At 49.8% G+C, this 139,361-nt stretch overlaps 1 long non-coding RNA gene across 3 annotated transcripts; it reads right to left on the reverse strand.

Moving 5' to 3' along the window:
- Positions 1-3,970: 3,970 nt before the first annotated feature.
- On the reverse strand, positions 3,971-67,957 carry LOC140407808 (uncharacterized). 3 transcript variants are annotated; one of them, XR_011939816.1, is made up of 2 exons: positions 67,879-67,957; positions 3,971-4,431 (listed from the first exon to the last, which is right to left on the reverse strand). It is a non-coding gene; the product is annotated as an uncharacterized lncRNA (long non-coding RNA). The 3 variants fall into 3 exon arrangements; XR_011939817.1 differs by lacking the exon at positions 67,879-67,957 and adding an exon at positions 65,427-65,561; XR_011939815.1 differs by lacking the exon at positions 67,879-67,957 and adding an exon at positions 58,618-58,757.
- Positions 67,958-139,361: the final 71,404 nt, after the last annotated feature.

Raw genomic sequence — 139,361 nt, forward strand, 5'->3', positions numbered from 1 at the left:
GCGCCCCACGCCTGACCCGCCAACGCCGCCGACCTGGTCCCTCACCCCCGTCCCGCGCCCCACGCCTGACCCGCCGGCAATACAACTCACCTGGACCCCGACCTCCGTCCCCGGCGAGGGACCTCCTCACTGTCCCAGCGCTCGCACTACTGACCTGCCGGTCCCCAGCGAGGGAGCTCCGCGCGGTCCTAGCGCCCGCGGCCCTGGAGCTCGCACCAAAGGAACTCCGCGCGGTCCTAGCGCCCGCGGCCCGGGAACTCCGCGCGGTCCTAGCGCCCCCCAGACCCCCCAGCACTCAATGTGCGACCCGCAGACGCCGCCATTTTGGGTCCCGACCACCACGAGGGGAGGAGGGGCCCCGCCATCTTGGACCGCCCCCGACCTGTACGACGCATGGGGCCGGCCATTTTGTCCACCCCCGACGCCATCTTGTGACCCCTCATCTACGGGCGAGGTATGGGGGCGGCCATTTTATCCATCCCCGACGTCCTCTTGGACGGCAACAACGGACCCCACCCCACTACTACAACCACGGCTCGCTTCGGTTACGCTCGATCAGGCTCGGCCCCGGACTCTCCAGACGACGACGACAACGGTCCTAATTAACGGCCACGAGACGCCATGCCTAGTCGACTCCGGGAGCACGGAAAGTTTTATACATCCCGACACGGTAAGACGCTGTTCCTTAACTACCTACCCCAGCGCACAAAAGATTTACCTAGCCGCAGGATCCCACTCCGTACAGATCCAGGGATTCTGCATAGTTACCCTAACGGTACTGGGGAGGGAATTCAAAAACTACAAACTTAACGTCCTTCCCCAACTCTGTGCCCCCACCTTGCTGGGCTTAGATTTTCAATGTAACCTACAGAGCCTTACCTTTAAATTCGGCGGCCCCATACCCCCACTCACTATCTGCGGCCTCGCCACCCTCAAGGTGCAACCCCCGTCCTTGTTTGCGAACCTCACCCCGGATTGCAAACCCGTCGCCACTAGGAGCAGACGGTACAGCGCCCAGGACCGGACCTTCATTCGCTCCGAAGTCCAGCGGCTACTAAAGGAGGGCATAATCCAGGCCAGCAATAGTCCCTGGAGAGCGCAGGTGGTAGTAGTGAAGACAGGGGAGAAACAAAGGATGGTCATTGACTATAGCCAGACCATCAACAGGTACACACAACTAGACGCGTACCCTCTCCCCCGCATATCCGACATGGTCAATCGGATTGCCCAATATAAAGTCTTCTCCACCGTGGACCTCAAGTCCGCCTACCATCAGCTCCCCATCCGCCCAAGTGACCGCAAGTACACAGCCTTCGAGGCAGACGGGCGATTATACCACTTCCTAAGGGTCCCTTTTGGCGTCACAAACGGCGTCTCGGTCTTCCAACGGGAAATGGACCGAATGGTTGATCAACATGGGTTACGGGCCACGTTCCCGTACCTCGACAATGTAACCATCTGCGGCCACGATCAGCAGGACCACGACGCCAACCTCCAAAAATTCCTCCAGACTGCCAAAGCCTTGAACCTCACGTACAATGAGGACAAGTGCGTTTTTAGCACCGATCGGCTAGCCATTCTGGGCTACATAGTGCGCAATGGGATAATAGGCCCCGACCCCGAACGTATGCGCGCACTCATGGAATTTCCCCTCCCGCACTGCCCAAAAGCCCTGAAACGCTGCCTGGGGTTCTTTTCATACTACGCCCAGTGGGTCCCCCAGTACGCAGACAAGGCCCGCCCCCTAATACAGACCACGACTTTCCCGCTGTCGACAGAGGCTTGCCAGGCTTTCAGCCGCATCAAAGCGGACATCGCAAAGGCCACGATGCGCGCCATCGACGAGTCCCTCCCCTTCCAGGTCGAGAGCGACGCCTCTGACGTAGCTCTCGCGGCTACCCTTAACCAAGCGGGCAGACCCGTGGCCTTTTTCTCCCGAACCCTCCACGCCTCAGAAATCCGCCACTCCTCAGTGGAAAAGGAAGCCCAAGCCATAGTGGAGGCTGTGCGACATTGGAGGCATTACCTGGCCGGCAGGAGATTCACTCTCCTCACTGACCAACGGTCGGTTGCCTTCATGTTCGATAATGCACAGCGGGGCAAGATCAAGAACGACAAGATCTTGCGGTGGAGGATCGAACTCTCCACCTTCAACTATGAGATCTTGTACCGGCCCGGAAAGCTGAACGAGCCGTCTGATGCCCTATCCCGCGGGACATGTGCCAACGCACAAATTGACCGCCTCCAAGCCCTCCACGAGGACCTCTGCCACCCGGGGGTCACTCGGTTTTACCACTTCATCAAGTCCCGCAATCTCCCCTACTCCTTAGAGGAGGTCCGTACAGTCACAAGAGACTGCCACATCTGCGCAGAATGCAAACCGCATTTTTTCAGGCCAGATGGAGCGCACCTGATTAAGGCTTCCCGTCCCTTTGAACGCCTCAGTCTCGATTTCAAAGGGCCCCTCCCCTCCACCGACCGCAACGCGTATTTCCTTAATGTAGTGGACGAATACTCCCGCTTCCCTTTTGCCATTCCCTGCTCCGACATGACCGCGGCCACAGTCATTAAAGCCCTGAACAGCATATTCACACTGTTCGGTTACCCCGCATACGTCCACAGCGACAGGGGGTCCTCTTTCATGAGTGACGAGCTGCGCCAGTTCCTGCTCAGCAAGGGTATAGCTTCAAGCAGGACGACCAGCTACAACCCCCGGGGGAACGGGCAAGTAGAAAGGGAGAACGGCACGGTCTGGAAGGCCGTCCTACTGGCCCTACGGTCCAGGGACCTCCCAGTTTCACGGTGGCAGGAGGTCCTCCCGGATGCTCTCCATTCCATCCGGTCGTTATTATGTACAAGCACTAATCAAACGCCGCACGAGCGTCTCCTTGTCTTCCCTAGGAGGTCCTCCTCTGGAACGTCGCTGCCGACCTGGCTGGCGGCCCCAGGACCCATCCTGCTCCGAAAGCACGTGCGGGCACATAAGGCGGACCCATTGGTCGAAAGGGTTCACCTCCTCCACGCAAACCCCCAGTACGCCTACGTGGAGTACCCCGACGGCCGACAGGACACGGTCTCCCTGCGGGATCTGGCGCCCGCCGGCACCACGCACACCCCCCCGGCACCATCAACCCAACCGCCCCCCTTCCTGCCACCGCCGCACCCCGCGACCGCCCCCTTCCCAGGAGGATCAGTCCCCCTCCCCTTAGCACCGACAGCTGAAACCGTGCGGCTCACGGAGGCGACAACGCTGGTACAAGCACCACCACCACCGCCGGGGCCGAGGCGATCGACACGGACGACCAGACCGCCCGACCGGCTCGTGGCGTCGATGTAAAACAAAGATGGACTGTCCAATGAACATTTTGTTTTTCCTATATCCTCTGTAAATAGTTGTAACAGGACGATACTGTCCAATACTGTACTACCATGTAACTGTTCTCTCCTCCCAGGACCAGTACTGTAAACCCTTACCACCATACGAAGCATCACCCCGCCGGGTTCATTTTTGACAAGGGGTGAATGTGGTAGTATGTATTGGGGGTCATGTGGGACTGGAAGCCCTAATGTCATTGGCTGACAGATCCCGGGTCCTGGTTGGCCGTTGACCTCATACTCCGCCCTGAAGGCGAAGTATAAGAAGCCGGTGCCTTCCCCCGCAGGCCAGTTTACTATCGGGCTGCTGGGGAACAGACACGCTTAATAAAGCCTCATCGACTTCACTCTGTTTGTCTCACGGAGTCTTTGTGCGCCACAGGAAGCAACCATGCAAACCACTGTGCTATCTTTCCACATTCTCCAGCCACTAGTCAACCAAGGCACCCAACCTTGTGATGCACTGCCTTCCTACACCGATTGGAAAGCAACATGGCTCATTACCCAATTGGATGATGCTTGACTGGCAGCCAAATAGCAATTTTCCCCATTTTCAATATTTTAAAATCAGGCTCGAAGAAATATTCAAAGCAAATTTCAAAAAGAACAACCATTTTTAATATCCCAATGATTATTCTCCAAGGTTGCACACATCAGTGTCGTGGATATTGACCTTCAATTCCTGGAGACATCCAGGCCAATACTAGGCCACCTGAGGGTTGGCAACACTAGGCCAGTCATCTCTTAATAGTGATTGGAATGGAACAACAGGATTTCAGTTTATTTATATTAAAATTACAAAACATCATTCGGCATTAATCATAAAATCATTGCAAAGTAGAGGAGAAGCTGGAGGAAGATCAAGGCCTGTGTTCAAGATGTCAACAAGGTTCCGGGTCTGTGTTGAAGAGGTCAAGGAGGATCACGGTCAGTGTTGAAAACGTTGCGAAGGATCCGGGTCTGTGTTGAAGAGGTCAAGGAGGATCACGGTCAGTGTTGAAAATGTCGAGGCGGTTCAGGGTCCTTGTTGAAGATAAGTTCGCATTGGGTCAGGATCTGTGTTAACATTTTTTTTTTAATAAATATTTTATTGAAAATTTTTGGTCAACCAACACAGTACATTGTGCATCCTTTACACAATATTATAACAACACAAATAACAATGACCTATTTTATAAACAAAAAATGAATAAATAATAAATAACAAAAATGAAAACTAACCCTAATTGGCAACTGCCTTATCACAAGTAACACTCTCCAAAAATATAATTTAACAGTCCAATATATAATTATCTGTCGCAACGACCTATACATATTATACAGTATATATTAACAACCCTGAGAGGCCTTCTGGTTCCTCCTCCCCCCCCCCCCTCCAGCCCCCCCCCCCCCCTCCCCCCCACCCACCCCCCCCTCCCCCCGATCCTGGGCTGCTGCTGCCTTCTTTTTTCCATTCCATCTATCTTTCTGTGAGGTATTCGACGAACGGTTGCCACCGCCTGGTGAACCCTTGAGCCGACCCCCTTAGAACGAACTTAATCCGCTCTAGCTTTATAAACCCTGCCATGTCATTTATCCAGGTCTCCACCCCCGGGGGCTTGGCTTCTTTCCACATTAACAATATCCTGCGCCGGGCTACTAGGGACGCAAAGGCCAAAACATCGGCCTCTCTCGCCTCCTGCACTCCCGGCTCTTGTGCAACCCCAAATATAGCCAACCCCCAGCTTGGTTCGACCCGGACCCCCACTACTTTTGAAAGCACCTTTGTCACCCCCATCCAAAACCCCTGTAGTGCCGGGCATGACCAAAACATATGGGTGTGATTCGCTGGGCTTCTCGAGCACCTCGCACACCTATCCTCCACCCCAAAAAATTTACTGAGCCGTGCTCCAGTCATATGCGCCCTGTGTAATACCTTAAACTGAATCAGGCTTAGCCTGGCGCACGAGGACGACGAGTTTACCCTGCTTAGGGCATCTGCCCACAGCCCCTCCTCGATCTCCTCCCCCAGCTCTTCTTCCCATTTCCCTTTTAGTTCATCTACCATAGTCTCCCCTTCGTCCCTCATTTCCCTATATATATCTGACACCTTACCATCCCCCACCCATGTCTTTGAGATCACTCTGTCCTGCACCTCTTCTGTCGGGAGCTGCGGGAATTCCCTCACCTGTTGCCTCGCAAAAGCCCTCAGTTGCATATACCTGAATGCATTCCCTTGGGGCAACCCATATTTCTCGGTCAGCGCTCCCAGACTCGCGAACTTCCCATCCACAAACAGATCTTTCAGTTGCGTTATTCCTGCTCTTTGCCACATTCCATATCCCCCATCCATTCCCCCCGGGGCAAACCTATGGTTGTTTCTTATCGGGGACCCCCCCAAGGCTCCAGTCTTTCCCCTATGCCGTCTCCACTGTCCCCAAATCTTCAGTGTAGCCACCACCACCGGGCTTGTGGTGTAGTTCCTCGGTGAGAACGGCAATGGGGCTGTCACCATAGCCTGTAGGCTAGTCCCCCTACAGGACGCCCTCTCTAATCTCTTCCACGCCGCTCCCTCCTCCTCTCCCATCCACTTACTCACCATTGAAATATTAGCGGCCCAATAATACTCACTTAGGCTCGGTAGTGCCAGCCCCCCCCTATCCCTGCTACGCTGTAAGAATCCCTTCCTCACTCTCGGGGTCTTCCCGGCACACACAAAACCCATGATGCTCTTTTCAATCCTTTTTAAAAAAGCCTTCGTGATCACCACCGGGAGGCACTGAAACACAAAGAGGAATCTCAGCCACCATCTTAACCGCCTGCACCCTCCCTGCCAGTGACAGGGATACCATATCCCTTCTCTTGAAATCCTCCTCCATTTGTTCCACCAACCGCGTTAAATTTAACCTATGCAATGTGCCCCAATTCTTGGCTATCTGGATCCCCAGGTAACGAAAGTCCCTTGTTACCTTCCTCAACGGTAGGTCCTCTATTTCTCTACTCTGCTCCCCTGGATGCACCACAAACAACTCACTTTTCCCCATGTTCAATTTATACCCTGAAAAATCCCCAAACTCCCCAAGTATCCGCATTATTTCTGGCATCCCCTCCGCCGGGTCTGCCACGTATAGAAGCAAATCGTCCGCATACAAAGATACCCGGTGCTCTTCTCCTCCTCTAAGTACTCCCCTCCACTTCTTGGAACCCCTCAACGCTATCGCCAGGGGCTCAATCGCCAGTGCAAACAATAATGGGGACAGAGGGCATCCCTGCCTTGTCCCTCTATGGAGCCGAAAATATGCAGATCCCCGTCCATTCGTGACCACGCTCGCCATCGGGGCCCTATACAACAGCTGCACCCATCTAACATACCCCTCTCCAAAACCAAATCTCCTCAACACCTCCCACAAATAATCCCACTCCACTCTATCAAATGCTTTCTCGGCATCCATCGCCACTACTATCTCCGTTTCCCCCTCTGGTGGGGCCATCATCATTACCCCTAACAGCCTCCGTATATTCGTGTTCAGCTGTCTCCCCTTCACAAACCCAGTTTGGTCCTCGTGGACCACCCCCGGGACACATTCCTCTATTCTCATTGCCATTACCTTGGCCAGGATCTTGGCATCTACATTTAGGAGGGAAATAGGTCTATAGGACCCGCATTGTAGCGGGTCCTTTTCCTTCTTTAAGAGAAGCGATATCGTTGCTTCAGACATAGTCGGGGGCAGTTGTCCCCTTTCCTTTGCCTCATTAAAGGTCCTCGTTAATACCGGGGCGAGCAAGTCCACATATTTTCTATAGAATTCGACTGGGAATCCATCCGGTCCCGGGGCCTTTCCCGCCTGCATGCTCCTAATTCCCTTCACCACTTCTTCTACCTCGATCTGTGCTCCCAGTCCCACCCTTTCCTGCTCTTCCACCTTGGGAAATTCCAGCCGATCCAAGAAGCCCATCATTCTCTCCCTCCCATCCGGGGGTTGAGCTTCATATAATTTTTTATAAAATGTCTTGAACACTCCATTCACTCTCTCTGCTCCCCGCTCCATCTCTCCTTCCTCATCCCTCACTCCCCCTATTTCCCTCACTGCTCCCCTTTTCCTCAATTGGTGTGCCAGCAACCTGCTCGCCTTCTCCCCATATTCGTACTGTACACCCTATGCCTTCCTCCATTGTGCCTCTGCAGTGCCCGTAGTCAGCAAGTCAAATTCTACATGTAGCCTTTGCCTTTCCCTGTACAGTCCCTCCTCCGGTGCTTCCGCATATTGTCTGTCCACCCTCAAAAGTTCATGCAGCAACCGCTCCCGTTCCTTACTCTCCTGCTTCCCTTTATGTGCCCTTATTGATATCAGCTCCCCTCTAACCACCGCCTTCAACGCCTCCCAGACCACTCCCACCTGGACCTCCCCATTATCATTGAGTTCCATGTACTTTTCAATGCACCCCCTCACCCTTAGACACACCCCCTCATCTGCCATTAGTCCCATGTCCATTCTCCAGGGTGGGCGCCTTCCTGTTTCCTCCCCTATCTCCAAGTCTACCCAGTGTGGAGCGTGATCCGAAATGGCTATAGCCGTATACTCCGTCCCCCTCACCTTCGGGATCAAGGCCCTTCCCAGCACAAAAAAGTCTATTCGCGAGTAGACTTTATGGACATAGGAGAAAAACGAGAACTCTTTACTCCTAGGTCTGCTAAATCTCCACGGGTCTACACCTCCCATCTGCTCCATAAAATCTTTAAGTACCTTGGCTGCTGCCGGCCTCCTTCCAGTCCTGGACTTCGACCTATCCAGCCCTGGTTCCAACACCGTATTAAAATCTCCCCCCATTATCAGCTTTCCCATCTCTAGGTCCGGAATGCGTCCTAGCATCCGCCTCATAAAATTGGCATCATCCCAGTTCGGGGCATATACGTTTACCAAAACCACCGTCTCCCCCTGTAGTTTGCCACTCACCATCACGTATCTGCCCCCGTTATCCGCCACTATAGTCTTTGCCTCGAACATTACCCGCTTCCCCACTAATATAGCCACCCCCCTGTTTTTCGCATCTAGCCCCGAATGGAACACCTGCCCCACCCATCCTTTGCGTAGCCTAACCTGGTCTATCAGTTTCAGGTGCGTTTCCTGTAACATAACCACATCTGCCTTAAGTTTCTTAAGGTGTGCGAGTACCCGTGCCCTCTTTATCGGCCCATTCAGCCCTCTCACGTTCCACGTGATCAGCCGGGTTGGGGGGCTTCCTACCACCCCCCTTGTCGATTAGCCATCCCCTTTTTCCAGATCCTCACCCGGTTCCCACGCAGCTGTATCTCCCCCAGGCGGTGCCCCCCCGCCCATCCCCTCCCATACCAGCTCCCCCCTCTCCCCAGCAGCAGCAACCCAGTAATTCCCCCCTCCCACCCCCCCCCCCCGCTAGATCCCCCGCTAGCGTAATTACTCCCCCCATGTTGCTCCCAGAAGTCAGCAAACTCTGGCCGACCTCGGCTTCCCCCCGTGACCTCGGCTCGCACCGTGCGACGCCCCCTCCTTCCTGCTTCTCTATTCCCGCCATGATAATCATAGCGCGGGAACCAAGCCCGCGCTTCTCCCTTGGCCCCGCCCCCAATGGCCAACGCCCCATCTCCTCCACCTCCCCTCCTCCCCCCATCACCACCTGTGGAAGAGAGAAAAGTTACCACATCGCAGGATTAGTACAGAAAACTCCTCTTTCCTCCCTTTTTAACCCCCCTCTTCGCCCCCTACATTCGCCCCACCACTTTTTTCAAACGTTCTTTTTAATAACCCGCTCATTCCAGTTTTTCTTCCACAATAAAAGTCCACGCTTCATCCGCCGTCTCAAAGTAGTGGTGCCTCCCTCGATATGTGACCCACAGTCTTGCCGGTTGCAGCATTCCAAATTTTATCTTCTTTTTATGAAGCACCGCCTTGGCCCGATTAAAGCTCGCCCTCCTTCTCGCCACCTCCGCACTCCAGTCTTGATAAACGCGGATCGCCGCGTTCTCCCATTTACTGCTCCGAGTTTTCTTTGCCCATCTAAGGACCATTTCACTATCCTTAAAACAGAGGAATCTCACCACTATGGCTCTGGGAATTTCTCCTGCTCTCGGTCCTCGCGCCATCACTCGGTATGCTCCCTCCACCTCCATCAGACCCGCCGGGGCCTCTGCTCCCATTAACGAGTGCAGCATCGTGCTCACATATGCCCCGACGTCCGCTCCCTCCGCACCTTCAGGAAGACCAAGAATCCTCAGGTTGTTCCTCCTTGCGTTGTTCTCCAGTGCCTCCAACCTTTCCACACATCGTTTCTGATGTGCCTCATGCGTCTCCGTCTTCACCACCAGGCCCTGTATGTCGTCCTCATTCTCGGCTGCCTTTGCCTTCACGACCCGAAGCTCCCGCTCCTGGGTCTTTTGTTCCTCCTTTAGCCCTTCGATCGCCTGTAGTATCGGGGCCAACAGCTCTTTCTTCATTTCCTTTTTGAGCTCTTCCACACAGCATTTCAAGAACTCTTGTTGTTCAGGGCCCCATATTAAACTGCCACCTTCCGACGCCATCTTGGTTTTTGCTTGTCTTCCTTGCCGCTGTTCTAAAGGATCCACTGCAATCCGGCCACTTTCTCCTCCTTTTTTCATCCGTATCCAGGGGGGATTCCCTTCTGGTTTACCGCACAGTGTTTTTAGCCGTCAAAATTGGCGTTGGGGCTCCTATCAAGAGCCCAAAAGTCCGTTTCACCGGGAGCTGCCGAAACGTGCGACTCAGCTGGTCATCGCCGCACCCGGAACTATCTGTGTTAACATTAACTTTAAAAAAATGTTTTTTTTATTCTCCTCCATTTTCACATTTTCTCCCACATTTACATCCATCAACAATAAACAATAATCAGCAAGATATGTCAGTCCCCATAATAACAACAACGATCCCATCTACCCACCAACCCCCAAACCTCAACCCGCATGTTTACATAAACAAATTACAAAAATAAATCAGGGATTACCCGTAGTCACCCTTAATCTTACACAGCTCCCACCCCCCCACCCCAGGTCTCCAGCTCCTCCCGTCCACTGCCTCTTGTAAAACCCCTGCCCCTACCCTCGGTTCCTTCCCCCCAACTCCCCCCCCCCCCCCCCCCCCCCTGGCTAGACCACTCGGACCCTGTTCTGCCAGGCTCCGATGGCCGCAGCCCCTCCCCGCACCTCACTCCCGTTCACTGGCCGGCACACACCGGCCAGCGTGGAGGCCCCCGCCCGGGTCCCTTTCCCACTTGCCCGGCCCCAGGAAAGCCCAAGGATCCCCTTTTAGCACACAAACCCCGCCTATCCACCTACACCCCAAAGAACTCTCATTTTGAGTGAAAGTCCCGTCCCTTCCCTTGTCTAAATATATACCACCTTGGCTCCTTTAATCTCTACACCCGCGCACAGTGATACAAAAAAGAAGAAAATACAGTCATGAGGTTACATCAGCACATGGCCATTCCTCAATTTCTCAGTTCTGCCACAGTCCCTCTGCTTTCGCAAACTCCTCCGCTGCTTCCGCCGTTCCAAAATAAAAGTCCCTGAGCTTGTAAGTCACCCTCAGCTTCGCTGGATATACAATGCCGCACCGCACCTTGCTAATGTACAGTGCCCTCTTCACCCGGTTGAAGGCAGCCCGCCTCCTTGCCAGCTCCACCGTAAAGTCCTGGTATACACGTATACCAGCTCCAGCCCACTGCACCACCCGCTTCTGCTTGGCCCAGCTCAGGACCTTCTCCTTCACCCTGTACCTACGGAAGCACAGAGTCACTGCCCTTGGCGGCTCACTTGCCTTTGGTACAGGCCTCCACGACCGATGAGCCCGATCCAGTTCATATCAGGAGGGGTCCTCCCCCTCCCCCAGTAGTTTTGCCAGCATCGCGGCAAAATACTCAGTCGGCTTCGGTCCTTCAACTCCTTCAGGCAGCCCCACAATCCTCAAGTTCTGTCGCCTGGATCTATTTTCCAGGTCTTCCATTTTTCCTCGCAGATCCTTGTTAGTATCCATCACCTTCCGCATCTCTTTCCCCATCGAGGCAAGTTGATCACCATGCTGCAATAACGTCTCCTTCACTTCCTTCAGCGCCTCCCCTTGCTCTCGCACCTCCGCCACTGCGCTCGCCACCTCCATCCTCACCGGGGAAACCGCCTCCTCCACCAGCACACTCAAGACCTCCTTCATCTCCTTCCTCACCGTCTCCATGCATTTCCCAATCTGCGCCAACTGCTTTTCAAATTCCGCAGCCATCACCTTGGTTATTTCTTCAGCCGTAAGCAATGCGGCCTTCCCTGGTGCTCCAGCCTCCATTTTTCCTGGTGACCCCGCGTTGACCTTTCCACTCCCCGCCGGACCGCCAGCTGGTTTTATTTCGGCCTTTTTTTGCTCACCCTCGACATTTTTCTTTGGGGGTTTTTTCCCTCCTGTGTCTTCTCAGTGCCTCCTCCGTGCCTTCTCCCTTCTTCTGCCGCCTCCACGGACCCTGGGACCGGGCTTAAAGCCCCAAAATTGCCGTTCCCGAGCGGGGGCTCTCCATTGTGTGGCCGCCTCGCGCCCGCCGTCACCGGAAGTCCCCTGTGTTAACATTAACATACAGAGGGATCTGGGCGTGCAGGTCTACAGTTCCATAAAAGTGGCTACATAAGTGGCCAAGGTGATTAAGAAGGCATATGGCATGCTTGCCCTCATCAGCCGGGGCATTGAGTACACGAGTTGGGAAATCATGTTGCAGCTGTATAAAACTTTGGTTAAGCCGCATTTGGAGTATTGTGTGCAGTTCTGGTCACCACATTATCAGAAGGACGTGGAAGTTTTGGAGAGAATGCAAAGAAAGTTCACCAGGATGTTGCCTGGTCTCGAGGGTGTTGGCTATGATGAGAGGTCGAATAAACTAGGATTGTTTTCACTGGAAAGGCAGAGGCTGAGGGGAGATCTGATCGAGGCCTACAAAATTATGAGAGGCATTGACTGGACGGATAGTCAGAGGCTTTTTCCAAAAGTGGAAGTGTCAATTACAAGGGGGCACAGGTTCAAGATGAGAGGGGTGTAGTGATCTGCACATCTGCATGTATACAAAGGGTTAATGTAAATACACTACAACTAAGTAATCACTAGAGGGAGCACCAGAAAGGCATAAAATAGACAGATGGGATCCAGAATCTGAACCTTCACAGGAACGGCAGCTAGTGAGCAGGACTCAGACAGACAGCTCAGATGTAACATCTAGTATAAGCTCTGGAGAGAGAACAAACTTACTCACTAAAGCATTTACTTCAACTGGAAGACTACGAGCTTTATTCAGACATAAGAAATAATATATGGTACCAGGAGACTCCAGGAAAGCTTACTAGACAGTTTACATAAAATTCAGAAAGAAACATTGAAGAAAGAAGAAAAAACAAATTAAAACTGGATATTCGACTGTGGAAGACTTTGCAGCATATGAATTATCGACGACTGACCGATAAGATGGAAGTTATTCCACCTCCACAGCAGCTGCAAACAATCGGTAACTTAAGTGACAACTGGAAAATCTTTAAACAAATGTTCGAATTATACATGGTAGCTAATGACCTTAATACATTCTCTGAAGAAGAAAGAATTGCACTGCTACTGGTGCTAGCAGGGCATGAAGCTAGAGAACTCTATAACTGCTTTAATTACTTGAAAGGTGAAGCCAACACCAAATTAAAAGTAATACTCAAAAAATTTGAAGATCACTGTAACACCAGTAACAATGCTGCTTTAAGAGATTCAATGGCCAGAGACCAGATTGTACAAGGAATCCATGATCAGGGACTCACGGAATCACCATTAAAACGGGAAGATTTAACGATAGAGATCGCGATTGAAAAGTGCATATCGCAAGAAACAAATAATAGTCAGTACCTTAAGTTTTCACAGAGACAGGGCACCGGAAAAGGTCTTCTCCACGAGTCTAGGGAAGTCAAAATGCGCCTGAACACATTTTAAACTGCCCGGGGAACAAATGGGCAGCACGGTAACATTGTGGATAGCACAATTGCTTCACAGTTCCAGGGTCCCAGGTTCGATTCCGCCTTGGGTCACTGTCTGTGCGGAGTCTGCACATGCTCCCCGTGTGTGCGTGGGTTTCCTCCAGGTGCTCCGGTTTCCTCCCACAGTCCAAAGATGTGCAGGTTAGGTGGATTGGCTATGCTAAATTGCCCTTAGTGTCCAAAATTGCCCTTAATGTTGGGTGGGGTTACTGGGTTATGGGGATAGGGTGGAGGTGTTGACCTTGGGTAGGGTGCTCTTTCCAAGAGCCGGTGCACTCTCGATGGGCCGAATGGCCTCCTTCTGCACTGTAAATTCTATGATATTCTATGCAAATCTGGTTCTGCGCATGCGCAGGAAACTGAAACCACGCATGCGCAGTTGTAAACAGCCCCTTTGTGCGCAGATCGTTCTGCGTATGCACAAGCCGTGCATGCGCAGTTGAAAAGAAAACGCACACCGTTCGAAGATGAAGAAAACACGCACAACGCCCGATGATCGATTTGCGCATGTGCATTTGATTAGTATGCATGGCGTCATGAGCGTCATAACGTCAGAACCCTCAGACCACGCCCACTTAAAGGCAAACTGCTCGAAAATAAAAACTAAGAAGTTTAAAGGTACAAAACCCAAAACTTTAACCTCAAAAGGCCAAACATTGCCTGCACTTCAACAAAAAAAGTTGAAAATAACTTTTGCAGCACTACGGAACTAGCAATTTGCAGCATAAAAGTGAAGAGCAAATTAACAAATCCAAAACTGATGAAAATGATTTGTTAATAAAACGTGAAGTGCTCAATAACAAATCCGAAGCCAAAGGAGAATATTTGTTAATTAAAAGGGAAGACCACAAAAACAAATCCAAAACCACAGAAGGTGATTTGTTTATCAAAGAATACTACTCAGGCGTGGTTGAGTTGTTTGGATATGATCATCACAGCATTAGCAACACGGTTGCAAAGCTCAACATGACTCTACTCATGATCGATGAATCTGATACTATGATGCATTGCCAGATCGATGGTACATTGGATGACAGCAACATGACAAATAGCCAAGAAGAAAACAACGCCACACAGAGAGTACTGACTGACTCCATTGAGACAGCACAGATCGACTCCACAGACAGAGCGACGCAAGCCTCCACAGAGAGCTCGTTGACAGACTCCAGAATGGAAGCAATTAAAGACTCCAGAGCGACAACCATGCATAAAGAAGACTATGAAGGTCTATCCACCTTATCTGAGCAACCAGAAGCAGACTATGAAAGTCTACCCAGCTCATTTAATCAACAAGAAGACAATGAATGTCTACCCACTGTATGTCAGAACAGTGACAATGTGATCACAATCAGCTTACACGATGTGCAAGGTCATAGCAAGACTGACAGATCTCAGCTCGTCTGTCCAAAAGCACTCAACAATCAAAGTAAAACTACTCCCGAGTCCAGTGAGACCGCATCAATTAAAACCTCAGCCACTCTTGACAACCCACAAGAAACTGAAATCTTGACGACATTGACTCCAGAAGAGGAGCACCAAGAGATCAACGATGAAGCAAATCAAGCAGAAATTACTCCAGATGAGGCGCACCTCATCAACCACAAATGACTGAAGTCACCAGGATCAATACAACATCAAATCATTCTCACAATCCTCAAGAAGAAATGCTCAATGAAACATCAGATACCACAAAGGACACTGATACCAATAACTTTGAGAATGGCTCAAATTATCCACACGGAACAGTCATTGAGCACAACAAGAACAACACAAACTACAAGAACAACAAAAACAACACAGTAAGAAGTCTTTCGATGTCACTAGCTTTCGGAGTGCTGCTCCTTCCTCAGTTGAATGAAGAGGTATGTTCCAGAAACATATATATAGACAGATTCAAAGATGCCAGACAATGATTGGAATGCGAGCATTAGCAGGTGATTAAATCTTTACAGATCCAGAGATGGGTTAACCCCAGGTTAAAGAGGTGTGAATTGTGTCAAGCCAGGACAGTTGGTAGGATTTCGAAGGCCAGATAGTGGGGGATGAATGTAATGCGACATGAATCCCAGGTCCCGGTTGAGGCCGCACTCATGTGTACGGAACTTGGCTATAAGTTTCTGCTCAGCGATTCTGCGTCAGCCCACAAACCCACATCTATCTCCTCCCCAAGTTCCTCCTCCCACCTGCCCTTTAACTCCTCTACCGAGGCCTCCTCCTCTTCTTTCAGCTCCTGGTATATCGCCGAAACCCTGCCTTCTCCAACCCATACACCCGAAATCACCCTGTCCTGAGTTCCCTGTACCGGGAGCAGCGGGAATTCCCTCACCTGCTGCCTCACAAACGCCCTCACTTGCATATACCTGAAAGCATTTCCCGGGGGTAACCCAAACTTCTCCTCCAGCGCCCCCAGGCTCACAAATGTCCCAAATATAAATAGGTCCACCATTCTTCTAATCCCTGCCCGATGCCAGCTCCGAAATCCCCCATCCATCCTTCCCGGGACGAACCGATGGTTCTCCCGAATCGGGGACCAAACCGAGGCTCCCACCTCGCCCCTGTGTCGTTTCCACTGCCCCCAGATCTTCAACGTCGCCGCCACCACCGGACTCGTGGTGTACCTTGTCGGCGAGAGCGGCAGCGGTGCCGTCGCCAGCGCCCTCAGGCTCGTGCCCACACAGGACGCCATCTCCAACCTCTTCCATGCCGCCCCCTCTCCCTCCATTACCCACTTATGGATTATCGCCACATTGGCAGCCCAATAATAGTCGCACAAATTTGGCAGAGCCAGCCCTCCCCTATCCCTACTATGCTCCAGAAACACCCTCTTTACCCTCGAGGTCTTATTTGCCCACACGAAACCCATGATACTCCTACCTACCCATTTGAAAAAGGCCTTGGGAATCATAATGGGGAGGCACTGGAACACAAAGAGAAATCTCGGGAGGACCATCATTTTAACCGACTGCACCCTGCCCGCTAGCGAGAGTGGCAGCACATTCCATCTTTTGAAACCCTCCTCCATCTGCTCCACCAACCGAGTCAGATTGAGTTTGATTTCAGATTGTGCAGGGCCCCCCAACTCCCAGCCACCTGGATCTCTAAGTACCGAAAGCTCCTTTCCGTCCTCTTTAACGGCAGGTCGTCTATCCCCTTTCCCTGGTCCCCTGAATGCACCACAAAAAGCTCACCTTTCCCTACATTGAGCTTATACCCTGAGAAGTCCCCAAACTCCCTTAGGATCCGCATGACCTCCGCCATCCCTCCACTGGATCTGCCACATACAGCAACAGGTCGTCCGCATACAGCGACACCCGATGTTGCTCTCCCCCTCGGACCAACCCCCTCCATTTCCTGGACTCCCTTAATGCCATGGCCAAAGGCACAATTGCCAATGCAAACAGCAAGGCGGACAGGGGGCACCCCGCCTCGTCCCTCGGTACAGCCGAAAGTACTCCGACCACCGCCGATTCGTAGCCACACTCGCCACCTGGGCTCTATATAGCAATCTGACCCAGCTCATGAACCCCTCCCCGAACCCAAACCTCCGCAGTACTTCCCAAAGATACTCCCACTCCACTCGGTCGAAGGGCTTCTCCGCGTCCATAGCTGCCACTACCTCCGCTTCTCCCTCCACCGAGGGCATCATAATCACATTGAGGAGCCTCCGCACATTAGTGTTTAGCTGCCTGCCCTTTACAAATCCCGTCTGGTCCTCATGAATCACTCCCGGGACACAGTCCTCAATTCTCATAGCCAGCACTTTTGCCACCAACTTAGCATCCACATTGAGGAGCGAGATCGGTCTATACGACCCACACTGCAGTGGGTCCTTGTCCCGCTTCAGGATCAGAGAGATCAGCGCCCCAGACATTGTTGGGGGCAAGGTCCCCCTTCCCTTGCCTTATTGAAAGTCCTCACTAGCAACGGGCCTAGCAGGTCCACGTATTTCCTGTAAAACACGACCGGGAACCCATCTGGCCCCGGGGCCTTCCCCGCCTGCATGCTCCCCAATCCTTTAACCAGCTTCTCCAGCCCAATTGGCGCCCCTAAACCAGCCACCTCCTGCTTCTCCACCCTCGGGAACCTCAACTTATCCAAAAATAGTCGCATCCCCTCTTCCCCCTCTGGGGGCTCAGATCTGTACAGATCCCCATAGAAGTCCCTAAATACCTTGTTTATTCTCACCGCACTCCGCACCGTATTCCCCCCGCTATCCTTAACTCCACCTATCTCCCTCGCTGCCTCCCTCTTATGAAGCTGGTGTGCCAGCATCCGACTCGCCTTCTCCCCATACTCATACGTCGCCCCCTGCGCTTTCCTCCACTGTGCCTCTGCTTTCCCGGTGGTCAACAGGTCGAACTCCATCTGGAGGTTCCGTCACTCCCTGAGTAGCCCCTCCTCGGGGGCCTCTACATATCTCCTGTCCACCCTTAAGATCTCCCCCAACAACCTCTCCCTTTCCCTGCTCTCTCTCTTCTCCCTGTGGGCCCTGATGGAGATTAACTCTCCCCTGACCACCGCCTCCCAAACTACCCCCACCTGCACCTCTCCGTTGTCATTGGCCTCCAAATATCTTTCAATGCACCCCCGCACCTGCCTGCACACCTCCTCATCCGCCAATAATCCCACATCTAGACGCCACAGCGGGCGCTGGTCACTCTCCTCTCCAGCTCCAGCTCCACCCAGTGCGGGGCATGGTCTGAGATGGCTATGGCCGAATACTCCGTTCCCTCCACTTTCGGGAATAGCGCCCTACTCAAAATTTAAAAATCTACCCGGGAATAGACTCTATGGATGTGGGAAAAGAATGAAAATTCCCTGGCCTGGGGCCTGACAAACCTCCATGGATCCACTACCCCCATCTGGTCCATAAACCCCCTAAGCACCTTGGCCGCAGCCGGCCTCTTACCCGTCCTGGACCTAGAGCGATCCAGTGCTGGGTGCAGCACCGAGTTGAAATCCCCCCCATTATCAAGCTTCCTACCTCCAGGTCCGGAATCCGACCCAGCATGCGTTTCATAAATCCGGCATCATCCCAGTTCGGGGCATATACGTTTACCAGTACCACCCGCACCCCCTGCAACCTACCGCTCACCATCACGTATCGACCTCTATTATCCACTACAATATTCATTGTCTCAAACGACACCCGCTTCCCCACCAGTATTGCAACCCCTCTGTTCTTCGCATCCAGCCCTGAATGGAATACCTGTCCCACCCATCCCTTTCTCAGCCTAACCTGATCTGCCACCTTCAAATGTGTCTCCTGGAGCATAACCACGTCTGCCTTCAGTCCCTTTAAGTGCGCGAACACTCGGGCCCTCTTGACCGGCCCGTTCAGGCCCCTCACATTCCAAGTTATCAGCCGGATTGAGGGGCTGCTCACCCCCCCCCCCCCCCAACACCAACTAGCCATCTCCTTTTCTAGGCCAGCCACGTGCCCGCGCCTCCAACACCCTCCAGTCCCCCAGACGGCAGACCCCCGCCCCGACCACCTCTCCTACTTCCAGCTCCCCTTTGGCCAATGCAGCAGCAACCCTATACCCCCCTCTCCCCCCCCCCCCCTCCCGCTAGATCCACATCTAGCCCTTTTGCTCCCCCCCATAACACTCCCGTAAGTCAGCTGACTCCTGCTGACCCCGGTCTCTCCCGCCATTCCATCGACCCCCCCCCCCCCAGTGTGAGAATCCCCCCTCCCCCTCCCTGGCAGTCAGTGTGCGCTCCTCTCCAGCACCGCCCATCCCCCCCCCCCCCCCCCGTCCTTCCCTTACGCGGGAAAAAGCCCGTGCTTTCCTGAGTCGGCCCTGCCCCCTCTGGCACAGCTCCTTTTGTGGCCTTACCCCAATTCCCCATCCCCGGGCCTCCACTCCCCCTCTTCCTTCGTGGGGGTCTGCCCCTCCAACACCGACGCCCACACTCTCCCACAGTCTCCCCATCAAATCCCTTCACCCATCCCCATCCAGCACCCAAACCAGAGGAACATTCCCTAAACGTAATAAACACCATATATACAGTAAACATCCCCCCACAACAAACCCTCAATTTGAGTCCAACTTTTCAGTCCGTATAAAGCTCCATGCCTCATCAGGCGTTTCGAAATAGTGGTGCCAATCCTGGAACGTGACCCACAATCGCGCAGGCTGCAGCATACCGAACTTCACCCCCTTCTGATGGAGCACCGCCTTAGCCCGATTGAAACCAGCTCTCTTCTTAGCCACCTCTGCACTCCAGTCCTGGTAGATTCGGATCTCCGTGTTCTCCCACCTGCTGCTCCGCTCTTTCTTGGCCCATCTCAGGACACACTCTCTGTCCATAAAGCGGCGAAACCTTACCACTACAGCCCTTGGCGGCTCATTGGCCTTGGGCTTCCTTGCTAGGACCCGGTGAGCCCCATCTAGCTCCAGAGGCCTCGGGGAGGCTCCCGCGCCCATCAGCGAATTGAGCAACGTGTTCACATATGCCCCAGCATCGGGCCCCTCCACTCCTTCGGGGAGACCCAGAATCCGAAGATTCTTCCTCCTCGACCTATTCTCCAGGTCCTCAAATCTTTCCACCCACCTCTTGTGCAGCACCTCGTGCACCTCCACCTTCACCGCCAGGCCCAAGATCTCGTCCTCGTTCTCTGATGCTTTTTGCCGCACCTCCCGGATCGCCGCCCCTTGGGCCTTCTGGGTCTCCACTAGCTTCTCAATCGCCGTCTTCATTGGCGCCAGCATTTCGGTTTTCAGCTCCTCAAAGCAGCATCTAAGAAACCCCTGCTGCTCCTGCGACCACTGCGCCCATGCTGCTTGGTCTCCACCGCCGCCATCTTGTTTTTACTCCCTCTCACTTTTCGCTGCTCCAAGATCACTTTTTTCACCGCTCCATTCCTGGTCCAATCCATATAATGTCGGGGGGACCTTGCTGTCACCTTCCGTGACTGCATACTGTCACACTGGAAGCCGTCGAACAATTGCCGTTGGGGCCCCTCTAGAGAGCCCAAAAGTCCGTTCCCGGCAGGAGCTGCCGAACGTGCGACCTACCTAGGCATAGCCGCAACCGGAAGTCTGATTGGACTTATAAATATTAATTGGCTTTGTATGATTCTCAATATCATCACAACTTGTACATATCATCAATTATCTTCCTGTTTTGTACAATTTTCCTTAACACCGTACAGAAAATATGTAAAAAGGGGGAATGTAGTGATCTGCACATCTGCATGTATACAAGGGGTTAATGTAAATACACTACAACTAAGTAATAATAATCGCTTATTGTCACAAGTAGGCTTCAATGAAATTACCGTGAAAAGCCCCTAGTCGCCACATTCCGGCGCCTGTTCGGGGAGGCCGGTACAGGAATTGAACCCGCGCTGCTGGCATTGTTCTGCATTACAAGCCAGCTGTTTAGCCCACTGTTCGAAACCAGCCCCTATAATAGTCGCTTATAGTCACAAGTAGGCTTCAATGAAGTTACTGTGAAAAGCCCCTAGTCGCCACATTCCGGTGCCTGTTCGGGGAGGCCGGTACGGGAATTGAACCCATGCTGCTGGCCTTGTTCTGCATTACTAGCCAGCTGCTTAGCCAACTGTGCTAAACCAGCCCCTCTAATCACTAGAGGGAGCACCAGAGAGGTATAAAGTAGACGGACGGGATCCAGAATCTGACTCTTCACAGGAACGGCAGCTACTGAGCAGGATACGGACAGACAGCTCAGATGTAACATCTAGTGTAAGCTCTGGAGAGAGAATAAACTTACTCAATAAAGCATTTACTTCAACTGGAAGACTACGAGCTTTATTCAGACATAAGAAATAATATAAGGGGGAGGTTTAAGGCAGATGTGCGGGGTACGTTTTTCGCACATAGAGTGGTGGGTGCCTGGAACGCGCTGCAAGAGGATGTGGTGGATGCAGGCACATTTGCAACATTTAAGAGGCATCTGGATGGGTACATGAATAGGGAGGAAATAGAGGGATACGGAACGAGTAAGGGCAGAAGGTTTTTTTTTAAGTTAGGGTATCAGGATCGGCAAATGCTTGGAGGGTCGAATGGCCTGTTCCTGTGCTGTACTTTTCTTTGTCCTTTTTTTTGTCCAACTAACATCACTAAAACAGCTGGGTATATCACATTACTTTGTAGAATCTTGCTGTGGACGCAATCTAGCGACCACACTGCGCTAGAAAAGCAACTTGCTGCGGCACAGCATGGCCGATGAAAGCTGGGATCTACCCAGCTTGTAACACCTCTTGCAATGTAAATCCCGGCCACAATGGGCGGGATCACTTTTTGGCAAATCTGCATATTTGAGCGAGGCAGTTAGCCTCACTCTAATGTGCAGATTCCCGAGGTACCTGAGGCTTTGGGATTCATCTCCTTTGCCTCAGAGACCTTGGGTGAGTGCTGTTCAACACTGGTCCCTGCAAATGGGGACCTGATGGAATAGCACTTGTCTTCCAGCTGCATGCACATTGGGCAGGGTGGTGCCCTGGTGCTGCTGGTGACACCTGGCAGTGCCATTGGCAGCTGGCATGGGTACTATTAGGTTGGCATTTTTTGTGTCAGTGTGGTTGGGCTGGGGTGCCTGGCGTGGGTGTTTGGGAGGTGGCTGGGGGCCCTCCCATTGTGCGTTCGGGCTGTTGGGCGGTCAGAAATCATTTCGGTGACCTTGGAGACCTCTCTCGTTACATTATACAAAACGGGGCTATGTGTGGCCTTGACCGCACTTTCCCCACTGAGGCCCCGGAAACAATGCGAGTCTCATCGACTAGCCATGTGTTTCTCGGCACTGCAAGCTCTGGGAAACATGCGGCTAAACGTGCTCGCTAAGGAACTTCATTCTTGCGCCTGTCTATGATTTGTCTCCCACATTTCCTAAATTAAACAATGAACACCCTTCAAAGGTATTCAATTGGCTATGGGGCACCCTGATATTGTGAAAGGTGCTCTAAAAATGTTGAAAGGTTATCAGCCTGAATCGGTAATTCTGTTAGTCACTCCACAGATGCTGCCAGATCTGCTAAATATTTGCAGCTTTTTCTGTTTTCTTAAAATTAGATTTCCAGCATCTGCAGTATTAAATTTTTAAATAAATGCATGTATTTTTTTAACAGGAAAATGGCAACTGATTGTTTAACCCTGAGTGCTTCAATGCTTCAATGGACCCAATGTCTGGCCGCCATTAGTACCAAGAAGAAAGACGGACTCCAGTGACTTCCATATCGATTTTCCTAATCTGTTGCCTTAAAGCAGGCAGAAATTCTGCAATTTACACTATTTTATTCTGGTGTCTTCTGACCATCCACTGCAGTCCTCCAGGAGATCGGGTGAACACTCACAGAAATTCTACTTAGTGTGCCCAATTCTTTCATATGTATTAGAGTTTCCCTTTTTGGGGGGTGGTGTTTTTCAGTCACAGGCTTGTATTGCAGATTAGTTTCGCAGACCTAGCCTGGAGTGCTGACTGACTAATGTTTTGAGGTGTGGAATTTCCCTAGTTTTGCATTGCGTTACCCACAAAAAATATAATGCAGTGCAGATCAGTGTAAGTTGTTATGCAGCACCCAAAGCTTTTGTAAAATATTTAGAGTACCCAATTCTTTTTTTTACAATTAATGGGTAATTTAGCATGTCCAATCCACCTACCCTGCACATCTTTGGGTTGTGGGGGTGATAACCACACAGACATGGGGACAATGTGCAAACTCCACACGGACAGTGACCCGGGGCAGGGATCGAACCCCGGTCCTCAGCGCCGTGAGGCAGCAGTGCTAACCACTGCACCACCGTGCCTCACAGCCAAAGCTATCTCCTCTCTGTGTCAACAACACTTCATCACGCTTTTCACATTAAGTGTGACAATCATTTATTGATGTTAGTTTTTGTCTTTATTTTGTTAGCCTTTGACTTATTGTACACGCTTTAGGGGCGGCATGGCAGCACAGCGGTTAGCACTCTTGCTTCACAGTGCCAGGGACCCGGGTTTGATTCCAGTTTAGGTCAATGTCTGTGCGGAGTCTTCCCGTTCGCCCCATGTGTGCGTGGCTTTCCTCCGGGTGCTCCGATTTCCTCCCACAAGTCCCGAAAGACGTGCTTGCTAGGTGGATTGGACATTCTGAATTCTCCCTCTGAGTAACCGAACAGGTGCCAGAGTGTGGCGACCAGGGGATTTTCGCAATAACTTGATTGCTGCATTAATGTAAACCTACGCGTGACACTAATAAAGATTATTATTATTATTATTATTAATAATAATTTTCCTTTATCTTCATTTGCCCTCATTAACCTAGTTTACAATTTCCCTTTGTATATCTATTTTATTTTATCTCTGTTTTCACTTTGCGTTTTCCCTGCAAATTTCTTCTTGGCCTTCCTTGCGCTGTCTGTAGAACAAAGGAGAAATAAACACAAGGCATGGTACTCAGTATCCACTGAAGATGCTGAATCATTGAAAGCACTACTAGCTGACCTAGCACACTTTTATTGCACGATTCTGAACAACATGACTGATTCTTACATGCAACATGAATATCTGGTCGCATTGCAAGGCCACAAGGCTAACCCTCACATACATATATGTAAACTTAACAAATGAACTGGAATAGTCATCTCAACAAATGTAACTATATGAACAAAGTCCACACCATTATAATGACACTAATTTGTATTCATTGGACTTGCCACTAAGCATGACTGGAAGGCCCTGCTCAATAAGAAGTTACAATAATGCTTGTTGGACAATGAAGCCTTTATTCTGCCTGATGTTTAACCAGAGCAAATCACAACTCATTCAAGAAAGGATATTTTACAAGCAATCCAACAACACAGAGCAGGAGAGAGGTTGAGTGCAGTAGTGATGAAGACATTGATGTCATCAGCAATTGTGTGGAAGCAACCTGTCTCTGGATAATGTTGCTCAATCTCAGCATGTGAAAGAGGAAGAATAGATGACCAGGGATAGTTCCTTAGGGGATTCTACCTTTACAATCTCTAGATTTGACCATCCCAATGAAGACTCCTATGTTCTACTGACTGTATACCTGAGACCATCTGAAACTTTGCTGCCCATGTCCTAACTTACACCAAGTCCCATTCACCCTGTACTCACTGACTTGCATTAACTCCTAGAAGAGCAACAACTACATTTGGAAATGTTCATTGTTATTTTGTAATCCCTACATGCATCACCCCCTCTCTATCTCTGTAATCTCCACCAGCCCTATAAATTCTTAGATGTCGGCACTCCTTCAATATTGGCCTCCTGAGAATCCCTGATTATAATCATTCCACTTTCAGCTGCCAGAGATGGTTTTCCCAACATTGGATAGGTAAGAGTAGAACCAAGTTAGGATAATCCCGTTGACTTAGACAATGGAGGAAAAGTAATGGAGGAGAGAATGGTATGTATATCATGTCAAAGGCTGCGGAGAGCTTGAGCAGTTTAAAGGGATAATGTACTAAGAGCACAGTCACTTTGCATGTCATTTTTAATTGAGGTTGGGATCATTTCCGTTTTGTGATGGGGATGGAAACTTGGAGCAGGATTTTCCTGAAATTCCTGCCTGAGGACAACGGACATTTTGCTTGTCAAGCAAATTCTCCGTTGTACCTTCAATGTATCTAGCGGTGGGAAGATTTAGGCCTAGATTGAGACACAGAGTTGCAAGGAAGGCGGGCATGGATTTGGAAAGTGGCAGCATGTTCAAAAACATTGGAGAGGTAAAGGAGGTTGAAGATGAGGTAGTAGATTGCAGGACAGATGGGTCAAGGGCTTATTTTTTGAGGAGATGATAACTTTAACTGATTTTGACCACTATTTAAGCAGGTGCATTTTTGACAAATATCACCATGTGGGAGGGTGGGGGGGGGGGGGGGGGGGGAGGGCACGGTGGCACAGTGGTTAGCAATGCAGCCTCACGGCACTGAGGACCCGTGTTCGATCCCGACCCCGAGTCACTGTCCGTGTGGAGTTTGCACATTCTCCCCATGTTTGCGTGGGTCTCACCCCCACAGCCCAAAGGTGTGCAGGGTGGGTAGATTGGCCATGCTAAATTGCCCCTTAATTATAAAAATAAAGAATTGGGTTCTCTAAATTTACAGAAAAAAGGATGGTATAACAGGATTGAACCTGGGATTTAAGTATTCTTTATGGCTTAATAAAACAGCGTAATATTCATTGAGTCAGCAATTGAAATGCTACTTTCATCTCTTTAGCAACGTTCAAAATTGTCTTGAATTAAACTGCCCACATTTCAGCATTTAAATTTCTGAATGTTTGAGCCAATTAGGTGAAAGTAGGAATAGTGGTTATGTCTAATTGGAAACATTAAATTGTCCTTTGTCCATTTGGCTTTATGTAGACTGATCAGCCGCAATGTTAGAATGTTTGAAAGCTAAACCACACTTAGGTATCTGTCATTTTGACACCCCTATAGGAAAATCTCAAGTGTGAATGACACATCAGTTAATTCTTGCTTTTGCATTAGTAGACATTAATCTTTTAATTTCTGACACTTAGGAAGTTCTGTCATTATTTAGGGGAGATAGCTAGAGGGAAAAAAGTAAGCTTTGTGAAAATTAAATGATCATTATATGGCTGACAGGTCAGCTGTGTGAAGAGATTAAAGAAACTGGAATTGTTCTACTTAGAACAGAGAAGGGGATTGGGAGAATCAATAGAGATATTCAAAATTATGATGACTTTTTGTTAGAGTAAGGAGAAACTATTTACACTGGCAGGAGGGTCAGCAACCATAGGGAACAAATTAATGGAAATTGGCAACAACAATCAGAGGGAAGGTAAGGATTTAACACAATGACTTGTTATGATCAGGAATTCACTGCCTAATAGGATGGTGGAAACAGATTCAATCCTAACTTTTGGAAATATGGACTGGAAAAGTAAACATTTTCAGTGCAATGGGGAAAGGTTGGATGGAAGTGGAACTAATTGGACAGTTCTTTAAAAGAGCCAGCACAGGAACAGTGGGCCAAATGGTCTCCTTCTGTACTGTATGATTCTACAGAGAGTATTTTATTCCAATCAACTTCTTTTTATCCTGTTCAGTATGAGTTATTGTGTATAATTAAACATATAGTATTTATTAACTGTATTAACTCTGGTTGTGTTTGAGGTGGTAATAGTTTTTTTTTAATGGTTACAAAATAGGATTGATTAATTGCCCCTGTCATTAACTATTTTCTTCCCCTGTCGCATTTCTGCCAGTGTGCATGTTGAAACACGATGAATTTGAATTGAATCATAAGCATGCACTCTTGTGCTGTGGAGTGGAGTGTGAAAGGCTGGAAGAGAGTTGTGCGTAAATCTAACAACAGCATGTGCCTTGAACATGGTAAAATGCCCAAGATACTTCACCAGAGCATAATCAGACAAAAATGGGAATTGAGCCTGTTATAACCTGCCTGCTTACCATTGGCTGGTGACTAATGACAATCCCACAATCCTGTGGGTGTATGAGCTTCCCCAATGAGGGGGGGCAGATAAATCATTAGCAGTCTCCCTGTATAAATAAAGCTGGCCAGTTTGGAACTAGCAGGAAGGAGTAAGCAGCAAGTGAGATCTCTATGTGTATATATGTTATTGTAAATAAATGTTATTTCTTGTATCCTTAAAACTCGTGCTGGATTCTTTGTGGCCCTCACAAAAGAGTCAAAGAAGGTGTTGGACAGGGAAAGGTTTTAATAAGGGTCTTAAAGAGATAAAAAACGTGGAGCGGTTTAGGGGAATTTCCAGCGTATAGGCCCTAGCCAGCTGAAGGCACGCCTGACAAAGTTGAGGTGAAGCAAGTGGTGGATGGACATGAAGCCAGAGTTGTAGATGTGCAGCGGGTTGTGGAGCTGGAGAGGGACCCCAGCAGGAGAACAATTCAGTGGTCAGAGCATAATTAGATTAAGGAAGACAAAAGGATAATGAAAACGCAAATATATACGGTTAGATTCTCCGTTCCTGCGACTAAGTGTTGACGCCGGGGTAGGATTTGCGAACTTCCACGACAGCAAAACTGGTGCCGCACCTGGGCCGATTCAGTGGCCATGGAGGGGCTAGCACCGGTGCCACGTGGATCACAATCGATTCTAATGAGAAACAATGCAGAATTTGCCTGGTCCATGATTGACTCTCAGGGTGCTGACAAGCTGCAGCCGCACATACACACTTCACTCCCCACACACTCATCCCAAGCAACAAGATGGCACTGGTTGTGCTGGAGTGTGCTCATACAGGGTCGGCTGGGGCCAGAGGGCTCTTAGGGGGGGGGGGGGGTGCCCTGGGGAAGACCCATATGACCCATGGCCCTAAGATGACAGTGGGCTGTCAGCGGCGTGCGCAGCTGCATGGCTGCCTTGCAGGCTGCAGCAATGGTGATCCATGCCCGTCCACTCCAACCCCACAGCCCACCTCCTGGCCACCCCCCCGCTATTCCCAATAGCCTTGGCAGAGCCCCCTGGCCAGCGACATGACTGTCAGCAAACTATGGCATTGTTGGACACTTGCTGTGCCCGCTCTATCCCCCTCAGCAGCCACGGCACCTATTTCAAAGAACAAAGAAAAATTACAGCACAGGAACAGGCCCTACGGCCCTCCAAGCCTGCGCCGATCCAGATCCTCTATCTAAAACTGTCGCCTATTTTCTGTGGATCTGTATCCCTCTGTTCCCTGCCCATTCATTTATCTGTCTAGATACATCTTAAATGACGCCATCATGCCCGCCTCTACCACCTCCGCCAGCAATGCGTTCCAGGCACCCACCACCCTCTGCGTAAAGAACTTTCCACGTATATCTCCCTGAAACTTTTCCCCTCTCACCTTGAACTCGTGACCCCTAGTAATTGAGTCCCCCACTCTGGGAAAAAGCTTCCTGCTATCCACCCTGTCTATACCTCTCATGATTTTGTAGACCTCAATGAGGTCCCCCCTCAACCTCCATCTTTCTAATGAACATAATCCTAATCTACTCAACCGCTCTTCATAGCTAGCGCCCCCCCATACCAGGCAACATCCTGGTGAACCTCCTCTGCACCCTCTCCAAAGCATCCACTACCTTTTGGTAATGTGGCGACCAGAACTGTACGCAGTATTCCAAATGTGGCCGAACCAAAGTCTTCTACAACTGTAACATGACCTGCCAACTCTTGTACTCAATACCCCTTCCGATGAAGGAAAGCATGCCGTATGCCTTCTTGACCACTCTATCGACCTGCGCAGCCACCTTCAGGGTACATTGGACCTGAACACCCAGATCTCTCTGTACATCAATTTTCCCCAGGGCTTTTTCATTTACTGTATAGTTCTCTCTTGAATTGGATCTTCCAAAATGCATCACCTCGCATTTGCCCAGATTGAACTCCATCTGCCATTTCTCCGCCCAACTCTCCAATCTATCTATATTCTGCTGTATTCTCTGAAAGTCCCCTTCACTATCTGCTACTCTACCAATCTTAGTGTCATCTGCAAACTTGCTAATCAGACCACCTATACCTTCCTCCAGATCATTTATGTATATCACAAACAACAGTGGTCCCAGCACGGATCCCTGTGGAACACCACTGGTCACAGTTCTCCATTTTGAGAAACTCCCTTCTACTACTACTATCTGTCTCCTGTTGCCCAGCCAGCTCTTTATCCATCTAGATAGTACACCCTGGACCCCATGAGACTTCACTTTCTCCATCAGCCTACCATGGTGAACCTTATCAAACGCCTTACTGAGTCCATGTATATGACATCTACAGCCCTTCCCTCATCAATCAACTTTGTCACTTCTTCAAATAATTCTATTAAGTTGGTAAGACATGACCTTCCCTGCACAAAACCATGTTGCCTATCACTGATAAGCCCATTTTCTTCCAAATGTAAATAGATCCTATCCCTCAGTATCTTCTCCAGCAGCTTCCCTACCACTGATGTCAGGCTCACCGGTTTATAATTACCTGGATTATCCCTGCTACCCTTCTTAAACAAGGGGACAACATTAGCAATTCTCCAGTCCTCCGGTTCTTCACCCGTGTTCACGGATGCTGCAAAGATATCTGTTAAGGCCCCAGCTATTTCCTCTCTCACTTCCCTCAGAACCTGGAATAGATCCCATCCGGACCTGGGGACTTGTCCACCTTAATGCCTTTTAGAATATCCAACACATCATCCCTCCTTATGCCGACTTGTCCTAGAGTAATCAAAAATCTATCCCTAACCTCAACATCCGTCATGTCCCTCACCTCGGTGAATACTGATGCAAAGTACTCGTTAAGAATCTCACCCTTTTTCTCTGACTCCACGCATAACTTTCCTCCTTTGTCCTTGAGTGGGCCAACCCTTTCTCTAGTTACCCTCTTGCTCCTTATATATGAATAAAAGGCTTTGGGATTTTCCTTAACCCTGTTTGCTAAAGATATTTCATGACCCCTTTTAGCCCTCTTGATTCCTTGTTTGAGATTGGTCCTACATTCCCGATATTCTTCCAAAGCTTCGTCTGTCTTCAGTCGCCTAGACCTTATGTATGCTTCCTTTTTCCTCTTAGCTAGTCTCACAATTTCACCTGTCATCCATGGTTCCCTAACCTTGCCATTTCTATCCCTCATTTTCACAGGGACATGTCTGTCCTGCACTCTAATCAACCTCTCTTTAATGCCTCCCACATATCAAATGTGGATTTACCTTCAAACAGCTGCTCTCAATCCACATTCCCCAGCTCCTGCCGAATTTTGGTATAGTTGGCCTTCCCCCAATTTAGCACTCTTCCTTTAGGACCACTCTCGTCTTTGTCCGTTCTAAAACTTACGGAATTGTGATCACTATTCCCAAAGTAATCCCCTACTGAAACTTCAACCACCTGGCCGGGATGTGGCGATTAGGGGCTTTTCACAGTAACTTCATTTGAAGCCTACTTGTGACAATAAGCAATTTTAATTTTAATTTTCATTTACATCTTTCCATAATCTGTTTACATATTTGTACCTCTATCACACGCTCACTGTTGGGAGGTCTGTAGTACAGCCCCAACATTGTTACTGCACCCTTCCTATTTCTGAGCTCTGCGCATATCGCCTCACTGCTCGAATCCTCCATAGTGCCCTCCTTCAGCACAGCTGTGATATCCTCTCTGACCAGTAATTCAACTCCTTCACCCCTTTTACCTCCCTCTCTATCCTGCCTGAAGCATCGATATCCTGGGATATTTAGTTGCCAATCGTGCCCTTCCCTCAACCAAGTCTCAGCAATAGCAATAACATCATATTCCCAGGTACTAATCTAAACCCTAAGTTCATCTGCCTTACCTACTACACTTCTTGCATTAAAACAAATGCACCTCAGACCACTAGTCTCTTTGCGTTCATCCCTGCCTACTCTTCCCCTTAGTCACGCTGACTTCATGATCTAGTTCCTTACAGGCTTTAGTTACTACCTCCTTACTGTCCACTAACCTCCTCATTTGGTTCCCATCCCCCTGCCACATTAGTTTAAACCCTCCCCAACAGCGTTAGCAAAAGCACACACATTTATACTCCGCCTACTGGGCGGAGCCAGCAGGCAGGGATCTACCCTCGTACCTGTAGTACAGGGGTCTTACCGTAATACCCTCGTATGCAGTGCAGTATATACAATATAATACAACAGTGGTGACTACCACATTCACCCCCTGTTAAAAATGAGTCCAGCGGGGTTGGTGGAAAACTATTTACATACAGGTTGTCATTAACATTTCAGAGAAGGTGACAAATTTAGATGGTCGGGCGCCTTGATCCATCGTTGAGAGCGCTGCAGTGCTGGTGGTGAGTCAGGCGTCGGCTTGGTCGTCGGTGACTCCGGGAGCGTGTTGACATCCTCTTCATCCCTGGGTGGGACCAAGGGGAGGATGGATTGCCCAGGAGCGGGGGCTGTGCACAGGAGCGACCGAATGGAGTGAAGTGCATCGGGGAGAACCTCCTACCAGCGGGAGGCCGGGAGGTTTCTGGACCATAGGGCCAGCTGGACGGCCTTCCAGACCGTCCCATTCTTCCGCTCCACCTGCCCGTTTCCCCGGGGGTTGTAGCTGGTCGTCCTGCTCGAGGCAATGACCATGTTGAACAGGTACTGGCGCAGCTCATAAATGAGGATCCCCGTTGTGGATGTAGGCGGGGAAATCGAACAGAGCGAAGATGGTGCTGAGGGCTTTGATGACGGTGGCAGAAGTCATATCAGGGCATGGGATGGTGAAGGGGAATCTGGAATATTCGTTGACCACATTGAGAAAATACATGCTGCGGTCGGTGGAGGGGAGGGGCCCTTTGAAGTCCATGCAGAGGCGTTCAAAGGGGCGGGGGGCCTTCACCAGGCGCACACGGTCTGGCCGGTGGAAGTGCGGTTTACACTCCGCACAGACCTGGCGGTCTCTGGTGACAGCCCTGACTTCCTCGATGGAGTAGGGCAGATTGCGGGCCTTAATGAAGTGATAAAAGCGGGTGACAGAAATCGTCGTGCAGGGTCCGGAGTCGGTCCACTTGTGCGCTGGCACATGTGCCTCGGGACAGGGCATCGGGGGGCTCGTTGAGCTTACCGGGGCGATACAAAATCTCGTAAATAAAGGTGGAGAGCTCGATCCTCCACCGCAAGATCTTATCATTTTTGATCTTACCCCGCTGTATGTTGTTAAACATGAAGGCAACCGACCGTTGGTCTGTGAGAATAGAAAAACCTTACCTTATCAACACACCACAGTCTTTTTTTTTTGGTTAGAGGAGGAGGGCGGGTGGGAGACACTACACGTGTAGTATCCCGGGTTCAGCCGCTGCCCAAATATATCAGTTCACTCATCTTCCCAGAGCGCAATTCGACCGCTCCCACTCAGCTCCTCTCTCTCACCGCTCCTGTAAGGTAAGTTTTTTAAAAGGGTAACTTACCTTCCCGACAACCCCCTGGTTACTGCTCTCGCTGCTACCGCTGAAAAACTGAAGCAATTTTCACAAATTTTTAAAGCATAAGTGAACATTGCCTTCGGGAATTCACACCAGTGGAGGCAGAGAATCGCCAAGAATACCAGGTTGGGCCTGCTGAATGATATGCCAATTGTGTTTACTGTACTGAATCCTGGAAAGTATTGACGCCGATGTCGAGGATACGGAGAATTGCGATTTGGCGTGAAACCGGTGCCCGCCACGCTTTCAGCGTCAGAACCGATTCTCCATCCAATTGTGTTTCCAGACTCTGGCATCGGCAGACGGAGAATCCCGCCCATGGACTGGACTGGAAAAGGCAAAGTTCAGCAAGGTAAGAAAAGATCTGGCCAAATTAATAAAGCAGAAAAGTCTGCAAACAGGCCAACAAATCAGTTTGAAATCTTTAAATATCAGATGAATAAAGTCTAAAATAAATATAGTTCTCAAGTCAAAAGTGGGTCGTTCAAAAAATAAATGTTCATGGATAAATAAAGTCTAAAAGTAAAGTAAACATTAAAAGGAAAACAGAATTAGGACAAAAGTACTGAAAAAAAATCACAAAGAATAGAGAATGTGTAGCGGGGAGATGAAACTGAAAATTTGAAGGGTTAGAAGGGAGTATGAAAGGAGCTAGATAAAGAAGAAGATTGCAAAGGGTTTTCTAAATATATAAGTGAAATAAGTGTTAAGCAATGGCTTGGAAATGATGGTATGTGTCTAATTGTGGAGCAATGGTAATATCAAATAAGCATGTATTTAATAATAATCTTTATTATTGTCACAAATTGGCTTACATTATCACTGCAATGAAGTTACTGTGAAAATCCCCTAGTCGCCACACTCCGGCGCCTGTTCGGGTACACTGAGGGACAATTCAGAATGTCCAATTCACCTACCAAGCATGTCTTTCGGGTCTTGGGGGAGGAAACCCGAGCACCCAGAGGAAACCCATGCAGACACGGGAGAACGTGCAGACTCCGCACAGACAGTGGCCCAAGCGGGAATTGAACCTGAGTCTCTGGCGCTGTGAAGCAATAGTGCTAACCACTGTGCTACCGTGCTAGTGGATGCATGTATGCTAGGGAAAGATTGGGAACAATGGTCAGAAATAAGTGCAAGAAAGAATCATAGGTTCACTAGTGTGCAGAAGGAGGTTATTCAGGCCATCAAGTCTGCACCGACCCTCCGAAAGAGTACCCTACCTTAGGCCCAAGTCCCCATCCCACCCCCATAAACTCACCTCACCTTTTGGACACTAAGGGGCATTTTTGCATGACCAATCCGAAGCAGGCACTCAGTGCAGACTTTGGAGTTGTGAAGCTGTTGCTGTCATGGAGAGTGGCTGCTGCTGCTCTCTCTCTCTCTCTGTTGCTGCTCATCAATTTGCTGCCTGTTCCCAGTGCTGTTTGCTGCTGAGCTGACTGGAGAAAGAAGGGAGGGAAGGAAGGAGAGAGGGGAGAAGGTTAAGAAGAAACGCGACTTCAACACCGAGGTAGGAGTAGAGCCATTTGGACTGCTGGTTTGCTGGGCCCCTCCCGGGCTGAGGACCTTCCAGGCCTGGTTCTCCCAATCTTCGCCATCTGCCTTCAGCAAGGACAAAGCCTTTATTTCCATCAGGTGTGCTTCTTCCAGTGGACAGTGTGTTTGCTGAGCTCCTCCTGGGCTGAAGACCCCATACACCAGCGACTTATTTCTGCAGGGAGGATGCAGGATTCCATTGGGGTGGTCGTTCCAAAGTGGGAGCACGGACTGTGCTTTTTGGTGAGCCCTACTCGGGCTGAAGACCTCGCAAACCAACATCTACTTACATCGGTGCAGTCGTGGGAGCATGGACTGTGTTTTTGCTGGGATTCCTCGGGGGTTGAATCCTATCTTCCTACCCTCCAGCTTCACAGGAGTCTCCCACCTCAGGCACCAATCCATCTATGATGCCCCACCCTCCTGTGCCACAATCTTCCTCTTCTCGCTGTGTCCCTTGCTCTCTCTTTTCGAGGTGAGTAGCGACTTTAAAACCACTTACCTTTACAGGAGCAGCCCTTTGGATTTCGGCGGCAGCGGTGCGCAGGGGCCTTCTTGGAGGTGAGTAGTGTGTTTAAAAACCTTCCCTTTACAGGAGCAGCCCTTTGGATTTCGGCGGCAGCGGTGCGCAGGGGCCTTCTGGGAGGTGAGTAGCGACTTTAAAACCACTTACCTTTACAGGAGCAGCCCTTTGGATTTCGGCGGCAGCGGTGCGCAGGGGCCTTCTTGGAGGTGAGTAGTGTGTTTAAAAACCTTCCCTTTACAGGAGCAGCCCTTTGGATTTCGGCGGCAGCGGTGCGCAGGGGCCTTCTGGGAGGTGAGTAGCGACTTTAAAACCACTTACCTTTACAGGAGCAGCCCTTTGGATTTCGGCGGGAACCGGAAGTTCGACCTCTGGCAAGTTCCCCCCCCCCCCCCCCCCCCCCACCAATAAATTCTGGTGGAGAGGAAACCCGAGACACTACACGTGTAGTGTCTCCCACCCGCCCTCCTCCTCTAACCTAATAATAAGACCCATTGGTGTAAGGTAAGTGCCATATTATATTATTAGCATTGTGCAGGTCAAGGATTGGAGGTGGAGGAGCAGTCTCTGTCAGCGAGAGAACCTGAGAACATCTCAGAAGGTAAGCAAGTGATTTTTACTTTTATACCTTTTTTTCAAATTGTGTGTGTCGGGGGGAAACTGAAGTGACATCACAGAAAAGCTGTGACCTGAGTGGCTGGTTGGGATTCTAACCTAAATTTTTTTGAGTATTTGGGAACTAATTAAACATAATAACTTAATTATAATTTAGAGGATATCTAAGCCAGAGATCGGAGAATATTATAGTTAGCTATCGCATTTCTATTAGAAATCTAGTGCTAGGAAACAGATAGTTGACAGTAACTTTGTAATTAAAAAAAAAAAGTATTTAAAAAAAAAAGACAAATTTTAATTTTAATTAATTGACGCAATGTCAGTTAGAGGGGTGCTGTGCTCTGACTGTGAGATGTGGCAGGTCCGGGAGGCTTCCAGCGTCCCGGATGGCTTCATCTGCAGAAAGTGCACCCAACTGCAGCTCCTCACAGACCGCATGGTTCGGTTGGAGCAGCAATTGGATGCACTTAGGAGCATGCAGGTGGCGGAAAGCGTCATAGATCGCAGTTATGTAAGTGTGGTCACACCCAAGGTGCAGGCAGAGAAATGGGTGACCACCAGAAAGGGCAGGCAGTCAGTGCAGGAATCCCCTGTGGTTGTCCCCCTCTCGAACAGATATACCCCTTTGGATACTGTCGGGGGGGATAGCCTATCAGGGGAAAACAGCAGCAGCCAGAGCAGTGGCACCACGGCTGGCTCTGATGTTCAGAAGGGAGGGTCAAAGCGCAGAAGAGTAATAGTTATAGGGGACTCTATAGTCAGGGGCACAGATAGGCGCTTCTGTGGACGTGAAAGAGACTCCAGGATGGTATGTTGCCTCCCTGGTGCCAGGGTCCAGGATGTCTCCGAATGGGTAGAGGGAATCCTGAAGGGGGAGGGCAAACAGGCAGAGGTCGTTGTACATATTGGTACTAACGACATAGGCAGGAAGGGGCATGAGGTCCTGCAGCAGGAGTTCAGGGAGCTAGGCAGAAAGTTAAAAGACAGGACCTCGAGGGTTGTAATCTCGGGATTACTCCCTGTGCCACGTGCCAGTGAGGCTAGAAATAGGAAGATAGAGCAGACAAACACGTGGCTAAACAGCTGGTGTAGGAGGGAGGGTTTCTGTTATCTGGACCACTGGGAGCTCTTCCGGGGCAGGTGTGACCTGTATAAGATGGACGGGTTGCATCTAAACCGGAGAGGCATAAATATCCTGGCCGCGAGATTTGCTAGTGTCACACGGGAGGGTTTAAACTAGTATGGCAGGGGGGTGGGCACGGGAGCAATAGGTCAGAAGGTGAGAGCATTGAGGGAGAACTAGGGAATAGGGACAGTGTGGCTCTGAGGCAGAGCAGACGGGGAGAAGTTGCTGAACACAGCGGGTCTGGTGGCCTGAAGTGCATATGTTTTAATGCAAGGAGCATTACGGGTAAGGCAGATGAACTTAGAGCTTGGATTACTACTTGGAACTATGATGTTGTTGCCATTACAGAGACCTGGTTGAGGGAAGGGCAGGATTGGCAGCTAAACGTTCCAGGATTTAGATGTTTCAGGCGGGATAGAGGGGGATGTAAAAGGGGAGACGGAGTTGCGCTACTTGTTCAGGAGAGTATCACAGCTATACAGCGAGAGGACACCTCAGAGGGCAGTGAGGCTATATGGGTAGAGATCAGGAATAAGAAGGGTGCAGTCACAATGTTGGGGGTATACTACAGGCCTCCCAACAGCCAGCGGGAGATAGAGGAGCAGATAGGTAGACAGATTTTGGAAAAGAGTAAAAACAACAGGGTTGTGGTGATGGGAGACTTCAACTTCCCCAATATTGACTGGGACTCACTTAGTGCCAGGGGCTTAGACGGGGCAGAGTTTGTAAGGAGCATCCAGGAGGGCTTCTTAAAACAATATGTAAACAGTCCAACTAGGGAAGGGGCGGTACTGGACCTGGTATTGGGGAATGAGCCCGGCCAGGTGGTAGATGTTTCAGTAGGGGAGCATTTCGGTAACAGTGACCACAATTCAGTAAGTTTTAAAGTACTGGTGGACAAGGATAAGAGTGGTCCGAGGATGAATGTGCTAAATTGGGGGAAGGCTAATTATAACAATATTAGGCGGGAACTGAAGAACATAGATTGGGGGCGGATGTTTGAGGGCAAATCAACATCTGACATGTGGGAGGCTTTCAAGTGTCAGTTGAAAGGAATACAGGACAGGCATGTTCCTGTGAGGAAGAAAGATAAATACGGCCTCGTCAAAAAGAAAAAGGAGGCATTTGACAGGGCTAAAAGGCTGGGAACAGACGAAGCCTGTGTGGCATATAAGGAAAGTAGGAAGGAACTTAAGCAAGGAGTCAGGAGGGCTAGAAGGGGTCATGAAAAGTCATTGGCAAATAGGGTTAAGGAAAATCCCAAGGCTTTTTACACTTACATAAAAAGCAAGAGGGTAGCCAGGGAAAGGGTTGGCCCACTGAAGGATAGGCAAGGGAATCTATGTGTGGAGCCAGAGGAAATGGGCGAGGTACTAAATGAATACTTTGCATCAGTATTCACCAAAGAGAAGGAATTGGTAGATGTTGAGTCTGGAGAAGGGGGTGTAGATAGCCTGGGTCACATTGTGATCCAAAAAGACGAGGTGTTGGGTGTCTTAAAAAATATTAAGGTAGATAAGTCCCCAGGGCCGGATGGGATCTACCCCAGAATACTGAAGGAGGCTGGAGAGGAAATTGCTGAGGACTTGACAGAAATCTTTGGATCCTCGCTGTCTTCAGGGGATGTCCCGGAGGACTGGAGAATAGCCAATGTTGTTCCTCTGTTTAAGAAGGGTGGCAGGGATAATCCCGGGAACTACAGGCCGGTGAGCCTTACTTCAGTGGTAGGGAAATTACTGGAGAGAATTCTTCGAGACAGGATCTACTCCCATTTGGAAGCAAATGGACGTATTAGTGAGAGGCAGCACGGTTTTGTGAAGGGGAGGTCGTGTCTCACTAACTTGATAGAGTTTTTCGAGGAGGTCACTAAGATGATTGATGCAGGTAGGGCAGTAGATGTTGTCTATATGGACTTCAGTAAGGCCTTTGACAAGGTCCCTCATGGTAGACTAGTACAAAAGGTGAAGTCACACGGGATCAGGGGTGAACTGGCAAGGTGGATACAGAACTGGCTAGGCCATAGAAGGCAGAGGGTAGCAATGGAGGGATGCTTTTCTAATTGGAGGGCTGTGACCAGTGGTGTTCCACAGGGATCAGTGCTGGGACCTTTGCTCTTTGTAGTATATATAAATGATTTGGAGGAAAATGTAACTGGTCTGATTAATAAGTTTGCAGACGACACAAAGGTTGGTGGAATTGCGGATAGCGATGAGGACTGTCTGAGGATACAGCAGGATTTAGATTGTCTGGAGACTTGGGCGGAGAGATGGCAGATGGAGTTTAACCTGGACAAATGTGAGGTAATGCATTTTGGAAGGGCTAATGCAGGTAGGGAATATACAGTGAATGGTAGAACCCTCAAGAGTATTGAAAGTCAAAGAGATCTAGGAGTACAGGTCCACAGATCACTGAAAGGGGCTACACAGGTGGAGAAGGTAGTCAAGAAGGCATACGGCATGCTTGCCTTCATTGGCCGGGGCATTGAGTATAAGAATTGGCAAGTCATGTTGCAGCTGTATAGAACCTTAGTTAGGCCACACTTGGAGAGTATAGTGTTCAATTCTGGTCGCCACACTACCAGAAGGATGTGGAGGCTTTAGAGAGGGTGCAGAAGAGATTTACCAGAATGTTGCCTGGTATGGAGGGCATAAGCTATGAGGAGCGATTGAATAAACTCGGTTTGTTCTCACTGGAACGAAGGAGGTTGAGGGGCGACCTGATAGAGGTATACAAAATTATGAGGGGCATAGACAGAGTGGATAGTCAGAGGCTTTTCCCCAGGGTAGAGGGGTCAATTACTAGGGGGCATAGGTTTAAGGTGAGAGGGGCAAAGTTTAGAGTAGATGTACGAGGCAAGTTTTTTACGCAGAGGGTATTGGGTGCCTGGAACTCACTACCGGAGGAGGTAGTGGAGGCAGGGACGATAGGGACATTTAAGGGGCATCTTGACAAATATATGAATAGGATGGGAATAGAAGGATACGGACCCAGGAAGTGTAGAAGATTGTAGTTTAGTCGGGCAGTATGGTCGGCACGGGCTTGGAGGGCCGAAGGGCCTGTTCCTGTGCTGTACATTTCTTTGTTCTTTGTTTGTTTTGTTTTCTTCCTTCCCTCGTTCCTTCACATACCTTAAAGGAGGAGAGTTCATTGTTCCACCTGGTTCTTCCCATAAACACCCCCCCTCAGACTATTTTCCAATCTGATACAAGACAAAGCCCACATTGGGGTGGGCGTGGCACTTACAATGATGACCACTAAACCTACGCCAGTGGCGGGGCAGTCCAGAGTCAGCTATGCGGGGATGGTGGCCTCTTTGGCCTCCACTACTCCTGCAGCCCCGCCACCCTTCCGGTTGCTAACCCGGAAACTGGGGATTAAGTGCTATGCTCACCCTATGGTCACCATAGGGGTGTGCGTTCTTGCAATGGCCAGCGTCGTCAGCCCTTTGACCATTGTTGCCACCTCTCGGATATAAGGGAAGGTCATGTTTTTCCTGAGGGCCGAGATGGCGATCCACCTCACTCTTGAAAATGAGCTCACGGTGGGTGGGACCTACGAGACGGTGAACCCTCTTGAGGTCACCGCCGAGAGAGTTATGCTTCCAATGTCCCGTCCTACGTCCCTCCGGAGCTCCTCCTGCCCCACCTCCAATTACTGGGGGAGGTACATTCCAAAGTGGCGCCGCTCCCTCTTGGCCTAAAGGATGCCTCCCCCTCAGACAGATTTACTCCTTCCGGCACCAGGCTTTTGTCCACCTGGCCCAGCAGGAGGTATTAGAGGCGGGATTCAAAGTCTCCAACAAAGTGGAGACTTCCTGTACATTTTGGTCTGCCTGCAAGAAGGTGGGGCATGTGTGAAAGAACTGCCCCAAATCCAAGGCCACCACAGACCCCTCCACTGACGTTACCACCCCACCCCCACGAGGGGACATCACGCTGGCGCCTACTAACCACTCGGCTGCTGGAGGAGGGAGGGCATCCGCAAGGCCGCACAGCCCATAAGAAGGCGAGGCGGGGATCAGCCCCAGACATCCCCGACCCCGTTGGCCGAGAGAACCCCGCCCGCGCCCTGGAACTCCGACTCGGGGGTTACTGAAAAATCTTGCCCTGAGGACACTCCACCTCTTCCAGGATCTATTGATGCCTCAGCGTCGGGGACTGGGCCCGGCGTCACTTCAGCGTGCGTCAACAAAGGGGGGCGGCGGTGATGCGCATGACCCTGAGCTGAGCGTCGATCAGCGAAGTCCTGCCCCCGGGGGCAGAGGTCGAGGGAAGGGGGGATGCAATGTGAGGCATCAGGCTTCCTTGGCGCAGGCCATTCCCCTTAAGCGACGCCTTCCTTGGAGGTGGGGGGGAGAAAAACATCATGGCACTCCCCCCACCCTCGGTGCAGAAAGGGTGGCGCCCCAACCTCTGCCCCTCGACATCACACTCCGCCCCTGCGATAAAACTTAAAAGGTGAAACTTTTATTCATCCCTGAGCTGTCACAGCCCCTGGAGTAGGACGCGTCAGGGCCGGGTGCGAGCGGGACCCCCGAGGGCTCATTCCACCCGGTACAATTGTACACTCTGGAGGCGTTGGTTTTCACAACACTGGAGGGCTGCGGCAGCTCCCTGACCTCAGGGTCATTGGGTGGCGTGGAGGCCCCCCCTCTCTGCCCAAGCCTCCGACGCTGTGCGCTTTCACCTCTATTCTGAGCTTTTCCTGGAATTAATCCTGGATCTGACCGGTGACCTGGCGTCACAGGAGGAGCGGGGGTCTGAGCCACTGCCTCCCTCTGGCCCAGTTCCCCAAGAGGAGCCCATGAGGAACCCATCTCTCGACAATCCGGGGAGCGGGATCGAAGCAGACTCAGGGCTAGCTGGTGGGTCCGTGCCATCCACCACATGTGCCACACTCAATGTGGCGGTGACTCGGTCCCAGAAGATGACTGCTCAGAGGAGGACAGCTGCTCGGTGGGGGGCACAGGATTGATTTTGAGCCCATCTGTAGTGAGGCCGTGGATTCCCTTGTGCCTGGTACCGAGTCACCCCTCATCCTCCAGGGGCAACTCTGGGATTTTCTAGAGGCCAACCGCGATCGCCAAAACTGAGTGCAGCTAGCCCTCGACCGGTGGGCGGACATGGAGCTCTTCATTAAGTCTTCCCACCCCTACGTTAAAGAGGCGGGAGGCGGGAGATGGAGGAAGCGACTGAGCACTGCTGACTGAAGTCTTTCCTCGCTGGACTCCAGAGGGACCGGACGGACACGGGCCCCTCTGTTCTCTCTGGGCATTAAAAAGTTAATTTGGCACTTACTGCTGACATGGAGGTGGCCATAGCCAGCTTCAACATCAATGGCAGCAGGGGCCAGAACTTCTCAGTCTTCCGGGATGGGAAATATGCGGCATGCTTCCTGCAAGAAATACACACTGCTCCGGGAGACAAAGCCACGTGGCTCCTGGAGTGGCGAGGTTGGGGGGGTCTACATGAGTCACCTGATCTCATGTTTAGATGCCACACTTTCAGCCGGAGATCTTGGGGATCAAGGAGCTCATGCCAGGACGGTTGCTGTACATGACGGTCTGTGAATGGACGAGGTACTTCACTTTGCGAATGTGTACGCTCCCCAGGCTGGCCAGCAGCAGACGATTTTCTTCGAGCAATCATCTTGGCACCATAGCCGCAGGCGAGTGCATTGTCCTGTGGGGGGGGATTTTAATTGCACATGAATCCAAGGTCCCGGTTGAGGCCGTTCTCACGTGTGCAAAACTTGGCTTACATTCGCATTACGTTCACCCCCCACCATCTGGCCTGGGCTTGCAAAATCCTACCAACTGTCCTGGCTTGAGACAGTTCACACCTCTTTAACCTGTGATTACCTCTCTCTCTGGATCTGCAAAGATTTAATTACCTGCTAATGCTCGCATTCCAAGCATTGTTTGGCATCTTTGACTTTGTCTATATATATGTTTCTGGAACATACCTCTTCATTCACCTGAGGAAGGAGCAGTGCTCCGAAAGCTAGTGATTTGAAACAAACCTGGTGTTATAAGACTTCTTACTGTCATAGATTATCATAGAATTTACAGTGCAGAAGGAGGCCATTCGGCCCATCGAGTCTGTACCGGCTCTTGGAAAGAGCACCCTACCCAACACCTCCACCCTATCCCCATAACCCAGTAACCCCATCCAAAACTAAGGGCAATTTGGGACACTAAGGGCAATTTATCATGGCCAATCCACCTAACCTGCACATCTTTGTACTGTGGGAGGAAACCGGAGCACCCGGAGGAAATCCACGCACACACGAGGAGGATGTGCAGACTCCGCACAGACAGTGACCCAAGCCGGAATTGAACCTGGGACCCTGGAGCTGTGAAGCAATTGTGCTATCCACAATGCTACCGTGCTGCCCCGTGCTGTGCTCACCCCAGTCCAACGCCGGCATCTCCACATAATAGAAAAAGGCCACAAGTTGTTTCATACAATAATATAATTTATTCACTTACACACAAATGTTAAGGTTATTTCAATCACACACACATAAGTTGAACTACAAATCTATTACATGCAAGACTTTAACTTAACTTTCAAATGCCTGGCAAGTACCAGGCAGATATGGCCTTTATCTGGAGTCCGCAGTCTGGCACTGTTGATGGCCAGTTGCTGGTTGTCGTTGTCCTTGGCTCTGGTCCTTTTATCAGGAGCATAGATGGTCTTCCTCTTTGGACGGTGAAGGGTCACCATTGTTGGTTGCATTCATAGAGTCATAGTCATAGATGTTTACAGCATGGAAACAGGCCCTTTGGCCCAGCTTGTCCATGCCGTCCAGTTTCTATCACTAAGTTAGTCCCACTTGCCTGCATTTGGCCCATATCCCTCTATACCCACCCTGCCAATGTAACTGTCTAACTGTTTTAAAGGAAAAAATTGTACCATCGAGAGAGTGAACGAGGGGTTGCACAGCACCTATTATCCCCCGGGAGCATCGCACCCTTTTGGGCAGTCCCAGATGAACATCCAATCAATCGATCAGGGCTTGATCACCCTGATTGATTAGGTCCAATCAAGACCTCCTACCTTGATGGCGGGGCGTGTCCTTACCGGCCATGTCATTTGCTATCCGAGGCATGTAGGCCTTTCCAAATAAGAAACAGACGCCACTAAGACTGCTACATTAGACTGATTCGCATTTTTAGCCCATTGTCCCGGGATGGCCTCTTGATGGCCTTTTTCCGATGCTATTTGCAAAGTCTGGGCTGCAGCTTTTTGTTTAATTAGAGCTGCAGCCTGTTTGTCCCTGAACTTGGCCACTTTTCCCAGCGTCCTCTGCTGGATGCCATTTTAGGTGGCCACATGATCTATGGGCATCCGGTGAGGTAGGGGCACGGAAGGCAGTGGACCTCCTTGTGAACCTGTTCCTGTGCCTGGCGAAACACCATACATAAGTCCAGTCCGCGAGCGACCGAGGGGGTCGTCTGATCAGACTGTCTGCCCCTCTTCCATGGCTACATTCGCAGCCGGGTGTCCCTAGAAAGGGAGCATGCGGTGTCCACGGGCACCATTGAGGCCTTCTGTGCCCGGTGGGCACACCAGGGGTTGGAGGGCTTTAATGGCCCTTTTAATTTCTCTCTCACTTGATGTTTTTAAGTATCTGTCGATCATTGTTATGTTCGGGCAGTGTCCCTAACAGGAGCGGTCCTTTTTACTTTGTCCCTAAGTTTGTTTCCTTTCTTCTATTTGGTTAACCTCAAAAGAGTGGCCAATCCACCCAATCTGAAAATCTTTGGATTGTGGGAGGAAATCGAAGCACCTGGCGGAAACCCATGCAGACACAGAGAGAATATGCAAACTCCACACAGTCATCCTAGGTCAGAATCGAACCCTGGTCCTTGGTGTTGTGAGGCAGCAGTGCTAACCACTGTCCCGCCATTATAGGAATTGGTTTTAACAAAATTAGCAGAACTCAAGGTGAATGATTCTGTCACTAGGCCCTGATTTTATATTGAACTGTTGTAAGAAGTCAGGAAGGAGCTAACAGATGTTCTGACTATAATTTTTCAATTCACCTTAAATGCACAAAATTGTGTTGTGGGACCAGCCATACCTTGTCCAAGCGAGGAGCAAAGGGTCGACAGTTGATCATCGATCCTCCTCTTTCAGGTACCATGCTCTAAGAGGGATTAGCAACCATGGATTTTTTTCTTCATTCATGGGATGTGGGGGTCACTGGCTGGGTCAGCATGTATTGCTCATCCTTAATTACCCTTCCATTGGGTTGGACCATGACTATGCTTGGCAAAGTACTGTGGTTATTTGTCATTGCTTTCTGCAGTATGGTTGAATAGGAAACTCTCCTGCTCTTCCCGCCTGCCAACAGGCCTGTTTGGCCACGTTATGAATGCATCTTCTGTGGCCATCAAGTTCTGAAGGGAGCCTTGAATCTGGAACTTCTGACCCAGAGTTGGGGATGCTACAACTGTGAATCAAATCTCCCTCTGACTACAGATACATTCATCTTGTATCAGAAAATGAACACAATGTATCCAATTACAGTGAAGAATGAAAGATCAAATTTTTTGGGATATACTTAGACACAAATTTAAATAAACTCTCTTGAATTCCTTGCAAAATTTGCGAAATATAAGACATGAAACTGTTTCCTCAATTCTACTGGCGTTTTGCCAGATAGTCTCATCAATGCATTACTGCCATCCACTGGTGGCAAAGAGAACTGTTGCTTTGCATGGGAAAAAAACGGGCTGGATTCTTCGATTCTGCGGCTATGTCCGGAGAATGCGTCTGGTCTTATGACCAAAATGTTAGCGCCGCCCCCGCAATGATGCTCCACCCGATGAGGAGCCAGCAGCCGCACTACATAGAGCCCCTGGTTTTGCTTGCTGATACGGACGCAGAATGGCCAGGTCTAGGGCTGCGCATGCGCATAGCGGCGGCTTGTGGCGGCTGTGCTGTACAACATGGCACTGGCCTGCCAAATACTGCCCCCTGTAACTCCCCTCGCCACCCCCAGACCACCCCTACCAGTCCCCACATCCTTCGCCGAAGCCCCCCCCCTTGCCAGCGGAACGGCTCCCCGGCCCCCGACTGTGGTGGCGCTGGACACAGTCCGCAGCCGCCATGTCAGGTTCCCGAAAGTTGAGAGGACACGTGTCCCACGCCGTCGGAAATCGGCCCATTGGGGCGGAGCATTGGGGGAGGGCCTCAGGTGACATCCTGAGGCTGTCTCAATGGTGTGCGGCACATTCGTCGAGTACTCCATTTTTGAGGGGGTGGAGCATCTGAAAAACAGCTCCGCCCCCGATTTTGGCATAAAAAGGGATTCTCTGGCCGATTGCCGAACGCGATTTTGGCGTCGGCCATCGGAGAATCCCACCCAACATCTTTTTAACTCCTGGGCCGGATGGGATTTATCCTAGGATTCTCTGGGAAGCTAGGGAGGAGATTGCTGAACCTTTGGCTTTGATCTTTAAGTCATCTTTGCCTACAGGAATAGTGCCAGAAGACTGGAGGATAGCAAATGTTGTTCCCTTGTTCAAGAAGGGGAGTAGCGACAACCCAGGTAACTATAGACCAGTGAGCCTTACTTCCGTTGTGGGCAAAATCTTGGAAAGGTTTATAAGAGATAGGATGTATAATCATCTGGAAAGGAATAATTTGATTAGAGATAGTCAACACGGTTTTGTGAAGGGTAGGTTGTGCCTCACAAACCTTATTGAGTTCTTGAGAAGGTGACCAAACAGGTGGATGAGGGTAAAGCAGTTGATGTGGTGTATATGGATTTCAATAAAGCATTTGATAAGGTTCCCCACGGTAGGCTACTGCAGAAAATACGGAAGCATGGGATTCAGGGAGATTTAGCAGTTTGGATCAGAAATTGGCTAGCTGGAAGAAGACAAAGGGTGGTGGTTGATGGGAAGTGTTCAGACTGGAGTCCAGTTACTAGTGGTGTGCCACAAGGATCTGTTTTGGGGCCGCTGCTGTTTGTCATTTTTATAAATGACCTGGAGGAGAGCGTAGAAGGATGGGTGAGTAAATGTTCAGACGACACTAAAGTCGGTGGCGTTGTGGACAGTGCGGAAGGATGTTACAAGTTACAGAGGGGCATAGATAAGCTGCAGCGCTGGGCTGAGAGGTGGCAAATGGAGTTTAATGCAGAAAAGTGTGATCATTTCGGAAGGAATAACAGGAAGACAGAGTACTGGGCTAATGGTAAGATTCTTGGCAGTGTGGATGCGCAGAGAGATCTCGGTGTCCATGTGCATAGATCCCTGAAAGTTGCCACTCAGGTTGAGAGGGTTGTTAAGAAGGCGTACGGTGTGTTAGCTTTTATTGGTAGAGGGATTGAGTTTCGGAGCCATGAGGTCATGTTGCAGCTGTACAAAACTCTGGTGCGGCCGCATTTGGAGTATTGCGTGCAATTCTGGTCACCGCATTATAGGAAGGATGTGGAAGCATTGGAAAGGGTGCAGAGGAGATTTACCAGAATGTTGCCTGGTATGGAGGGAAGATCTTATGAGGAAAGGCTGAGGGACTTGAAGCTGTTTTCGTTAGAGAGAAGAAGGTTAAGAGGTGACTTAATTGAGGCATACAAGATGATCAGAGGATTGGATAGGGTGGACAGTGAGAGTCTTTTTCCTCGGATGGTGATGTCTCGCACGAGGGGAAATAGCTTTAAATTGAGGGGAGATAGATATAAGACAGATGTCAGAGGTAGGTTCTTTACTCAGAGAGTAGTAAGGGCGTGGAATGCCCTGCCTGCAACAGTAGTGGACTCGCCAACACTAAGGGCATTCAAATGGTCATTGGATAGACATATGGACGATAAGGGAATAGTGTAGATGGACTTTAGAGTGGTTTCACAGGTCGGCGCAACATCGAGGGCCGAAGGGCCTGTACTGCGCTGTAATGTTCGATGTTCTATGTTCTCTGGCCACAGGGAGGTGCTAGAGGACTGGAGAACAGCTAATGAGGTCCCACTATTTAAGAAGAGTTGTAGAGATAAGCCAGGGAATTGCAGCCAGTGATCTCATGTCACTGGTAGGTAAACTATTGGAGAAAATTCTGAAGGATAGAATCAATCTCCATTTGGAGAGGCAAGGTTTGATCAGGGATAGTCAGCATAACTTTGTCAGATGGAGGTCATGCCTAACAAATTTGAAAGAAATTTTCTGAGGAGATAATTAGATGTGTAGATGAGAGTAGTGTAGTTGATGTAGTTCATATGGATTTCAGCAAAGCCTTTGTCAAGGTTCCACATGGGAAATTTATAAAGAAGGCAAGAGCACATGGGATATAGGGTAGCTAGATCAGGTGGATTGAAAATTGGCTTAGTTGTAGGAGACAGAGGGGGATGACAGATTGGATTGGATTGGATTTGTTTATTGTCTCGTGTACCGAGGTACAGTGAAAAGTATTTTTCTGCGAGCAGCTCAACAGATCATTAAGTACATGAGAAGAAAAGGGAATGAAAGAAAATACATAATAGGGCAACACAACATATACAATGTAACTACAAAAGCACTGGCATCGGATGAAGCATACAGGGTGTAGTGTTAATGAAATCAGTCTATAAGAGGGTCATTTAGGAGTCTGGTGACTGTGGGGAAGAAGCTGTTTTTGAGTCTGTCCGTGCGTGTTCTCAGACTTCTGTATCTCCTGCCCGATGGAAGAAGTTGGAAGAGTGAGTAAGCCGGGTGGGAGGGATCTTTGATTATACTGCCCGCTTTCCCCAGGCAGCGGGAGGTGTAGATGGAGTCAATGGATGGGAGGCAGGTTCGTGTGATGGACTGGGCGGTGTTCACGACTCTCTGAAGTTTCTTGCGGTCCTGGGCCGAGCAGTTGCCATACCAGGCTGTGATGCAGCCCGATAGGATGGTTTCTATGGTGCATCTGTGAAAGTTGGTAAGAGTCAATGTGGACATGCCGAATTTCCTTAGTTTCCTGAGGAAGCCATTGTCCAGTGGCATACCACAGGAATCTGTGCTGGTTCCTCTATTATTCATCATTTATATAAAAGACATAGATGACTACGTGGGGGATAGGATCATTAAGTTTACAGATGGCACAAAGATTGGACGGATGATTAACAGTGAGGTAAATGGAATTTAACATTAAAATGTGGAAGGTGATACACTTTGAAAAAACTAATTTGACAAGGAAGTATTTAATGAATGGCTTGACAATAGGAAGTTCTGAGGTACAAAGGATCTTTGTGTGTTTGTCCATAGATCTTTGAAAGCAGAAGGGCAGGTTAATAGGAGTGTGAAAAAAGCATTTGGGGCACTTGCCTTTATCAATCGAGGCATAGATTACAAAAGCAGGGAGGTCATGTTGGCCTTGTTTGGAACTTTGGTGAGGCCACAGCTGGTGTACTGTGCTGGTCGCCACATTATAGGAAGGATGTGTTTGCACTCAAGAGGGTGCAGAAGAGATTCACCAGGATGTTGCCTGGAATGGGACATTTAAGTTGTGAAGAGAGGTTGGGTAGGCTCAGGTTGTTTTCATTGGAGCAGAGAGGAATGAGGGGTGACAAGATTGAGGTGTACAAGATTATGAGGAGCTTGGACAGGATGGATAGGGAGCAGCTGTTCCCCTTAGTGGAAAGGTCAGTCACGAGGAGACACAGGTTCAAGGTGAGGGGCAGGAGGTTTAGAGGGATGTGAGGAAAACTATTTTACCCAGAGGGTGATGACGGTTTGGAATGCACTGTCTGGGCGGGTGGAAGAGGAGGATTGCCTCACATCCTTTAAAAAGTACCTCTATGAGCACTTGACACGTCATAACATTCAAGGCTATGGGCCAAATGCTGGTAAATGAGATTAGGTAGTAGGTAGGTCAGGTGTTTTCATGTGTCGTTGCAGACTCGATGGGCCGAAGGTCCTCTTCTGCACTGTGTGATTCTTTTTTTTGGAAAATATTTTATTAAGGCATTTACGACTTAAACAATTTTAACCATCAGGTATCAACAAGAACAAAACAATATAAAAAACAGCCACGAGCTGGAGCCACCAAATGTGCAGCCACTCATACCATGGCTGCCACTGGATGTCCCTGCACTGTGTGATTCTGTGATTGTACATAGCTTCACACATATCCACATTTTAGTGCATCTGCCACATATGTGCCTAATGTTATTGGTCAGCCTGTGTAGGATCTCTCATTTTATCTTCTAATAAGAGTCTATTCACTTGCATATGAATTAAAGCAAAACTTAAAAATGAATGTCAGACAATACGTGAGTTGATCAAATACATGGCAAAGGAAATCATTAATCATAAAAGCATAAAGAAATCACTTTAAAATAAACAAAAATGGAATGATTCAAGAATTTGGGGAAGCAGGGACGAAATCGTGACCAAGAGGTTTACTTTTAAGGGAATCCTTATCGATGGTCTAATCCCTCATTTACTCACATTGGTTTCTAATTCTCAGCTGAGACCCCCTGATTTGTTCAAATAGATGTCTGTTACTTCGAGGACAATTTATGAATTAAACATTGGCTATTACTTAAGATTGACTGGTATCTATCAGGAATAATTCAGTGTCTGCTTGCGGGGGCGACAATGGAGTGAAAGGTCGCACATTCAGCAGCTCCCGCCCTTAGTGGTTTTTTTAATGGTTTTTAAGCCGGATTTTTCAGGAAATTTCTCAACATAAGTTGATCGAAGGAAGAGGAAAAGGAGGTGACCCTCAATGGGGCTGGTTTAGCACAGGGCTAAAGAGCTGGCCTTTAAAACAGACTAAGGCAGGCCAGCAGCACGGCTCAATTCCCGTACCAGCCTCCCCGAACAGGCGCCGGAATGTGGCGACTAGGGGCTTTTCACAGTAACTTCATTTGAAGCCTACTTGTGACAATAAGCGATTTTCATTTCATTTTTTCATTTCATTTATGGAACCGTGTCCAAATAAGAGTTGAAAAAGAAGAAACCAAAAGATGGGTGAAAACAAGGCTCAGAGGCCATCGAGCACCATGGTAATGAGACAAAGCGTGCCCACGCCAGCTCACTGGTCGATGGAGCAATGGGTCGAGTACCTGGATGAGAAGTTCGCCCGGCATCGTAAGGAGTGTGCAGAAGACATGACCCAGGTGATAGCCTCGATTAAGGAGGCGGTTGACCGGGGTGGAGGAGAAAATGACGACCCAGGGACAGGAGATTCTAAAATTGCAGGAGCAGGCGACTGAACGAGAGGAGGAGTCCACTGCAATGGCTTTGGAAATTAGCATACCACAGGACAGCCAGAGATGACTGCTGGATAAGGTAGAAGACTTGGAGAACCGGTCTCGCAGGAAAAATATCCGAATCGTCGGGCTGCTAGAGGGAAAGGAGGGATCAGATGCGGGTACGTATGTGGGGAAGATGTTGCAGGAGATGGTCGGGGCCAATGTGTTTGACAAGCCGCTGGAGGTGGACCGGGCACATATGGTGCTCGTACGTGAGCCCCCGAGGATCATTGTGGTGAGGCTACATTGATTCCTCGACAAGGAGCGTATCATGAAGTGGGCCAGGCAGACAAAACGGTACATGTGGGAAGAATCAGAGATCCGGATGTGCCAAGATTGGGGACCAGAACTCGTAAAGCGGAGAGCAAGTTTCAACAAAGTTAAGGCAGCCCTGTTTGTGAAAGACATTAAATTTGGACTGCTATATCCGGCTCCTCTTTGGGTGGCCTACGGGAACTGGGAGCTGTACTTCAACTCTCCGGAAGAGGTGGCTACTTTTATGAAGGACAATAATCTAGGTTATGGACTTTCAAATTCACACTGTGGTGGACTGAGTTTGGGGGAAGGGATAAAGTGGGGGGGGGGGGGGGGGGAGAGAAAAATAGTTCTGTGTTTTGTTTTGTCTTGTTTAAAATGTCATTCTTTCTAATTCTGTGAGTTAAGTTGCGATGTTCGGGAAGAAAAGGTTTTTTTTCTTGTGTAATTTGATTTTGATTTATTGCTTTATGTACTGGATTACAAAGGAAAAAACTTTTAAGTTGCGACGGGTGGTTTTCTTTTCTGTAAGAAAGATGGTTGATTCTTGCATGCATAATTTTACTTAAGCTGCTTGAAGCTTCTACTATTGTGTTTGATTCTGTTTGAAGGTGATGGGACTGATAAGAATCGGTTACAGGGGGAGGGGTGGGGCCTGTTGCCTGTTCGTTGGGGGATGGTGTGTTTGCCTTTGGGGATTGTTGTTATTGTAGTGAGTGTTTGTGCTATGTTTAGGGGGGATGGAATCTGGCAGATGGCATGTTTTTTGACTCCAGAGGGGGGGAGCTGATGGGCTAGCTGGAGAGTTAGTTCACGGGAGCAAAGTGGGGGGAGAGATGAGGAAAGACGAAGTAGGGGAGGGGGGGGGGGTACTACAGATGGGTAAGGGACAGCTAGGAGACTGGAGATGGAGATCAGATGGCGGTCGCCGCCAAGGGGCGAATCATGTGAGGTGCGGAACACGGGCTAGGAGCTGGCCTAGGAAAGGTCATGGCTGATTAACAGGGGAGGGGGGGGCAAGGCCCCCCCCCCCCCTGCGACCAGACTGGTTACGTGGAATGTTCGTGGACTGAACGGGCCGGTTAAGAGAGCCCGTGTGTTCGCACACCTGAGACAGTTAAAAGCGGTCGTGGCCACGTTACAGGAGACACACCTGAAGCTGGGAGACCAAATTAGATTAAAGAAGGGATGGGTCAGGCAAGTGTTTCATTCAGGACTGGACTTTAAAACAAGGGGGGTGGCTATCCTGAGTAACAAAAGGGTGACATTCAAGGTGGGGAAGTTAGAGGCAGACCCGGGAGGCAGATTTGATATGGTTAGTGGGAAGCTAGAGGGAATGGCAGTGGTGCTGGTAAATATATATGCCCCAAACTGGGATGATGTCGCGTTTGTTAGGAAGGTGCTGGGAAAGATCCCAGACCTTGACTCGCACCGGCTGATCATGGGTGGTGACTTCAATACAGTCCTGGACCCGAGATTGGACCGGTCGAGTGCTAGGTCGGGGAAACTATCAGCAATGGCAAAGGAACTGCGGGGATTCATGGAGCGCATGGGAGGGGTAGATCCGTGGAGATTTGAGAGACCAAGGAGCAGGGAATATTCATTCTACTCCCATGTACGTAAGGCGTAGTCCAGGATAGATTTCTTTGTGCTAGATAAAACATTGTTAGCAGGGTTTGGGGATACTGAGTACTCCGCAATTGTGGTTTCAGATCACACTCCACACTGGATAGAGCTACGGGCAGGCACGGGAATGCCCCAGTGCGCACAGTGGTGACTAGATACAGGGCTGTTAGCGGATGAGGAGATCTGTGAGCGAGTGAGAGAGGCCATTCGGGGGTAAATAAAGATCAATGACACGGAAGAGATTGCGGCTGGGGTGGTCTGGGAGGCATTGAAAGCAGTTATTAGAGGGGATTGTATTTCAATTCGAGCCCACAGGGATAAAACTGAGCGGTCGGAGCTGGACAAGTTTGTAGGAGAAATCTTACAGGTGGACAGGAGATATTCAGGGTCTCCAAATGAGGAGCTCCTGAAGGAGCGTCAGAGACTTCAAATGGAGTTTGGGCTCCTTTCCACAGGTAAGGCAGAGGGTCAGCTGAGGAGGGTAAAAGGGGCAACATATGAACATGGGGAGAAAGCTAGCAGGATGCTGGTGCATCAGCTGAAGAAACAGGAGGTGGCGAGAGAAATAGGGAAAATAAAGGATATGAGGGGTGTTATGGGCGAGGCATTTTCAGAACCCCAAAATGTATCATGGAGTTCAACCAACCTCCCCTTTTAATGTATTTGTTGCTTTTCCTAGCACATGGCTTGTTCCCTAGGTGTGGGATTACAATTATGGACACGTGGGTTTTTAAACACAAAACAATATTTATTCCATGAACTCAACTTAACATCGTAAATAAACATTGGATCTCTTAACCCCCCTTACTTCAAAGATAATTCCGAAAATATTACAACAGTAAATAATTCCTCAAAATGTTCCTTCAAACTTCCAAGGGACTTAACACCTTTAAACAGAATCACATCAGGTTAAAGGCTTTACTATTATGAGTTTAAATCAACCAAATGATCCAGAGATAGTCTTTCATGGCAGAAATCACAGCAAATCCAGCTCACTGCAAAACACAGACACTCCCCAAGCTCTTTTTCTCCAAACTTCAACTAAAAACTGCAAAATGGCTGATCTAAAGCCCAGCTCCACCCACTCTCTGACATCACTGTTTTCTTAAAGGTACATTGCTTAAACATCCATGTCTTAAAGGTACTCTCACATGACAGGGGGAAGATGGTGACGGACCCGGGGGCGGTGAATGATGTGTTCCGGGAGTTTTATAGCCAGCTATACGAGTCGGAACCCCCGGTTGGGGAGGAAGGCATGAATCAATCCCTGGGGAGGCTAGAGTTCCCGAAGGTAAATGAGGAGCTGGTGGATTCCCGAAGGTAAATGAGGAGCTGGTGGAGGCCCTGGGGGGCTCGATTGGGCTTGGGGAGGTGAAAGATGGACTGGGGGCGATGCAATCGGGTAAAGCCCCGGGACCTGACGGATTCCCAGTGGAATTTTATCAGAAGTTCTCTGGGTTACTGGGGCCACTCCTGGTTAAGGCTTTTAATGAGTCCAAGGAGCTGGGAGTACTCCCCCCAACATTGTCACAGGCATCAATTTCTCTCATCGTGAAGCAAGACAAGGATCTAGAGAGCTGTGGATTGTACAGGCCAATTCCCTCTTGAATGTAGATGCCAAATTATTGGCAAAGATCCTGGCCACTCGAATAGAGGATTGTGTTCTGGAGATAATTGGCGAGGATCAGGCGGGATTTGTAAAGGGCAGGCACCTGACATCCAACATTTGCTGCTTTATGTCACGGGCCCGGTGGGAGGGATGACTGAAATCACGGAGGTGTCAGGAGAATTTGGGCGATTTTAAATATGGGAAAGAGCGAGATGTTCATGATCCAGGAATGGGGGCAGGAAAGGAGACTGAAGAAGCTACCTTTTAAAGTGATTGGGAGGAGTTTTAGGTATCTGGGGATTCAAGTGGCCAAGAATTAGGGGCAGCTTCACAAGTTAAATTTGGGCAAAGCATTGGATCAAATGAGAAGGAATTTCTGTAGATGGGACATGCTTCCACTGACGCTGGCGGGGAGGATTCAGACGGTGAAAATGACGGTACTTCCGAGACTGCTTTTCTTTTTTCAATGTCTCCCGATTTTTGTCCCAAAGGCTTTTTTCAGAAGCATGAATGCGGCGATATCGAGGTTTATATGATCTAAAGAAATCCATCAAGGATGCCAAAAGATAGTACTGGACCAAGCTCGAGTCCCAGGCTAACCATACGGATCCCCGCCGCCTATGGCAAGGTCTGCAAGACATAACGGACATTTGATGAAGGCATGTAAAATCGTCGGCTCCAACGCATCCCTCCATGATGAGCTCAACTCATTCTATGCCCGCTTTGAGCAAGAGGTCAGCGAGAGCAAGCCCTCCACATCAGAAGCCATGGATGAACTTGTATCTGAGATCACCACTGCAGACGTCAGAGCAGTCTTCTCGAAGATCAACCGATGGAAACCCACTGGCCCGGATGGGGTACCCGGACGAGCACTCAAGTCTTGCGCGGATCAGCTGGCGGGGGTATTTGCAGACATCTTCAACCTCTCTAAAACAATCTGAGGTCCCTATCTGCTTCAAGAAGACGACCATCATCCCTGTACCAAAAAAAGTCAAGCAGTGTGCCTTAATGACTATCGTCCAGTGGCTCTGACATCCATCATCATGAAGTGCTTCGAAAGGTTTGTCATGGCACGAATCAACTCCAGCCTCCCGGATTGCCTTGATCCACTACAGTTTGCCTACCACTGCAACAGGTCCACAGCAGACGCTATCTCCATGGCCCTGCCCTCTACTCTGGAGCAGCTAGATAACAAAGACACCTATGTCAGACTCCTATGTATCGACCACAGCTCAGCCTTCATTCTCCATCATTCTCCAAATTCCGTGGCCTTGGCCTCAGCTCCTCCCTCTGCAACTGGATCCTGAACTTTTTAACCCACAGGCCACAATCAGTAAAGATAAGCAACAACACCTCCTCCACGATCATCCTCAACACTGGTGCCCCACAAGGCTGTGTCCTCAGCCCCCTACAATACTCCTTATACAACTATGACTGTGTGGCCAAATTCCCCTTCAACTCAATTTTCAAATTTGCTGATGACACCAATGTAGTGGGTCAGATTTCAAACAATGATGAGACAGAGTACAGGAATGAGATAGAGAATCTGGTGAACTGGTGCGACGACAATAATCTCTCCCTCAATGCCAACAAAACAAAGGAGATTGTCATCGACTTCAGGAAGAGTAGTGGAGAACATGCCCCATCTACATCAAAGGGAACGAAGTAGAAAGGGTCGAGAGCTTCATGTTTTTAAGTGTACAGATGACCAACAGCCGTCCTGGTCTCCCCATGCCGACATTATAGTTAAGAAAGTCTGCCAACGACTGTACTTTCTCAGAAGACTAAGGAAATTCAGCATGTCAGCTACGACTCTCACCAACTTTTACACAGGCACCATAGAAAGCATTCTTTCTGGTTGTATCACAGCTTGGTATGGAGCCTGCTCTGCCCAAGACCGCAGGAAACTACAAAAGGTTGTGAATGTAGCCCAGTCCATCACACAAACCAGCCTCCCATTCATTGACTCTATCTATAATTCCCGCTGCCTCAGAAAGGCAGCCAGCATACTTAAGGACCCCACGTACCCCGAACATACTCTCTTCCACCTTCTTCCGTCAGGAAAAAGATACCAAAGTTTGAGGTCACGTACCAACCGACTCAAGAACAGCTTCTTCCCTACTGCCATCAGACTTTTGAATGGACCTCCCTCTTATTAAGTTGATCTTTTCTTTACACCTTGCTATAGCTGTAACATTATATTCTGCAGTCTCCCCTTCCTTCCCTATGTACGGTATGCATTGTTTGTACAGCATGCAAGAAACAATACTTTTCACTATGTACTAATACATGTGACAATAATAAATCAAATCAAATCAAAGTTTATATGGGCGGGTAAAACCCCGAGAGTAAAGAGGGCACGCCTAGAACGGACCCGCGGAGAAGAGGGCTTGGCTCTCCTGAGCTTTATTATCTATTACTGGGCTGCCAAGATATCAATGGTCAGGAAGTGGGTAGTGGGGGAGGGTTCGGTTTGGGAGCGGATGGAAGCAGCATCCTGCAAAGGTACGAGTCTGGAGGCTTTACTGACGGCGCCCCTGCGTTCTCGCCGGCTCGGTACTCCACAAGTCCGGTGGTGGTGGCAGCCCTAAGGGTCTGGGGGCAATGAAGGCAGCATATGAGACTGGAGGGGGCGTCAGTGTGGTCACCGATCTGTGACAATCACCAGTTTGTCCCAGGGGGGCTGGATGGGGGCTTTAAGGTATGGCAGCGGGCAAGGATTGAGAGGTTTGGGGATCTATTCATTCAGGAGGGCTTTCCAACCTTGGAGACATTAGAGGAGGAGTTTGATTTGCCGGGTGGGAACGGGTTTCGGTATCTTCAAGTGCGGGACTTTGTACGGAGGCAGGTTCCAAGCTTTCCTCGCCTCCCCATGAGGGGACTACAGGATAAAGTGCTGTCAAAAACAGCAGGAGGTGGGAGGGTTTTGGAGTATATAGGGAATTGTTAGAGTGCGAAGGGGTCCCTATCAGAGAGGTGAAGAGGAAGTGGAAGAGGAGCTAGGAGGGGTGCTGGAAACTGAACTGTGGGAAAAAGCCTTGAAAAGGGTAAATGCATCCTCGTCCTGTGCTAGACTTAGCTTGATTCAGTTTAAGGTTTGCCACAGGGCCCACATGACGGTAGCCCGGATGAGTAGGTTCTTCAAGGAGGTGGAGGACAGATGTGGATGGTGTGGGGCTAGCCCGGCCAACCAAGTTCATATGTTTTGGGCATGTCCGAAACTGAGGGAGATCTGGCAGGGGTTTGCGGATGTTATATCAGAAGTCCTGGAAGGTAGGGTAACTCCGAGTCCAGAATTGGCAATTTGTGGGGTGTCGGAGGATCCGGGGGCAAAGGGGGGAGGGAGGCCAATATCCTTGCCTTGGTGGCCCGGAGACAGATCTTGCTGAGGTGGAGGGACTCGGAGCCCCCAAAGTCAGGATTGTGGGTCAGCGATATGGTAGGGTTTCTCAGTCTGGAGAAATTTAAGTTCGCTCTGAGAGGATCAATACAGGGATTTGCCTGGAGTTGGCGGCCGGTCATCGATTTCTTCAACAAAAATTGAACATCAGCAGTAAGGGGGTGTGATGAATATCACGTTCGCTGCAGAATTCGGTTTGAAATAAGGCAACAGAAATTAATACGACCAGTATCTTAATTCAAAATGGAATAAAACCACTTCAGCTAAAGGTCGTCCAGAAGTCACCATTTGCTGGGAGAAACTCCTAGCTGACCTACCTCTTATTAAGTTGATCTTTTCTCTACACCTTGCTATAGCTGTAACATTATATTCTGCATTATATTCTGCAGTCTCTCCTTCCTTCCCTATGTGCGGTATGCATTGTTTGTACAGCATGCAAGAAACAATACTTTTCACTGTGTACTAGTACATGTGACAATAATAAATCAAATCAAAGTTTATATGGGCGGGTAAAACCCCGAGAGTAAAGAGGGCACGCCTAGAACGGACCCACAGAGAAGAGGGCTTGGCTTGAAGGATCATTAATACATTCCAAACAAATACAGGATAAGGAAAACCTTGCATTGACACATCATAAATTCTGTAGATCACTCCCCTACACCTATAATTATTCAAACCATGAAGACAGAACATTCTTCAGATAAACAATACACAAATCCTTCCTTAGCTATATAGCTCTTGACACTTAGAATAAGAGCATCTGCGGCCGCTGATAGTTTCCCACGCATGCACAGTGGAGGGAGTCTCTTCCGCCTCCACCATGGTGGAGACCGTGGCGGAGGCGGAAGGGAAAGAGTGCCCCCACGGCACAGGCCCGCCCGCGGATCGGTGGGCCCCGATCGTGGGCCAGGCCACCGTGGGGGGGCACCCCCTGGGGCCAGATCGCCCTGCACCCCCCCCAGGACCCTGGAGCCCGCCCACGCCGCCTTGTCCCGCCGTTCAAAAGGTGGTTTAATCCACGCCGGCGGGACAAGCAATTTATCGGCGGGACTTCGGCCCATCTGGGCCGGAGAATCGAGCGGGGGGGGGGCCCGCCAACCAGCGCGGCGCGATTCCCGCCCCCGCCGAATCTCCGGAGACTTCGGCAACCGGCGGGGGCGGGATTCACGCCCTATATATCTAAGAAACATGGCAACACTGAAAAGAGACAGATCTCTATACGAGTCCCTCTTCGCCAATATATTTTAAGACACCTCACATTCACGCAGACACTAAGATCATTAAAACATATATTGAAGATAATACATCAAATTAGCCATTTGGCTATAGGCAATTAACCAACAATAAGTGATAAGGCAACAATGATAGTCCTTGAACGATTAGAAGATTTTATGTATAAAAAGATGGGCATTTTGGCAGAGAGGTACCTTCTCACTCCCCTGTGGGAGTGTGGGTCAAAGCTCTGTTCTTCAAGCTTGCCTCGTCAGACAAAGACCATCATGGTTTTGTAAGTATGTTTCAGAAATGTATTAGAAATTGGTAGGAGATACTTTAGGATTTTCCATGTTTTAGATATCTCATTCTCTTAAGAGAAGTTAGTGTGTTAGCAGATAACAAAGGACTGTTCACACGTTTTTATATTATTAACAGATAACAAAGGAATGTTAATGGGTTTTTATATTATTAACAGATAACTAAAGACTGTTAATCAATTTATATTTTTAATTCTGCAATTCTGTATGTATCAATTGAGAGTGTTTTACAATAAAAATACTTTTAGAACAATTATACTGTGTAGACTTACTCTCAAAGTTTAATATCCTGGAGACACATTTAGGAAGTCTTAAATGACTAGGACCCACGACGACAGAGCTAACGATTTAGTTATGAGTGACGCATCTGAACTTTTCCCATAAAAAGTAACTGAGATCCAGTTTAACTGTCTGAGACCCGGAAAGGCATTCTCCCTTCGTGAGATCTATTTTGAGTCTTAGCAGAGAAACGTATTTCCCTCTTTTGGTGGGTTAACCTAAAGCATAGGTTATTAATAAAGTATTATCAGGTCTGGAATAACATAAATTCTTCATGTGGGAAATGGAAAAGTGGGGGGGGAGGAAAACAGGAGGCATGGTAATGTTAAATAAGGACAGGGGACTCAGTATATGGGTAATTGGGGACAGGGCGGGAGAAGTGGGGGACGTGGTTTGTTTGTTGTTCTTTTAGGGGGCATTTTGTGCGTCGACCCGCGCGGTTGTTTAAGAAATGTCAACATGTTAAATTGTGAAAATTACAAATGCTTCAATAAAATATTTTCTAAAAAAAAAAGGAATAATTCAGCGTCCACATGCGCCGCTTATGAGAATAGGCTTCTCATGCCACGACTAGCCATCAACGTTGCTGTAACTAATTATTTGATACATTCTTATCACTGAATGCAGTGAAATATAATGGAATATTCATTATATAAAACATTTGTTGAAATAATGTCTGAATTTCTACAGACATGACCCTAAAGTTCACTAGTTCATTCATTATCTGAAACAATGACTATCTTTTCACAGTCATGGCATTTTGAATAATTCCATTCTTTAGCTATGCACTCAATCAGTACCTAAATACATCAATAAATCATTGAATCAATAAATCAATAATCTATCAGCCTACATCTTCCTCACATTTGCTATTATCATGTACACTATTTACTGCATTGCGAAGTTTCGCATTGTTCTCAAACTTCAAAATTATACTTCATGTACCCAAGTCCATGTCGGTTACATATAACATGGAAGGAATGGTACTAATACAGAGCCCTGTGGACTCCATTGCGTATTTCCTTCCAGTCAGAAAGCATCTGTTCACCACTACTCTCTGTCTCCTACACCTTAGCCAACCTTGTACCAAAGTTACCACTATCCCTTTAATGTCATGTGCTTCTATGTTCTGAATAGGTTTGTTGTGAAGCACTATATCAAATGTCTTTTAAAATTCCAGTTTTGCAACATCCAGTGCATAATGTGCATCAACACTATCTGTTACTCTATGTGATGAATGTAAGGTTTAAAAGCCTGACTTAGAGTGCATTTGACTGGTGAAGTCATGTTTTAAAAGAATCTTGATTTCATAGAATTTACAGTGCAGAAGGAGGCCATTCAGCCCATCGAGTCTGCAACTGCTCTTGGAAAGAGCACCCTACCCATGGTCAACACCTCCACCCTATCCCCATAACCCAGTAACCCCAACCAACACTAAGGGCAATTTTGGACACTATGGGCAATTTATCATGGCCAATCCACCTAACCTGCACATCTTTGGACTGTGGGAGGACACCGGAGCACCCGGAGAAAACCCACGCACACACTGGGAGGATGTGCAGACTCCGCACAGACAGTGACCCAAGCCAGAATCGAACCTGGGACCCTGGAGCTGTGAAGCAATTGTGCTCTCCACAATGCTACCGTGTTTGAAAGACAACAAAGCATTTGGGATCCAAAGGTGCAATTAACCGTTGTAAAAAGCTTGGCCGAATGCAATTTTGTTTTGATTAAGGGGATTCCCTGGGGAATTAATTCATTTTCAGCTTGGTGAGATGATGCCATTGCTCGGTGGAGCTAAGGCATTAGACTTTTTGAGAAAACATTTTCAGTTCAGTTCTGTTCTGGATGAGGTTGGGACCACAAGTCAGGTTTTTCTCTCTGCAGTTTAGTAAAAAAGAGCTGAGCAGTCTTTAAAGCAGTGCAGACATCTCTGAGAACAAGAGGGAGCTAAAACAAACCAGTTGAAATAGCTTTTGAAGATATACAGCCAGTATTTCTGACAGGAGTCATTTTTTGTAAAGCAGTGTCAAAAAACCTGTTCCTCAAAGACTATCTCTATGAAGCTAGTATTCCCCTGTGCCATTGGTATTTAAAGTAGATTGAGAGCTGAGATCGTTTTTTTTCTTGGTGCTTAAGTGGGAATAAAAATAGCAATTAAGTATTCACTGTGTTAAGTAGTATTGTTTAAGGGGTAACTGTAAGCTAGTTTCTGGTGTGATGTCAACCTTGTGGTCGTAACAAAAAAATGACTTCTGGCGGAAATTCTGGCTGTATGTGTTCAAAAGCTGTTTTCATGTCGCTTATTTCAGCTCTCCCTTGTTCTCAGAGAAGTGTGGACTGCTTTAAAGTCCGCAAATCATTCTTAACTAAACTGCAGAGAGCAGTTTTGAATGTACCATATCGCTATTTCTTTGTGCAATCACTCCCGGAGTGAAGTGTCATAGAACATAGAACATAGAACAATACAGCGCAGTACAGGCCCTTCGGCCCACGATGTTGCACCGAAACAAAAGCCATCTAACCTACACTATGCCATTATCATCCATATGTTTATCCAATAAACTTTTAAATGCCCTCAATGTTGGCGAGTTCACTACTGTAGCAGGTAGGGCATTCCACGGCCTCACTACTCTTTGCGTAAAGAACCTACCTCTGACCTCTGTCCTATATCTATTACCCCTCAGTTTAAAGTTATGTCCCCTCGTGCCAGCCATATCCATCCGCGGGAGAAGGCTCTCACTGTCCACCCTATCCAACCCCCTGATCATTTTGTATGCCTCTATTAAGTCTCCTCTTAACCTTCTTCTCTCCAACGAAAACAACCTCAAGTCCGTCAGCCTTTCCTCATAAGATTTTCCCTCCATACCAGGCAACATCCTGGTAAATCTCCTCTGCACCCGCTCCAAAGCCTCCACGTCCTTCCTATAATGCGGTGACCAGAACTGTACGCAATACTCCAAATGCGGCCGGACCAGAGTTCTGTACAGCTGCAACATGACCTCCCGACTCCGGAACTCAATCCCTCTACCAATAAAGGCCAACACTCCATAGGCCTTCTTCACAACCCTATCAACCTGGGTAGCAACTTTCAGGGATCTATGTACATGGACACCTAGATCCCTCTGCTCAGCCACACTTTCACGAACTTTACCATTAGCCAAATATTCCGCATTCCTGTTATTCCTTCCAAAGTGAATCACCTCACACTTCTCTACATTAAACTCCATTTGCCACCTCTCAGCCCAGCTCTGCAGCTTATCTATATCCCTCTGTAACCTGCTACATCCTTCCACACTATCGACAACACCACCGACTTTAGTATCGTCTGCAAATTTACTCACCCACCCTTCTGCGCCTTCCTCTAGGTCATTGATAAAAATGACAAACAGCAACGGCCCCAGAACAGATCCTTGTGGTACTCCACTTGTGACTGTACTCCATTCTGAACATTTCCCATCAACCACCACCCTCTGTCTTCTTTCAGCTAGCCAATTTCTGATCCACATCTCTAAATCACCCTCAATCCCCAGCCTCCGTATTTTTTGCAATAGCCTACCGTGGGGAACCTTGTCAAACGCTTTGCTGAAATCCATATACACCACATCAACTGCTCTACCCTCATCTACCTGTTCAGTCACCTTCTCAAAGAACTCAATAAGGTTTGTGAGGCATGACCTACCCTTCACAAAGCCATGCTGACTATCCCTGATCATATTATTCCTATCTAGATGATTATAAATCTTGTCCCTTATAATCCCCTCCAAGACTTTACCCACTACAGACGTGAGGCTCACCGGTCTATAGTTGCCGGGGTTGTCTCTGCTCCCCTTTTTGAACAAAGGGACCACATTTGCTGTCCTCCAGTCCTCTGGCACTATTCCTGTAGCCAATGATGACATAAAAATCAAAGCCAAAGGTCCAGCAATCTCTTCCCTGGCCTCCCATAGAATCCTAGGATAAATCCCATCAGGTCCCGGGGACTTATCTATTTTCAGCCTGTCCAGAATTGCCAACACCTCTTCCCTACGTACCTCAATGCCATCTATTCTATTAGCCTGGGGCTCAGCATTCTCCTCCACAACATTATCTTTTTCCTGAGAGAATACTGACGAAAAATATTCATTTAGTATCTCGCCTATCTCTTCAGACTCCACACACATTTTCCCATCCCTGTCCATGACTGGTCCTACTCTTTCCCTAGTCATTCGCTTATTCCTGACATACCTATAGAAAGCTTTTGGGTTTTCCTTGATCCTTCCTGCCAAATACTTCTCATGTCCCCTCCTTGCTCGTCTTAGCTCTCTCTTTAGATCCTTCCTCGCTACCTTGTAACTATCCATCGCCCCAACCAAAACTTCACACTTCATCTTCACATAGGCCTTCTTCTTCCTCTTAACAAGAGATTCCACTTCCTTGGTAAACCACGGTTCCCTCGCTCGACGCCTTCCTCCCTGTCTGACCGGTACATACTTATCAAGAACACGCAGTAGCTGATCCTTGAACAAGCCCCACTTATCCAGTGTGCCCAACACTTGCAGCCTACTTCTCCACCTTATCCCCCCCAAGTCACGTCTAATGGCATCATAATTGCCCTTCCCCCAGCTATAACTCTTGCCCTGCGGTGTATACTTATCCCTTTCCATCATTAACGTAAACTTCACCGAATTGTGGTCACTGTCCCCAAAGTGCTCTCCTACCTCCAAATCCAACACCTGGCCTGGTTCATTACCCAAAACCAAATCCAACGTGGCCTCACCTCTTGTTGGCCTGTCAACATATTGTTTCAGGAAACCCTCCTGCACACACTGTACAAAAAACGACCCATCTATTGTACTCGAACTATATCTTTTCCAGTCAATATTTGGAAAGTTAAAGTCTCCCATAATAACTACCCTGTTACTTTCGCTCATATCCAGAATCATCTTCGCCATCCTTTCCTCTACATCCCTAGAACTATTAGGAGGCCTATAAAAAACTCCCAACAGGGTGACCTCTCCTTTCCTGTTTCTAACTTCAGCCAATACTACCTCGGAAGAAGAGTCCCCATCTAGCATCCTCTCCGCCACTGTAATACTGCTCTTGACTAGCAGCGCCACACCTCCCCCTCTTTTGCCTCCTTCTCTGAGCTTACTAAAACACCTAAACCCCGGAACCTGCAACATCCATTCCTGTCCCTGCTCTATCCATGTCTCCGAAATGGCCACAACATCGAAGTCCCAGGTACCAACCCACGCTGCCAGTTCCCCTACCTTGTTTCGTATACTCCTGGCATTGAAGTAGACACACTTCAAACCACCTACCTGAACGCTGGCCCCCTCCTGCGACGTCAAATCTGTGCTCCTGACCTCTATACTCTCATTCTCCCTTACCCTAAAACTACAATCCAGGTTCCCATGCCCCTGCTGCATTAGTTTAAACCCCCCCAAAGAGCACTAACAAATCTCCCCCCCAGGATATTTGTGCCCCTCAGGTTCAGATGTAGACCATCCTGTCTGTAGAGGTCCCACCTTCCCCAGAAAGAGCCCCAGTTATCCAAAAATCTGAAACCCTCCCGCCTGCACCATCCCTGTAGCCACGTGTTTAAATGCTCTCTCTCCCTATTCCTCATCTCACTATCACGTGGCACGGGCAACAACCCAGAGATAACAACTCTGTTTGTTCTAGTTCTGAGCTTCCATCCTAGCTCCCTGAAAGCCTGCCTGACATCCTTGTCCCCTTTCCTACCTATGTCGTTGGTGCCAATGTGGACCACGACTTGGGGCTGCTCCCCCTCCCCCCTAAGGACCCGGAAAACACGATCCGAGACATCACGTACCCTTGCACCTGGGAGGCAACATACCAAACGTGAGTCTCTCACGCTCCCACAAAATCTCCTATCTGTGCCCCTGACTATAGAGTCCCCAATTACTAATGCTCTGCTCCTCTCCCCCCTTCCCTTCTGAGCAACAGGGACAGACTCCGTGCCAGAGGCCCGTACCCCATGGCTTACCCCTGGTAAGTCGTCCCCCCCACAAGTATCCAAAGCGGTATACTTGTTTCTCAGGGGAACGACCGCAGGGGATCCCTGCACTGACTGTTTTTTCCCAGTCCCTCTTACAGTTACCCACCTATCTCCAATCTTTGGTGTAACTAATTCCCTGAAGCTGCTATCTATGACCCCTTCTGCCTCCCGAATGATCCGAAGTTCTTCCAACTCCAGCTCCAGTTCCCTAACTCGGTCTTGGAGGAGCTGGAGATGGCAGCACTTCCTGCAGGTAAAATCAGCAGGGACACTAACTGTATCCCTCACCTCAAACATCCTGCAGGAGGAACATTGCACTCCCTTCCCTGCCATTCCTCTAACTTTCTACCAAGATCTGGCGAACAACTAAATTAAATTTTTATAAAAAATAATAATAATATAATAAAAATATGGTACTTACCTCAGACCAATGGGTTTTATTATTAGGTTAGAGGAGGAGGGCGGGTGGGAGACACTACACGTGTAGTGTCTCGGGTTTCCTCTCCACCAGAATTTATTGGTGAGGGTCTTCCCAGACGTCCGCGGGTCGACTTCCTGAGCCCGCCTAAAAAACTAATTTAAAAAAAAAAAAGAAAAATTCTCAGCTCCTGCTGAAATTGACTAACCAGCCAGCTCCACTCCCGCCGAAATCGACTGGCCTGCCCCTGCAAAGAGAAGTGCTTTTAAAGGTTGACTTACCTCCCAGCAACCTCCTTCCGCAATGCTCCCGCTGAAACTGACTAACCAGCTGCTCTCACGCCGCCGAAATCGACTGGCCTGCCCCTGCAAAGAGAGTGCTTTTAAAGGTTGACTTACCTCCCAGCAACCTCCTTCCGCAATGCTCCCGCTGAAACTGACTAACCAGCTGCTCTCACGCCGCCGAAATCGACTGGCCTGCCCCTGCAAAGAGAAGTGCTTTTAAAGGTTGACTTACCTCCCAGCAACCTCCTTCCGCAATGCTCCCGCTGAAACTGACTAACCAGCTGCTCTCACGCCGCCGAAATCGACTGGCCTGCCCCTGCAAAGAGAGTGCTTTTAAAGGTTGACTTACCTCCCAGCAACCTCCTTCCGCAATGCTCCCGCTGAAACTGACTAACCAGCTGCTCTCACGCCGCCGAAATCGACTGGCCTGCCCCTGCAAAGAGAAGTGCTTTTAAAGGTTGACTTACCTCCCAGCAACCTCCTTCCGCAATGCTCCCGCTGAAACTGACTAACCAGCTGCTCTCACGCCGCCGAAATCGACTGGCCTGCCCCTGCAAAGAGAAGTGCTTTTAAAGGTTGACTTACCTCCCAGCAACCTCCTTCCGCAATGCTCCCGCTGAAACTGACTAACCAGCTGCTCTCACGCCGCCGAAATCGACTGGCCTGCCCCTGCAAAGAGAAGTGCTTTTAAAGGTTGACTTACCTCCCAGCAACCTCCTTCCGCAATGCTCCCGCTGAAACTGACTAACCAGCTGCTCTCACGCCGCCGAAATCGACTGGCCTGCCCCTGCAAAGAGAAGTGCTTTTAAAGGTTGACTTACCTCCCAGCAACCTCCTTCCGCAATGCTCCCGCTGAAACTGACTAACCAGCTGCTCTCACGCCGCCGAAATCGACTGGCCTGCCCCTGCAAAGAGAAGTGCTTTTAAAGGTTGACTTACCTCCCAGCAACCTCCTTCCGCAATGCTCCCGCTGAAACTGACTAACCAGCTGCTCTCACGCCGCCGAAATCGACTGGCCTGCCCCTGCAAAGAGAAGTGCTTTTAAAGGTTGACTTACCTCCCAGCAACCTCCTTCCGCAATGCTCCCGCTGAAACTGACTAACCAGCTGCTCTCACGCCGCCGAAATCGACTGGCCTGCCCCTGCAAAGAGAAGTGCTTTTAAAGGTTGACTTACCTCCCAGCAACCTCCTTCCGCAATGCTCCCGCTGAAACTGACTAACCAGCTGCTCTCACGCCGCCGAAATCGACTGGCCTGCCCCTGCAAAGAGAAGTGCTTTTAAAGGTTGACTTACCTCCCAGCAACCTCCTTCCGCATGCTCCCGCTGAAACTGACTAACCAGCTGCTCTCACGCCGCCGAAATCGACTGGCCTGCCCCTGCAAAGAGAAGTGCTTTTAAAGGTTGACTTACCTCCCAGCAACCTCCTTCCGCAATGCTCCCGCTGAAACTGACTAACCAGCTGCTCTCACGCCGCCGAAATCGACTCCTGTCCTTTCCTCACAGTCTTACAAAGTTAAAATAAAATATTGGGCTTTCTGATCATTATCCCAGTCACTGTTTGGGTCTGGTTTGGGATTGTAATATCTATCAAAGAGCTCAATCGGAGAATCCAACCCATGATTTGCCGTTAACAAATTTGTGTTGGCTGTCCTTTATTAACCTGTGTTTCTCCAAGTGAAAATTGATTTAGACTTTGGCAATGGTCTCCAGTAGCTTTCCTACCATTAGCATCAGAGGTTGACTCCTGTTATACTGCAACTGGCAATGTTAATCAATACCTATCAGTGAATGATTTGAAAAGACAGCCAACTCTTTCCATAAACCTTTAATCTGGAACTTGATTCCAGTAAATTCTAAAAATATCACCAAAATTGCAAGACCTCCAAACAATAACTCTGGCATTCAGACCTAAATTGGTATGGTATTCCTCTTGAGACTTGTAAAGTCTCCCAGGAGAAAGCAGATAGGAGAAAATAACACTGAGATGAGACTGGGCAGAGGCTGCTACACAGGGCATGGGAAGAAGAAGACAGATGACCCTGATATTCTGCCTAATGTTGTTTTTTAATTCCACGTAGGATTTAAAAACATTGGAGGAAATCTACTGTCAATGGGGAAGAACAAGTGAAGAAAAAACATATAGAATTTTATAGTGGCTGCAACAAACTTACATTTGTTTCAGTAACATATTCTCCAGAGCATAATTTGAAGCTTCTTTGAGGAAGAACAAATCTCGCAGCAGTATTTAGTCTTTAATTCTGTCAGCAGAACTAACATTTAATGTTTAACTAGTGTGGTATTATCAGGTATTACAGTACCCAAAAGGCCGAAAACCATTGGTTAAACCTAGGAGTTTACCATTGGCTGTTGGTACGTAGCTCCGCCTTGACGGGCGGGGTATAAGAACCGGTGCTGTCCCAGCAGCCCTCACTTTCTGTACCGAAGCTGCTGGGGAACAGTTCTAGTCGATTAAAGCCATCAGTTATGTTGCAACCTCGTCTTTGAGTTTAATTGATCGTGCATCAATTTAATCGACTACACTTAAGCTGAAAGAATGGCTCTCCGAATCAAGCCGGAGTGTCTACAACTCAGCCCCCACGCGGAGAACCGGCTGCGATTTTTAAGCACTGGCTGGCGTGCTTTAAAGGCTACCTCGAGACGGCCGGAGGCACCCCCTCAGGAGAACAGAAACTGCATCTCCTGCACTCGAGAGTAAGCCCTGGAATCTTCACCCTCATCGAGGAGGCGGAGGACTACGATGCTGCGATCGAACTGTTAAAAGGACATTATATCCACCCTGTAAACCAGGTCTACGCACGTCACCTGCTCGCAACCAGACGGCAAAGCCCCGGGGAATCGCTGGAGGACTTCTACTATGCGCTACTGGTGCTGGGCAGAAACTGTGGCTGCCCGCAAGTTTCGGGCAGCGAGCACACGGAACGTATAATCCGGGATGCCTTCGTAGCAGGTATGAGCTCCTCAGAGATCCGCCAAGACTCTTAAAAAAGGACACCCTGGGACTGAGAGAGGCACGGGCCCTGGCAGGGTCCATGGATGTTGCCTCCAGAAACGCGCAGTCCTATGCGCCCGACCGTGGCATCCCGCAGCGGCAGCCCCACTGACCTTCCCCATGTCCCCGCAGGCTTGCACTGTAAGACGGCCCGCTAACTCCGTCGGGCCCTGCTGTTTCTTCTGCGGGCAGGCAAAGCATCCCCGCACGCGCTGCCCGGCCCACACCTTCACCTGCAAAGGGTGTGGCAAGAAGGGCCAATTTGTGGGGGTCTGCCAAGCACGAGCCGTGGCTGCGGTCTCCAGCGACTCCGGACCGCCGCGGCAATCTTCCCCTCGGGCCCCAGGCGGCCAGCACTCACCGCCACCCCCCTATCCTAGGGCCACGTCCGACCAGCGGGCGCCCCTCGGACACCACGCTGGACCGATGGGCGCCGCCATCTTGTCCATCCCCGCCGCCATTTTGCCCATCCCCAACCACCATGTGCGATCCATGGGAGACGCCATCTTTTATGGGGCCCCAGGCCCCCAGCACGGCCGACTACACACTGCCCGATCACAACCCGCAACTGCTCCATCTGGCCTAGGTGACGCTGGACCAAAATCAACCTCGGACACTCGCAACTGCAATGACGACGGTGTTCATCAACGGCCACGAGACGTTTTGCCTGATCGATTCTGGGAGCACGGAGAGCTTTATACACCCCGACACGGTAAAGCGCTGTTCACTTGTTACCCACCCTGTAAACCAAAGAATCTCCCTGGCCTCCGGGTCACACTCGGTGGAGATAAAGGGGTTCTGCCTAGCAGACCTCACTGTCCAAGGCAGGAAATTCACCAATTTCCGCCTTTATGTCCTGCCGCATCTCTGCGTGGCTACACTCCTGGGGTTGGACTTCCAATGTAACTTGCAAAGCCTGACCTTCAAATTCGGTGGCCCTATACCTCCCCTTACTGTCTGTGGCCTCGCGACACTTAAGGTCGACCCGCCTTCCCTGTTTGCGAACCCCACCCCGGATTGCAAACTAGTCGCCACCAGGAGCAGACGGTACAGTGCCCAGGACCGGACCTTCATCAGCTCAGAGGTCCAAAGGCTACTGAGGGAAGGGGTCATTGAAGCCAGCAACAGTCCCTGGAGAGCTCAAGTAGTGGTGGTGAAGACCGGGGAGAAACATAGGATGGTCATTGACTACAGTCAGACCATCAACAGGTTTATGCAGCTGGATGCGTACCCTCTCCCACGCATATCCGACCTGGTGAACAGGATCGCGCAATACATGGTCTTCTCCACGGTGGATCTCAACTCCGCTTACCATCAGCTACCGCTCCGCACTAGTGACCGCAAGTACACTGCCTTCGAAGCAGATGGGCGGCTCTACCAATTTTTAAGGGTTCCCTTTGGTGTCACTAATGGGGTCTCGGTCTTCCAACGCGAGATGGACCGAATGGTTGACCGGTATGGCTTACGTGCAACGTTCCCGTATCTGGATAACGTCACCATCTGCAACCATGACCAGCAGGACCACGACACCAACCTCCGGAAATTTCTCCAGACCGTGAAAATCCTTAACTTAACGTATAATAAGGATAAATGCGTATTTAGCACCGACCGCCTAGTCATCCGCGGCTACGTAGTGCGAAATGGAGTTATAGGCCCCGACCCTGAACGCATGCGCCCCCTTATGGAGTTCCCCCTCCCTCACTGCCCCAAGGCCCTGAAGCGCTGCCTCGGGTTTTTCAGTTATTACGCACAGTGGGTCCCCAACTACGAAGACAAAGCCCGACCCCTAATCCAGTCCACAACCTTCCCCCTGTCGACGGAGGCCCGCCAGGCCTTCTGCCGCATCAAAGCAGACATTGCAAAGGCCACGATGCGCGCCATCGACGAGTCCCTCCCCTTCCAGGTCGAGAGCGATGCGTCCGACGTAGCTCTGGCGGCCACCCTCAACCAAGCGGGCAGACCCATGGCCTTCTTCTCCCGTACCCTCCATGCTTCAGAAATTCGCCATTCCTCGGTCGAAAAAGAGGCGCAAGCCATAGTAGGAGCTGTGCGACATTGGCGGCATTACCTGGCCGGTAGGAGATTCACTCTCCTCACTGACCAACGGTCGGTGGCGTTCATGTATGATAATGCACAGCGGGGCAAGATAAAGAACGACAAGATCTTACGGTGGGGGATAGAACTCTCCACCTACAACTATGAGATCTTGTACCGTCCTGGGAAGCTAAACGAGCCTTCCGATGCCCTGTCCCACGGCACGAGTGCCACCGCACAAGTGGACCACCTCCGTGCCCTCCACGAGGACCTCGGCCACCCGGAGGTCACTCGTTTTTTCCACTTCATTAAGACCCGCAACCTGCCTTACTCCATCAAGGAGGTCAGGACAGTCACCAGGGATTGCCGAATCTGCGCGGAGTGCAAACCGCACTTTTACCGGCCATAGAAAGCGCACCTGATAAAGGCTTCCCGTCCCTTTGAGCGCCTCAGCATGGACTTCAAAGGCCCCCTCCCCTCCACCGACCGCAACACGTACTTCCTGAACGTGATTGACGAGTACTCCCGGTTCCCATTCGCCATCCCCAGCCCCGACATGACCGCAAACACCGTCATCAAGGCCCTCCAGGGTATCTTTACACTGTTCGGGTTCACCGCGTACATACACAGTGATAGGGGGTCCTCCTTTTTGAGCGACGAACTGCGTCAATTCCTGCTCAGCAAGGGCATCGCCTCAAGCAGGACGACCAGTTACAACCCCCTGGCAAACGGGCAGGTAGAGAGGGAGAACGGAACGGTCTGGAAGACCATTCTACTGGCCCTACGGTCCAGGAATCTCCCAGTCTCCCGCTGGCAAGAAGTCCTCCCGGAGGCCCTCCACGCCATCCGGTCGCTGCTTTGTACAACTACCAATCAGACACCTCATGAACGTCTCCTTGTTTTCCCCAGGAAGTCCTCCTCCGGGACCTTGCTCCCAACCTGGCTAGTGGCACCCGGACCCATCCTGCTTCGGAAGCACGTGCGGGCGCACAAGTCGGACCCGTCGGTCGAGAGGGTCCACCTGCTGCACGCTAACCCCCAGTACGCCTTTGTGGCGTTCCCTGACGGCCGGCAAGATACAGTCTCCCTTTGGGACCTGGCGCCCGCCGGAACCCCACGCGCACCCGAACCATTAACGCCCACCCCCCCACAGCACCTCACTGGAGGGTCAGTCCTCCCGCCACTCGTACCTAGGCCATCCCACCCACCGACGCCCCCTACAGGCGCCCCCCTCTTGGCCCAACCGTTGGCCCCACCAGCGCCGTCTAGGGGGTGACGAAGCTGCCATGGAGACCGACGCCACGCTCCCGGAGTCACAGACGTCCGGAACCCCACCAAAATCACCGCCGAAGCCCAGACGATCCAGGAGGACGACCAGGCCACCCGACCGACTGATTCTTTCACTGTAACTATAACTGTAAACGAACACTGAATGTATATATCTTCCACGCTTGTAAATATCCTCAACAACTCTGTAAAGAGATATCACAGTACCTCCATATCTGATCATACCATGTAGATGCAATTGTAACCACTGGCCACCACCCCTGCTGGACTCTTTTTTGAAGAGAGGGTGAATGTGGTATTATCAGGTATTACAGTACCCAAGAGGCTGAAGACCATTGGTTAAACCTAGGAGTTTACCATTGGCTGTTGGTACGTAGCTCCGCCTTGACAGGCGGGGTGCCGGTGCCGTCCCAGCAGCCCTCACTTTCTGTACCGAAGCTGTTGGGGAACAGTTCTAGTCGATTAAAGCCTTCAGTTATGTTACAACCTCGTCTTTGAGTTTAATTGATTGTGCATCAACTAGCAGAAAGTTTTTGAATATTTTGGCTATGCATCAGAACAAAGCCCATTGCCTCTCCTTTCATTTCAAACACCCTTCCTAATATTTCTTTCCTGTAATATCCTGCACAGGATCTACGGGGTGGGAATTATTATCTTCCACCATGGGGTTCTTGTGGATCATGAGCTGCCCCGTTGAGGGGCGGGGGAACAAATTTAACATTGAAGAAAAAGGCCGGCCAATAATAATTTATTTTCAAAAAACTATTTTTATTAGGGTATTTGCAAGTTTTTAATAACAGCGACATAAACATGGTACAATAAACATTTCCACCCCATCACAATCTTCACCCACCCCAACCATAAAACAACAATCCGGGGGCCCCCCCCCTGGCTTAAACCGGCCAGCGTGGAGGCCCCCGCCCGGGTCCCTTTCCCACTTGCCTGGCCCTATGAAAGCCCAAAGATCCCCTTTTAGCGCACAAACCCCGCATATCCACCTACACCCTAAAGAACCCTCATTTCGAGTGAAAGTCCCGTCCCTTCCCTTGTCCAAATATACACCACATTGGCTCCTTTAATCTCTACACCCGCACGCAGTGATACAAAAAAGAAGAAAATACAGTCATGAGGTTACATCGGCACATGGCCATTCCCCAATTTGTCAGTTCTGCCAGAGTCCTTCTGCTTTCGCAAACTCCTCCGCTGCTTCCGCCGTTCCAAAATAAAAGTCCCTGAGCTTGTAAGTCACCCTCAGCTTCGCTGGATATACAATGCCGCACCGCACCTTGCTAATGTACAGTGCCCTCTTCACCCGGTTGAAGGTAGCCCGCATCCTTGCCAGCTCCACCGTAAAGTCCTGGTATACACGTATACCAGCTCCAGCCCACTGCACCACCTGCTTCTGCTTGGCCCAGCTCAGGACCTTCTCCTTCACACTGTACCTACGGAAGCACAGAGTCACTGCCCTTGACGGCTCACTTGCCTTTGGTACAGGCCTCCACGACCGATGAGCCCGATCCAGTTCATATCGGGAGGGATCCTCCCCCTCCCCCAATAGTTTTGCCAACATCGCGGCAAAATACTCAGTCGGCTTCGGTCCTTCAACTCCTTCGGGCAGCCCCACAATCCTCAAATTCTGTCGCCTGGATCTGTTTTCCAGGTCTTCCATTTTTCCTCGCAGATCCTTGTTAGTATCCATCACCTTCCGCACCTCTTTCCCCATCGAGGCAAGTTGATCACCATGCTGCAATAACGTCTGCTCCACTTCCTCTGCACCTCCCCTTGCTCCCGCACCTCCGCCACTGCGCTCGCCACCTCCATCCTCACCGGGGAAACCGCCTCCTCCACCAGCACACTCAAAACCTCCCTCATCTCCTTCCTCACCGTCTCCATGCATTTCGCAATCTGCGCCAACTGCTTTTCAAATGCCGCAGCCATCACCTTAGTTATTTCTTCAGCCGTAAGCAGTGCGGCCTCCCCTGGTGCTCCAGCCTCCATTTTCCTTGGTGACCCCGCGGTGACCTTTCCACTCCCCGACGGACCTTCAGCTGTTTTTTTTGGCCGCTTTCTTGCTCACATTTTTCTTTGTTCTTTTTTTCCTCCTGTGTCTTCACTGTGCCTCCTCCGTGCCTTCTCCCTGCTTCTGCCGCCTCCGTGGACCCCGGGACCGGGCTTAAAGCCCCGAAAATGCCGTTGCCGAACGGGAGCCCTCCATTGTGCGGCCGCCTCCCGCCCGTCGTCACCGGAAGTCCCAAACTTGTGCCTTTACATGACGCCGTCTCCATCCACTCCCACACCAACCACTCCCCCACTACCCACTTCCTAATCATGGCTATATTAGCTGCCCAGTAGTAATTGCAGAAGGTCGGCAGCGCCAACTCACCCTCCCCGACTGCGCTCCAGCAACACTTTCTTCACTCGCGGGGTTTTACCCGTCCACACAGAGCCCGCAATAACCTTATTCACCCGCTTGAAAAAGGCCTTAGGGATGAAGATGGGGAGGCACTGAAAGACAAACAGAAATCTGGGGGGACCGTCATTTTCACCTGTACCCTCTGTACCCTCCCCGCCAGTGATAGCGGGAGCATGTCCCATCTCTTAAAGTTCTCTTTCATTTGTTCTACGAGCAGGGATATGTTTAACTTGTACAGTGCCTCCCATTCCCGGGCCATCTGGATTCCCAGATACTGAAAGCTCCTTCCTAACATTCTAAACGGCAGCTCGCCCAGTTTCTTCTCCTGTCCTCTTGCCTGGATCGCGAACATCTTGCTTTTCCCCATGTTCAATTTATACCCTGAAAAATTACCACATTCCCCCAGGATCCACATAACGTCCCCCATCCCCTCCAACGGGTCTGAAATATACAAGAGCAGGTCATCTACGTAAAGCGATCCCACTCCACCCGATCAAAAGCCTTCTCCACATCCATCGCTACCACCACCTCCATCTCCCCTCCTTCTGAGGGCATCATAATAACATTTAAATGCCTTCAAACATTGGCCTTGAGTTGCCTGTCCTTTACAAATCCCGTGTAGTCTTCCCCTCTCACCCCCGGGACACAATCATCTATCCTTGTGGCCAGTATCTTAGCCAGCAGTTTGGCGTCCACATTCAGAAGAGAAATCGGCCTGTATGACCCGCATTGCTCCGCATTCTTCTCCCGTTTCAGGATCAATGAAATCGAGGCCTGTGACATTGTTGGGGGAGGACTTCTCTCTTATCTGATCATACCATGTAGGTGCAATTGTAACCACTGGCCACCACCACCATCTCTTACTTCATTAAATGTCCTCACCAGCAGTGGGCTCAATATCTCTGAAAACTTCTTATAGAATTTCACCGGGTAGCCGTCCAGCCCCGGGGCCTTGCCCGACTGCATACCCTCCAGCCCCTCAATTATTTCCTCTATTTCAATTGGGGCTCCCAGCCCTTCCACCAGATCTGTATCCACCCTCGGGAACCTCAACTGACCCAAATGCTGCCTCATCCCCTCCACCCCCGCCGGGGGTTCCGACTCATATAATTTGCTGTAAAAGTCCTTCAACACCTCATTCACCCCCACTGGGTCCAAGACCGTATTCCCACCTCTACTCTTTACTCTCCCTATCTCCCTGGCCGCCTCCATTTTTCTGAGCTGGTGAGCTAACATTCTGCTTGCCTTTTCCCCATACTCATATGCCTACATTTCCCCATTGCCTTCCTCAGCTGTTCCACCGCTTTCCCTGTAGTCAACCACCCAAACTCTGCCTGCCACCTACGCCGCTCCCTCAATAGCCCCGCGTAAGGGGCCTCCGAATATCTCCTGTGCATCTGGAGTATCTCCTCAACTAACCTATCCCTCTCAGCCCATTCCGCCTTTTCTCTGTGGGCCCGTATCGAGATTAATTCCCCTCTGACCACTGCCTTCAAAACTTCCCAAACCGTTGCTGCAGAGACCTCCCCTGTATCATTTGTTTCCGGGTAGTTCTGGATGGACTTGTTCACCCGCCCACAGGTCGCTTCGTCCGCTAACAACCCCACATCCAGCCTCCATAGCGGCCGTTGTCCTCTCTCCAAACTAACCCATAGATCCACCCAATGTGGGGCATGATCCGACTCTGCGATTGCCGAGTACTCAGTATCCACCACCTCCGGTATTAGAGCCCTGCTCAGAACAAATAAGTCAATGCGAGGGTATACCATGTGGACATGGGAGAAAAAAGAAAACTCCTTCGCCCTTGACCGTGCAAACCTCCATGGGTCTACTCCCTCTATCTGTTCCATAAACCCCTTCAATTCCTTTGCTGCGGCTGGCATCCTCCCTGTCCTGGATTTTGACCGGTCCAATTCCGGATCAATGACTGTATTAAAATCTCCCCCCATAATCAAGTTATATGACTCTAACATAGAACATAGAAAATACGCACAGAACAGGCCCTTCGGCCCACGATGTTGTGCCGAACCTTTGTCCTAGATTAATCATAGATTATCATTGAATTTACAGTGCAGAAGGAGGCCATTCGGCCCTTTGAGTCTGCACCAGCTCTTGGAAAGAGCACCCTACCCAAACTCAACACCTCCACCCAACACCAAGGGCAATTTGGACATTAAGGGCAATTTATCATTGGCCAATTCACCTAACCCGCACATCTTTGGATTGTGGGAGGAAACCGGAGCACCCGGAGGAAACCCACGCAGACACGGGGAGGACGTGCAGACTCCGCACAAACAGTGACCCAAGCCGGAATCGAACCTGGGACCCTGGAGCTGTGAAGCAATTGTGCTATCCACAATGCTACCGTGCTGCCCTTGAGTACAAATAAATCTACACTATATCATTTAACCGTAATCCATGTACCTATCCAAGAGCTGCTTGAATGTCCCTAATGTTTCCGACTCAACTACTTCCACAGGCAGTGCATTCCATGCCCCCACTACTCTCTGGGTAAAGAACCTACCTCTGATATCCCTCCTATATCTTCCACCTTTCACCTTAAATTTATGTCCCCTTGTAATGGTTTGTTCCACCCGGGGAAAAAGTCTCTGACTGTCTACTCTATCTATTCCCCTGATCATCTTATAAACCTCTATCAAGTCGCCCCTCATCCTTCTCCGTTCTAATGAGAAAAGGCCTAGCACCCTCAACCTTTCCTCGTAAGACCTATTCTCCATTCCAGGCAACATCCTGGTAATTCTTCTTTGCACCTTTTCCAAAGCTTCCACATCCTTCCTAAAATGAGGCGACCAGAACTGTACACAGTACTCCAAATGTGGCCTTACCAAAGTTTTGTACAGCTGCATCATCACCTCACGGCTCTTAAATTCAATCCCTCTGTTAATGAACGCGAGCACACCATAGGCCTTCTTCACAGCTCTATCCACTTGAGTGGCAACTTTCAAAGATGTATGAACATAGACCCCAAGATCTCTCTGCTCCTCCACATTGCCAAGAACTCTACCGTTAACCCTGTATTCCGCATTCATATTTGTCCTTCCAAAATGGACAACCTCACACTTTTCAGGGTTAAACTCCATCTGCCGCTTCTCAGCCCAGCTCTGCATCCTATCTATGTCTCTTTGCAGCCGACAACAGCCCTCCTTACTATCCACAACTCCACCAATCTTCGTATCGTCTGCAAATTTACTGACCCACCCTTCAACTCCCTCATCCAAGTCATTGATGAAAATCACAAACAGCAGAGGACCCAGAACTGATCCCTGCGGTACGCCACTGGTAACTGGGATCCAGGCTGAATATTTGCCATCCACCATCACTCTCTGACTTCTATCGGTTAGCCAGTTCGTTATCCAACTGGCCAAATTTCCCACTATCCCATGCCTCCTTACTTTCTGCATAAGCCTACCATGGGGAACTTTATCAAATGCCTTACTAAAATCCATGTACACTACATCCACTGCTTTACCTTCATCCACATGCTTGGTCACCTCCTCAAAGAATTCAATAAGATTTGTAAGGCAAAACCTACCCCTCACAAATCCGTGCTGACTATCCCTAATCAAGCATTGTCTTTCCAGATGCTCAGAAATCCTATCCTTCAGTACCCTTTCCATTACTTTGCCTACCACCGAAGTAAGACTAACTGGCCTGTAATTCCCAGGGTTATCCCTCGTCCCTTTTTTGAACAGGGGCACGACATTCGCCACTCTCCAATCCCCTGGTACCACCCCTGTTGACAGCGAGGACGAAAAGATCATTGCCAACGGCTCTGCAATTTCATCTCTTGCTTCCCATAGAATCCTTGGATATATCCCGTCAGGCCCGGGGGACTTGTCTATCCTCAAGTTTTTCAAAATGCCCAACACATCTTCCTTCCTAACAAGTATTTCCTCGAGCTTACCAATCTGTTTCACACTGTCCTCTCCAACAATATCGCCCCTCTCATTTGTAAATACAGAAGAAAAGTACTCGTTCAAGACCTCTCCTATCTCTTCAGACTCAATACACAATCTCCCGCTACTGTCCTTGATCGGACCTACCCTCGCTCTAGTCATTCTCATATTTCTCACATATGTGTAAAAGGCCTTGGGGTTTTCCTTGATCCTACCCGCCAAAGATTGTTCATGCCCTCTCTTAGCTCTCCTAATCCCTTTCTTCAGTTCCCTCCTGGCTATCTTGTATCCCTCCAATGCCCTGTCTGAACCTTGTTTCCTCAGCCTTACATAAGTCACCTTTTTCCTCTTAACAAGACATTCAACCTCTCTTGTCAACCATGGTTCCCTCACTCGACCATCTCTTCCCTGCCTGACAGGGACATACATATCAAGGGCACGTAGCACCTGTTCCTTGAACAAGTTCCACATTTCACTTGTGTCCTTCCCTGCCAGCCTATGTTCCCAACTTATGCACTTCAATTCTTGTCTGACAACATCGTATTTACCCTTCCCCCAATTGTAAACCTTGCCCTGTTGCACGTACCTATCCCTCTCCATTACTAAAGTGAAAGTCACAGAATTGTGGTCACTATCTCCAAAATGCTCCCCCACTAACAAATCTATCACTTGCCCTGGCTCATTGCCCAGTACTAAATCCAATATTGCCCCTCCTCTGGTCGGACAATCTACATACTGTGTTAGAAAAGCTTCCTGGACACACTGCACAAACACCACCCCATCCAAACTATTTGATCTAAAGAGTTTCCACTCAATATTTGGGAAGTTAAAGTCGCCCATGACTACTACCCTATGACTTCTGCACCTTTCCAAAATCTGTTTCCCAATCTGTTCCTCCACATCTCTGCTACTATTGGGGGGCCTATAGAAAACTCCTAACAAGGTGACTGCTCCTTTCCTATTTCTGACTTCAACCCATACTACCTCAGTAGGCTGATACTCCTCGAACTGCCTTTCTGCAGCTGTTATACTATCTCTAATTAATAATGCCACCCCCCCCCCCCACCTCTTTTACCACCCTCCCTAATCTTATTGAAACATCTATAACCAGGGACCTCCAACAACCATTTCTGCCCCTCTTCTATCCAAGTTTCCGTGATGGCCACCACATCGTAGTCCCAAGTACCGATCCATGCCTTAAGTTCACCCACCTTATTCCTGATGTTTCTTGCGTTGAAGTATACACACTTCAACCCCTCTCCGTGCCTGCAAGTACTCTCCTTTGTCAGTGTTCCCTTCCCCACTGCCTCATTACACGCTTTGGCGACCTGAATATCGGTCTGGGATAAGTCTCTAAGTCTGGGATCTTACCCAACACCTGCCTCATAAATTCCACATCGTCCCAATTCGGAGCATATACGTTCACGAGTACCACCCAGACCCCCTCCAGCTTCCCACTCAAATGCACAAACACACGAGCCCTCTTGACCGGCCCATTCAACCCTCTTACGTTCCATGTAACCCCCCCCACCACCCTGCCAACTAGCCATCGCCCCCGGCCTCCTGGAGCCCCCCCCCCCTTCAGGCATTCGCCGTCCCCAACCTCCCATTTGTCCCCTATTAACAGTTCCTCCCCTGTCAGCAAAGCAGCTCCCGCCCCCGCTCCCGCTCCCTCCCCCTCCCGGTAACAGCACTGGAAACCCAACCCCCCATCTCAAGCTCCAGCTTAACACCTGCTCGCCCCCCACTGTTCTTCCGTGAGTCAGCTGACTAAGCTGACTTGATAGCTCCCACCCATGGCACCAAACAGTCTGTCTCCCCATTGTTCTCTCCCCTCTCCCCCAACTTGGACAAACATATTCAAAGCATCACATTCCCCAGTAAACAAACATCAGGGGCGAGATTCTCCGACCCCCCCGCCGGGTCGGAGAATCGCCGGGGGCTGGCGTGAATCCCACCCCCGCCGGTTGCCAAAGTCTCCGGCACCAGAGATTCGGCCGGTTGGCGGGCCCCCCCGCTCGATTCTCCGGCCCGGATGGGCCGAAGTCCCACTGCTAAAATGCCTGTCCCGCCGGCGTAAATTAAACCACCTACCTTACCGGCGGGACCAGGCGGCGCGGGCGGGCTCCGGGGTCCTGGGGGGGGCGCGGGGCGATCTGGCCCCGGGGGGTGCCCCCACGGTGGCCTGGCCCGGGATCGGGGCCCACCGATCCGCGGGCGGGCCTGTGCCGTGGGGGCACTCTTTCCCTTCCGCCTCAGCCACGGTCTCCACCATGGCGGAGGCAGAAGAGACTCCCTCCACTGCGCATGCGTGGGAATGCTGTCAGCGGTCGCTGACGCTCCCGCGCATGCGCCGCCCGGAGATGTCATTTTCGCGCCAGCTGGTGGGGCACCAAATGCCTTTTCCGCCAGCTGGCGGGGCGGAAATTCATCCGGCGCCAACCTAGCCCCTCAATGTTGGGGCGCGGCCCCCAAAGATGCGGAGCATTCCGCACCTTTGGGGCGGCGCGATGCCCGTCTGATTTGCGCCGTTTTGGGTGCCAGTCAGCGGACGTCGCGCCGTTTCCGGAGAATTTCGCCCCAGAAAACGCAGAAAACAACCCCAGAAACCAGCCCCCTCCAACCAGCTCCCAGTAAGACAAAGTTAACTTCAGCCATCAAAACAGCCCTTTATTGCACACAACGGTACTTATTCAAACCAGCACAAATGTGATTTTCAACAAATCGCCACTACAGTACTCTCCAAGGATCAGTGTCTTTTAGTTCACCTCCAGTCGAACTTCCCCCCTTCTTAAAGAGGGTCGTTTTTGCCTGATTAAACCCAGCTCACCTCTTGGCCAAATCCGTGCCCAGGTCCTGATAAATGCGCAGCTCACAATTCTCCCACTTGCTGCTCCGTTCTTTCTTGGCCGATCGCAGAACGTGTTCCTTGTCCAGGAATTGGTATAAACATACCACGATTGCCCTCGGTGGCATGTTCGCTCGGGGCGTCTTCGCGAGTGCTCTGTGTGCTCTATCCACTTCCAGGGGCCGAGGGAATGCCTCAGCCCCCATCAACTTCTCCAGCATGTTCGTCACATAAGCCCTCGCATCCGATCCCTCACTGCCTTCAGGGAGGCCGACGACTCTCAGATTCTGCCTCCTGGATCTGTTCTCCAGGTCCTCCAGCTTCTCCTGCATTCTTTTCTGGCGGTCATTCATCATCTCTACCTTGGTCTCCAGCACGGTTATGTACTCCTCATGCTCAGACTCCTTTTTCTCCACCTCCTGGATCGCTCGACTGTGGGTTTCTTGATTCTGCACCACCTGATCAATCGAAGCCTTGATCGGCTCCAGCGTGTCCTCCTTAAGCTTGGCGAAGCAATCTTCAAAAAACTTCACCAGCTGCTCCGTCGACCACTGTGCCGTCTCCCCGAGGCCCTGCCTCTCCGCCATGCTTTCCTGTGTTGCCAACTCTGCTCGCGTCTTACTTGTAGGACTTTGTCTTCTCACACGGCCACTTCTGGTCCAATTCTCCATACACTGGAGTGGTATTTCTCCTCACTGTCTCACTCTTCACCGATTTATCCAATAAAATCCGGGGAAAAACGGGGGAAAAAGGTCCAAAGGTCCGTCACAGGCGGGAGCTATCAAATGTGCGACCTACTCCTCCATGGCCGCCACCGGAAAAGAATCATAATAATCTTTATTGTCACAAGTTGGCTTATATTAACACAGCAATGCAATAAGGTACAGACCAAGAGAGATCCGGTAGGAATATAACAGGAAGTGTATGGACCGTAATTGTAAATAAATCAATGTTCTTTATTTTACTTGGTGTGGACACCCATGTACTTAATAAAATTCCTTGGCTTGGGATTAATTTTTAAATTTTCTTTAGCAGATTGGAACGTTTTCCTACATTAAAGGCACTATAATGGCACGTCGCTGGGGTTTTGGTGATGTTGTCCAAGTGTGTGGAAAGGGCGGGGGGGCAGGCATTTAATAGTCCAGAGCATTTGTATTTATATTCTGCTACAAATTCAAATATACTTGAGCATGAGAAAAAAATATTAAAGTGTCTGTGTAGAAAATAAAGTACAAAAAGTGAGGCAAAATGGTAACATGGATGTGCGTGAGACTCTATGAAAGTGTGTCTGAGAAAAAGTGTTTAAAGAAAGAATAAGAAGTGCACGAAAGGGTATGTCTGGATAGCAACAGAAGGGAGAAAACCTTCAGCAACAACTTGCATCAGAACTCCCAGACAAAGAATGACCGAAAAATATTATAAGAAGCTGACTGCACATTATTGGATGAAATCAACTCATTCATGTGCAGGTTGGCGGAAAGCTGGAATTGAGTCATAATCAGCGCAGTGTCAGGATGGAATTACTGGCCCATGTTTTACCATCCATAAAGATGTTAGTTTGGATTATTTTGAACTAAGGGGTAATGAGCTTTGCACACCTGAAAGCTCCAAGTTCAATCTCTGATCTGGGTTCGCTGAACTCAGCTCGGGCATTACCCTTAACTTCCATCAGTTAAAAGAGTGGAAAGTCAACCAGGATTGCCAATTATTATCCAGTGATCCTTATTGGAAATGCATGTGTGTGCCTGGACTTCAGGGGCTTTGTTGGGATTGGGTAGGATATCTATATGAATGGATAACCTGCTAACACTCACCATTGGGATCATATTTAAATATTATCTACGTTGGCAAGACCCTGGAGAGTGAAAGTCTCTATAGAACTTTACCCCAGCATGAAGCCAATGTCTTCAGGATGGGAAGGAAAAATGAACAAAAGAATATGACTTCCATACATTTTTTTCAAGTCAGGTTTTGAAAATGCTATCAAAAATATTCATGAAATACATTTTGGATTTGCTCTGTGAGAAAAATACAAGTTTTGAGAACTGAATGAATGTTTCACTCTGAGCATAATCCCAATCAATTCCTTTATTAAGATTTTAAAACAGAAGGTGGTGTTTGAATGATGGGGCTTTGAGGTGTTCCTTACTGTGTCTGTGCCGTGAACAAACTGTGAACAAATCTTTTGTATGAATAACAGCATTTACTGTGAACGATGATTAAATCTTGTCTTTTTGCCTCAGTGAGAGCTTATTGTAAAAGTTACCATTAATTATGCTTCCAACACTCAAAGAAGACAGTCAAAAGAGAGACAAATTATGCTAACATAAGGCATGCACTAGAATTAAATCCTGTGAGATCTGTTGCTGTTTTTCAGTGATTACTAAGGCAATCATAAAATGTCTCATGAAATTCCACAAAAACAAAAGATTGCCCAGAAATGGCATTTATCTAAACTACCCACTGAAACACAGTAAGCATTCAAATAGTCAATGGGCAGAATTTTGTCCTCAATAGTCATGTAGATCATTGCCTGAATAAGAACTTGTAATTTGAAGGTGTGCTGGGGCTAAATCTGACACCCCTCATAACAGGAACAGGAATCACGATACACTGTGCCCATTTGATGAAACACAGGCAAAACATAATCTCTGTGCTGCCTGCTCATTGACATGATTTCTGTGTCCATCCAGCAGTAACCATGCTAATGACCAGCTACACACACAAGCAGGTACCCCATAATCGATGCTTGCCAGCACTAATAGCTTGCACTACTTAAAGACAGTCTGCAGCCCTTAAAGGGAGATGCATTGCAGCTGGCTGCAAGTGTTGGGAATTTTGTGTGAGCCGAATCTGACCTGGGAAAGTCAGAAGAATTGCTGAACATGGAAGAGAACATGTACCCAGGTTTTCCGATGCTGCACATGTTGGAGGAAGTGGGAAACAAGGAGAGCTGTCCTGCGTCCATGGGAAGCCAGGAGGTTCTCTCGTCCATGCTGAAAGACAGTGGCAGCCACAGAAGTCAATGCAAGGGGTCAAGTCTGGATATAGAACCACAAAAAGTTCAAGGACAAATATAAGTGGACAAGGGAAGCAAATGCATGTTCAAATGTCATAAAATGTCACGAGCCTCAGCCTCTGCTTCAAATCCCAATACTCTCACTACCCATCTACTAACAATCTCTATCAAACAGGACTTATATCAAACGTGCAATGTTTCACCTTGCCCCCATACTCTAAGCATTGTTGCAAGTTCACAAGTTCACAGTTTGTTCACATCGCCAGCTATTGAACCAGTCGCGTTACTCAAACCGATTGGACCACGTTCACTGACACACTTCCCTCTCTCTTACAGAGTTCGGAAATTCGAAGGTCCAACTCCCCGACTGCCACCCCCACTGAAGTACCATCTTTCTAATCCTAGCCACCTTACCTGCCCAGACAAATGCTGAAACCAACCTATCCACACACATGAAAAATGATTTAGGCAAAACGACTGTCAGGCACTGAAATAAAAATACAAACCGCGGCAGAATATTCATCTTCACTGCCTGCATCTGACCTGCCAAGGACGGGGAAAGTATATCCCACCTCAGTAGATCGACCTTAACCCTATCTACCAGACTCGTAAAGTTCAACTTACGAAGCTACACCCAATCCCGGGTCACCTGTACTCCCAAATACCTGAAGTACATCGTTGCCACCCAAAATGGGAATCCCCCCATTCCAACCCCCACCCCTGGAGAAGCCACCACAAAATTGTAAGGGGAATAGACAGGCGTTTCTGTGGCCGCAAACGAGACTCTAGGATGGTATGTTGCCTCCCTGGTGCTATGGTCAAGGATGTCTCGGAGTGGGTACAGGACATTCTGGAAGGGGAGGGTGAACAGCCAGTGGTCGTGGTACACATTGGTACAAACGACATAGGTAAATAAAAAGGGATGAGGTCCTAAAAGCAGAATACAGGGAGCTAGGAAGGAAGTTAAGAAATCGGACCTCGAAGGTGGTGATCTCAGGATTACTACCGGTGCCACGTGCTAGTCAGAGTAGAAATGACAGGATATGTAGGATGAATACATGGCTGAAGGGGTGGTGTCAGGGGGAGGGTTTCAGATTCCTGGGGCATTGGGACCAGTTCTGGGGGAGGTGGGACCTGTACAAACTGGACGGATTACACCTGGGCAGGACTGGAACTGATGTCCGAGGGGGGCTATTTGCTAGAGCGGTTGGGGAGTGTTTAAACTAATGTGGCAGGGGGATGGGAACTGATGCAGGAAGTCGGAAGGTAGTAAAACAGGGACAGAAACAAAAGGCAGTAAGGGGGAAAGTGTAAGGCAGAGAAGCCATAGTCAAAAATCAAAAAGGGCGACAGTACAAGGTACAGTGACTGAGGGGAGCTCAGTGAATAGGCCCAGTAATACTAAAAGGAATAAAACGGGAAGTAAAAACATAAATGGAAAGCGACGCGGCAGCTTGTTACATGAACATATGGATTCAACGACAAGGAAAATTAGGAGAAAAGTTAAGAGGAAAAATAACTTAGGAGAGGTTACTGATCAAAGTGTTAAGATTCAAATCAGAGGTATAAAAGGCAACATAAGTGTACTTTACCTGAATGCTTGCAGTATTCGGAATAAGGTAAATGAGTTGATGGCGCAAATCATCGTGAATGGCTATGATTTAGTGGCAATTACTGAAACATGGTTAAAGGATGGTCATGACTGGGAGTTAAATATCCAAGGGTATCAAACTATTCGGAAGGACAGAGTGGATGGTAAGGGAGGCGGTGTAGCTCTGTTATTTAAGGATGACATCCGGGCAATAGTAAGGGATGACATCGGTACGGTGGAGGATAAGGTTGAATCCATTTGGGTGGAAATCAGGAATAGTATCAGAAATCAGGACGGCAAAAAAGTCACTGATAGGAGTATTCTATAGGCCACCAAATAGTAACATTATGGTGGGGCAGGCAATAAACAAAGAAATAACTGATGCATGTAGAAATGGTACAGCAGTTATCATGGGGGATTTTAATCTACATGTCGATTGGTTTAACCAGGTCGGTCAAGGCAGCCTTGAGGAGGAGTTTATAGAATGTATCCACGATAGTTTCCTAGAACAGTATGCAATGGAACCTATGAGGGAACAAGCGGTCCTAGATCTGGTATTGTGTAATGAGACAGGATTCATTAATGATCTCATAGTTAGGGATCCTCTTGGAAGGAGCGATCACAATATGGTGGAATTTAGAATACAGATGGAGGGTGAGAAGGTAAAATCAAACACTAGTGTGGTGTGCTTCAACAAAGGAGATTACAATGGGATGAGAGAAGAGCTAGCTAAGGTAGACTGGTAGCAAATACTTTATGGTGAAACAGTTGAGGAACAGTGGAGAACCTTCCAAGCGATTTTTCACAGTGTTCAGCAAAGGTTTATACCAACAAAAAGGAAGGACGGTAGAAAGAGGGAAAATTGACTGTGGATATCTAAGGATAAGGGAAAGTATCAAATTGAAGGAAAAAGCATACAAAGTGGCAAAGATTAGTGGGAGACTAGAGGACTGGGAAATCTTTAGGGGGCAACAGAAAGCTACTAAAAAAGCTATAAAGAAGAGTAAGATAGATTATGAAAGTGAACTTGCTCAGAATATAAAAACAGATAGGAAAAGTTTCTACAAAGATATGAAACAAAAAAGAGTGGCTAAGGTAAATATTGGTCCTTCAGAGGATGAGAAGGGAGATTTAATAATGGGAGATGAGGAAATGGCTGAGGAACTGAACAGGTTTTTTGGGTCGGTCTTCACAGTGGAAGACACAAATAACATGCCAATGACTGATGGAAATGAGGCTATGACAGGTGAGGACCTTGAGATGATTGTTATCACTAAGGAGGTAGTGATGGGCAAGCTAATGGGGCTAAAAGTAGACAAGTCTCCAGGCCCTGATAGAATGCATCCCAGAGTGCTAAAAGGGATGGCTAGGGAAATTGCAAATGCACTAGTGATAATTTAGCAAAATTCACTAGACTCTGGGGTGGTCCCGGCGGATTGGAAATTAGCAAACGTTACATCACTGTTTAAAAAAGGAGGTAGGCAGAATCCGGCTGATAACGTGGAACGTGAGGGGCCTGAACGGGCCAGTGAAGAGGGCTCGAGTGTTCGCGCACTTGAAGGGCTTGAAGGCAGACGTGGCTATGCTCCAAGAGACACACCTGAAGGTGGCGGACCAGGTCAGGTTAAGAAGGGGATGGGTAGAACAGGTATTCCATTCGGGACTGGACGCGAAGAATAGAGGTATGGCAATATTGGTGGGAAAGCATGTGTCATTTGAGGCCAAGACTATCGTAGTGGATAATGGAGGGAGATATGTGATGGTGAACGGTAGGTTGCAAGGGACGTGGGTGGTGTTGGTAAATGTATACGCCCCGAACTGGGATGATGCTGGATTCATGAAGCGCATGTTGGGGCGCATTCCGGACCTGGAGGTAGGAGGCCTGATAATGGGAGGGGACTTCAATACAGTGCTGGACCCAGCACTGGACCGCTCCAGATCAAGGACTGGAAAGAGGCCGGCGGCGGCCAAGGTGCTTAGGGGGTTTATGGATCAGATGGGGGAGTGGACCCATGGAGGTTTGCAAGACCGCAGGCCAGGGAATTTTCTTTCTTCTCCCATGTGCACAAAGCCTACTCCTGGATAGATTTTTTTGTTCTGGGCAGGGCGCTCATCCCGAGGGTGGAGGGGACGGAGTATTCGGCCATAGCCGTTTTGGACCACGCCCCGCACTAGGTGGAAATGGGGCTGGGAGAGGAGAGGGACCAACTCCCGCTGTGGCGGCTGGATGTGGGACTCCTGGCAGATGAGGTGGTGTGTGGGAAGGTGAGGGGGTGTATCGAAAGGTACTTGGAGGCCAACGACAACGGGGAGGTGCGAGTGGGGGTGGTATGGGAGGCGTTGAAGGCGGTGGTCAGGGGAGAGCTAATCTCCATCAGGGTTCATAGGGAGAAGACAGAGGGCATGGAAAGGGAGAGGTTAGTGTGGGAGATTTTGAGAGTCATAGAAGTTTACAGCATGGAAACAGGCCCTTCGGCCCAACCAGTCCATGCCGCCCAGTTTTTACCATTAAGCTAGTCCCAGTTGCCTGCATTTGGCCCATAACCCTCTATACCCATCTTACCCATGTAACTATCTAAATGCTTTTTAAAAGACACAATTGTACCCGCCTCTACTACTACCTCTGGCAGCCCATTCCAGACACTCACCACCCTCTGAGTGAAGAAATTGCCCCTTCTGAATCTCTCCCCTCTCACCTTAAACCTATGCCCTCTAGTTTTAGACTCCCCTACCTTTGGGAAAAGATGTTGACTATCTACCTTATCTATGCCCCTCATTATTTTATAGACCTCTATAAGATCACCCCTAAGCCTCCTACGCTCCAGGGAAAAAAGTCCCAGTCTATCCAGCCTTTCCTTATAACTCAAACCATCAAGTCCCGGCAACATCCTAGTAAATCTTTTCTGAACTCTTTCTAGTTTAATAATATCCTTTCTATAATAGGGTGACCAGAACTGCACACAGTATTCCAAGTGTGGCCGTACCAATGTCTTGTACAACTTCAACAAGACGTCCCAACTCCTGTATTCAATGTTCTGACCAATGAAACCAAGCATGCCGAATGCCTTCTTCACCACCCTGTCCACCTGCGGCTCCACCTTCAAGGAGCTATGAACCTGTACTCCTAGATCTCTTTGTTCTATAACTCTCCCCAACGCCATACCATTAACTGAGTAGGTCCTGGCCTGATTTGATCTGCCAAAATGCATCACCTCACATTTATCTAAATTAAACTCCATCTGCCATTCGTCGGCCCACTGGCCTAATTGATCAAGATCCCGTTGCAATCCTAGACAACCTTCTTCACTATCCACTGTGCCACCAATCTTGGTGTCATCTGCAAACTTACTAACCATGCCTCCTAAATTCTCATCCAAATCATTAATATAAATCACAAATAACAGTGGACCCAGCACCGATCCCTGAGGCACACCACTGGTCACAGGCCTCCAGTTTGAAAAACAACCCTCTACAACCACCCTCTGTCTTCTGTCGTCCAGCCAATTTTGAATCCAATTAACAACCTCACCCTGGATCCCGTGAGCTTTAACCTTCTGCAACAACCTACCATGCGGTACCTTGTCAAAGGCTTTGCTAAAGTCCATGTAGACAACGTCTACTGCACTGCCCTCATCTACCTTCTTGGTCACCCCCTCAAAAAACTCAATCAAATTTGTGAGACATGATTTTCCACGCACAAAGCCATGCTGACTGCCCCGAATCAGTCCTTGCCTCTCTAAATGCTTGTAGATCCTGTCTCTCAGAATACCTTCTAGCAACTTACCTACTACAGACGTTAGGCTCACCGGTCTATAGTTCCCAGGCTTTTCCCTGTTGCCCTTCTTAAACAAGGGCACAACATTCGCCACTCTCCAATCTTCAGGCACCTCACCTGTGGCTGCCAATGATTCAAATATCTCTGTTAGGGGACCCGCAATTTCCTCCCTAGCCTCCCACAACAACCTGGGATACATTTCATCAGGTCCCGGGGATTTATCTACCTTGATGCACTTTAAGACTTCCAGCACCTCCTCCTCTGTAATATGCACACTTCTCAAGACATCACTATTTATTTCCCTTCGTTTCCTAACATCCATGCCTTTCTCCACCGTGAATACCGATGAGAAATATTCATTCAGGATCTCACCCAACTCTTGTGGCTCTGCACATAGATGTCCTTGTTGATCCTTAAGAGGCCCTACTCTGTCCCTAGTTACTCTTTTCCCCTTTATGTATCTGTAGAATCTCTTTGGATTCTCCTTTGCATTATTTGCCAAAGCAATTTCATGTCCCCTTTTTGCCCTCCTGATTTCCATCTCAACTCTATTTCGACAATCTCTATACTCTTCAAGGGATCCACTTGATCCCAGTTGCTTATGTACGTCATATGCCTCCTTCTTCCTTTTGACCAGAGTCTCAATATCCCGAGTCATCCAGGGTTCCCTACTTCTACCAGCCTTGCCCTTCACTCTAAAGGGAATGTGCTTACCCTGCACCCTGGTTAACACATTTTTAAAAGCCTCCCATTTACCAGCCGTCCCTTTGCCTGCCAACAGTCTCCCCCAATCTACCTCTGAAAGTTCCTGTCTGATACCATCAAAATTGGACTTGCCCCAATTAAGAATTTTAACTCTTGGGCCAGACCTATCATTCTCCATAGCTATTTTAAAACTAATGGAGTTATGGTCACTTGTCCCAAAGTGATCCCTCACTAACACTTCTGTCACTTGCCCTTCCTTATTTCCCAAGACGAGGTCAAGTTTTGCCCCCTCTCTAGTCGGTCCATCCACATACTGAATGAGAAATTCCTCCTGAATACACTCAACAAATTTCCCTCCATCCAAGCCCCTAATTCTATGGCTGTCCCAGTCAATGTTGGGAAAGTTAAAGTCCCCTACTATTACCACCCTATTATTCTTGCAGCTATCTGTAATCTCCTTACATATTTGCTCCTCAATTTCCCGCTGACTATTTGGGGGCCTGTAGTACAGTCCTACCAAGGTGATCTCTCCCTTCTTATTTTTCAGTTCCACCCATATAGACTCAGTGGGCGAACCCTCGGATATATCCCCTCTAAGTACTGCCGTGATGTTCTCCCTAATCAAAAACGCCACTCCCCCTCCTCTCTTACCTCCTGTTCTATCCTTTCTATAGCATCTGTACCCCGGAACATTGAGCTGCCAGTCCTGCCCCTCCCTTAGCCATGTTTCAGTCATAGCTATAATATTCCAGTCCCATGTGCTCGTCCATGCCCTGAGTTCATCCGCTTTGCCCGTCAGGCCCCTTGCATTGAAATAAATGCAGTTTAATGTAGACTTTCCTTGCTCTCTGCCCCTGCTTTCTCTGGTCATGCTTTACACACTCTCCCTTCCTGCCTTTTGTTTCTGTCCCCACTGACTTCCTACATCGGATCCCATCCCCCTGCCACATTAGTTTAAACCCTCCCCAACTGCACTAGCAAACACACCCCCGAGAACATTGGTTCCGGTCCCACCCAGATGCAGACCGTCCGATTTGTACAGGTCAGTGGACAGGAGAGTGGACAGGAGATACGCAGAGGCCCCGGAGGAAAGATTACTTGGGGAAAGATGACGGCTCCAGACGGAGTTTGACCTGTTGACCACAGGGAAGGCGGAGGCACAGTGGAGGAAGGCGCAGGGGGCGACCTACGAGTATGGGGAAAAGGCTAGTCGGATGCTGGCACACCAGCTCCGTAAGAGGACGGTAGCGAGGGAAATAGGGGGAATCAAAGATGGAAGGGGAGCCACGGTTCGGAGTGCAACAAAAATAAACGAGGTATTCAAGGCTTTCTATGAAGAGCTGTACAGATCCCAGCCCCCAGCGGGGGAAGAGGGGATGAGACGATTCCTAGACCAATTGAGATTCCCGAGGGTGGAGGAGCAAGACGTGGTTGGTTTGGGGGCACCAATTGTGTTGGAGGAGCTGAGCAAGGGTTTGGGGAGTATGCAGGCGGGGAAGGCCCCGGGGCCGGACGGGTTCCCGGTGGAGTTCTACAGAAAGTACGTAGACCTGTTGGCCCCGCTACTAGTGAGGACCTTTAATGAGGCAAGAGAGGAGGGGACTCTGCCCCCGACAATGTCGGAAGCGACAATTTCTTTGATCCTAAAGCAGGACAAGGACCCACTGCAATGTGGATTGTACAGGCTGATCTCGCTCCTCAATGTGGATGCTAAGTTGTTGGCAAAAGTGCTGGCCACGAGGATTGAGGACTGTGTCCCGGGGTGATCCATGAGGACCAGACGGGATTTGTAAAGGTCAGGCAATTAAACACTAATGTGCGGCGGCTCTTAAACGTGATGATGATGCCATCGGAGGAGGGAGAGGCTGAGATAGTGGCAGCTATGGACGCGGAAAAGGCCTTTGACCGAGTAGAGTGGGAGTCCCTCTGGGAGGTGCTGCATAGCTTTGGGTTCGGGGGAGGGTTTATCAGTTGGGTTAAGCTCCTTTACAGAGCCCCGGTGACAAGTGTAGTGACGAACCGGTGGAGGTCGGAGTACTTTTGGTTGTACCGAGGAACGAGGCAGGGGTGCCCCCTGTCCCCCCTGTTGTTTGCATTGGCGATTGAACCCTTGGCCATGTCATTGAAGGAGTCTAATAAATATAGGGGGGTGGTCCGAGGGGGAGAAGAGCATCGGGTGTCGTTATATACGGATGACCTGTTGCTGTACGTGGCGGATCCAATGGAGGGGATGGTGGAGGTCATGCAGACTCTAAGGGAGTTTGGGGAGTTTTCGGGCTATAAGCTCAATGTAGGGAAGAGTGAGCTCTTTGTATTACAGGCAGGGGACCAAGAAAGAGGGATAGGGGACCTACCGCTGAGGAGGGCGGCGGGGAGTTTTCGGTATCTGGGGATCCAGATAGCCAGGAGTTGGGGGGCCCTACATAAACTGAATCTGACGAGGTTGGTGGACCAAATGGAGGAGGACTTCAAAAGATGGGACATGTTACCGCTCTCGCTGGCGGGTAGAGTGCTGTCGGTCAAAATGGTGGTCCTTCCGAGGTTTCTGTTTGTGTTTCAGTGCTTTCCCATCGTGATAACCAAGGTTTTTTTTAAGAGAGTAGGTAGGAGTATTATGGGGTTTGTGTGGGCGAATAAGACCCCGAGGGTAAGGAGAGGGTTCCTGGAACGCAGTAGGGACCGAGGAGGGTTGGCGCTGCCAAACCTAGGGAGTTACTACTGGGCAGCAAATGTGGCGATGATCTGCAAGTGGGTTATGGAGCGAGAGGGGGCGGCATGGAAGAGGATGGAGATGGCGTCCTGTAAAGGAACGAGCCTGGGGGCGTTGGTGACGGCACCACTGCAGTTCTCGCCGTCAAAGTATACCACAAGCCCGTTAAGGATCTGGGGCCAGTGGAGACGGCACAGGGGTGCAGTGGGAGCCTCGGTGTGGTCCCCGATCAGGGGTAACCACCGGTTTGTCCCGGGGAAGATGGACGGGGGGGTTCCAGAGCTGGCATCGGGCGGGGATTGGAAGAATGGGGGACCTGTTCATTGACGGGACATTTGCGAGCCTAGGGGCACTGGACGAGAAGTTTGAGTTACCCCCGGGAAATGCCTTTAGATATATGTAGGTGAGGGCTTTTGTGAGGCGACCGGTCAGGGAATTCCCGTTGCTCCCGGCACAAGAAATTCAAGACAGGGTGATCTCGGGTGTATGGGTCGGGGAGGGCAAGGTGTCGGCAATACACCAGGAGATGAAAGAAGAGGGGGAAGCGCTAGTAGAAGAGTTGAAGGGTAAATGGGAGGAGGAGCTGGGGGAGGAGATCGAGGAAGGTCTGTGGGCTGATGCCCTAGGTCGGGTTAATTCCTCCTCCTCGTGTGCCAGGCTCAGCCTGATACAATTTAAGGTGGTTCACAGAGCTCACTTGACGGGGGCGAGGTTGAGCAGGTTCTTTGGGGTAGAGGACCGATGTGGAAGGTGCTCAGGGAGCCCGGCGAACCATGTCCATATGTTTTGGTCATGCCCGGCACTGGAGGGGTTCTGGAGAGGAGTGGCGGGAGCAATATCTCAGGTGGTGAAAGTCCGGGTCAAGCCAAGCTGGGGGCTAGCAATATTTGGAGTAGTGGACGAACCGGGAGTGCAGGAGGCGAAAGAGGCCGGCATTCTGACCTTTGTGTCCCTAGTAGCCTGGCGAAGGATCTTGCTAATGTGGAATTGCTTGGGGGGATGGATGAGCAGGAGATAACATGAAGGGTGGGGGAAACTGGCACGTGCGGGAGAGAGCCAGTGTATAAAGCTATGTAAATAGACCATTTTGCCATGTATATATCTTGCTCAGTGCGATTTCTTGTTATTTTGTTACGGGGGGGGGGGGGGGGGGGGGGGGGGGGGGGGCGGGGGGGGGGGGCGGGGGGGTTATTGCTTGTAAGGGAGAAAAATTGTGTTGTTAAAAACCTTTAATAAATATATATTTTTTTTTTTAAAGTAGGTAGGCAGAAAGCGGGTAATTATAGGCCAGTTAGCTTAACTTCGCTAGTAGGGAAGATGCTGGAATCTATCATCAAGGAAGAAATAGCGAGGCACCTGGATGGAAATTGTCCCATTGGGCAGACGCAGCATGGGTTCATAAAGGGCAGGTCGTGCCTAACTAATTTAGTGGAATTTTTTGAGGCATTACAAGTGCGGTCGATAACGGGGAGCCAATGGATGTGGTACATCTGGATTTCCAGAAAACTTTTGACAAGGTGCCACACAAAAGATTGCTGCATCAGATAAAGATGCATGGCATTAGGGGTAAAGTAGTAGCATGGATAGAGGATTGGTTAATTAATAGAAAGCAAAGAGTGGGGATTAATGGGTGTTTCTCTGGTTGGCAATCAGTAGCTAGTGGTGTCCCTCAGGGATCAGTGTTGGGCCCACAATTGTTCACAATTTACATCGATGATTTGGAGTTGGGGACCAAGGGCAATGTGTCCAAGTTTGTAGACGACACTAAGCTGAGTGGTAAAGCAAAAAGTGCAGAGGATACCGGAAGTCTGCAGAGGGATTTGGATAGAACAAACAACAAAGAAATGTACAGCACAGGAACTGGCCCTTCGGCCCTCCAAGCCCGTGCCGACCATGCTGCCCGACTAAACTACAATCTTCTACACTTCCTCGGTTAAGTGAATGGGCTAGGGTCTGGCAGAGGAATACAATGTTGACAAATGTGAGATATAGATATAGAACATACAGGGCAGGAGGAGGCCATTCGGCCCATCTAGTCGGTACCGGCCCACATAAGCCCTCACTTCCACCCTAGCCCCGTAACCCAATAACCCCTCCTAACCTTTTTGGTCACTAAGGGCAATTTATCATGGCCAATCCACCTAACCTGCATGTCTTTGGACTGTGGGAGGAAACCGGAGCAGCCGGAGGAAACCCACGCAGACACGGGGAGAACGTGCAGACTCCGCACAGACAGTGACCCAGCGGGGAATCGAACCTGGGACCCTGGTGCTGTGAAGCCACAGTGCTATCCACTTGTGCTACCGTGCTGCCCTTTTTTTTTAAAGCAGCTGTCCAATGATCTACACTGCTATAGATATATAGCATATAGTGAGGTTATCCATTTGGTAGGAATAACAGCAAAATGGATTATTATTTAAATGATAAAATATTAAAACATGCTGCTGTGCAGAGAAACCTGGGTGTGCTAGTGCATGAGTCACAAAAAGTTGGTTTTCAGGTGCAACAGGTGATTAAGAAGGCAAATGGAATTTTGTCCTTCATTGCTAGAGGGATGGAGTTTAAGACTAAGGAGGTTTGCTGCAATTGTATAAGGTGTTAGTGAGGCCACACCTGCAGTATTGGATTCAGTTTTGGTCTTTTTACCTGAGAAAGGACGTACTGGCGCTGGAGGGTGTGCAGAGGAGATTCACTAGGTTAATCCCAGAGCTGAAGGGATTGGATTATGAGGTGAGGTTGAGTAGACTGGGACTGTACTCGTTGGAATTTAGAAGGATGCGGGGGGGGGGGATCTTCGAGAAACATATAAAATTATGAAGGGAATAGATAGGATATATGCGGGCAGGTTTTTTCCACTCGTGGGTGAAACCAGAACTAGGGGGCATAGCCTCAAAATAAGGGAAAGTAGATTTAGGACTGAGCTTCGGAGGAACTTCTTAACCCAAAGGGTTGTGAATCTATGGAATTCCTTGCCCACTGAAGCAGTTGAAATGAAATGAAATGAAAATGAAATGAAATGAAAATCGCTTATTGTCACAAGTAGGCTTCAAATGAAGTTACTACGAAAAGCCCCTCGTCGCCACATTCTAGCACCTGTTCGGGGAGGCTGTTATGGGAATCGAACCGTGCTGCTGGTCTGCCTTAGTCTGCTTTCAAAGCCAGCGATTTAGCCCCGTGCTAAACAGCCCCAAAGGCTCCTTCATTAAATGTTTTTAAGATCAAGATAGGTAGTTTTTTGAAGAATAAAAGGATTAAGGGTTATGGAGTTCGGGCCTGTTGCCAATTGTGTTTCTCTTAATTTGGCTCGGAATATGGCGGTCAATATGGTCGCCTTCCTTAATTCGAATTACGTTTTGCTCTAGAGTCGCCAGGTATCTCTCGATTCCGCCACAAGGTTCAAAACCGAATACTGATCAAAGACTCGATACACCAGTTAGTAAGTTCAAACTCAATGCTCATTTATTTACACGCAGAGCCAAATATAGTCATGCACAAAACTCTACAGACTAAACTTTCACAACTGCTAAAGCCTATACTTAGCTTCAGGCGCCCACTCGGTCAGAGGAACAATGGCCGTTGTTCAGTTCTGAGGCTGTTGGGGTTGAACTGGTATGGAATAACAGCTAAGAGCGTCTGTCTGGTAGCGTGCGTTGACCTTGGACTTACTTGTTCTGATGTTGCTGTTGGGCAGGTCTCTACTTGGTGAGAGCCGGAGTCACAAGAGAGCGATTCTCTCTTGGGGGATCCTTCTTATACCCAAAGGGGGCTTCGCGCGCTTTTGGGCGGGCCTTGAACTTGGCCCCAATTAATTGGACCGTTTCCCAATCGTTCCTATTGATTTCCACCAATAAAGGGGTGGGTGCCCAGATGGCTGGGCGTGTCCTAGGTGGCCGTTGGCCTGTTTTGTTCAGGTCTCCTCTGGCACCGGGGTGTCTGCCTTGGTATCGTTTACTTAAATGTTACTCTTTTGTCCCTGGGGATGGCTCATGAGTATGGTAATGGTTTTGCAGTTTCGGTCTTGTCTGGGAGCTGCGGCTCCAATCAACAGACAAACCCTGAACCTGCTTGTTTTCTCAGTATTGTCCATTTTCCCTGCAATCTTTGCAAAGTGTCCATTTTGTAATTGGGAAGTGGCCATCCTAGATGGCTACACTCCCTCCTTGTGATCCTCAACGCAAAGCGTGAAGGATCACATTACTGCGTCGTCTTCGTTCTCTGACCAAGCGGGGCACCCATAAGCACTTCACGGGCTCTACACTGCCCTATCCTATGAAACGCAATTTTTTACCTAAAATCATTTTACTTACATACATCAGGATAAAACTCTATGGGGCGCTATGATATTCAGGCATGCATTACAAAATAAAAAAACTGGAACCTCTAAATATCCTTAATAAACTATCCTCACTCAAACAATCAACAATAATTCTACAACATTTTAAATGTACAAATAGCAGCAACACAAGTTTCTCTGGCTTGGCAGTCAGGCACAGAGGTTTACATTTCTTTATTGAACAAAACACGCATAAAGAGAAGCGGATGCACTTTAATTCATGTCAAGGGATTCGGGGGTTTGGTGAAGTCTGAAAATAGGGAATCTAAACGTGTATACCGGGGTGCGAGAGCGGGAGGCTCTCCTTCGCCATTTTCTGAGTCTAAGTGTCTGCACAACACTGCAGAGTATCACCAGTACTCAGAGTGATTCTACTATGTACGATAGTGAATACCAGGTTATGAACTTGTCACACCAGGTCGGGGTGTCGGTAACTATCTCCAGGTTAACTATCTCGGGGTGCAGTGTATGGTAGGGGTGGGAATCATTCACGGCCTGTGTGGTAGGGGTCAGGGGGGTAGCGTCCGCGCGGAGCTGAAGGGATCCCGCTAAGATCCAGGCAAACATGAAGGTTTTCTTCATCTTTCCGTCTTTCTGTCTTCTTCTTTTTCTTCCTCTGGGGTCCCTGAGGTTCCGGAGTTCTATGGACACAAGCATAATATCTGTTATTATCTTGCTTAAGATCTCGTATGCCTGTCTGTCTGTCCTTTGTTGCTAATTACCCGTTATAATTGGTCACCATATGTGACTCCCTCATTTTTTTTTTTAACCAAATATTTGGGACAAGACATCCGAGAAAAATACTGACATAGTGCGAGCTGTCTCGCAGCCTGTGCGGTCTACCATCCTAGTGTTTGAGGATGTAAATAGCATATGGAAGCAACCTAAGGGTCGCCATAAACAAACAAAAGAATTTCGAACTGAAAGTGCCAAAATGGGGTGCGTATGGGCCGCGGCGGGTAAGAAATGGGTGGAATCACCGGGTAGGACGGTGATCAGTGCCGTTTGTGCTCTACCCGAGCGTAGCTGACAGCGGGGGGTGCTCAGGCATGGCGGGGACCAGTGCCGTTTCTCCACAGCCTGAGCGACCGGCCAGAACGGGTAAGAATGTGGTCGTGGGGGGCTGCCTCTCGTGATCGAATCAGGAGAGTAGCTATGAGTGATGTCTGTCGACAAACTAGTTCCTCTGAACGGTTGTCTGTCGACAAACTAGTTCCCCAGAACGGTTGTCTGTGGACAAACTTATTCCATTAACAATCATTGGACGTCAAAAGGGTGGTGGCATGGGGCGATGAAAACTTTCAAATTTACAAACAACAAACATGTACATTAAACAAACAAACATACAACAAACATGGTGCAGGTTCCATCAGAAAGGACACCGCATCTCTCCATCGGTTCCTTTTTTTCCATCATCTGGACACCTCATTGTTCAGTAGCGAACAGGGTCACAAAGGGATTTGTTTGGTGGGAGTCAGGCTCTATGTCATCATCTTCTCCTGGCTGCCATACTCTTGACTGGAGTAGTTTGGCTAAAGCTGCTTGGGGTGAATTGGTGTCCATCTCATCATTCCGGATGAGCCTGAACGAATTGTCGCGGTGTGTCGAGGTTGGAGCTACTAGGTTTTAATCCGTAATCGTCGGGCAGTGGGTCTGGGTCAGGGGCTTTGATGTATGTGATTTCGAAGGGATCGCTGGAATCATGCTCGGATTCGCTGGGAGTGGGGCCTGGTGCAGGGGTATAATTATAATGTGGTATGCTGTGGCTGTCATCATTGTTGTCGCTATCACTGTCGCTGTCGCTGCTGGTTGAAGGAAGGGAGACGCGGAGTCGTGCCTCTGGGGGTGGAGTTGAAGATGTGTCTGAGGACAGGCTGGACTGGCTGCGGGAGGGTAGGAATACGTCATCTGTGGGCGGGGCGTGCTCATCTGCTGCTGCGAGCAGGATGTGGTGTGAATGGTTGTTCTGCGAGCCATAAGCCTTAACCTGGTTTCTGTGAAACCACGCAGACTTGCCATTGGGATATGTGATTTTGTATACCGAGGGGCTTACTTTGTCCAAAATGGAGTATGGTCCGGAAAATTTTGGGGAAAGGAATGAACTGGGTTGTATAGGGAAAGCATTACTTGCTGACCTACTACAAACTCGGGGGCGCGTACCTTTTCGTCGAAACAAGCCTTGCTTTGTTTCCTCCTGGCCCCAAGTCTCACAGCTGCTGCGAGTTGGGCTGCCTTTATATTCTCAAGTAACTGCTGTACAGCATTTTCATGCATGAGGGCAGTGATTGCAGGGCTGGCCAAATCCAGTCCTAATAAATACTCTGTCCCTTTCATGGGGCGTCCGGTCATGAGAGTGTGGGGGGTGTATCCTGTGGACGTGGATACCGTGTTTCTTAGGAACATTAAAGCAAATGGGAGAACTGAATTCCAGGTGCTGTTGTTCTGTTGTTCATCCTCTCTACAATGCCGCTTGACTGGGGGGCGGTATGCTATGTGAAATTTTTGCCTGATTCCGAAAATTGTGAGGACGTTTTTCCTTATACATCCTGTAAAATGGGAGCCTTGATCGGACTCTATACTGCATGGGAGGCCCCATGTAAACATGTGCTGTGTTAGTATTTTAGCTGTTGTCTTGGCCGTATTCGTTCTCGATGGAAAAGCTGCCACCCATTTTGTGAAGGTGTTGATGACCACCAAACATACTTATAACCATTTCTGCAGGGGGGTAGGGGTCCTCTGTAGTCTATCTGCAAATTCGTCCAGGGGCCTTTAACGGGGCGGGTGTGACTAAGCTGAGCCTTTCTTGCATATCTGTCCGGATTGTTCTGGGCTTACAAAGAACAAAGAACAAAGAAATGTACAGCACAGGAACAGGCCCTTCGGCCCTCCAAGCCCGTGCCGACCATACTGCCCGACTAAACTACAATCTTCTACACTTCCTGGGTCACAATTAGATCAAGCAATTTTCAATGTAGTGAGTAACATCGGCTTTTAAATCAGGCCACCAGCAGAGAGGTCTGAGGTGGGTTAGGGTGGGTTCAATGCCTTGGTGTCCATGATTGTCATGGAACTGACAAATAATATGGTTCCTGTCCTGGCTGGGAACTACATAAATGCCTTCTTTTAAAATCACACTGTAGTGTGGTGATTGCGTTTTTAAACTTGTCATACGGGACTGGAAAGGTTCCTTTTAAAACTTCCCTGAGTTTTTCATCTTCCTTCTGTGCCTTTGCTAGATCCTGAATGTTGGTCTGTGAGACCTGAACTGCGTGTACTGGGGTGCTCTCGGGGAGGAGAGGGGGGAGGGGGTTTCCAAAACTAACCATGCCTGGAACCTGCCTTTGCTAGGGCGTCTGCTTTAACGTCACCAGGGGGGGAAGAACTGTGATGACTGCGAACCTTAATTATGCCATATTTCCTATTTTTGGCTGTCTCTAGGATATGTCGGAGTAATGGGGCTGAGGGTAGGGGCTTTCCGTCTGCGGAAATTAATCCTCTAGTTTCCCACAGGGGTAGGAATTCCGTTCAGCTATTACAGACATACAAACTGTCCGAATAGATGTCTGCTGGGGTCGGAAACGAGTCAGGGTGGTCTACAATGTAAGCTATGGCTGCCAGTTCTGCTGCCTGTGAGCCTAGATGTCCTGGCAACTTTAGTGAAATCGCTTCAAGGGCGCATCCCTGCGCGTCCTCTACGTAAATGCCGCAACCGGTAATTCTCTTTCCATTCAAAACTGTGGAGTAGCCATCCACATAAATTTTCAGGGGTGCGCACGTGTCTGTGGGCTGGGGTCTCTGGGGTGTATTACCTGTTTTCCTGGGAGCTGACTTAGGTATAAATGGGCCTGTGTTGTGTTTTGTGGCGATGATCTCACACTCATGTGGGGTACCTGCATATTGCAAGTTATCGGCTAGGAAAGTATGGGTCTTGGTTCTTTTGACTGTAATGTCCCGTCCCTGTAAAAGAAGGGTCCAACGGGCTGCGCGGATTTGGCTGACTAAGTCGACCGTCTAATAATAGCTGTGTTGGGGTGTGTTCAGTGAGAATGGTGATGGGGTTGAGTCCTGTAATGTAGGCAAAGTACTGTAATGCCCAAAAAACTGTGAGCGGGTGCCTTTCGCAGGCAGAAAATCCTTGCTCGACAGGATCTAACACGCTTGAGGCGTATGCCACGGGGCGTAATTGGTCATGGTGTTCCTGGAGAAGTACGGCCGAAAGGGTTCGGTCGGTGCTTGCAACTTCAATTGTGTACGGAGAAAATGGATCTGGGACCTGTAATGGGCTGTGCTGAGGGCTCTTTTTAAAGCATCCACGGCATCCGTGTGCTGTGGAAGCCATTCCCAAGGTGCCTTTTTCTTAAGAAGGTCGGATAGAGGCGCTGCTTTTGTGGCAAAACCATCGATATGGTTTCGGCAGTAGCCAACCAGTCCTAAAAATGACCGGAGGGCTGAGACATTATGGGGAAGGGGCAATTTGACGATCGAGTCAATTCTCTTTTGCTCGATTTCGCGTTTACCATGTGTGATTACTGTACCCAAGTAAATCACTTTTTCCTGCAAAATCTGGGCCTTCTTGGGGTTGACTTTACATCCAATTTCTTTTAGGAGTGCTAGGAGTTCGGCGAGAAGTGAAATGTGCTCTCCCTTTGTGTCTGTCTGTAGTAGCAAGTCATATACATACTGGACCAGACAATCGGGGTGGTGGGGACATTTTGCTAGTCCATTTGCCAGCTGTCGGTGGGAAATGGAGGGGGAGTTGTGGAAGCCTTGTGGAAGGCACGCCCATGTATATTGTTGTCCTGGAATGTAAAGGCGAATTTGTACTGGCACGCTTTATCCAATGGAATGGACCAAAATCCGTTGCTAATGTCCAAAACCGAAATGTTTTTTGACTGGAGTCCCTATTTGAGCATGGTCTTGGGACTCGTGGCTACGGTGGGGGCTGCTACTGGGGTTACTTTGTTCAGTTCCCGGTAATCAATGGTCAGTCGCCATGATCCATCGGGTTCCCTGACGGGCCAAATTGGTGCATTGTTTGTGGAGGCTACTGATCTGAGTACGCCTTGATCAAGCAAACTCTCTATTACTTTTGAGATTTCTCCCTCGGGCTCTTGGGGAAAACCACACTGCTTTTGGGGCCGGGACCTGAAATGTTTACCAAGCCAGCTATTTTGCCACAATCATGCTTGTGCTGTGCAAATGCTGCTTTGTGTTGCTGCAGGACTTCCCTAACCTGTTTTTCCTGACTAATGGCGCGAGGGTCGAACCAGAAGTCTCCTACTGAGCTAATCCTGTTTCATAGTCTCCAACTGTGAGCGTGGTGGGGGCTCGTGCTGCCTTTGCCATTCTCCATACACATGAAATTAAATGAAATGAAAATCGCTTATTGTCACAAGTAGGCTTCAAATGAAGTTACTGTGAAAAGCCCCTAATCGCCACATTCCGGCGCCTGTTCGGGGAGGCTGGTACGGGAATTGAACCGTGCGGCTGGACTGCCTTGGTTTGCTTTCAAAGCCAGCTCTTTAGCCCTGTGCTAAACCAACCCCATGACATTTATTAACTGGATCAAAAGAGAGGTTGTGGGAGCTCATAAAATCGATTCCTAGGATGTGTTCAGCTATCTGGGGTAGATCGACCAAAACTATGGGTTGTTTAGTTGTAATGTTCCATATTTGTATCGCTACAGGGGCTGTGATGTGTCTCTGTTGTAAATTACCTGTAAAGCCGCTGAGGGTGATGGTGTCTGTTGTGGGCCACGTGTCTCACTGAAACATCGTGGAGGAATTGAGTGTGGTGCGGGACCCTCCTATGTCCCAAAGAAATTCTACGGGGTGTCCCCGGACTTTGCCTGCTACGTTCAGTCTATCAGACTTGTCCCAAAGGGTGTCGCAGACCCAAGTTGGGTAGCCCGAACACCGTCAGTCGGTGCCGTTCATGTCTATGTTTTCTGAAATGGCGGTTACGTTATGGATTGGCTTTGCCCTATTCTTATTTAGGGTGCCTGTCTGTTGGTTTCTCTGCTGCTTTTGCGGTGCGTTGCACTCTCGTGCAAAGTGTCCTATTTGTCCACAGTTGTAACATTCCTGGGATTTTGACTGTGGTGGGCTGTTCCTGCTCTCATTTACCCATGCGGGGTTCTGGTGCGCTTTAACTGGATTCATGTCTGCCTGCTCTTCCTCGGGTTTTACAAATGCGGTTTTGCCTTGGATGGATTGTTCCCAAGTGTGGGACAATCTCTTCAAAACCCATTTTTCGTTGTGGGCCTCGTCTGAGGGGTGGTAATTTGTTCAAGCTCTCTGTCCTGCGTCTGTCGCGTGAGAGATTCGATTTGAGTCCATTTGGCCATGCTATCTGAGGACAAATGGGCGCGGGCTAACTCTCCGAAAACTGCTGTGAAATGTATCCACAAGCATCCAGCAAATGCTGTGGGGTGCTCTGTGTTCTTTTGCCTACACTTGTTTAGGGTTTCTACGGGGTCTCCTCTGTTATAGCCGATCGCATCTAGGATCGCTGTGTGCATCTCTTGGAGTGTGCCTCCTCCTACATTCTGTGGGTCGGGAAGGGCTGCCACGACTGAAGGGTCGAGGCTTAAAACTGTGAGCTTCACTTGCTCCTTTTCATCCAGGCCGTACATGGTAGCCTGCTGTTTAACTCTAGCGAAAAACCGGTGGGGGTCTGATGTGGGAAGGAACGGTGTAATCTTTCCACAAGCGTCCCGTAATTGGGTCACGGTTAACGGGGTTGTATACAGGATATCTGCGTTTCCTTCTGCTGCGGCCCAGCGGTGTGTGGTTACAGGGTTCAAGGGGTGTGTTCTGCCTGTTCAGTCGGGGGTTGGGGTGCTTTCCTCTTTTGGGGTTTTTCTTGCGTACACATGTCCCATGTACCTATCTGTGGGCAGTCTCATTTAACTCCTGCCAATCGGGGCCGTTTTCCTGGTTTAATTGGGGTCCAAACGTACTTTGAAACCCATTCTGGACAGAAAGCAGAGATTGCAATTCTGCAATTTGCTTCCGGCACTTTGCGTGATCTACGGAGCTCTGCCTTTGTTCCGTCATGGAAGTGTGGAGCACTCGTAGGGCTGCTTTCAAATCATTACACTGTTTCTGCAATTGCTCTACCTGTTGCTCGGTTTCTTGTCTTACCAAGACCGCACGTTGCGTGTCCTGGTAGGCCTTATCATACTGGGTCGGAAAACCACTCAAATGGGCGAGACAAGACTGGTGTGCCCCCTTGGCATCATCCACCTCTCTGTCCCTCACTGCTAACTGTTCTCTCAAACCTTTATTCTCTTTCTCAAACTCGCTCACATCTCCCTCACTATTTCTGTCTCTCTCCTCTATCTCTCTAGGGAGCGTCCTAACAACCTCCTCTGTGCCTCACAATTGTGCCAAGCAGGACACAATTGCCATCGCCTTGCGAGCTTTCCCTCAGCTCTTCTTGTGGATCTCTGACAGGTTCTCCCACCAAGTATGTCATATCTCCCGGGACCTGTTTCGTCATTCGTGCAGGATTTGCTCCAAAGGAGACATCCTTTCCCTTTGAGGTACTTTCTGATTTCCTCTTCCCATACGGGACACTGTCCTACTCTACTGCTGCTGGTCGCTGCGACCGCAGATTCTTCTGGGATCATGAGGCGTTGCATTGCCTGCATTGCCATCTTTCTTATCTGAATGCTTCTTTTAATTTGGAACAAGGGGTATTCAGGCGGTGCTGTAATTACGGGTACGGCATTCGCTATTTTCCGAAACTGCAAACTCCCGACAGTTTTGTCGCAACAAAAAAATCTGTCAGTTTACCTTATAGCCCTGTTAGTTACGCATGCATACACACACTTCCGAATTGAGAGGATTGATCAGAACTGCTTGAACACTTGTGGTTTTCTATTCCCAATTGGATCTCTAATTCAAATTTTTGGGTTCTCCCGGAGTGGTTAAGCCACTTCTAGTTTGGGTCCCGTCAGAATGTCGCCAGTAATATGTTGCTAAGTTTTGGTTGGTTCAATTGGCTCTGTTTTATAACCTTTGCTCTCGAGTCGCCATGATACCGCCACGAGGTTCAAGTCCAAGTAATGATCAGTAACTCAATACACCGATTAGTAAGATTCAAATCAAAACACATTTATTATACACAGTAATCGCTACTCATGCACAAATTCTACGTCTAAGCTACTTCTACAACTAACAGGCCTATACTTAGCTTCGGACTGTCCCACCAGGTCAGGGGAACAAATGGCCTTTCGTTCGGGTCCTGAGTCTGCGGGATTCGAAGTTGGTACGGATTGGTAGCTAGGAGCGCCTATCTCGTAGCGAGCGTTGACTTAAGACTTACGGTCACTTGGCGGCAGCTGCACCGGTCACTGTCAAGGGTTGGTTCGCGTTGCTGAGTGACCCGGTCAAGAAGGACAATTTGAACTTGGGGCTTAACTTTTATAGTCTCCAGGGGCTTCCCGCCTTTTGGGGCGGACCCTGTACCTGGTTCTATGTGATTGGACTTCGTTCCAATCGCTTGGTTCGATTTCTCCAATACTGGAGCGGTTCCCTGATCGATGGGCGGTCTTGAGGTGTCCGTTAACTTCTTTTGTGTTGGCTCCTGCTGGCGCCGGGGAGTCTGGCTTAGTTTTGTTTGTCCCAAATGTTGCCATTGTTCCTGGGGATTGCTTATTAGTATGTAGATGGTTGCTACATTATTATGCAGATGGCTGCTAGTATCGATGCTGTCTGGGCCTTTGCAGAGTTAAATACACAGCAAACTTGCACCTGCTGGTTTCTGCCTGTGTTGGCTGAATTTCCCTTCAGCCTTTGCCGTTCGCCATTTTAAATCGGGATTTGGCCAACTCAGGTGGCTACAATAGGGCGGCACGGGAGGAGCGGCAACGGTTGATAGAGGAGATTTTGGAGGAAGATGAAAGGTACGCGGAGGACCCAACGCCAAGTCCCCTGGCGTGGAGGAAGGAGCTATAGGCAAGGTTTGATATCTGTCCACGGGAAAGGCGGTTCAGCAGCGGAGCGGGCAAGGGGAGTTGTGTATGATTATGGGGAGAAGGCTAGCTGCTTGTTGGCTTCACTGTCAGGCAGCGGCGATATTGTTCAGGTCAGGCATGGGACGGGTGAGCTGGTGGCACCGGAGCAGGTCAACAAGGTTTTTAAAGAGTTCTACAGGGATTTGGATAAATCAGAGCCACCAGAGGATGTGTCGGATATAAAGGAATTTTTGGGGCGATTGCAGTGTCCTGAAGTAGGAGAGGAGCAGAGGGGAGGTTTGGAGGAGCCAGCGGGGGTGGTGGAAGTTCATGTGGAGGCGATAGGGAGAATATAGATGGGCAAGGCATCAGGGCCAGATGGTTTTCCAGTGGAATTTCATAAAATGTTTAAGGAGAAGGTGGCACCGCTGTTTGTGGAAATGTTGAGGATGCGATGGTCAGGGGGCATTGCCAGAGACATTGGGTCAGGCATCCATTTCATTGCTGCTTAAAAAGGACAAGGATCATATGGAGTGTGGGTCGTACAGGCCCATCTCTCTGTTGAATGTGGATGCCAAGATGTTAGCAAAGGTGCTGGCACTTAGATTGAAGATGTGCCTTCCGAAGGTGACTGGGGAGGATCAGACCTGGTTTGTAAAGGGCAGGCAGTTGTCGGCAAATGTGCGGCGGCTGTTGAATGTGGTGTTTTCTCCGACAGAAGGAAGGGAGTTGGAGGTGGTGGCGCTGGATGCAAGAAAGCGTTTGATTGGGTGGAGTGGAGCTATCGATTTGCGATTATAGAGACGTTTGGGATTGTGCCTAAGTTTGTGGCATGGGTGAAATTGTTGTACAAGAATCCAGTGACATGCGTGCGAACAAATGAAATTAATTCAGGGTAATTTCCATTGCACAGGGGAACACGGCAGGGATGCCCATGTTCCACCTTCTGTGTGCGCTGGCAATAGAGCCCTTGGGCATCGCACTGAGGTGCTCGGATAAATGGAGGGGGATAGTGAGGGAGGTGGGGGTGGAGCACAGGATCGGGGGGGGGGGGGGCACGGTATCACAGTGGTTAGCACAGTTGCTTAACAGCTCCAGGGTCCCAGGTTCGATTCCCGGCTGGGTCATTGTCTGTGTGGAGTCTGCACGTTCTCCCCGTGTCTGCGTGGGTTTCGCCAGGTGCTCCGGTTTCTTCCCACAGTCAAAAGATGTGCAGGTTAGGTGGATTGGCCATGCTAAATTGCTCTAAGTGTCCAACGGGGTAGGGTGGGGTTGCTGGGTTTCGGGATAGGGTGTTCTTTCCAAGGGCCGGTGCAGGCTCAATGGACCAAATGGCCTCCTTCTGCACTGTAAATTCTATGATTCTATCATGTCCCTGTATGCTGATGATCTATTGTATATTGTGGACCCGAGCTCTTCTGTGAGGGATATAATGGGGCTGCAGGGGAGATTTGGGGTATTTATGGGTGATCGGCTGAATTTGGGTAAAAGTGAGTGTTTACCTAAGAACATAAGACCATAAGAACTAGGAGCAGGAGTAGGCCATCTGGCCCCTCGAGCCTCCTCCGCCATTTAATGAGACCATGGCTTTAAATTAAATCTGGCCCGTCTAGTGGACCTAATGAAGGACGATTTTCGGAGGTGGGACGCGCTTCCGTTGTCACTGGCTGGGAGGGTGCAGACGGTGATGATGGCGGTCCTCCCGAGATTCCTGTTCGTGTTTCAATGTCTCCCCATCTTTATTCCGCGGTCCTTTTATAAACGGGTCAACAAAGTGATCACTGGCTTCGTTTGGGAGGGCAAGACCCCGCGAGTAAGGACGGTAATGCTTGAGCGGAGTCGGGGAGAGGGCGGGCTGGCGCTGCCAAATTGTAGTAACTATTACTGGGCGGGGAATATAGCCATGATCAGGACGGGGGTGGTGGGGGAGGGGTCGGCATGGGAGTGTATGGAGGTGGCTTCATGTAAGGGCACCAATCTGGGGTTGTTGGTAACAGCGCCTCTGCCATTCCCGCAGGCACGGTACTCCACCAGCCCCGTGGTGGTGGCGGCCCTGAGAGTCTGGGGGCAATGGAGGAGACATGTGGGAACAGAGGGAGCATCGGTCTGGTCCCCAATCTGTAACAATTACTGGTTTGCCCCGGGAAGTATGGATAGGGGGTTCTGGATATGGCGGAGAGCAGGGATTGAGAGGATGGGGGATATGTTTATCGGGGGGAGCTTTCCGAGTATGAGGGCGCTGGAGAAGTTTGGGTCGGCGAGTGGAAACAAATTCAGGTACCTGCAGGTGTGGGACTTCCTACATAGACAGGTGTCAACCTTCCCGCTCCTACCACCAAGGGGGATTCAGGACAGGGTAGTTTCCAGAGGGTGGGTAGGAGAAGGGAGCGTCTCTGACATTTACAAGGAACTTATGGGGTCAGAGGAGACGCTGACCGAGGAGCTTAAGCGCAAGTGGGAGGAGGAGCCGGGAGGAGAGATAGAGGATGGTCTATGTGTGGACGCGTTGAGTAGAGTCAATGCATCCACAACATGTGCCAGGCTCAGCCTGATACAATTCAAGGTCGTTCATCGGGCTCACATGACAGTGGCCCAGATGAACAGATTCTTTGGGGTGGAAGACAGGTGTGCAAAATGTGCGGGAGGACCAGCGAACCCTGTCCACATGTTCTGGACATGTCCGAAGCTTAGGGGATTTTGGCAGGGGTTTGCAGATGTCATGTCCATGGTGTTAAAAACAAGGATGGCACTTGATGTGTTGGGTATGCCGGGTCTGCGAGGACTGCGTTTACTGCAGCAGTGAGAGAGACAGGCTTCCAACACTTGAAGAAATGCAACTCAATTTTATTGAACTCTTAACTATCATACATACTTTAACTGTGGGTTGACACTATGCTGACTTGACTGGAGACCTGAGGCTAACCTGACCAGACTATCTTACTACCACATGGAGTATGTTCTAGTTGCTGCTCAGAGGCTCTGATTGTCTCAGAGGCTGTATCCCAAGAGAGTGGGAAAACTAGTGCCCTTTGGCTTTATAGTGGTCGTGTCCTGTCCGGTGATTGGCTGCTGTGTTCTGTGTGTTCACTGGTCATCCTGTGTGTCAATCACTGCCTGTCTGTGCACCATCATATACCTGCGTGTATATTATGACAGCACTGAGTCCTGAGGTGGCGATTTTCGGGGTGTCGGAAGACCTGGGAATCCAGGAGGAGAAAGAGGCAGACGTTCTGGCCTTTGCTTCCTGATAGCCCGGAGACAGATATTATTAGCTTGGAGGGACTCAAAGTCACCGAACTTGGAGACCTAGCTATCGGACATGGCTAGCTATATTATGACATCTCCCCCCCTTTTTTTTTACTAATTAAAAAAATGTGTGTAGGTCAATAAATAGTGTGTGTGTACAGGAGCCTGACTATATACGAAGTATGTTAACGTATTCACAAGGGAAGGTGTCTAGTGCAGATAGAGGGCAGATAACAAATTAGGAAGAAACAATATGTACAGATGTGTAAACGGATCACAAGGTAATGCACCATTCAGTCTATAAATTCAGTCTCTGTGGCGGGCGACGAATTCTGGTTGATGCCTCAAGGGTGGGTCAGGGGCCGCCTGCTCTTGAACGGGCAGAACTGCCGCCAATGTAGAGGTCGGTAAAAGAACTGGCAGATCGGTGGCCTCGTGGAAGGGCGCGTTCTGAGGAACCAGCATGCGACGCGGGCCATCACGTTCAGGTGGCGGGCGTGGAAGTAGCCGCAGTACCCGACTATTACGACGAAGAAAGGAGCCATCATGCATGCGAACGAGGAATGATCTCGGGGCCACTTGCTTAACCACCACAGCCGTGGCAGACTAGCCACCGTCAGGTAGCTGAACACGAACTCGGTCAGCAGGAGCCAGAGCAGCGAGATCTCTGGCGTGGGCGTCGTACGCCGACTTGCATTGAGCCCGAGACTGTTGCATCCTCTGCAGGACTGGAAAATTGTCAAGGTCCGGGATGTGGATAGCCGGCACCGTCGTCCGTAGCGTGCGGTTCATTAGCAGCTGTGCTGGGGACAGGCCAGCGGACAAAGGAGTCGCCCTGTAGGCTAACAGCGCCAGGTTAAAACCCGAACCTGAGTCAGCAGCTTTGCACAACAGTCTTTTAACAATGTGGACCCCCTTTTCAGCCTTCCCATTCGACTGGGGGTAGTGGGGGCTTGAAGTGACGTGCGTAAAATTGTACAGCCGGGCAAAATCCGTCCACTCCTGGCTGAAGAAACAAGGGCCATTATCAGTCATCACTGTAAGTGGAATGCCATGACGGGCAAAAGTCTCTTTGCATGCCTTGATGACCGTTGCTGATGTGAGGTCAGTCAGTCTGACCACCTCGGGGTAGTTGGACAAGTAGTCCACGAGGACATAGTCTCGGCCCTTTGCATGAAAGAGGTCAACACCAACTCTGGACCATGGGGAGGACACCAGTTCATGCGGCTGTCGTGTCTCTTTGGGCTGGGCCGGCTGGAACCTTTGACACGTTGGGCAATTGAGGACCGTGTTGGCGATATTCTGACTGATGCCTGGCCAATATACTGCCTCTCGGGTTCAACGGCGACACTTTTCGACCCCAAGGTGACCCTCGCGGATTTGGCCGAGGACCAGCTCTCGCATGCTCTGTGGGATTACTATCCCGTCCACCTTCATTAATATGCCGTCCACGACCGCTAGATCGTCCTTTATATTATAAAACTGGGGGCACTGCCCCTTTTGCCAACCATCCATGAGATGTTGCATTACCCGCTGAAGTAAAGGATCCCTGGCCGTCTCCTGATGAATTTGCACAACCCTTTCATCAGTGGCCGGAAAGTTGGATGCATAAAACGTCACCTGAGCATCTATCTGACTGACAAAGTCCGACTGCTCACACGGCGTGGTGATGGATCTAGAGAGTGCGTCGGCCACAATTAGCTCTTTGCCCGGGGTGTAGACCAGGTCGAAATCGTAGCGGCGGAGTTTGGGGAAGATACATTGTAGCCGTGGCGTCATATCATTGAGGTCTTTTTGGATGATGTGAACCAATGGCCTGTGGTCTGTCTCGACCGTGAATTTGGGGAGTCCATACACGTAATCATGGAATTTGTCAATCCCTGTGAGGAGGCCCAGGCATTCTTTTTCAATCTGAGCGTATCGGTCCTCAGTGGGAATCATGGCTCTAGAGGCATATGCGACTGGGCCCCAGGAGGAGGATTCGTCCCGCTGGAGGAGTACTGTCCCAATGCCAGCCTGGCTCGTGTCGGTGTAGATCTTCGTCTCCTTGGCGGAGTCGAAAAACACCAGTACCGGGGCCTTGGTGAGTTTCTCCCTGAGCTCACGCCATTCGTGCTCATGAGCGGGGAGCCACTGGAAGTCCGTAGTTTTTTTGACAAGATTGCGGAGAGCTGTGGTGTGTGATGCAAGGTTGGGGATAAACTTCCCAAGGAAATTGACCATCCCTATGAAGCGGAGAGCCGCCTTCTTGTCCTCCGGGGTCTTCATGGGTGTTGATCGCTGACACCTTGTCTGCATCTGGCTGCACACCGAACTGCGAAATATGGTCGCCAAGGAACTTTATTTCTGCTTGACCGAACAGGCATTTGGCTCTATTGAGTCGGAGGCCATGCTCGTGGATCCTGTGGAACACTCTCTTGAGGCGATCGATGTGCTCCTGAGGAGTTGTGGACCAGATAATCATATCATCGACGTACACTTGCACGCCCTCGATGCCCTCCATCATTTGCTCCATTATGCGGTGGAACACCTCCGAGGCGGAGATGATGCCAAAGGGCATCCGGTTGTAACTGTAGCGACCGAACGGGGTGTTAAATGTATACAACCTTCGACTGGACGTGTCCAGCTGTATTTGCCAAAACCCTTTGGAGGCATCCAGCTTCGTGAAAAGCTTGGCGTGAGCCATTTCGCTGGTGAGCTCTTCTTGTTTAGGTATAGGGTAGTGTTCCCTCATGATGTTACGGTTCAAATCTTTGGGGTCGATACAAATGCTAAGTTCCCCTGACGGTTTTTTGACACAGACCATGGAGCTAACCCAGTCCGTGGGTTCAGTGACCTTAGAAATGATGCCCTGGTCCTGGAGGTCTTGCAGCTGCTGCTTGAGGCGGTCCTTGAGGGGTGCCGGCACCTGACGCGGTGCATGAACCACAGGTGTGGCATTCAGCTTCAGCAGTAACTTGTATCGGAAAGGTAGTGTACCCATACCTTCGAAGACGCTGTGGTATTGTGCTATGATGTCATCTAATTGAGCTTGGAAGTTGACATCTGGCGAGGCCGTTGCCTCTGCGGACGTCATGGTGTGAACCCGCTGCACAAGATTCAGGATTCTGCAGGCCCGAGCACTGAACAGGGAAGCTCTGTTGGTTCCTACAATTTCAAAACGCAGGGTTGGTTTTGAAGAACGATGGGATACCGCAAGCTGGCATGAGCCACTGGCAGCAATGGCATTGCCACTGTAGTCGATGAGCTGGCAGGCCGGTGGAAGAATGCTTGGCTTGACGCGGATGGTGTCAAGGTCAGACTTTAAAATGAGGTTCACTGAAGCGCCGGTGTCCAGCCTGAAGCGTATGCGAGCCTTGTTGACCGAAAGGGTGGCACACCACTCGTCGTCCAGATCAATGCTCATCACTGGGAGTTGTTTCACCTTCTTCGCTGAAAGCATCGTATGCTTGGTGATGATGCCCACCCGAAATGGGGATGTGAGGCCCTCGGTGTCGGAATCTGGAACCATGTCGGAGTCGGAGTCTGCAACGGGTTGCTGTACTGACCGGACGTTCCTGTGCTGCGACGGGGATCGCTGTGTATTGGGCAGTTCAGCAGATCTGCACAGGGCTGCGTAGTGGCCAAGCTTGCCACACTGGAGACAGCGTCGAGATTTCGCGGGATATTGCCGCTTTAAATGGGCGGAGCCACAGTTGTTGCACGTCATGGCGCCGACGTCAGGACGCTCCGTGCGCCACCGCGCATGCGCGATGCGGTCGAGCGATGTGCGCACCTGCGCAGTTCGGTCGTCGGCCTCGCCGTCCCCTTGGTCGTGGCGCGCATGCGCAGGAGGCCGGGAAAAGCACGCAAAATGGCCGCCATCATCCAGACTCAGGCCCTGGAGCTGTTTTACGGCCTGCACCCGCTCCGCATCGTGGGGACCTTGCCGCGCCATCTCTGCTGCCTTGATATGGGAGTACCGGTTGTTAGCGTGCTCATGGAGGACGCAGGCTTCAATGGCGATGGTAAGGGTGAGCTGCTTAACTTTAAGGAGCTGCTGGCGAAGGGGATCGGAGTGGACCCCAAAAACGATCTGGTCGCGGATCATGGAGTCAGAAGTGGAGCCGTGACTTCCGGTTGCGGTGATGCACTGCTAAGCTGCACGTTTCGGCAGCTCCCGTTCTAACGGACTTTTGGGCTCTTATCGGGAGCCCCAACGAAATATTTTTTCGACCTAACCCAGTGTGGGGTGACGAAGGAAGGAGTCCCCCCAGGTGTGTATGGAAAGGTGCGGCGGTAGTGGCCAGATGGCGAAGGATCCTTGGGAGCAGCGGCAGAGAAGAGAAGGGAGAAGCAAGATGGCGGCGGATGGAGCCCAGATGGTACGGGGCCCGGACCAGCAGGAGTTTCTCCGACGATGTGTGGAGGAGCTTAAGAAAGAGGTGCTGGCGCCGATGCTACTGGCAATCGAGGGACTGAAGGAAACACAAAAGGTCCAGGCGATGGAGCTCCGTGGAGTGAAGGCAAAGGCAGCCGAGAATGAAGATGAGATACAGGGCCTGGTGGTAAAAACAGAGACACACGAGGCACTACACAAGAGGTGCATAGAAAGGCTGGAAGCCCTGGAGAACAGCTCGAGGAGGAAAAACCTACGGATTCTAGGTCTCCCCGAAGGAGCAGAGGGAGCTGATGTTGGGGCTTATGTGAGCACGATGCTCCACACGCTAATGGGAGCTGAGGCCCCAACGGGCCCCCTGGAAGTGGAGGGAGCGTACCGGGTCCTCGTGAGAAGACCAAAGGCAGGTGAAACACCAAGAGCAATAGTGGTGAAGTTCCATCGCTACATGGACAGAGAGATGGGCCAAGAAGGCACGGAGTAGTAAATGGGAGAATGCGGTGATACGGGTGTATCAGGACTGGAGTGCGGAGGTGGCGAGAAGGAGAGCAAGCTTTAACCGGGCCAAGGCGATGCTCCACAGGAAGAAAATAAAATTTGGGATGCTGCAGCCGGCGCGATTGTGGGTCACGCACCAGGGCAAGCACCACTACTTTGAGACGGCGGATGAGGCATGGACCTTCATCCAAGAAGAGAAACTGGACTAGATTTGAGAGTTTGATGTTTGGAGAGAAGCAGCGAGGTGGTGGTACAGGAATGTAAAGTGGGGAAAGGGGAGGGCTATTGTACAGCAATGTTGGACGGGGAATTTCTCTCCCCCCGATGGGGGGGACACGAAGAAATGTGGGCGCCGGTGGAAAAAGGGACAGGGAAGGGGAATGAGGGAACTGCGCCATAGGGGGTGGGGCCGAGAGGAAAGCGCAGGTATTTTCCCGCGCTATGGAAATTATAGCGGGAAAACGGGCGCAGGAAGGAAGGGAGCCCCACACGCAGAGAGGTCAAAGAGTGAACGGGGAAGCCGAGGTCAGCCAGAGTTAGCTGACATCCGGAAGCAATATGGGGGGAGTAACCAAGCTAGAGAGGGATCTAGCGGGCGGGGAGGGGGGGGGGGGTGGATTAACTGGGTTGCTGCTGCTGAGGGCAAGGGGGAGCTGGTAAGAGATCAGGTGACTGGGGCAGGAGGGCGCTGCCTGGGGCACGGACGGGTGCGCGGGACCTGGATGGGGAGATGGCCTAAAAAAGGGGCTGGCTAGTCGACGAGGGGGGTGGGGGGTGGGGGGTGGGGGGGGGGTGAATGGCCCCCCAATCCGGCTGATCACGTGGAATGTGAGAGGCTTAAATGGGCCGATTAAGAGGGCACAGGTGTTTGCGCACTTAAAGAGACTGAAGGCGGACGTAGTCATGCTCCAGGAGACGCACCTGAAGGTGGCGGATCAGGTTAGATTAAGAAAAGGATGGGTGGGACAGGTATTCCACTCAGGGTTGGACGTGAAAAACAGAGGGGTGGCAATATTGGTGGGGAAACGTGTATCATTCGAGGCTAAGAATATAGTGGTGAACAGTGGGGGCAGATATGTGATGGCGAGTGGCAGACTGCAGGGAGAGGCGGTTGTGCTGGTGAATGTATATGCCCCGAACTGGGATGACGCGGGATTCATGAAGCGAATGCTGGGACGTATCCCGAACCTGGAGGTGGGAAGCTTGGTAATGGGGGGGGGGGGGGGGGGGGATTTTAACACAGTGCTGGATCCAGGGCTAGACTGATCCAGATCCAGGACCGGGAGAAGGCCGGCAGCGGCCAAGGTGCTTAAGGGATTTATGGAACAAATGGGGGGAGTGGATCCGTGGAGATTCACCAGGCCGATGGCTAAAGAGTTCTCTTTCTTCTCCCACGTCTATAAGGTATACTCCCGGATAGACTTTTTCGTTTTGGGAAGGGCACTGATCCCGAAAGTGGCAGGAACGGAGTACTCGGCTATAGCCGTTTCAGACCACGCCCCGCATTGGGTGGATCTGGAACTAGGAGAGGAAAGGGAGCAGCGCCCACTCTGGCGACTAGATATGGGACTACTGGCGGACGAGCGGGTCTGCGGAAGGGTGAGGGGGTGTATTGAGTGATACTTGGAGGTCAATGACGGTGGGGAGGTTCAGGTGGGGGTAGTATGGGAAGCGCTGAAGGCGGTGGTTAGAGGAGAGCTGATCTCCATCAAAGCCCACAAGGGGAAACAAGAGGGCAAAGAAAGAGAGAGATTAGTGAGGGAAATTTTGAGGGTGGATAAAAAATATGCGGAGGCTCAGACGAAGGGCTATACCGAGAAAGACGAAGACTACAGACGGAGTTTGACCTGCTGACCACGGGAAAGGCAGAGGCACAGTGGAGGAATGCACAGGGGATGCAATATGAGTATGGGGAAAAGGCGAGCCGGCAGTTGGCCCACCAACTTCGGAAGAGGATGGCACCGAGAGAGATCGGGGGAGTTAGGGACGAAACGGGAAATATGGAGCAGAGAGCAAGGAAAGTGAACGAGGTGTTCAAGACCTTTTATGAGAGGCTATATAAGTCCCAACCCCCGGGGGGAAAAGAAGGAATGTTACACTTTCTGGACCAGCTAAGGTTCCCGAAGGTGAAGGGGCAGGAGGTGTCAGGTCTGGGGGCGCCAATCGAGGTGGATGAGGTGATTAAAGGACTGGGGAACATGCAGGCAGGGAAGGCCCTGGGACCAGACGGGTTTCCGGTGGAATTCTACAGGAAGTATATGGATCTATTGGCCCCGCTCTTGGTGAGAACCTTTAATGAGGCTAAAGAAAGGGGGATGCTACCCCCGACAATGTCGGAGGCAACGATATCGCTAATCCTGAAACGAGATAAAGACCCGCTGCAATGCGGGTCATACAGGCCTATCTCACTCCTAAATGTAGATGCCAAACTGCTGGCAAAAGTGATGGCGACAAGGATAGAGGATTGCGTCCTAGGGGTGGTGCATGACGACCAGACAGGGTTTGTAAAGGGGAGACAACTGAATGTTAATGTACGAAGGTTGCTGGGGGTGATGATGACGCCCCCACCGGAGGGGGAGGCAGAGATAGTGGCGGCGATGGATGCAGAGAAGGCATTCAATAGGGGGGAGTGGGACTATCTGTGGGAGGTGCTGAAGAGGTTTGAGTTCGGTGAGGGGTTTATTAGATGGGTCAGACTCTTATATGGGGCCCCAGTGGCAAGCGTAGTCACAAACCGGCAAAGATCGGGGTATTTTCGGCTACATAGGGGTACAAGACAAGGGTGTCCCCTGTCCCCGTTACTGTTCGCGTTGGCAATTGAACCACTGGCCATAGCGCTGAGGGATTCTAAGAAGTGGAGGGGGGTGCTTAGAGGGGGAGAGGAGCACCGAGTGTCGCCCTGCGCAGATGATCTACAGCTATACGTTGCGGACCCGGTAGAGGGGATGCCAGAAGTAATGCAGGAGTTTGGAGAGTTCTCAGGATACAAACTAAATATGGGGAAGAGCGAGCTTTTTGTAATGCACCCCGGGGAACAGGGAAGGGGGATAGATGCTCTGCCGCTGAGGAGAGTGGAAAGGAACTTCCGATACCTGGGGATCCAGGTGGCCAGGAACTGGGGAACCCTGCATAGACTTAACCTGACGCGACTGGTGGAGCAGATGGAGGAGGACTTTAAGAGGTGGGATATGGTGCCGCTATCGCTGGCGGGCAGAGTGCAGGCAGTTATAATGGTGGTCCTCCCGAGGTTTCTTTTCGTGTTTCAGTGCCTCCCCATTCTGATCACAAAGGCCTTTTTAAAAAAAATAGACAGGAGCATTACGAGCTTTGTGTGGGCAGGAAAGACCCCGAGAGTAAAGAGGGGGTTCCTGCAGCGTAGTAGGGACAGAGGGGGACTGGCGCTGCCGAGTTTGAGCGACTACTACTGGGCCGCCAATGTGTCGATGGTCTGTAAGTGGATGAGGGAGGAAGAGGGAGCAGTGTGGAAGAAGCTGGAGATGGCGTCCTGTAAGGGAACGAGCCTAAAAGCACTGGTGACGGCGCCGCTGCCGTTCTCCCCGAAAAGGTACACCACAAACCCAGTGGTGGTGGCAACCTTGAGGATCTGGGGGCAGTGGAGGCGACACAGGGGAGTGATAGGTGCCTCGGTGTGGTCCCCGATAAGGAATAACCACAAGTTTGTCCCAGGGAAGATGGATGGGGGGTTCCAGTGTTGGCAATGAGCAGGAATTAGGAAGCTGAGGGACCTGTTTATAGAACGGGACGTTTGCAAGTCTGGGAGCGCTAGAAGAAAAATATAAGTTGCCCCCGGGGAACGCCTTCCGGTATATGCAAGTGAGGGCATTTGCGAGGCAACAGGTGAGGGAATTTCCGCAGCTCCCAACGCAGGGGATCCAAGACAGAGTGATTTCTGGGTTATGGGTCGGAGAGGGCAAAGTGTCCGAAATATACCGGGAGATGAGGGACGAGGGGGAGGCGATGATAGAGGAGGTGAAGAGAAAATGGGAAGAAGAGCTGAGGGAAGAGATTGAGGAGGGGCTATGGGCTGATTCCATAAGTAGGGTAAATTCCTCGTCCCCGTGTGCCAGGCTTAGCCTGATTCAATTTAAGGTTCTACATAGAGCACATATGACGGAAGCAAGACTGAGCAGGTTTTTCGGGGTGGAGGACAGGTGTGGGAGGTGCGCGGGAAGCTCGGCGAACCACACACACATGTTCTGGTCGTGTCCAGCACTGCATGAGTTCTGGGGGGGCGTGGCAAGGGTAATTTCAAAGGTGGTGAAGGTCCGGGTCAAGCCAGGCTGGGGGTTAGCTATATTTGGGGTTGCGGAAGAGCCGGGAGTGCAGGAGGCGAAAGAGGCCGATATTTTGGCCTTTGCGTCCCTAGTAGCCCGGTGCAGGATTCTACTCATGTGGAAGGAAGCGAAACCCCCAGGCGTGGAGGCCTGGATAAACGATATGGCAGGGTTCATAAGATTGGAACAAATAAAATTTGCATTGAGAGGATCGGCTCAGGGGTTCTCCAGGCGGTGGCAACCGTTCCTTGACTATCTCGCGGAACGATAATGAAAAGATAGTAATGACAGCAGCAGCAAACCAGGGGGGAAGGGGGGGGGGGAGGGCGGAGGGGGGGGGGCACTATTTTGTGTTTTTGCTATTTGTTTTTTTCTTTTTTAGTTGTTGTTGTTAGTTCACTATATTATTTAAATAATGTTATTTACCAGTTAATGTATAATCCTTTGTTGAGTTGTAAAAACTGAAAAATTTTTGTTTGAAAATTTTAATAAAATATACCTAAAAAAAAAGAAGTGGAGCCGTAGTTGCAGGACTGCGCGAGGATACGGAGATGGGTTAAGAAGGACTGAAAAAGTTCATCCTTACCCTGAAGTCTCTGCTGAAACACATAGCGTTCAAATCTCTCGTTGACTTCGATGTCACAGTGGCTGTCGAACTTCAGCAGGACTGTTTTAAACTTTGCTTGTCCTCGCCTTCAACAAAGGTGAGGGAGTTGAAGATGTGGATAGCGTGGTCCCCGGCTGTAGAGAGGAAGAGAGCGATCTTCCTGGCATCCAATGCAGTTTCCAGGTCGGTGGCGTCAAGATACAGCTGGAACTTCTGCTTGAAAACCTTCCAGTTCGCTCCGAGGTTGCAGGCGATGCGGAGCTGCGGGGGAGGGCGGACGCTGTTATGTTACCGGATGGCTGATCGCTGGTCAAGGGCAGACTACCTCAAGGTAGGTCCATCAAACTCGAGCATGACTCACTGGTGCCATGATGTGTTGGGTATGCCGGGTCTGCGAGGACTGCGTTTACTGCAGCAGTGAGAGAGACAGGCTTCCAACACTTGAAGAAATGCAACTTGATTTTATGGAACTCTTAACTATCATACATACTTTAACTGTGAGTTGACACTATGCTGACTTGACTGGAGACCTGAGGCGAACCTGACCAGACTATCTTACTACCACATGGTGTATGTTCTAGTTGCTGCTCAGGGGCTTTGATTGTCTCAGAGGCTGTATCCCAAGAGAGCGGGAAAACTAGTGCCCTCTGGCTTTATAGTGGTCGTGTCCTGTCTGGTGATTGGCTGCTGTGTTCTGTGTGTTCACTGGTCATCCTGTGTGTCAATCACTGCCTGTCTGTGCACCATCATATACCTGTGTGTATATTATGACAGCACTGAGTCCAGAGGTGGCGATTTTCGGGGTGTCGGAAGACCTGGGAATCCGGGAGGAGAAAGAGGCAGACGTTCTGGCCTTTGCTTCCTGATAGCCCGGAGACAGATATTATTAGCTTGGAGGGACTCAAAGTCACCGAACTTGGAGACCTAGCTATCGGACATGGCTAGCTTTCTCTGTTTGCAGAATATCAAGTTCACCTTGAGAGGGTCACTGTTAGGGTGCGCCCGGAGGTGGCAACCGTTCGTCGACTTCTTCACGGAAAATTAATCGTCAGCAGAAGGGGGGGGGGGGGGGGGGAGGGGTTAGTTTAGCTTAGAGTAGGGGGTTAATAAAGGTTTGCACGCATGTCACTGGATTCTTATACAACAATTTCACCCATGCCACAAACTTAGGCACAATCCCAAACGTTTCTATAATCGCAAATCGATAGCTCCACTCCACCCAATCAAACGCCTTCTTGCATCCACGCCACCATCTCCAACTCCCTTCCTTTTGTCGGAGAAAGCACCACATTCAACAGCCGCCGCACATTTGCCGACAACTGCCTGCCCTTTACAAACCAGGTCTGATCCTCCCCAATCACCTTCGGAAGGCACATCTTCAATCTAAGTGCCAGCACCTTTGCTAACATCTTGGCATCCACATTCAACAGAGAGATGGGCCTGTACGACCCACACTCCATATGATCCTTGTCCTTTTTAAGCAGCAATGCAATGGATGCCTGACCCAATGTCTCTGGCAATGCCCCCCTAACCATCGCATCCTCAACATTTCCACAAACAGCGGTGCCACCTTCTCCTTAAACATTTTATGAAATTCCACTGGAAAACCATCTGGCCCTGATGCCTTGCCCATCTATATTCTCCCTATCGCCTCCATATGAACTTCCACCACCCCCACTGGCTCCTCCAAACCTCCCCTCTGCTCCTCTCCTACTTCAGGACACTGCAATCACCCCCAAAATTCCCTTATATCCGACGCATCCTTTGGTGGCTCTGATTTATCCAAATCCCTGTAGAACTCTTTAAAAATCTTGTTGACCTGCTCCGGTGCCACCAGCTCTCCCGTCCCATGCCTGACCTGAACAATCTCGCCGCTGCCTGACAGTGAAGACCATAAGACCATAAGACATAGGAGCGGAAGTAAGGCCATTTGGCACATCGAGTCCACTCCACCATTCAATCATGGCTGATTTCAACTCCATTTACCCGCTCTCTCTCCATAGCCCTTAATTCCTCGAGAAATCAAGAATTTATCAACTTCTATCTTAAAGACACTCAACGTCCCGGCCTCCACCACCCTCTGTGGCAATGAATTCCACAGAGCCACCACTCTCTGGCTGAAGAAATTTCTCCTCATCTCTGTTCTAAAGTGACTCCCTTTTATTCTAAGGCTGTGCCCCCGGGTCCTCGTCTCCCCTGCTAATGGAAACAACTTCCCTACGTCCACCCTATCTAAGCCATTCATTATCTTGTACGTTTCTATTAGATCTCCCCTCAACCTCCTAAATTCCAATGAATATAATCCCAGGATCCTCAGACGTTCATCGTATGTTAGGCCTACCATTCCTGGGATCATCCGTGTGAATCTCCGCTGGACCCGCTCCAGTGCCAGTATGTCCTTCCTGAGGTGTGGGGCCCAAAATTGCTCACAGTATTCTAAATGGGGCCTAACTAATGCTTTATAAAGCTTCAGAAGTACATCCCTGCTTTTATATTCCAAGCCTCTTGAGATAAATGACAACAATGCATTTGCTTTCTTAATTACGGACTCAACCTGCAAGTTTACCTTTAGAGAATCCTGGACTAGGACTCCCAAGTCCCTTTGCACTTCAGCATTATGAATTTTGTCACCGTTTAGAAAATAGTCCATGCCTCTATTCTTTTTTCCAAAGTGCAAGACCTCGCACTTGCCCACGTTGAATTTCATCAGCCATTTCTTGGACCACTCTCCTAAACTGTCTAAATCTTTCTGCAGCCTCCCCACCTCCTCCATATTACCTGCCCCTCCACCTATCTTTGTATCATCGGCAAACGTAGCCAGAATGCTCCCAGTCCCGTCATCTAGATCGTTAATATATAAAGAGAACAGCTGTGGCCCCAACACTGAACCCTGCGGGACACCACTCGCCACCGGTTGCCATTCCGAAAAAGAACCTTTTATCCCCACTCTCTGCCTTCTGCCTGACAGCCAATCGTCAATCCATGTTAGTACCTTGCCTCGAATACCATGGGCCCTCATTTTACTCAGCAGTCTCCCGTGAGGCACCTTATCAAAGGCCTTTTGGAAGTCAAGATAGATAACATCCATTGGCTCTCATTGGTCTAACCTATTTGTTATCTCTACAAAGAACTCTAACAGGTTTGTCAGGCACGACCTCCCCTTACTAAATCCATGCTGACTTGTCCTAATCCGACCCTGCACTTCCAAGAATTTAGAAATCTCATCCTTAACAATGGATTCTAGAATCTTGCCAACAAACGAGGTTAGGCTAATTGGCCTATAATTTTCCATCTTTTTCCTTGTTCCCTTCTTGAACAGGGGGGTTACAACAGCGATTTTCCAATCCTCTGGGACTTTCCCTGACTCCAGTGACTTTTGAAAGATCATAACTAACGCCTCCACTATTTCTTCAGCTATCTCCTTTAGAACTCTAGGATGTAGCCCATCTGGGCCCGGAGATTTATCAATTTTTAGACCTCTTAGTTTCTATAGCACTTTCTCCTTTGTGATGGCTACCATATTCAACTCTGCCCCCTGACTCTCCTGAATTGTTGGGATATTACTTATTTGTTCCAATCTTATGAACCCTGCCATATCGTTTATCCAGGCCTCCACGCCTGGGGGTTTCGCTTCCTTCCACATGAGTAGAATCCTGCACCGGGCTACTAGGGACGCAAAGGCCAAAATATCGGCCTCTTTCGCCTCCTGCACTCCCGGCTCTTCCGCAACCCCAAATATAGCTAACCCCCAGCCTGGCTTGACCCGGACCTTCACCACCTTTGAAATTACCCTTGCCACGCCCCCCCAGAACTCAGGCAGTGCCGGACACGACCAGAACATGTGTGTGTGGTTCGCCGAGCTTCCCGCGCACCTCCCACACCTGTCCTCCACCCCGAAAAACCTGCTCAGTCTTGCTTCCGTCATATGTGCTCTATGTAGAACCTTAAATTGAATCAGACTGATGCAAAGTACTTATTTAGTTCCTCAGCTATTTCCTTGTCTCCCATCACTAGATTACCAGCGTCATTTTGGAGCGGCCCAATGTCTACTTTTGCCTCCCGTTTGTTTTTAATGTATTTAAAGAAACTTTTACTATCATTCCTAATGTTACTGGCTAGCCTACCTTCATAATTGATCCTCTCTTTCCTTATTTCTCTCTTTGTTATCCTCTGTTTGTTTTTGTAGCCTTCCCAATCTTCTGACTTCCCGCTACTCTTTGCCACATTATAGGCTTTCTCTTTTGCTTTGATGCATTCCCTAACTTCCTTTGTCAGCCATGGCTGCCTAATCCCCCCTCTGATAACCTTTCTTTTCTTTGGGATGAACCTCTGTACTGTGTCCTCAATTACTCCCAGAAACTCCTGCCATTGCTGTTCTACTGTCTTTCCCACTAGGCTCTGCTCCCAGTCGATATTCGTCAGTTCCTCCCTCATGCCCCTGTAGTTACCTTTATTTAACTGTAACACCTTTACATCTGATTCTACCTTCTTTCTTTCAAATTGGAGATTGAATTCTACCATATTATGATCACTGCCTCCTAAGTGTTCCCTTACTTTACGATCTTTAATCAAGTCTGGCTCATTACATAACACTAAGTCCAGAATGGCCTGTTCCCTCATGGGCTCCATCACAAGCTGTTCCAAAAAGCCCTCCTGTAAACATTCAATGAATTCCCTTTCTTTGGGTCCACTGGCAGCATTATTTACCCAGTCCACCTGCATATTGAAGTCCCCCATGATCACTGTGACCTTGCCTTTCTGACATGCACTTTCTATTTCGTGGTGCATTTTGTGCCTCTGGTCCTGACCACTGTTAGGAGGCCTGTACATAACTCCCATTATGTTTTTTTTGCCTTTGTGGTTCCTCAACTCTACCCACACAGACTCCACATCATCTGACCCTATGTTGTTTAGTGCTATTGATTTAATTTCATTCCTAATTAACAAGGCCCCCTCTGCCCACATCTCTGTCTTTTCGATAGGTTGTGAATCCCTGGATGTTTAAATGCCAGTCCTGAACCCCCTGCAACCACGTCTCTGTGATGCCTACCACATCATACCTGCCAGTCGCAATCTGGGCCACAAGCTCATCTACCTTGTTCCGTACACTGCGCACATTTAAATATAGTACCTTTAATTCTCTATTGACCGTCCCTTTTTGCTTTCTTAGTGTGGTGGACCTTGGTTTACTGAGCCTTTCCATACTCTGTGTCATATTTTGTGGGATGGGGACTATCGTAACCTCTCCTGAGTTCTGTCTTTTCGTGCTTTTTTGTATTCCTAAGCAGCTACGCTTCCCACTGATTACTTCACCTCTTGGTTCCCTGACTTTCCCTTCCCCCCCAATCTCTAGTTTAAGGTCCTATTGACCACCCTATTTACTCTTTTCGCCAGAACACTGGTCCCAGCTCGGTTCAGGTGGAGACCATCCCAACGGTATAGGTCCCCCCTGTCCCAAAACTGATGCCAGTGTCCCATGAAAAGGAACCTCTCTTTCCCACACCACTCTTTCAGCCACGTGTTAACTTCCCTTATTCTTGCCTCCCTATGCCAATTTGCACGTGGCTCGGGCAGTAATCCGGAGATTATGACCCTTGAGGACCTGTTTTTTAATTTGAATCCTAGCTCTTTATAATCTCTAAACAGGTCCTCTTTTCTAGACTTGCCTCTGTTGTTGGTACCGACATGGACCACAACAACTGGATCCACCCCCTCCCTCTCCAGTATCCTTTCAAGCCGGTCAGAGATGTCCCGCACCCTAGCACTCACACTAATACTTCAAAGAGAAGAATACAATGTGTACCTTTGTGCCCCTTAACAGGCCTCAGGTGACTGCCAGATAACTGCCTCTCAGCAATTAGGGTGGGGGCAGCTTCAGCCAATCAGACACTACTCTACACTGCACTTTTAACTGAAAAACAGCACAATTAGATAAACCACTTACCTTTCCTGGTTACCTCACTGCACCAAATTACCAAATTCTCACTCTGTCTGTGTCTCACTCACTCAGGCTGTGTCTCCTTGACCAGCGCAATGCTACAAGTGAAACCAACAAGCAGCTAGCCTTCTCCCCATAATCATACACAACTCCCCTTGCCCGCTCCGCTGCTGAACCGTCTTTCCCATGGACAGATATCAAACCTTGCCTATAGCTCCTTCCTCCACGCCAGGGGACTTGGCATTGGGTCCTCCGCATACCTTTCATCTTCCTCCAAAATCTCCTCTATCAACCGTTGCCGCTCCTCCTGTGCCTGCCTATTGTAACCACCTGAGTTGGCCAAGTCCCGGTTTAAAATGGCGAATGGCAAAGGCTGAAGGGAAATTCAGCCAACACAGGCAGAAACCAGCAGGTGCAAGTTTGCTGTGTATTTAACTCTGCAAAGGCCCAGACAGCATCGATACTAGCAGCCATCTGCATAATAATGTAGCAACCATCTACATACTAATAAGCAATCCCCAGGAACAATAGCAACATTTGGGACAAATAAAACTAAGCCAGACTCCCCGGCGCCAGCAGGAGCCAACACAAAAGAAGTTAACGGACACCTCAAGACCGCCCATCGATCAGGGAACCGCTCCGGTATTGGAGAAATCGAACCAAGCGATTGGAACGAAGTCCAATCACCTAAACCAGGTACAGGGTCCGCCCCGAAAGGCGGGAAGCCCCTGGGGACTATAAAGTTAAGCCCCAAGTTCAAATTGTCCTTCTTGACCGTGTCACTCAGCAACGCGAACCAACCCTTGACAGTGACCAGTGCAGCTGCCGCCAAGAGACCGTAAGTCTTAAGTCAACGCTCGCTACGAGATAGGCGCTCCTTGCGACCAATCCGTACCAACTTCGAATCCCGCAGACTCAGGACCCGAATGAAAGGCCATTTGTTCCCCTGACCTGGTGGGCCAGTCCGAAGCTAAGTATAGGCCTGTTAGTTGTAGAAGTAGCTTAGATGTAGAATTTGTGCATGAGTAGCGATTACTGTGTATAGTAAATGTGCTTTGATTTGAATCTTTCTAATCGGAGTATTGAGTTATTGATCATTACTTGGACTTGAACCTCATGGCGGTATCATAAAGATACCTGGCTACCCGAGAGCAAAGGTTATAAAACAGAGCCAAGTGAACCAACCAAAAGTTAGCAACATATTACTGGCGACATTCTGACGGGACCCGAACTAGAAGTGGCTTAACCACTCCGGGAGAACCCAAAAATCTGAATTAGAGATCCAATTGGGAACAGAAAACCACAAGTGTTCAAGCAGTTCTGATCAATCCTCATAATTCGGAAGTGTGTGTAAGCATGCGTAACTAACAGGGCTATAAGGTAAACTGAGAGATTTTTTGTTGCGACAAAACTGTCGGGAATTAGCATTTTCGGAAAATAGTGAAAGCCGTACCCGTAATTACAGCACCGCCTGAATACCCCCTGTTCCAAATTAAAAGAAGCATTCAGATAAGAAAGATGGCAATGCAGGCAATGCAACGCCTCATGAACCCAGAAGAATTTGCGGTCGCAGCGACAAGCAGCAGTAGAGTAGGACAGTGTCCCGTATGGGAAGAAGAAATTAGGAAGTACCTCAAAGGGAAAGGATGGCCCCTTTGGAGCGAATTCTGTAACAACGAGGAAACAGGTCCCGGGAGTATAGGACATACTTGGTGGGAGAACCTGAGTGAGATTCACAAAAAGAGCTTAGGAAAAGCTCGCAAGCCGATGGCAATCATGTCCTGCTTGGCACAATTGCGAGGCACAGAGGAGGTCATTAGGACGCTCCGGAGAGAGGTAGAAGGCATACATCGAATGAGTAAGGTCGATGTTAGTGAGGTAGAAAGAGAGAACTTAGAGTTGAGGAGGAAGTTGGCAGCAAAAGAGGTGGATGATGCCAAGAGGGCACACCAGTCTTGTCTGGCGCACTTAAGCAGCTTCCAGTCCCAGTATGAAAAGGCCTATCAGGACACGCAACGTGCAGTCCTGGTACGTGAAGAAACTGAGAAGCAGGTAGAGACATTGCAGAGGCGGTGTAGTGACCTGAAGGCAGCGTTAAGAGCACTCCATGCTGCCACCACGGAGCAAAGACAAAGCTCATTAGACCACGCAAAGTGCCGGAAGCAGATTGCAGAACTGCAATCGCTGCTTTCAGTCCAAAAAGGATTCCAGGAAACCTTTCGAGCAAAGTTAGATGAGGAAGACGGCCTAAATTGGGAAGAATTAAATGAGACAGCGCAGAGATATGTTCAGGAAACATGTGCGCAGGGAAAGCCCCAGAAGAGGAAAGCGCCCCAACCCCCCACAGAGCAGATAGTTCAGGCTCCAATGAACCCAGTAACCACCCACCGCACAGCCACATCAGACGACACAGAATTGTTGTATACCACCCCCTTGACAGTGACCCAATTACGGGACGCGTGCGAGAAAATCACACCGTTCCTCCCCACCTCAGACGCCCACCACTTCTTTGCCAGAGTAAAGCAGCAGGCGACCATATACGGCCTGGATGAGCGAGAGCACGTAAAGCTCACGGTTTTGAGTTTAGACCCTTTGGTCGTAGCAGCCCTTCCCGACCCACAGAATGTAGGAGGAGGCACCCTTGCAGAAATGCATACTGCGATCCTGGATGCGATTGGGTATAACCGGAGTGACCCCGTAGATGGCCTCAATAAATGCAGGCAAAAGAAAACCGAGCACCCCACAGCGTTTGCTGGATGCCTGTGGATCCATTTTGCAGCAGTTTTTGGAGACTTAGACCGCGCCCATTTGTCCCCAGACAACATGGCCAAATGGACCCGCACCCTTATCTCCCATGCCACAGAAACAGGACAAAAAGCTTGCGCGAATTATGATCCCTCAGAGGAGGCTCATAATGAAAAATGGGTAGTAAAAAGATTGTCCCGCACCTGGGAGCAGTCTGTACAAAACAAACCCACAGTTAAAAATCCTGAAGAAAAGCAGGCAGAAGCAGATATACAAGCAGTAAAATCACACCAGGACCCCGTATGGGTAAATGAAGGAAAGAACAGCCCCCCACAAATGTCACAGGAGTGTTACAACTGCGGACAGTTGGGACACTTTGCAAGAGAATGCAATGCCCCATGAAAGCCACAGAGAGCCCAGCAGATGGGCACTCTAAGTAAGAATAAGACAGAGCCCATTCATAGTGTTAGCACCCGTTCAGATCAGACGGACCTGACCGGAACGGATTGACGGTGTTCGGGCTCCCCCAGTTGGGTCTGCGACACCCTTTGGGATAGGTCCAGACGTCCGGTAGTTGCAGCGAAAATACGGGGACAGCCCATCGAATTTCTATGGGACACAGGAGGGTCCCGCACCACAATAAATTCCTCCACCATGTTCCAAAAGGACACGTGGCCCACTACAGCCACTATCACCCTCAGCGGCTTTACAGGCCACTCACAGCAGGGACACATCACCGCCCCTGTACCCATCCAAATCGGCAACATCACCACCAAGCACCCCGTAGTCTTAGTCGATCTGCCCCACACAGCAGAACACATTCTGGGAATCGATTTTATGAATTCCCACAACCTATCATTTGATCCAGTCAACCAGTGTGTCTGGAAAATGGCAAAATCCGCAAGAGCCCCTGCAACGCTCAACATAGGTGAATACGCGAACAAAATTAGCGCAGTAGGCAAATTTTGGTTTAACCCGACCACGCTTAGCACGGACAAGCAGGTTAGGGCAGTTTTACAAAAGCACAGGACAGCATTCGTGACCCACAAACATGACTGTGGCCGGATGACTGGTTCAGTACAAATCACAGGACCTGTCCCTAGACCCCCAAAACAGTATGGATTTCCCCAAGAGGCAGAGGGAGAAATTGCAAAGGTACTCGAAAGCTTATTAGAGCAGGGCGTACTTAGATCAGTAGCCTCCACTAATAATGCCCCGATTTGGCCAGTGAGGAAGCCCGATGGATCATGGCGACTGACCATCGATTACCGGGAACTGAACAAAGTCACCCCCGCAGCAGCCCCCACCGTAGCAACAAGTCCCGAGACCATGCTCAAGCAGGGACTCAATTCCCGATACTTCACGGTTTTGGATGTCAGTAATGGATTCTGGTCCATTCCATTGGCAAAGGCGTGCCAGTACAAATTTGCCTTCACCTTTAAAAACCAACAGTACACGTGGACATGCCTTCCACAAGGATTCCACAACTCCCCCTCCATTTTCCACCGACAGCTGGCAAATGGTTTAGCCAAATTTTCTCGCCCCGATTGTCTGGTCCAGTACGTAGATGACCTACTACTGCAGACAGACACCAAGGAAGAGCACATCGAACCTCTGTCCAAACTCCTGGAACTCTTACATTCAATTGGTTGTAAAGTTAACCCCAAAAAGGCCCAGATTTTGGAAGACAAGGTGATATATTTGGGAACAATTATCACACATAGTAAATGTGAGATCGAGCATAAAAGGATTGACTCGGTTGCTAAATTGCCCCTTCCCCAGAACGTTTCAGCCCTCCGGTCGTTTTTAGGACTGGTTGGCTACTGCCGAAACCACATTGACGGTTTCGCCACCAAGGCAGCACCCCTCTCAGACCTCCTAAAGAAAGGAGCCCTAGAAAAAATAGCAATAAAACTTCCAGGACACTTAGGCGCGCAGGCTGAAGAACTTGCGGCCATCGCATACGTAGTGGAACACCCAGATTCCTTCCCAGCCCAGCAGACATATACTCGGACAGCCTCTATGTCTGCAACAGCCTCACGGAATTCCTATCCCTGTGGAAAGCAAGAGGATTTGTTTCCGCAGACGGAAAACCCCTCCCCTCAGCCCCATTGCTCCGTCATATTTTAGAGGGAGCACAGAACAGGACTTTTGGGATAGTCAAAGTTCGAAGTCACCATCGTTCCTCCCCCCCTGGAAATGTAAAAGCCGACGCACTGGCTAAAGCAGGTTCCAGGCATGGATATTTTTGGACACCCCCCGAAAGCGCACCAGTGAATGCAGTTCAGGTCTCGCAGACTAAGATCGAGGATTTAGTGCAGGCCCAGAAGCAGGACAACAATCTCAGGGAGATTTTGAACGGAAGCTATCCAGCATCCTACGAGAGGTTTAAAAATGCTCTGACCACACATGACGGTGTGATGTTAAAAGACACCCTTTATGTGGTTCCTGAACAGGACAGGAATCAACTGATTTGTTTGTTCCATGACAGTGATGGACATCAGGGAATCGATCCCACTGCAGCCCACCTCAGGCAGCTCTGCTGGTGGCCGAGTTTAAAAGAAGATGTTACTCACTACGTTGAGAATTGTCTTATCTGTGCACAGAATAATCCGGACAGATATGCCAAAAAGGCTCAACTCAGTCACACCCGACCCGTTAATGGCCCCTGGACTAACCTCCAGATCGATTATATTGGACCATTGCCCCCTTGCCGGAATGGTTATAAATATGTACTCATGGTGATAGACACGTTTACAAAATGGGTGGAAGCATTCCCATCCAGAACTAACATGGCAAAGACCACAGCCAAGATTTTAACTCACCACATCTTTACAAGCTGGGGACTCCCCCGCAGCATTGAATCCGACCAAAGTTCCCATTTTATGGGACGTGTCATGAAGAACGTCCTCACGATATTTGGCATTACCCAAAAATTCCACATCGCATACCACCCCCAGTCGAGTGGTATCGTGGAGCGCGTGAATCGGACCCTAAAATCCACCCTCAGAAAAATGGTCCAGCAAAACAACACCACTTGAGACTCAGTCCTCCCTTTTGCGCTGATGTTTTTGCGAAATACAGTTTCCACATCCACAGGTTACACCCCGCACACCCTCATGACCGGACGCCCCATGAAAGGCACAGAATTTTTATTAGGTTTAGACTTGACCAGCCCCGAAGTGACGGCCCTCACACACGAGAACGCAGTCAAACAATTTGTAGAGAATGTTAAAACGGCTCAGCTAGCAGCCGCAGTGAAATTGGGCACAAGAAAGAAACAGAGCAAGGCCTGTTTCGATAAGACAGTGCATGCGACTGAGTTCAGTGTAGGACAGCAAGTCATGCTCTCCGTATACAACCCCAGCACATTCCTGTCACCAAAGTACTCGGGTCCGTACTCTATTGCGGACAAAGTAAGCCCTTCCGTCTACAAAATAAAGTATCCCAAAGGAAAGACTGCGTGGTTCCATATCAACCAGCTGAAGGCATATGGAACACAGTCTAACCATGCACACCACGTCATGCTCGACAGAGCAGACCACGCCCCACCCACAGTCAACGTAACCCTACCAACCCCCAACACGTCCAGCCCAGCCACGGACTCAACCCCGACTCCACCCCCGAAATATACACTCCGCCCCGGAACGCCCGCAGACTGCAGCAGCAGCGACAGCGACTGTGACTCGGACGATAGCCACAGCACACCTCCCTACTATCCCCATGCAACAGGACCCACACACAGCGAATCTGACCACGATTCGAGTGATCCCTTCACGATCACTTTCCTAAACAAACCCCACCACCGACCACCGACCTACAATGATGACCCCGATTCCGTCCCCACAGAACTAGACACCACCTATTGGCACAGAGATAATTCGTACAGACTCGTCCGGAATGACGAGAGCGATCCGAAATCATACCAAGCAGCCCTATCAGCCCTGATACATTCGAGAGTTTGGCATCCGGGTGAAGATGACGACCTTGAGTCTGACTCCCAAAACGAGAACCCTTTGCGACCCTGTTCGCAACCGATAACTGAGGTGTCCAGATGATGTTTTAAAAGGAACCGCTTGGGAGAAAACAGTGTCCTTTCTTTTTTTTAATATGTTTTTATTCTCCATTTTCACATTTTCCTTCAAAATTTACACCCCACCAACAGGCAACAAACGGTAACAAATACAAAGTCAATACCCTTAACATCAACAACGATCCCATCCTCCCACCACCCCACTCAACTGTCAATATATGCCTCAAATAAAACAAACCCTCCCACGGTGGAAAAAAAACAAAAGCGAAAAAGAAAAAGGAGTCCGGAATCGCCTATGGCCACCATTAACCGATAGAGTCCCGCCTCCCCCCCCCCCCCCACGACAACACCCAATGCCATCCAACCTCCAAAAGAGTACCGTAAATGACACCCAAGAGTTGTAAACCCCCCCCTCCCCAATTCCTCCCCCTCCACTTCCTCTTGTAAAACTCCTCCCCCAACCTCAGTTCCTTCCCCCCAACTTTCCACCCCGGCTAGACCACTCGGACCCTGTTCTGCCAGGCTCCGATGGCCGCAGCCCCTCCCCCTCACCTCACTCCTGTTCACTGGTCGGCTTAAACCGGCCAGCGTGGAGGCCCCCGCCCGGGTCCCTCTCCCCCTTGCCCGGCCCCAGGAAAAACCCAGAAGTCCCCTTTTAGCACACAAACCCCGCATATCCACCTACACCCCAAAGAGCCCTCATTTCGAATGAAAGTCCCATTTCTTCCCTTGTCCAAATATACACAACGTTGGCTCCTATAGCCCATACACCAGAACGCAGTGAAACAAAAAAGAAAAGAAAATACAGTCATGAGGCTACATTGGTATATGACCATTTCTCAATTCTGCCGCAGTCCTTCTGCCTTCACAAACTCCTCTGCTGCTTCTGCCGTCCCAAAATAAAAGTCCTTGAACTTGTAGATCACCCTCAGCTTCGCTGGATATACAATGCCACACTGCACCCTGCTAACGTACAGTGCTCTCTTCACACGGTTGAAGGCAGCCCGCCTCCTCGCCAGCTCCACCGTAATGTCCTGGTATACGCGTATACCAGCTCCAGCCCACTGCACCACCCGCTTCTGCTTAGCCCAGCACAGGACCTTCTCCTTACTCTACCGACGGAAGCACAGAGTCACTACACTTGGCGGCTCACTTGCCTTTGGTACAGGCCTCCACGACCGATGTGCCCGATCCAGCTCATATTGGGAGGGATCCTCCCTCTCCCCCAATAGTAACGGTGTCCTTTCTGATGGAACCTGCAGCATGTTTGGTGTTGTTTGTACTTGTACTGTTAAATGTTATATGTCAGCCGGAACATTTTTTTCCACAGCCCCACGCCCTTTCGGCCGAAACCTCTGAGAACTTGCCAGCAGAGACTTGCTAATGTCCTAGACGCCTGTTCAGAGGAACTCGTCTGTCGACAGACCCCCGTTCATAACTGCCCTTCTGGTTCGAGGGAAGAACCAATACAGCATCCCCCCACGATGACTACATTTCTTGCCCGTTCTTGTTGGTTGCTCAGGCAGTGGAGAAACGGCATTGGGACCCGCCCTGCCTGGGAACCCCCCCCTCTGGTCAGCTACGCTCGGGTAGGGCACACACGGCATTGGTCGCCGCCCTACCCGGAGACTCCATCCAAATCGTACCTGTCGCGGCCCATATGCACCTCGGAGGGGCTGTTTAGCACAGGGCTAAATCGCTGGCTTTGAAAGCAGACCAAGGCAGGCCAGCAGCACGGTTCGATTTCCGTAATAGCCTCCCCGAACAGGCGCCGGAATGTGGCGACTAGGGGCTTTTCATAGTAACTTCATTTGAAGCCTACTTGTGACAATAAGCGATTTTCATTTCATTTCATTTCATTTCGGAAAATTTGGTTCAAAAAGTTTTGTTTTGTTTCAGGTAACCCTTAGGTTGCCAACCCCCTCTGCTATTTACATCCTGAAACATTGGGATGGTAAACCGTACAGTCTGCGAGACGGCTCGAACTGGTTCATTATCTGTATGTGTGTCTTGTCCTGAAATTCGGTTTTTGGAAGAAAAGAAAATGAGGGAGTCACACACAGTGACCAATTATAAGGGGAGTAATTGGCACTAAAGGACAGACAGGCTATCGTATGAGATATTAACACAAGGTAGTAACAGACACTATGCTTGATCACACAGAACTCCAGAAGCTCCAGGACCAGAGAAGAGAAGAGAAGTGAAAGAAGAAGAACCATGAGGACATCCTCTGCGTGGCTTATCGTTATAATGGACATTTGGTTGCGCGCGAACGCGAACCCCCTGACCTCAACTCCCCCAGCCGTTAATGATTCACTCCCCAGACCTCCGACCCCCGTGATCTAAAGAGCATTCATTTGTGTTTTGTTGTAAATAAAGAAATGTTCATGAGCAATTGTACAATCCTGAGCTTGACTGCCAAGCCAGGAAAATGTGTATAATACTGCTATCATTTTGTTTGCATGGTTTAGGAAGTTAGTGTGATGAAATGTTTGAGTGAGTGCAGTTTATTAAGGATAGTTAGAGGTTCCCATTTTCTTGTTTTGTAATGCATGTCCCTGTTTGACATAGCGCCCCTCAGAATTGTTAGTGAAATTCTTTTTGCATAGTTATGGTCAGTGTAGATCCATGAAAGAAGTGCTCACCGGGTCAGGGAATGGAAAGCAACGCAGTTATGTGATCCTTCACGCTTCGCATTAGGAAGACAAGGAGGGAGTGTAGCCACCTGAGTTGGCCAAGTCCCGATTTAAAATGGCGAACGGCAAAGGCTGAAGGGAAATTCAGCCAACACAGGCAGAAACCAGCAGGTGCAAGTTTGCTGTGTATTTAACTCTGCAAAGGCCCAGACTGCATCGATACTAGCAGCCATCTGCATAATAATGTAGCAACAATCTACATACTAATAAACAATCCCCGGGAACAATAGCAACATTTGGGACAAACAAAACTAAGCCAGACTCCCTGGCGTCAGCAGGAGCCAACACAAAAGAGGTTAACGGACACCTCAAGACCGCCCATCGATCAGGGAACCGCTCCAGTATTGGATAAATCGACCCAAGTGATTGGAGCGAAGTCCAATCACATAGAACCAGGTACAGGGTCCGCCCCAAAAGGCGGGAAGCCCCTGGGGACTATAAAAGTTAAGCCCCAAGTTCAAATTGTCCTTCTTGACCGGGTCACTCAGCAACACGAACCAACCCTTGACAGTGACCGGTGCAGCTGCCGCCGAGAGACCGTAAGTCTCAAATCGACGCTTGCTATGAGATAGGCGCTCCTAGCTACCAGTCCGTACCAACTTCGAATCCCGCAGACTCAGAACCCGAACGAAAGGCCATTTGTTCTCCTGACCTGGTGGTCCTGTCCGAAGTTAAGTATAGGCCTGTTAGTTGTAGAAGTAGCTTAGATGTAGAATTTGTGCATGAGTAGCGATTACTGTATATAATAAACGTGCTTTGATTTGAATCTTACTAATCGGTGTATTGAGTTATTGATCATTATTTGGACTTGAACCTTATGGCGGTATCATAAAGATACCTGGCGACTCGAGAGCAAAGGTTATAAAACAGAGCCAAGTGAACCAACCAAAAGTTAGCAACACTCTCCACCTGTGTTTTAAACAAGATGACCCTGCCTTTCACTACTGCTTTCAATGCTTCCCATACCGCTGACTGTGAAACCTCCCCATTCCTATTAAATCCTATGTAATATTCAATCACCTTCCCCATTTTGACACTAAAATTTGGGTCCGTCAACAGTTGCGCATCAAACCTCCCCGCCAGCGTCTGAGCTGTCTCTTTCGCCATGACCACGTCCACCCAGTGTGGGGCGTGGTCCGAAATAATGATTGCAGAATACTGTACCTTCTTCACCCCAGCTAACAGTGTCTCCCCATCACAAAAAAAATCAATCCTCGAATACGTATTGTACTGGTGAAAAGAAAGAATACTCCCTGTCTCACAGGGGCAAAAACCTCCACGGGTCCATCCCCACATCTCCTTCAGAAATGCTGCCAACCTCAAAGGGGGTCAGTGGCTTGGACCTGTTCGCCTTCAGATCCAACACTGTGTTCAGGGCCCCTCCCAGTATTAACTGGTGCTTATCCAAATTCGGAATGGCAGCCAACATCTTTTTCATAAATCCTACGTCATCTCAATTCAGGGCGTACACACGACCCAGCACCACCAGCCTCCCTTCAAATGCACCCATTACTGGGCTGGTTTAGCACAGTGGGCTAAAATCGCTGGCCTGTAATGCAGAACACAACCAGCAGCGCGGGTTCAATTCCCGTACCAGCCTCCCCGAACAGATGCCGGAATGTGACGACTAGGGGCTTTTCAGAGTAACTTCATTGAAGCCTACTTGTGACAATAAGTGATTATTATTATTATTATTACTATTACGTACCCAAACCCCTGATCAGCCACCATCTTCTCTGTCTGAAACATCACCCTCTTACCTACCAGAATCGCCATCCCCCGGGCTCTACTGTCAAAGCCCGAGTGGAATACTTTACTCACCCAGCCCTTCCTAAGCTTCATCTGGTCCTTCACCCCCAAATGGGTCTCTTGCAGCACCACCATGTCGGCTTTCAAGCTCTTCAAGTGCGAGAAAACTCTCACTCGCATCACCAGTCCCCCAACCCTCGCACGTTCCATGTCACCATCCTGACCGGGGGTCTCTCATGCCCCCATCCCTCCTATCTGCCATAACCACTACTCCTGGCCCCGCCCAGCAGGCGAACCAAACCTTACCCCTTGTCACTGTCAGCCCCCTACACCCTTCCCAGAATCCCCCCAACCACTTCCTCTCGAAAACCCATCAACCAGTATCATCCTCATCTTCCCACCATTCACACCTCCCAGGCCCACCGAAACCTGTCCATACAGGTTCTCATCACCGTCCCCCTGCTCCCACCTCGCCCCTTCCAAACTCCCCACCCAATAATCCCTCAGACCAAAAAAAACTTCATCAAATCCCAGGCGATCACTACCAACCCCCAATCCATCCCTTCCCAACTACAACATCAAGCATAACGAAGGAGGTTGAGGGGAGACCTGATAGAGGTATACAAAATTATGAGGGGCATAGACAGAGTGGTTAGTCAGAGGCTTTTCCCCAGGGTAGAGGGGTCAATTACTAGGGGGCATAGGTTGAAGGTGAGAGGGGCAAGGTTTAGAGTAGATGTACGAGGCAAGTTTTTTACGCAGAGGGTAGTGGGTGCCTGGAACTCGCTACCGGAGGAGGTAGTGGAAGCAGGGACGATAGGGACATTTAAGGGGCATCTTGACAAATATATGAATAGGATGGGAATAGAAGGATACGGACCCAGGAAGTGTAGAAGATTGTAGTTTAGTCGGGCAGCATGGTCGGCACGGGCTTGGAGGGCCAAAGGGCCTGTTCCTGTGCTGTACATTTCTTTGTTCTTTGTTCTTTGTTCATAAGTAAAAACAAAAGCCAAGATAAAACTATGGGTAGCACGGTAGCATTGTGGATAGCATAATTGCTTCACAGCTCCAGGGTCCCAGGTTCGATTCCCGGCTTGGGTCACTGTCTGTGCGGAGTCTGCACATCCTCCCCGTGTGTGCGTGGGTTTCCTCCGGGTGCTCCGGTTTCCTCCCACAGTCCAAAGATGTGCAGGTTAGGTGGATTGACCGTGATAAATTGCCCTTAGTGTCCAAAATTACCCTTAGTGTTGGGTGGGGTTACTGGGTTATGGGGATAGGGTGGAGGTGTTGATCTTGGGTAGTGTGCTCTTTCCAAGAGCCGGTGCAGACTCGATGGGCCGAATGGCCTCCTTCTGCACTGTAAATTCTATGAAATCTATGAAATCTATAAAGAAAAAAGAGGAGAGAAACACAAAAAAGGGGAAATTTCGAAACCATCAAATTCTAAACTCATCTCAGTCCGAATCTTTCAGCTTTCATGAATGCCTCTTCCCCTCCTCCTGTCCTGTCATCCCCATTTTAACCCCTTTATTCCCCCCTTCCTCTTCTGACACCTCAATCCTCCTTGAAGAAGTCGATGAATGGCTTGCTCCTCCGGGTGAACCCATCGACCGATCCTCTCAAGACGAACTTTATGTTTTCCAACATCAAAACTCCGCCAGGTTGCTCATGCACCCCCCCGATTTTGGTGGCTCCGGGTCCCTCCACCCAAGCAAAATCTGTCTCCGGGCTATCAGGGAGGCAAAGGCCATTCATCGGCCTCTCTGGACACCCGGGTCTTCTGACACCAAATATCGCCACTTTTGGCCTTGGGACCACCTTCACCCTCAGACATTAGGGGCGAGTGTCCGAGCCCTGCGCCGGGCCTGAGAACCGGAGCAACCGCGCCACAATGCCTCGATGCCGGCGCGCGATTCTCCGAGGTGCGGAGAATCGGCGCCATTTGCGCCGGCGGTGCCGCCGATTCTCCGGCCGGGATGGGCCGAGCGGCTGCTCCAACATGACAGAGTCCCGCCGGCGCCGTTCACCCCTGCTGCCGGCGGGAACTCTGCGGGAATGCTCAGGGGGGCAGCCTTTAGGGGGGCTCCCTCACCGGGGGGGGGGGGGGGGGGCCTCCGATGGTGGCTGGCCCGCGATCAGGGCCCACCGATCGGCGGGCCATCCTCTCCCCCCCTCGGGCCTACTTTCTGGCGCGGCTGCCCCCTGAACACCGACCCCATGTTGGGTCGGGACCGGCGCGCGTAAGAAGTTCCCCGCGTATGCGCAGGATGGCGCGGCCCAACTGCACATGTGCAGGATTGAACTGGCCCAACTGCGCATGCACGGGTTGGTGCGGCGCCCATTTGGCGCTGCGTACGGAGGCTGGAGCAGCATGAACCGCTCCAGCACCATGCTGATCCCCTGTGGGGGCCAGAATAGGTTGTGCCCGGGCCCTATTCGCGTCATCGTGAAACGCGACAGCGTTCACGACGGCGCGAACACTTGGCCGCCATATCGGAGAATCGCCCCCATTATGTCCACAAACACCTGCCAGAACCCCTTCAGCTTCGGACATGCCCAGAACATGTGAACATTGTTCACGTCCTCCCGCGCACCGCCCACACCTGTCCTCTACCCCCTCAAAAAATTGACTCATCCTAGCCACTGTAAACTACCTTAAACTGGATAAGCCTTGCACATAACAAACCCTCCTCAGGGCCTCCTCCCACATCTTGGCCTCCATTTCACCCCGCGTTTCTTCTCCCATTTCCATTTGGCTTCTCTTATCGTGGTTCCCTCCCAGTCCATTGGCTCCTTATACATCTCAGACACCTGACCCTCTCCCACTCCCCCCCCCCCCCCCATCAATAGCACTCCCCCCCCCCC

The sequence above is a fragment of the Scyliorhinus torazame genome, chromosome 2 (assembly GCF_047496885.1).
Source record: "Scyliorhinus torazame isolate Kashiwa2021f chromosome 2, sScyTor2.1, whole genome shotgun sequence".
NCBI lineage: Eukaryota > Metazoa > Chordata > Chondrichthyes > Carcharhiniformes > Scyliorhinidae > Scyliorhinus > Scyliorhinus torazame.